The sequence below is a fragment of the Saccostrea echinata genome, unplaced genomic scaffold, assembly GCF_033153115.1.
Source record: "Saccostrea echinata isolate AGI-Se365-2 ecotype Australia unplaced genomic scaffold, CSIRO_AGI_Sech_v1 ptg000041l, whole genome shotgun sequence".
NCBI lineage: Eukaryota > Metazoa > Mollusca > Bivalvia > Ostreida > Ostreidae > Saccostrea > Saccostrea echinata.
Window position 1 is genome coordinate 609,159 of NW_026889790.1, and position 144,179 is coordinate 753,337.

General features: G+C 32.6%; 9 protein-coding genes and 1 long non-coding RNA gene across 11 annotated transcripts; 5 read left to right on the plus strand and 5 right to left on the minus strand.

Annotated features, from left to right (window-relative positions):
• Positions 1-3,846: 3,846 nt before the first annotated feature.
• LOC133200826 (rhodopsin, G0-coupled-like) lies at positions 3,847-19,303 on the plus strand. Its single transcript, XM_061336642.1, has 5 exons — positions 3,847-3,934; positions 12,802-12,964; positions 15,503-15,630; positions 17,364-17,575; positions 18,905-19,303. Exons 1-5 carry the CDS (start codon positions 3,847-3,849, stop codon positions 19,301-19,303), a joined length of 990 nt encoding a protein of 329 aa, XP_061192626.1.
• A 1,505-nt stretch (positions 19,304-20,808) lies between these two features.
• Positions 20,809-21,648, plus strand: LOC133200827 (putative nuclease HARBI1). The gene has a single exon (XM_061336643.1). It carries the CDS (start codon positions 20,809-20,811, stop codon positions 21,646-21,648), a length of 840 nt encoding a protein of 279 aa, XP_061192627.1.
• A 4,907-nt stretch (positions 21,649-26,555) lies between these two features.
• Positions 26,556-27,803, minus strand: LOC133200828 (galactoside alpha-(1,2)-fucosyltransferase 2-like). The gene has a single exon (XM_061336644.1). The coding sequence runs from the start codon at positions 27,801-27,803 to the stop codon at positions 26,556-26,558; it is 1,248 nt and encodes a 415-aa protein (XP_061192628.1).
• Positions 27,804-37,081: 9,278 nt separating this feature from the next.
• Positions 37,082-38,107, minus strand: LOC133200830 (galactoside alpha-(1,2)-fucosyltransferase 2-like). The gene has a single exon (XM_061336645.1). The coding sequence runs from the start codon at positions 38,105-38,107 to the stop codon at positions 37,082-37,084; it is 1,026 nt and encodes a 341-aa protein (XP_061192629.1).
• Positions 38,108-58,747: 20,640 nt separating this feature from the next.
• On the minus strand, positions 58,748-66,869 carry LOC133200690 (uncharacterized). Of its 2 annotated transcripts, none has more exons than XM_061336455.1 (4): positions 66,840-66,869; positions 62,747-64,240; positions 59,903-60,079; positions 58,748-59,741 (listed from the first exon to the last, which is right to left on the minus strand). In XM_061336455.1, the coding sequence occupies exons 2-4, from the start codon at positions 63,714-63,716 to the stop codon at positions 59,104-59,106; spliced, it is 1,785 nt and encodes a 594-aa protein (XP_061192439.1). In that variant the 5' UTR covers positions 63,717-64,240; positions 66,840-66,869; the 3' UTR covers positions 58,748-59,103. The 2 variants fall into 2 exon arrangements, with proteins under 2 accessions (XP_061192439.1, XP_061192440.1); XM_061336456.1 differs by having other exon boundaries at positions 66,836-66,858.
• Positions 66,870-66,915: 46 nt separating this feature from the next.
• Positions 66,916-72,256, plus strand: LOC133200692 (cytokine receptor-like factor 3). The gene is made up of 8 exons (XM_061336457.1): positions 66,916-66,980; positions 67,485-67,629; positions 69,046-69,253; positions 70,275-70,362; positions 70,486-70,666; positions 70,960-71,203; positions 71,396-71,638; positions 71,816-72,256. The coding sequence occupies exons 2-8, from the start codon at positions 67,522-67,524 to the stop codon at positions 72,088-72,090; spliced, it is 1,347 nt and encodes a 448-aa protein (XP_061192441.1). The 5' UTR covers positions 66,916-66,980; positions 67,485-67,521; the 3' UTR covers positions 72,091-72,256.
• A 17,946-nt stretch (positions 72,257-90,202) lies between these two features.
• On the plus strand, positions 90,203-91,186 carry LOC133200891 (sperm motility kinase 2B-like). The gene has a single exon (XM_061336707.1). The coding sequence runs from the start codon at positions 90,218-90,220 to the stop codon at positions 91,025-91,027; it is 810 nt and encodes a 269-aa protein (XP_061192691.1). The 5' UTR covers positions 90,203-90,217; the 3' UTR covers positions 91,028-91,186.
• A 10,936-nt stretch (positions 91,187-102,122) lies between these two features.
• Positions 102,123-103,488, minus strand: LOC133200898 (uncharacterized). Its single transcript, XR_009723013.1, has 2 exons — positions 103,363-103,488; positions 102,123-102,224 (listed from the first exon to the last, which is right to left on the minus strand). It is a non-coding gene; the product is annotated as an uncharacterized LOC133200898 (long non-coding RNA).
• Positions 103,489-116,768: 13,280 nt separating this feature from the next.
• Positions 116,769-128,075, minus strand: LOC133200892 (polypeptide N-acetylgalactosaminyltransferase 5-like). The gene is made up of 11 exons (XM_061336709.1): positions 127,742-128,075; positions 126,021-126,174; positions 125,618-125,784; positions 124,884-125,048; positions 124,197-124,410; positions 122,383-122,500; positions 121,988-122,182; positions 120,882-121,010; positions 117,830-117,928; positions 117,465-117,593; positions 116,769-116,944 (listed from the first exon to the last, which is right to left on the minus strand). The coding sequence occupies exons 1-11, from the start codon at positions 128,055-128,057 to the stop codon at positions 116,807-116,809; spliced, it is 1,824 nt and encodes a 607-aa protein (XP_061192693.1). The 5' UTR covers positions 128,058-128,075; the 3' UTR covers positions 116,769-116,806.
• A 10,078-nt stretch (positions 128,076-138,153) lies between these two features.
• Positions 138,154-139,167, plus strand: LOC133200831 (snaclec jerdonibitin subunit alpha-like). The gene is made up of 2 exons (XM_061336646.1): positions 138,154-138,343; positions 138,929-139,167. Exons 1-2 carry the CDS (start codon positions 138,154-138,156, stop codon positions 139,165-139,167), a joined length of 429 nt encoding a protein of 142 aa, XP_061192630.1.
• The last annotated feature ends 5,012 nt before the right edge of the window (positions 139,168-144,179 follow it).

Sequence of the window (144,179 nt, forward strand, 5' to 3'; positions counted from 1 at the left end):
TTTCCTTGATTGTCTGTATTATTTGACAACAAACTTTCCTTGATTGTCTGTATTATTTGACAACAAACTTTCCTTGATTGTCTATATTATTTAAATCTTTGAAATTTGATGCGTGAAAATGACAGAAAACTGCATAAGGATTGGGTGTTAATTCGTTTTCTTTTTTTGTCTATGAAATTTTTAATGTCAAATTTGAAATTTAAAAGTCTTAAAAGGATTGGATGGATTTATTAACATATCAAATGTTAGTACAAGGGTATTGGGTATATGTCACCATATCAAATGTCAGTAAAGGGTTTAGTTGCAAATTATTCTACTTTGTTTCCACAAATGTCAGTCAAAAACATGTCTTTAACCTTATACAACATAAGTAACATTTCTGATAGGTTATTTCTTCAGAATCCTCTTAGATAATTTGAAAATCCTTACTGTAGAGTATCTAGATTCTCCATTGTATTATTAATATTTCTGTTTTCTTACTCAATTAATCATTAAAGCCCTTTTAATAGAGCTTTATAGCACTAACGTAAACTAAGCTAAACCTAGCAGTGAATAACAGCAGCCACTAAGCCTGCAAAAATTAGCAGCCAATAAGGAAAATAAATTCAAAAATTGTGATTGATTCTTTTATTTTTATTAGGAAATCTAAAAAAAAAAGAACAAACCAACATTAATGAAAGGATAGAGGACCTTGAGGAGTGCAGGAGCTAAAGTGGCCAATCAGTCAACAATCCAAATTTTGTCATTATTTTCACATTTTATAATGAAATAATGATTGAAGGTTACTATTGTCTAACCATTCTCTAACCACTATCTTATGTACAATGTGACAAATGCCAAAGTACAGGAAACTAACCCTGTCAGGTTCAACAGATTCCTTTGAAAACCCTTCTTAGTTTCCCCAGCGACTTCTCCAAAAATCTGATAAGAGATACTTCTTAAAGAAATTTAGCTCTCCTAAGTTTTGGTTTCTTCTGGCGAAAGGAATGAAAATAAGACTGTGGTATCCTATAGGCCCAATTTGAGAGTGAAAAATGGTAGCTTTATAGGCCCTTTATTTTTTCCCCAAAAAGGGATGATAATGCCTGAAATTAAACTCTTATCCCACTATGCAATGCAGTGGTGGTTAATTTGGGTAGTCAAAGATGACGGAGAAATACATGCTTCAAATATTCCCCTTGACCCACAGCACCACTGAGTGAGAACAGGCCAGATCTGATAGTGGGAAATAATACCCTTTTCGGCTCCTACTACACCTCCATCATGGTTTGATACAGTAGTATAAACACAATTATAATTGATTTTTGCATGTCACCAAAAAGCATGAGAAAGAAAAAATGCTTGAAATTAATGCATTTCGACAAGCACTGACAGAATCCGAAGATATTGTCTATAGTTCCACTGCACCTGCTGTTTAAGATTTAAAGAGTATTAAATATATAGCAGGAAAACCAAAATTAATTATTGCAACAGTTAAAATAAGGTATCGACATTGTAAAACCTTAAGCTATACCTCTTTACTGCACAATGTAAAAGGTGAAGATAACAAACAATGATCAATCTCGAAAATGCAGTAAACAAAATGAGTCGTGAACAGGGCGAAAACACAGATCCCTGGAAACAGCGGAGGTGGGATCAGGTGTCTAGAAGGAGTTTAGGGTAAGTATCTTCTGTCGTCCAGTCACCATATATAAATAAAAAAAACTTTAAACGAGGTAGTGGAAATCCTTGTAACATCAACTTATTTTTCAGTAGCTTGCCTCGGTTTAGATATTGATCTACACAGAGCATGCTCTTGCGTATCGAATCTGTTGGGAGGCATAAACACCACATGCAGGTGATGCTGGAATATTACTACATAAATAAGGGAAGTTGACGAAGGAAAAGCTGAAGTCATTCCGTTTGCAAATGCACTGGGATTTATCAAGTGGACATATGAATGAAAGTAACTATTGTTAATTGATAAGACATCTAAGATCCCTTTATATATTTAAATATTACCAGCCCTCTATATATCAGAAAATCAGACATAAAATAAAAAGAAAGATCACAATCCTTTAAAATAAACTACAATAAAACTACAATTAACAATTGAAAAAAAACATTGAATACATGGAACTAAATTGCATACTGCCACTGTAATTCTATTTTGTTTAAAAATGTACCGGATTCCTTAACTTCATAATAATCCTTACAAACAAAGATACATTGCCTAGAATGAGGTACCATATAGAATAATATATTTACCCTGAATATATCGGAAAATCTTTAAAACAAGAGTGACTATGATGTGGCTCATGTTCCTCTGGATGGTATTCGTATTCTTAGATGTCAAGTGTTTTATCACATTGACAGAGCAATGTTATAGATACACGATGTGTTTACATTGAAATAATTAACAAGTCTGATATGTATTAATGTCACGACAAATGTTGGATAATTTAAAACAATTTTCATTTTTGGTTATATAAATATTGAGGTAATATGACACGTTTCCATATTCCTTCTAAGCAAAAAGTAGTTAAAGATAACACAGTTTAGGATCACATTCTTTTCACTTATAGAATCCTTTTATCTGAACCTTTCTAGCGGGACAACACTTTGAAGGACTTTTATAAATATTGTCTGCTTGTTTACATATTTTTTTAAAGAATATTTAATCCATGCTGGAACATCACCAGCATTAGTGGTGGAAGGCTGCAGATTTTGACCTTTACTGGGCACCTGTGGCCTTTTAGCAGTACTAATGAGGGATCTTTTTTTGCTGGAATCTATTGCGACATGGGGTCTCAGTTTATACGGTCTCATCTAAAGGACAGCTTTCTTATAGTAAACCTTCCGCATAGCAGACTTTCCGCCGGAATGTGTACCATATAGTAAACATTCCCCCTCGGATTAATTGCTATAAAGTAAATATTCCTCGGGTATTTTACTATATAGTAAAATTCCAATGCGAAAAGCTTTCAATACAACGAAAGTTCCTTCAGGGATAAACATATATATTAGACCTTTTACTTAACGTGTATAGGGGAACATTAACCAGGCATAACTAGTTGTCTGCACAACCTGAACCGTTTTGATTTTCTGGTAATATTTACTTTAAGGAATAACAACAGTGTTGCTATATAGTAAAAGTTCCATTTAAATTTAAACTACCATTTTGCCTCTCTTTTCCCCTATAAATGTACCTATAACCATTAATCTGAAGCGTTTAATTTTTCAAAGTACATTTATCCGATTACATCTTTGCTGCTTTAAAGTGTAAAAAAAGGTATGAGGAAATAAAACTAACCTTCTGGAAAAGGTCTACAAAAACATATCAAATCATTTTTTGTGAATATTAGACAAGAAAATATTGTCAAAATAAAAGTACAAGAAACAATGATACAAAAAAGGTCTCAACTTTTATAAAGAATTGCTACTTTGAACAATTGGATGCTTCTTTTTAGCATGTACAAATTAATGCTTTATTGCACTATTTTACCTCAAATTCAGTAAACTAATATTTTGCTGTCAGGAAAAATAATGTGAAAAATACTAAAATGACTCAAATGCTTCTGATTATAACTTGCATTTTGATAAAGAAATAAAACAAACATCTTGAAATAATGGAACCATCTTGAAATCAGCCACGACGTGAAAATTACAAAGACTGGTTTTTACGACAAAGAGGAGATAATATCCATCTCCATGGCAACAATAAATATATATATGAGTAATTCTATTGTGAAGTTAATGACAACCCAATACGATCACAGAGAGAGAGAGAATGTCAATAAGAAATGACCTGTTTGGATTAGACGTCAAATCCAGAGATGTGAGAGAGGCGCTAGATTTTGGAGCGCAATGACGGACAACAGTAGTGAGGTGGTGGACTGGGAGACGTTAAATGATGCTAGTTACGTCTCGATAGGAGTGTATCTTATTACACTGGGTAAGTTCTTGACACTTTGATGTACTTTCGAGTTTTATTCAATGTCAAGTGCTTTACAATATGCTTATAGAAATGTCTGTTTACTTCTTTGAAATAGGAAAAAGAAAATTTTTACCATTTTGAAATTATCGAAAATGACATTTAAATGTAAAAGACCTACATAATGTAAAACTAGTATACTCGTATAATTTTTTTGAAATTATGGAGATGTTTTTCTTTAATGCATCTTTACTTCACAAAATTGACATCATTTCCCATGTGGGGGCATTATTTTAATTATTTTGTTTAATGAAAATTATGCTTTTGTTGAATCTGTGCAATGAAGAAAGTTAGTTACCACAAGCAAAACAAAATGTATACTCCCTGTTATAAGAAATGTACAATGGAGAAATTTCAATACATCAAAATACCATATACAAAATTCCAATGTTGTAGACAAGTTCATTCCAACAACTACTGAATTTTAACATCCTCACACAAACTAGGTAGAGAAACTTTTGCAAGGGAGGTAGTTTCTAAGTCAAGACCCGACATTGTAATCCAGTTTAAACTTCAGAGTGCAGTGTATCACAAATAAAAATTAGAGGTACTGTGAACACTGAGCTCACAAAATGATACCTCCCGCTTCCATATGAGTATAACGGCAAAGTCCATTTTTTTTTTTGCTATGGGAAACCCCAAATATCTGTCCGATAAAAAAAAACATAGAGCAGAAGGTGCACAATGGTACTCTGTAATAAAAAATATTTGTGAAAGTCTCATTAAATTTTATTCAGTGGTAAAGGAGACGTTGCGGATAAGATATGTGTACCCCATATATTATAGAAAGAATAGCAAAGTCCATGTTTTGATATGTGAAAGCCGAAATATGTATCTGATCAAAAGGTAAAATAGAAGGTGTACAATGGCCCTATGTCTTCATGATTTTGTGAATGTCTCATTGAATTTTATTCAGTCGTATAGGAAGAGTTGTGGAAAAGGATGGAGATAACGAACATTGATTGATCTGAAACAATCTGAAAAGGATACAAATCTGTGAACAGGGCTTTAAACACGGACCCTGGAAATTCCAGAGGTTGGATCAGGAGCCTAGGAAGAGTAAGCATCCCCTATCGTCTAGTCACAGCTGCCTTGACTCCTATTTATTGATCAGGTAGAAGGAATATTCCGTAGTCAAATTAAATATAACAACAAAGGCTTAAAAACTGGTATGAAACACGTCAGCCAAAATACCACCCAATAATAGGATTATTTGCTAACGAAGTCATTATGGCGACCATAGAAATCACGGAATGCTGACTTTAAACTTATGTGTCAGTAGTCTTCCTCGGGTTTAAAAATTGATCGTACTCAGAGCAAGCTCTTGAGTATCGAATAATTTGGGAAACGTAACCACCAAATGCAGGTTATATGGAATATTACATAAATAAGGAAAGTTGACGAAGAAAAAGCTGAAGTCTTCTCGTTTGTCATATGATTTAGTTGTTAGTTGGTGCTTCTCGTCTATAGTCAGTAAAACATCCGAATATGATATGAGATGGGTACCCTTAAGTGTAGAACGGACGAACGTACAGCTAGACGGATCGACGGACGGACACTGAAATCACTATACACCCCCGTTTTTTAAGCTTTTTAAGCGGGGACGTATAATGAAAAGGTGGAGACTTTGAGATTTTTTTTAATGAAAAACATTCTCAGGAAATTAATTTTGTAATAATAGTCCAACTCTTACATCGAAATTCACACTAAGCTTCTTCTAACGAAATTAACAATAAAAAAAAAAACAAAAAAAACAGGGACTTAGCAAGGAATTACTTCATGTTGAAGCTAATAAATGTGGCGAAGCTCTTCCAGAACTGGTGAATTCTCATTCTGAGAGCTTTTGAGTGCCCAGGAAAGGACATTTGAGTCAATTAATCTGAATTTTTGAAATGATGATTTACAATTAAGGACAAATGATTTCATATAGTGATAAATCTTCTATATCTCTTAGATGATTCGATACGCAAGGGTATGCTCTACGTATAAACAATTTCTAAAACGAGGTAAGTTATTAACAAAAAAGTTGATGAAACAAGAATATCAGCAGTCTAGTTTAAAGTCGTCATTTCGTTAAGTTCTATGGTCGATACAATGACCTTGTCAGCAAATACAACTTATCACCAAGTCAAATGCTGACTGACGTTTTTCATACTAATTGTTAGGTCATTATTTACACACTGAATTGTCGACGAATTTTTCCGTTATTTCCCGATCATGACAAGGAGAACACGGCGGGTGTGACCGGTCGGCAGGGGGAGCTCACTCCTCCATGACACCTGATCCCACCTCTGATGTTTTAGATGTCCGTGCTTGCTCTGCTCCAAAATTTGTATTGTTTAATGGACTTTTGAGCTTGAATACTGTTCGTTATCTCCATATATTTCATAACAAAGAAAGATATCGTTACATATTTATCGTTTATTAAAAAAGAAATACAAATCTTTTTTAAAATTATTCTTAATTAATGTTTAAGTGTTACTTTCTAAGCCTGTTTACCCCGACTTACAATGTTATGCTTCTTGAAATTTTATTACAGAGAACATAAATCGTTTTGAAACCAAAATATTGCACACTGTCACACGAAAGGTCATGGTCTGAAGGAACTATGCGTATGAAATAATTGTATGTTGATCTGCTGTGTTGTTATTTGTTTCCAGAAAAGAAGTGGATTTTGGTTGCATCAATGAATATTAATTTTTTTTAAAGTCATGATGATTTAAAAAAAACCCAGATGAACGTACAGTTTAGCCCCCTGCTGAGTCTAATTTGAGCTTTTTCCAGTGTTTCCTCAACGTACAATATTAATCAAATAATGAGCATATGCATTATTATCAATTTTATGTATTTTCTTTTTTTTAAAAAAAAGCTTTCTATTATGAATGCAAAAGAAGAAACTATTAGATTTAGGAGATAGAGTAAAATTTTCATATAAAGTTAATAGGATATCACTTTATCACAATTGTTTATGGTTATATGGAGACCACACCTGAGTACTCTTAGTGTTGAACGGGTTTATAATCGTTGCTGTTTCTTTTGATATTCACATTTCAGTCGAACTGGTGTTCAAAATATCTTTTTATTCTATGCTACAGTTTACGATAAGTGCATTCGTGTTAAGTTTGAGAGTCCTCTCCTTTTATTAATGTTTTAATAACACGAAGAATCTGACATTACATTCCATATTAACACTAGGAGCGCCTCCATCCATTAACAGACAAGCTCTGTACAAAGTGTCACCTACACAGAAGGTGACTGACAGGATTTTTTTCCTTCTTAAATATTTTTCAATTTTCACCTTTCAGGGTGATAATATATATTATACAATTCAAAATTTAACCCTTACCTGTAATTGCAAAATAGTATCTTATTTGAAGTTCGTTTTCTTATTTGCAACAGTATTGTTCATTGAAGAAATTATACAAGGAGTTCAAATTCGAGTCAAAATGAACCTTAATGAATGTAATTAGTCGAGCTTACCTTAGCTTGGACATAGTATTAATTAAATCTATCTGCTACATATATATGAACAATTTACAGTGTAGAAGAAAATGTACAAAATGAGATTTTGTTTTGCAAGTCTCAGAAAAAAAGGTCACTCGAGTCACCCAGGACCAGGAGAGCCATTAGTTTCCATCCTTCATACTACAGATTGTAAACTTAAGAACGTTTTTGTATTTCCCAAAACTCTTTAGTCAGTTTTCCACAATTTCTTTTCTTTATCCAAACGGAAACAAAGCCACTGAAGTTCTAGGTTCTCGTACGCTTTGACCAAAGAAATTACGAGAAATCTTCTAAAATAAATACAACCTCTATGATTCTCTCCCCTTGCAATTTTTGGAACTATTATTAATTATTATCTTTCTAATTTGTGAAATTCATGACAAATGAGTTCAGGGTTCAAACTAAGGTTAATGGGTCAAAGAAGATGCAGAACGTAGTTTATGGCATTTCTCTTATCCCTAAAGTGGCGGCCTAAACTGCAAGCAGGTAAACTGTGTGTTTGATTGTAATGAACATTTAGAACTCTTCCTAGACATTGATGAATGTGAAGTTTGTCCTCAGAGTCTGGGAATCAGGTCCATTCCATTTTAGCTCACCTGAGTCAAAGGCTCAAACGGTACTTTTATTACCACCAATAGTCAATCATTGAGCCAAAGGTTCAAGTGAGGTTATCCGATCGAAGGGTGTCCGTCTGTCTGTAAACTTTTCAAATTTTCGTATTCTTCTCAAGATATACTAGGCTAATTTCAACCAAACTTGCCAAATAGAATCCTTGGGTGAAGGGAGATAATTTAGTGAAAATTCAATTGCATCTTTTGAACTTCTCAAGAACTACTGCGCAATAAAAAATAAACTTAAAGGAAAGCTTCATTACATAATGTATATTCAAGTTTTTTTTTCTTCAAATCATGACCCTTTTCTAGAAAGAGGAGTGTTTTGTTGGGCCACAATAGGCGATCAAAATTTTACAGAGGAATTTATAGGAATTGATTCTTCTTCTCAAGAACAGTAAAGCCCTGATTAGTAATATTGATATGGAAGCATCTTCAGATAGTGTAGATTTAAATTTGTTCAAATCATGACCCCCGGGCAAGGGTGGGGCCACAATAGGAGATCAAAGTTTTGCATACGATCTGCTGATGAGGAACATCAAGGCCAAAGTGACTCAGGTGAGCGTTGAAGCCCAAGGACCTCTTGTTTAATTCACTGTCAGCTTCCTTGATATACTAGTAATTGCGTGCTGGTATAACATTCTCTTTTCTCTCGGATCTGACCACTGAGAAGCAAGGTGAGTAAAACTCGGGTCTTCAATGTTTTGAAGCAAAGACATATCGTACACATGCGACTTTATAATTGTTTAAGGACATACCCAACGTAGTTTGAACTTAATTGTCTTTTTCCCTGGAGTTGAAGAGTTCCAATACTTAAAGGAACTTTGTGCTACATTTTAATGTCTATATATGCTGTTGTACACTTCTTCTAAAACAATTTTGGATAAAAAAAACATACTGAATATATGTTCAGTAATTTTTGTATATTTTTCTTTCAATTATACAGGAATTTTCATTAATTGTTATCTTTTCAAAACCCCTGGTAATGCATGCTGATTTTTTGTCTACGAACATCTGATGGCACTTTAATCTAAAACAAAGAATATCTTGAAAAATTATCATTAGGTAAGGTACGTTGCGTATGTCCTTAAGTTCTAATGAAGTTACTATTTCTCTTGCAGCTCGGATGGACTGCTGGAAGAAAAACTAACAGAAACTTATAAAATCCTAGATATCATTTTACAGTCAAAAATCCTCACTTTACCGGCGAAGATCCAAAGCATTTGTAGCATATGTATAAATTTTGCACTCTATCTGTACATAGCATTGTGCTATCGAAATATGTGAAAAAAAGATGATGAATCTCTCCCTATTTATATACTTCAAAGAAAATAGTTAATACTGATTGTGAATCTCTCTTGTACATTTGAATATATACTAAGAATGACTTGGAGCAAACTTTCCATAATGAATTTTGCACTATAATTTCTCTGTAATAATTAAGACACATAGTCATCTGATCGACAGAGGTGAAATCATATAAACCTATTATGTATAAGGATATGATTTATGCACCATATACATGTATCAACTCAACCAATCGAACAAACATGTGATATCCTTGCAGGTACTCAGATTAATTGAATCAGAATCGTGGTTTTCTTCCTCAGTGTTAGCAGGAATAATACCGGAATCACAATCATTAAGCTCTTTTACATATAACACGTCTTACATCAAAGTCACGGCTAAAATTACGTTTTATATGTGTCATTAGCATGTTTTGTGTGGCAATATCTTGGCCAAAGCCGCAGGCGTATCTCACAACATTTTGTGATAATGCAGGAATTTCACAGGCGAGCATGTTATTGCTCGGCCAATGTTCTTACTGATATTTTTGAGTATTTTTTAAGAAAAATAAATAAGCTAATCCTTACGCTTAGTTTTACACATTTTTTCATGAGAATATAGAATTTTGATCACGTTCTTTCGACAAATAAGGTGTAGGTTCGTGGATAACCACGAAAACACATCATGAAATCGAGCAAATTAAAGTTTGCATTAGGATGCTCTATTAACTAGGCATTAATGACTTTTTTAAAAATAAATTTAGTACTGATTACAGTACAATTGGTGATGAATTGGTATTTTAAGCCAAAAGTAAAGATCTGGTAAAGGAAAGGGGCCATAGGTTTCTCAAATTTGAGAAATGATTATCTTTAATGATAATAATAAACAATAACTTGGTTCACTAAACAAACACATACGTATTAGTCTTTTAATTTATCCATTTGTTTATGCAGGGTTGCAATAATTAAGATTTGTAAGATTTTTATATAATGTTAAATGTATAACGCTATTTAGAGATACATAGAATGCAAAATGTAACATTAAAAGCTGCAGTTAATTAATAATCAAAGTTCGAAATCCATATTTTAAGCGCCCCATCCTCCTTAATTTTCCTTATTTAAATAAATCAATAATTTTAATAAAGTGATTACTTTTAATCTAAATTACTTCAAAAGTCAAACTTATTCTTTGAGGAGGCTAATCACACACTTTCTTTTTATTCGTAATCTGTAAAAAATAAGGAAACCACTATGGTCATTATTCCAGAGGAATAATTTATGTTTAAACTAAAGAACTAACCATGTGAAATCCAGTAAGTTACTGTAAGTTACGTGCTGTGATAAGAGTCTTGTCATTTTAAGTACAACTTAATTTACAATACATGGGATGATTAACTGTTAAGAAAGCGGCTTTTTGGTAAGAGATAATTTGAGTTAAGTCTCGCATTATACAGTCATCACGGAAAATCAATGTCATTAAACACCTTTCTGAAAATATCCTGTGATTTCTGCAGTTAAATATAAGTAATGTCTATTCCATCAACATCCACTCGGCATAAGAGGTGAAAATCAGTCTTTTTGTAGAAGGCCTGTCTCGGTTTCGTTTGTGTAGGTTTACAAATTCGGGGTTTTATTCATTGCTGTTGACGCTTCAACACCCCCCCCCCCCCTCCTACACATCCACACAACCACAAGTTGTACACTCATAATGTAAATGGCGATTATTATATGAAATTAACAACTCATAGTTATATTTTTACCTTTTATAATTTACCCTTATCTCTCCACTTATAATACACATGACCTCCTTGACCTTTAAGAATCAACATCATCAAGATACATCTTTTAAATCTTAGTCAACAACATATTTAAGTTGGAATACATTTTCAATCAGGGGTTCCGGAGTTAAAAGCTTGAGGAGACAGAAGACATACATATGGATATTTTTTTCTTGTACTAAAGGATGCAGACTCACACAACTTCTGTTCAAGAAACCAGGCCTCGAGACCATAAACTGAGAACAGATTTAAGTAAAAATTTTGATTTTGAATATCTTGTGTTTTATTTAACACACATACTTAAAAATTTGCAGGTTTGTGTAATATTCCAATCAAAACATATGATGAAAATTTTATTTCATTATCGAAATTATTTCAGAAGTTATATTGATTTAAAATTTTGACTTAAGTCTGTTCTCAGTTTATGGTCTTGGGGCCAGAAGTAGAGTTAATTCATACAAAATTGTGCAAACTGTCAGATATTTTTCCTTAAAATTTTGCAATTTACTGTGTTTACTATTGATAAAGATTAAAGAAAATTCAATGTTCTTATTAAGAACAATTTTAAAATGAGGCAGTGTACCGACAAATAAGTTGTTGATACAAGGGTATATACGATATCGGTTAATGTCAACATTGGGGAAATTCTATGGTCGATACAATGACCTTGTCTGCAAATACAATTTGTCGTTAGGTCGAATGCTGACTGACTTCTTTTATACAAATTGTTAGGCCATTATTTTCATACTGAATGATCTGCAGATTTCTCGGCATACCCGATCATGACAAAGGACACACGACGGGTGTGACCGATCGACAGGTGATGATCCTCAATGGCACCTGATTCCAACCTCTGATGCTTTGAGTTCCTTGTTTGCTCTGCGTACAATTTGTATTGTTTCATTGGATATTTGAGCATGATTAGTCTTCGGTATCTTCACATTTCATAAAACACCCCCCCCCCATTTATTGTAATAGTAAAATAGTAGTCTTTCTCCAAATTATAATGATATCCAGATTTGTTTATGTTTGATTGTTTGTTTTTGTATCTCTGTACATCAATTAGAATAATCTTAAGTTTTCGATTAGATTTCTATTCAGTCGTATCTACTTGTTTCCTTAATTAAACCGTTATGTCTCTTATCAATTATTATGTCTGACATTTGTTTGTCATAAAAAGACACTTGCCATTTTTCATGACAAAAAATATTTACGATCTATAACTTGTATGTTACTTGACAACTGACATTCCGACTTTGATTGGTTGATTGGTGAAAATACTGTGTATAAATAGTACTTAGTGAAATGCAATTGATCGATGAACACGTAATTAAAGAGGAATGATGCAGAAATATATTGAAATTAAGATGACAATTACTGGCCTTCATAATATCAGCCATGATCATTTAGTATTTTAGAACAATGCTAGTATTCACTTAGTCCGAAGGACCAGTTAACCATTCAACTTTCGAAACTTTGATGAATGAACATTGCTGAAGGCTAGTATATTTTATTGCCAAATATGACCAAACCTTCAACTTGATTATTGAAATAGAACAAAATAATAATAATAAAAAAAGCAACAGGCCAACAACCATGTACAGTTTAATGAAGATTAACAATTACGAGTATATGTTTGGTATTTTCAGCCCCTACAGCCATGTTTGGAAACTGTCTCGTTCTTTTTGTATTCTGGCGGAAGAGCTTGTACAAGAGACCGGTAAATTGGTTCATTGTCAATCTAGCGGTGGCGGATCTAACAGTTTCTCTTTTGGCACTTCCAATGTCAGCGACCACCGCCTTTAGCAAGAGGTAAGTGTTGTAATGTTAAAGAAATGGTCATGTTCATTAAAATAAGCACAAAAATATACATGTATTTTCCTATAGGTAGGCAAATAATCCCTCTAATAGAATTTGGAACTTCTAACATTTAATTCATTTTTCGCTATATGTCATTAAGAGATTTTTCATGGTAATAACATGAAATATGTACTTGCAAGATTTTTATCTGACTTATTTGAACTTTTTGTTTTCTTATAAAATTTTTTCATCATTCATCTGTCTGTCTGTCTGTGAAAAACTTTTAACAATTTGGACTTCTCCAAAGCCATGAAGACATTTTTCATTAAACTCGCCATGAAGCATCCTTGAGTGAAAGTAATTAAATTAATGCTTATTCTAATTAATAGTCATTTCACCTTCCAAAGCTGAAAAAATCAATAAGCTAAATAGCTCCTTCTCAAAACAGACAAGACCAAAAAAAAAAAGTAAAAGCTTGTTTATACTGGTTCAAATCATGACCGATTGGGCCAGAGTAAGGCGTCAAAAATTTACATAGAAATACGTAGGGATATTATGTTTTGAAATCTTAAATGATTAGCAATGTCCATGATAGGTCAAATATATTCAAGCAGCCAATACAGTGTCTGGAAAACTATCTTAAGATTCTCATGGAAAGAACTATAGGACCATAATTTGTCAAATTAATATGCAAGCAAATTTATGAATTTTAGATTCCAGTTTACTTCATAAAAAGACCCCCTTGGCTTGGAAAAAGGCTTTAATGGGATAACAATGTATTAACAAAAATATACTGGAAAAAATCTTCAAAATCTTCTTATTAATACATGTAATTTAAAATCTGTATGCAAACAATCGCATGTTATGTACTTTAAGTTCATGCAAATTGTGATCTCTACCAGTGGAATCAATAGTGGAACCGCTAAGAGTATTTTTTAAACCAAACCATACAGATATCTGTACGAGGGTTGTTCGGAATGTTCGTGGACTATCGTCATAACCTTCTTACTTAACGTCATATTATATCCAAATTTGGATGAAATATTTCAACGGTAAATTCAAACGATGTGTATTAAAAACTTTTAAAATATCGTGGTTTATTTCAAAATTATCTAGACTTAAAACATTCGAAATACGGATCATGGAGCAGGTCAAAATTTCGTAATTTACAATCAAGACACTAGATAATGTCTGAAGTCATATCTTCTGTAAAATGACACCGAAAAAAAAAGGAAAAAAATTCTACACATTCAAATTAACAATTGTATCCGATTCCAATTTATGACTTAATATTTTGTATCGTTGAAAAGAAATCGGTTTCAGAAGATAGGTAGTCCTCATTGAAAAAGGCAAAAAAGATGACGTCGTAGAACGTCAGGGAGCAGCTCTTAACCATACAATTTTGTGTTGTGCTCTGGAAAACTCCAGCAAAAAATCTGAAAATGCCGGAGGAAGTAGGAAATATGTCAAAAGCGATCCATGCATGTGTGTGTACATGGTACAAGCGATATTTGAATGATATACTACTATGCTAATTTGTAAAAATTATATCAAAAACATAGAAAAGTTAGTAACGTCATGCTAAGAGTTTGGCTCTTCACAGATGCTGATCATGTGAAAGCCCATTTACGCAGTGAAAAAATTATATAGCATTGACAAACGAAATGATACTACTGGAACAATTGTTAGCAAAATTGATTTCAAGTGATAGAGAAACGTTTTTAATGAGTGCACTGGTATTGGGCAAAACAGCGTGCAATGTATAGGAATAGTATTTTTGAGAACCTCATGTCGGTATGTTTTTGACGTTGCGGTGTTATTGAGTTTGCTCCGTGGTTACAAAACGTGTTGATTTTAAAATTAAATAACATTAAGTCTATTAAATCACATGGAATGAAACTTCACATTTAAACAAAATAAACATTTTTACATATGATAATATGATCATTTCAAATTCTTGAGGATAGTATAACGAATATTGGCATAGTCCACGAACTTTCGATAACCCTCGTAAAAACACAAAGGTTACAATTTGCTAAATTTTCACCAAGCCCATATAAATTATTTTAAATTTTTGAAATCATGGACTGTAGTATGATGGTCATATAAAGGGTTTACATTGACGGGAAGAAAATTGTGAATTGTGAGTGTAGAGGCCCATGGGATCTTCTACATATAGTGTTGATTGTGAAAATGAGGAGTGGATCTCTAAGAGAGGTTTTTAGAATCACACACACACACACACCCTCACACACACACACTTTTTTGTTTTCAGCAAAACATGTTTTTTCATGTTTAGATTCTGTTTCTATTGTAATAAATGATTGAAATACAGGTGAACTTCGGTATCTCGAACACTGATATCTCGAATACCATGGATATGTCAAAGTGATTTGGAAGTTCCAATCCCTCACTCTTTTAGTATTTTACCATGGATATCTCGAATCTTCACATATCTCGAAGTTTTTGTTTTGGTCATTTCTGTATTTAGTGTTTTATAAATATATAGAGATGCAATATGCTCAACTTTCAACATGATTATATTTGTAGGTGGAACCTCGAAGTAGCAGGTTGTCAATTGTACGCTTTTATCAGTTTCGCAGGCGCTTGCAACAACATTTTGACTTATGCCGCTATTAGCTATTTCCGCTGCCAGATTGTCTGCAAGAACAGATACAGTAAGTTGATATTAGGATTGTTGTGAATTCAAAGAATTCCTAGAGAGATAAATCTGACAAGGATCAATAAAAGGGAAGAAACTTCACACAATGTATTTCTGATAACAATGACAAAGCCCAGCAGCGCAACATACTGTTAAATCACATATTTATGTGGGGTTCAATTTTCATGGATTGAGGAAAAACAATTTTGATTTCTTGGAAAGAATTGTTGAGTAGTTATGTATATGACATTTTACATTTCGTGGTGAATATGAATTCGTGGGTCTGCTCATACCTCGAAAACAACGAAAATGAAACCTCACAGAAATTAGTGATTTCACGGTAGTATGCAACAGATCACGTTTGGCGACTTCCATATTTAAAACTAAACCGGTATATTGTCGAAATATATTGATTTCTTTATGTTTTAGAACCAATAGTTCTGCCTAAATCAAAGTTTCAATGCAAATTTTTTGCCCAGCGTTCTTCTGGGTTTACAGAGCATTGATCTGTTTTCAAAGAATTTGAAGACAAAACAGGCAATAGCATTGTCAATGGCTTCTTTCAGCTACAGTACATTGGCGGAAACATTACAATTAAAATAAAGAAAAAAAGCTTAATGATTTTATTAAATGATTTAATGATTTTATTAAATGATTAAATGATTTAAAAACAAATTTTATTGAATAAACGTGAAAAGTGGCCCTTTAAAAGAGAAGAAAAAAAAACTTTAGCTACAAACAATACAACAATCAATTTTTAATTATGTGAAAATAAAACTTTGAATTCTAGTTCATTACGATTGCCAGAAAAACCTGAAGCTAATGAGGTCCTAAGTCTACTATACAGAATATTTTCCTTTACTTATAAACACATGATAAAACCATTATGCCTACGTATGTAAGAAAAAACCTAAGAAATATTACAACTATGGAAGTCGTAAAATGAATATATTATATTGTCAATTGCGAAATAATGCTAGTAATTTAAATGCTGATTTATTTAATCATTTTTTAAGGGAATATTAAAATTGTGACATGTGCGGATATAGCTCTGAAACATCATTTCACTTTTTTATGAAATGTCCAAAATATTGTGTACAAAGGCAAAACCTTATGCAAAACTTTAATACTTTGCAATTACCAATGCCTATATCCTTACAACTTATTCTGAATGGAGACAATAATCTTACTTACAACCAAAATATTGCCGTATTTAAAATTGTTCAAGAATTTATTGCATCTACAAAGAGATTTGCATGATATTGATTCTTTTTTTTTTTAATTTTGTCAAACCACAGAACCAACATCTATTTATGTGTTCTTATTAACTTTCACATTTATACTTGTATTATTATAATTATCAGTCATATATGTTAAATGCAAACTTATATAGTATCATCAGCTCATTTATATTTTTTCCCTACTTATTTTGTCTTCTTTATATATATATATATATATATATATATATATATATATATATATATATATATATATATATATATATATATATATATAAATCTCTTTAGAATATACACATGTATATATTTTTTCAATGTTATGTAATTAATATTTACTGTAACATGTATGACTTGACCTGTATTGTGGAGAGGACTTATATAGGTAGTGCCTGCTGTCCAATCAAGTTATGTTTAATCATAATAAAATATTGTTTAAATTAAAATTAAAAATTATAGAAGTACTACATTTAACTTCAGCTCACTTGTATAAACCTCAATCTGAACATTTCAGTAGCCCGAGTAAAGTATGGGCGGATCCTGGGAACTTTAGTGGCGATCTGGAGCTTCAGTATTCTTTGGACTCTTTCCCCACTCCTGGGATGGAACACTTATGAGTTGGAGCCGTACAACATAACCTGTAGTATTCGCTGGACTGGTCACTCGCTTGGTGATAAGTCCTATGTATGGCTGTGTTTGCTGTTTGTCTATATATTCCCGATGACCGTCATGATTTTCTCCTACGGTCAAATTGCTAACCATGCACGACGCCTCTCCTCCACTACCCAACCCAGCGATACCGAGAACAAGTCCAAGTTCCTGTATAACCTAGAGAAAGGGGCAACAAGGGTAAGAAATCCAAGGAGTGTTCAGAATTTTAGGTCAAGTATTTTTCATTTTGTGATGATAGTCTAAATGTCATTTCAGAAAAGTATATAAATAATACTTCTTTCAAAACAAGTTAAAGTAAATTTGTTGTCAGCACTTTAACTCTTGTTCAGTTTTCCCAAGCTTACGAACATCTTTGATTATCTATGAACCTTATAATTGTACTAATAGAGGAATTTCAGAAGAAGCCCTATGATTATAGAGTTCATTAACACTATCAAATAACTAGGTCAATGACCTACTTATCATGCTAGTGGCCCCATGAGTATTTCTCGGAAAATATTCCATTTTTTCACCAATGTTTTCTTTAATTACAAAATATAACAAAAACAATATTCTTTGGATGATGAAATATATTGAAGAGGGATGAGTGTTGCCAAAATATAGATAAACAAAATTTGTACAGTAAGCTTGTTAAATATTCCAGTCCAAATTTCCTCTGTCTATTTTATCCATTCTTCATAATATATAATAAATTATACTAAAAATCTTATTATCTTAACTTTCAGAATAATATCTTTAGAAAAAAAATGTTAAAAATGAAAAATTAAAATTTTGCCCGAATGTCCTCTGCATAACCATAATTTTACCTTTGTTCTCACATAAACTTTTTATTAGAAAAAGATTAAATTTTGATACTGCTATTGATTTATTACATGGTATTCAAGTCCATGTAGACCATTTTTTATTTTAAAATATTTTACTTTATAGCAATCATACTGTCAACCAAAACTCTGAGGAAAGGTTATTCTAAAGGAAAGGATTAAAAACTAAAGTTGAAATGCCAAATAACTTTTATCTACAACAACAATAAATTTTTATTTAAAATTTTTTTTATGATCAATGGGTGGTTACAAATATTTACTTGTATCTACAAACACAAATGATCGAGAGGTGGTTAAAAATATTGACTTTATTTACCCACAATTTTCTTTACTTTGTATCATCCAAAGGTGGGTAAAAATAGTAAATCGTTATTATTAATCAACAATTAATCTTTTATGCCAGGATATGTTTATCTTTACATGTATGTTCCAAAGAACTGTCAACGAGAGTTCTCAACGTCTTTGAGCGATTGCATTTATTGTAAAACTACGTGCACTGTCATACATCTGTCATCAACACAATTGATATTTCTACTGATTTACATTTTTTTCCTATTGGCAGATTTCCCTCATGATGACAGTGACATTCGTATTTACTTGGACACCTTATGCCATCTTGTCTACAGTAGCTGCAGCTGGTATTAACATCACATCACCGATCGCATTACTACCAACACTATTCGCAAAATCCTCTTGTGCATACAATCCATTTATGTTCTTTCTAAGCCACAATACATTCAAATCTTTCAAATGGGGCTTCGCCTCGTGCACGAAAAACAATGCCGAGGATTCTGGGAGGCTATACATGAGCAGGGTGAAGTTTAACAATCGTGTGGAACCTTCAGATTTACCCAGGTGTTCCACAGGTGAGAGGAATGTGACACAAACTACAAAACAACATCACAGCAATTTAAAAGGTGTTACACTAACCATTTCTGACGTGGAAGAAACTGGTGTTTAATGAAAAAAGGTCTACTGTGGAATGATCAATGTTCGTGGAGGACCAACGTTCGTGGATTTCGTGGGTCATCCTTATTTACGAACGTTGGTCCCCCACGAAAAATTATTTTTTCAACATTTTTTCATTGAATCTTCTGTATATACGACTTACCCACGAAAGTACGTCCCCACGAACGAACAAAATTTTGTTTGCCCACAAACATTGACCCCCACGAATTTAAATGATTCCACAGTATTTAGATAAGTAAATCAAATCATGCAGGTATGGATATATCGGATTGGAAAACAAGTATATTTCCAAAAACTTTCCATATCTATTTTACTATCTGAAAAGAAAAAAGTCATTTTATATATCATAAGGTATGTTTGATTCATCTTATATTCGCATCTTGTTATCTTCAGTTGTCACAATTCTGTGGCTGAGACATTGTAATTTTCATGCCAAGATGTGTAAAATTTGATATCCAATAAAAGCAGTCATCGGACAGATTTATTTAAATACAGTTTTATTTCCTTTCTGAGTGCTTCTATGTTTGAATATTGAAGTATCCATTATACATTAGAATTAGATTTTGGAAAATAATGAGCTATTTATATTGAATTTCAACTATATCTGACGTTTAACTGACGATTTGGATGGATGACAAATAACATACTCTCTTCTTAAGTATACAAACCTATCTTATCAACAAAGAAGAACACTAGGTCTGGCTCCATTGAAGAGGAAGCGTAATTACTATGTAGATCAGTTGACTATTCATTAGTGCTCTTATTAAAGGTAGGTTTTACAGCTGTAGTTACAGTTTTATTTAACTGTAAGAATACACTAGTTCTCCACATATATTTAAAAGTAAGAAAAAATTGCGCGATGATAAACATTTTCTGGAATGCATAATTTAAAAGCCTTTATTATATCTTCTGCAAAGTTTATTCAGAAATAGTCTTCCTAATCATTGTAATTAACTACGGATGCGTTCCATTCATTCGTTCCGATTCGATTCCGGACGTTCTGTTCTCCTTGATGAATGGAATGAACCGGAACAGAAGAGAAATTTTCAACATGGCTGCCAATGGGCGGAAAACCTGTCTGCTTTTTTTTTATATCAAGATTCCGACACTGACTCTGATTCTGAGGACGAAAATATCTTATTACCTGCACTAGCAGGCGCTATGTAAGTAAAGGCTATTTATGAATCAATTAAAAACTAAAAGGTTTTTGATCACGTGTGTTTTATAGTGGCTTAGGTATTAGTATTGAAACAAAAATGAAAAAAAAAAACTAAATGAGGTTGGCATATGAAATAAATATTCATTTGGATGTTTTTTATTTACAGAAAGAAAGAAAAACCAAAAATATATGGATATGTGGAGGATGTGGTTCCCCTTTATTCTGATGCTTCATTTAGAAGAATGTTTCGACTGTCAAGACAGACATTTCAAATCCTCTCTTCATATCTAGAGGAAGTTCCAGAGATGAAGAAAGACGGTAATGGCGGTAAAGAACGAATGTCTCCACAAAAAGATATTTTAACCACATTATGGTACCTAGGGACTCTCGACAGCATTGACAGGATAGCAGACCGTTTTGGCATTTCGCCATCCTCGGTAATCAGGGCTAGAGACCGAGTTATGAATTCAATTCTAACTCATCTCAAGTCAAAATTTATAAAATGGCCCAATCCCAATGAATTAAATCAAATCGCAAACAATTTCCAGCAAAAGAACGGATTTCCAGGGATTGCTGGTGCATTAGATGGGACTCATATTAGAATAGCAAAACCAACAAACCATGGAGATTCATACATCAATAGGAAGGGATTTCCTTCCTTGCAGTTACAAGCGGTATGCAAGGAAGACATGATGTTTACTCATGTATTTACCGGATTTCCAGGAAGCTGTCACGACGCAAGAGTTCTTAGGAATTCCGATTTATGGGAAAATGGATTACAAATGATTCCAAATATATACCATATCATAGCTGACGCAGCCTATCCACTAAGAATATGGCTACTCACTCCCTACCGAGACAATGGTCACCTGACACACGAGCAACGCCGCTATAACAACTACCTGTCCAGCAACAGAATGGTAATTGAGAGAGCATTTGCTCTTCTGAAGGGTAGATTCCGCCGATTGCGTTTCCTGGAAACCCAGAAAATTGAGTATGCTGTCAAAATTATCATGACCTCTTGTGTTTTACATAATGTCTGCATTTTCAACCATGATGAAGTCGACGATTTCATTCAGCAAGATGTTATTGCAGCAAATTATAATGTTCCAGGAATCCAGGACTGTGAAGCCCAGGGTGTACAGAAACGTAATCAAATAGCCAGGAATCTTTTGTGATAGGCTAACTTCAGAATGAATGCATCATGTTTTTAAACATCATATTCAATAAAGAATACAGTAACTGTTCAATACAATTTAATACAGAAAAATATAACAATGTAACAAAACTCAACAAAAGATGTCAAATCGAACTTATATGTTTTTTTATGTAAATAAAACTATGGAACATGTCAAAAAGAGTAAGATATATCTTGACAGGTATTTAAAGTCAGCTGTAAAAAGTCCTTTACAGATGTTTTGATGAAATTTACATTGTAATCCATGTATTAAGACTACATGCCACAAACATTCTTTTCCTTACAGCTTAAAAGATAATAACAACAAATGATACTTAAGTTCAATATATCATGGTCATGGAAGAAAAAAAAGATTGTTTCTCCAATAGACATTGCCATAAATGAACGTAATACAAGGTCAAAAAATTAATTATTCATTGCAGCTGCCTACAAATCCACTTATAGATTCAATGAATCTAACCCCCCACCCCCCCCCCCACCCCCATTTCACCTATTCATCAAACTTATTTTTTAACACTTAAGTTTAAGAGAATTTAGTTGTCTAAGCAATAAATATTACAAAAATTTTACTTAGTTCTCAATTATGTCCATCAATGAACTTGGTTAGGGACTCAAATAAAGCAGGTTGGTGCATTCAAGCATCCTTTAAAAGTCACAAGATTTGTAATGTATAAAAGCCAAACTATTTCTTTAAAAAAAAACAACTATCTAGCCACTCTTAGAATTGTGGGTAAACAACTGCAAACAAAGTTTTTTTTTTAGCTGTAGCCAAATCTAAATTACATGTAATACATTATCCATCCATGTTTTTTTTCAGTTCCAAGCAAGTAATCATGAACTAATGTAGAAAAAAATGTTTAATACTTGGACATAATAAAATAGAAAAATGACAATGAAAATAACCTGTTTGGGAGTTTGTAGCAAATAATAAAAACTATTTGTTAAATTGTACCAAAACAAAATAAAAAATGCAAACAATTCTGACTAGCAATTATCCAATAACAGTTTGTGTAATGTATAGTACATAGTTGAATTTTCAGGAGAATAACTTTTCCTCTGCAAGAAAAAAAATCAACAAACAGATGAAACAAAAACAACTGCATTGCTTTCAGTGATAAAACGAAATATTAAAAATCCTACCACAAATACTTTGAAAAGTTTTATGGCACAACTCAGAACAAGTTTTAAAAAATGAAAGAAACCATTCACTATTTTGTGCCCTTGTGCTTAAGAGTCTATGTAAAAAACACTTTAACTTTTTTCGCAATTCTTGATCTGCATATTGGACAGACTTCTAGAGCTTTGCTGTATGGAATACAGCACACAAGGTGGCCACAGTCAACAAACACTACTTCTTTTGGATGACTTTCTTCCATGCAGATTTCACATTCACCTGAAAAGAGATTATATCAACAAAAATTAAACAGGAGTTCCTATGAGCAAAGTCAAGATCATGTAATATGTAATCTTTAACATGGAGTAAGAACTTGTAAATGGATTAAATGTAACAATAGTACATGACTGTACATGTATTGTAAAAATAATGACCAAACGCATGTAATGGAATGTTTCCTACTCTTTGATTTCAAGGAACTAAATGTGTACATGTATTTAATATAATAATGTTAAAATTAAAATTAGATAATTCAATTTTCTAAGGATTTACACAAAAAGTACAAGTAAATACATGTAATAATAATTTTCAGCCATATGCATATTTTAATTTTATCATGTAAGGATATTTGTGCTGAGCCAAGGTATAAGGAACACAACACTCACTAGTGATGTGCTCCCATTGTCTCAATGAGTTTTTTCATCAAATCCATCTTTTCATGATGCATTTTTTCTTTACGCTCACTTTCCTCCTTTCTTCTTTTTTCCTGATTTTCAATAAAGTTTTTCATTACATCAATGACCTCTGTTGAAGTAGATGTACGCTTTCTTTTCTTTGGATTAGTACCTGAACCTGATGGTGTGGGCGTAGACGACCTTGAACTCTCATCGTCACCATCCTCTGAATCGTTGGGAACTTCTGCAGAAATTTTGGAGTCAGTGCTACAGGCAGTTACTTCTGGAGTAATGGCAGGATCTTTGGAATATATTTCATCCAATTCAGACTCATATTCAAAACGCTTTCTTCCAGTTCCACTTTTCTTCTTATTGTCTTTGACTGCTTTGTATCCTCTCTGCAAAGTCTTCCATCTCCCTGAGACTTGCTCATGATTATAGGAGTATCCTTCATCTTTCATCCCTGTGGCAATTTCCTCCCACATGGTTTTCTTCTTGATCAAACCTTTCTTAATTTTCTCTTGATATGTTTTGTATTTGGTTATTAGAAGTAAGGTACTAGAGCGTGTCCAAGACATACCTATATCCGCAGTACTGCATGAGGCAACTTTACTCTCCTTTTCATCTCCTAGAAAACATTAAAATTAATAAATATATACTTTCAATGCTTAACATTTAAAAAAAATACATGTTAGACACAACCTGTTACATGTATTTATTTATGGTGTTTATTCCAGAATATGAAGATCATATACTATATAGAATTACTTCTTTTGAGTAACAGTTTCAATATTTTTCTCTTGATGTGAAATATATCTACTCCTATGTAATTAGTACAAAATTAGTTACTACTTATTATGGGAGGAGGAAATATTAATCTCTTGAAAGTGCAACCTCCCAGGTATACTAATCTGTAAAATTTTTAACTTTAACATTAATTACCTGATGATGGTGTCCCTGCTAGTGGTTTCTGACATATGTGCTCAGACATCAACTCCATGTCGTTGAAGTATATGCTGCACTTGTGGCACTGGGTTATCGTGCGTTTTTTCATTTGACTTTCGGCATTAATTTCATGTGCTGTTTGTTTTGTCACAAGGATGGAATTATTTTCTCCGCCTAAATGAGAAAAAATATCTTTTATACTAATAGTATACATTAATATCAAAGTACATACTGCTGCATTGCAAATTATAAAACTCAATTGCAAAAGATATAAATGGCAGAATTAAAAAGGGGGAGGGGTGCTAAAAGGTAAACCTTCATTTAGTTAATACCATTTGGATATGCTTTCAAAAAGACGAGGAGATTCGAAAAAAGATCGCCACTGTGATCGACCCCTTTCCCTACTATTACAATTTTTACTTGTCCTTTTTAATACACTTTTTTCCTCGTAAATATGTCATTTTTTAGGTTTGTACCCCCCCCCCCCACTTTCCCTTTAAAAATCTAAGATTTTCTTGACCCATCTTGGGCCTTTATGATGGCTAATAAGGTGCGCACTAAATATCCCTATAAATTTAAGTTTTTAAATAAGCATTTGCAGTAAAACGTATACACAGTAACAAAACTCACTTGATTCCGTTGTGCATCTATGCATTTTAACATCATCTAAGCTGGAAAAGTACAAATTGCAGTCTTCACATTGATAAAGCACGTTTTTCTCCGCCATTTTTGTTACGTAATAATTCCCGCTGCACCACCTCTTTAGAAAGGATAGAGAGAATCCGTCCGGAATCGGATTCCAAATCGTTCCATTGCAATTCTACGCGTTCTGGACTTTCGGAAGCGTGAAAGGAACGCACCCCATATATATAGGAGAGGGTAATTTTTTATATATGAAGTGCAAATATGTCATTATCTTTTTCAACAAAGAAAACCCATTATGACAATATAACAGCATCAAATTAATATATAAAACATTCAAACACCTACGATAAAAATTCGTAAAAAAATTGCAGGAGTAAAATTAACCCGATATACAGTATATATCCACAATTGGCCACGACAAACTTAAAGAATGCATACATTCATAGAAGCAGATTTTGAAAGCATTATAGATGGTAGTCACATTTACTTGTTTGATAACTACAATGTCTACATCTGCTTTCATTAAAGGCCATTATCACTGAGAAATCTTTAAAATCGTATAAAACATTGTTTCATTTTAAACTATCCTTTCAAATTTCAATAAAATTAAAAATAAACAATTCAAAACGGTCCTGAAAGAAATAAATCGTCAAATGTCATGTAAAAAAAACTTACAAAAATTACAAAAAAAAAAAGCCATAATTTAAATTAAACGGGGTTAAAATGCCACAAAACGCCCACTCAGAAACTACCTATACACAGTAGTATTCTAAACTTAAATGTTATATCGGAAAGTTGAATTTGTTCAAAAGATTTCCATTTTCGGTTCAGAATCGAAAGAAACTAAAACTTTATCATTAGCTCTGCTATCGTGCATCCTGTATTGATTCAATATCCAAATTGGATTTTTGAAAAAAAAAAAAAAAAAATGGAAACAGAGGTTTGATCAAATTATTGATCCATGAAAAGCAGAAACTCCGATAAAAATGCAAATTTTCATGAAAATGAAACTGACCTAAAACTCTGATGTGCACAGTATAGTTCTTAATTCGGATCCAAGATCTCTAGGTTTAGATTAAAAAAAAGAAGAAATCTTTGACGCTTTGAGTGTTCTAATTGTCAGAACCATCATTTATTAATTTTATTTAACAAGTAATTTCCTTTCTCGAAATGTACACAATGGTACAGACCAAAATACCTGATAATTGTCTTATCAAAGCAAGTTGAATTTAATGTTGAATCTATTACAGCAACTGCCTTGCAAGTGTAGAAACTATTAAGAATTGAAACACCCCAAAATTGAGCTGAGTAAAATTCTAAGGCTAGAGGAAATATTTCCACAACATCTATACATGATAACAATAATTCTGCTTCTAAAATATTTTTTGTAATAAAAGTATCTACATACGTATTTTAGTATATAAAATTTATGCAACATTAGTATTGCAGCCAAAAACTTGAATAAATCCTGCTTAGAAAATAATATTTATTCAAAAAGACTGTTCATAGTTATAGTCCTATCCAGTGTGGATAGAAATAATCCATATAGTCTGAGCTATAGGCAATTCGACGTTTTGAATCTTCCACAATCGGCCATTTGTAATACGTCACTGTTCCGTTTGTGAACCAGCCAGCCCACCAGCTGTAGGAACCCACTGAGGATATCATGTGATCACAAGACGCCATTAAAGCCAAATCTTCTTCCGGGGAATTCCCGTAGATAAATTCGACCGTGTAGTTTTTTGGCATATTTGCTTTACTCCAAGTCAGACCATTGGAACAAACAACATAAACTGGACTGAGGTAACTGCTAAAGAATTGGATTGCTTTTTCAAAGTACTCCTTGGTTGCAACCAAATAGCCATGTCCAGAGTTGACCATGTCACCACGTCTCACGTGGATAGCGATCAAAGTAACAGTCTCCCTGGATGTATTATATTTCCTTAAAATATTTTCCATGATGTTATCTGCTTTTGTCTGAATGTGGCTCCTAAACCTGAGGATTTCTCGTAGTTCACGTGATACATTATGAAAATATTTCCATGACTGTAAATATCGCCCCACTCTGTATGTTGCATTTGGTTTAAAATCTTCAACATTTTCATCATATGCACTCGCTTGATGTTCTCTACGAAATATTGCGCTGTCACACTCGTGTTTGTATGTGCTGATGAGAATGTTTTTATTATCTTTTATTTGAAATATTTGGTAAATTTTATCATTTACTCCGACTACTAACTTCATACCTTTAGAGGCAGCAATTCCATAGCCTGATGCAAACTGAAATAACTTATTCCCAATTCTTCCTATGTACTTAACACACACATAAAACTCTTTCGACATATTTGTTGTGGTAGATACTGGGAGGAATGTAGTTTTGGCAACAGAAGACAACTTCGACATTCCTGTATTGACAGTTTTTAAAGATGGAACTATGTTTCTCCAAGTCAATAGTGACGAAGTGTTCCATTCTGCATGTGCTATGGAGATATATGTTTTTCTTTTGGAATTTGGCGTCTCCATTGATTTGTCTAGATCTATGGTACCTATGACATTATTTGAAGACACCTGGTGTTTTCGTATAGTATCATTTATAATTCTGATGGGACTATATTGAGCTGGTCCAACATGATTGGTCATAATGATGAGGGAAACAGCAGTTATCAACATTGCAAACAGACTCGCAACAACGTATGCTAAATCTGCAATGATAAAATAACACAGAATAACATACTCTATAGATTCATGGGTTGTCATTTGTACTTGTACAGCAATTTCCTGGATTTTATGTCGAAAAACAAGAAATTATATTGCCTCATGGAATGCTTGCAAGAGGAATCCAATCATTATATTAAACGAATAAATATTGAATAAAATGCAAAGCGAATATGAATTGATTTACTTACAGCGTTTTACATTCAAGGATATAGCTGACCTTGTTTCTCTACTTTTCATTTTGACTCATAAGAAAATCTTTCATTTGAAGAATAAAGCCTAGAAAAAAAATATTGAAAAGTAAATATTGTAAACTGTAAAAGGTAGACTGGGTATCTACATTCATAGCTTAAAATCATACGACTGAGATGCTCACTTGTTTTGAAATAAATAAATAATCGCCTTACGGAATATACTTGAATATATTACCCCCGGTTGGGGCGGGAGTGAGTGTCCTTATAAAGCGAATTTCTCTTTGCTTTCTATATTAATATTTCTTCACGTAGGACAGCTATGTTAATTTAAAAGTTATTGTAAATTAAGACTGCAAGTATTGTAAATTAAGACTGCTTTGAAAATAATGTTAATTTCATTGCAATATGTATCGGTAACGATCCCCTAATAAAACAATAATGTTCAAATAGCTGCATCTCACTTCCATTCTCAATGACCATGTAGTGGGGGGGCGGCATGGTCATCCATCGGTGTTGAAAGCAAGTTTTTGACTTGCTTAGATAGCCGAGTGATCTAAAGCGCTGTTCCCGCACTGCTAGGAGACAGATTCCGCAGTTCGAGAGGTTTTCAGTTTACAAGAGACGGTGTTTTAGACATATCTTGAGTGAAATGAAATAACACACTTAAGTCATGCTCTCACTCAATGCGTCATGAACTCAAATACTTTATATCACCAAAGAGTAAGTGCACAGAGTTTTAATTTTCTTTTTTACAAGAGAAAAAAGGAAACAACGACAAGGCTATCATTCTAAATCATTCGCTATTTTTTTTTATTCATTTCTTTATCTATCTTTTGCATAACTAATGATAAAATTGCCATTAATATTAATACATCTGTATGCACATATAACATATCATAATGAAGGGACAATGCTTCTAGGAAAGGTATGTAGGTAGGTCACTCACGTTAAAGGTACAAGTAGTTCAATCATGAATTTTGACTTCTTTGAGTTATTTCATCCATGTTTCTCCCCTCATATATGAGTATTAAGTATGATGCCTAACAGTATATAATCCTTTAATATATTTGATTTGAACATTATATTTCATAATCTAACCATTTTGGAAGAAAATAAATCTCAAACAGTACAGGATATTGAGAGCAACTAATGATTGTTAACAATCTTAATCTCAGGAGAAAATAGGAGATTATTGAACATATATTTGGTATTTTTCAAGGACGAAAACCTTATCTTTTAAAAATACATTCTCCTTTTCCCATAAATCTATCTTATACCCATTTCCATGGATAAACACTTAGTCTGATATATTATTTGAACCAAGGAATATTAATTTGTTTTTTTTTCTGAAGTTAACTTGCAGTTTATCGGATTTGTTTGTTTGTTTGTTTAACGTTCCTTTCGAGAATTTTTCACTCATATTGAGACGCCACCACTTGCCGGTGGAGAGCTGCAAATTTAGACCTATACCCTGCACTCTGGGCCATTGAGCAGTGAAGAGTCTTTTTCGTGCCAGCACCTGCTGTGACACTGGACTTCGGTTTATACGATCTTAGCCCAAGGACCGGTCTCCACGTCCCCCAGTGGGATTCGAACCCGCGACGTAAAGATCATCTTTCTCCTCTACTGTAGAGCAAACGTTCCAATCACTGCGCCACGCAGGCGACTTATTGAATTTTTGTACGCATTCAAACAAATATCTACCGTGTTAATATATTTCAAGATTCAAAATTAACGTATTAATCCAAATTTAAATGAGACGAAATTAATATATTAGAACAAAATGAATATTTACTTACTAAAATTTGAGACATTTTGTATTTGTTAACACACCTGATACATATCCTTCTCGTGATTCAGCTCATTAATGAAATCAACTACATGTAGTCCCCGAGTAGTTAATATATACCGATATACCCCAGCAGCTATTATGATTATCATTATGTACATTAATTCATTTCTAGTGATTGTCCTAGTTGTACATATAACAAATAAATGACTGAAAATGTTCAAGGAAGGTGTTTCTGCAATACCTAGAGTTTACATTAATTTTTCCATAAATATTCCTTATTCCTGAAGAGACATAATTTGTCGAAATGCGCATCTGGTCATCAAAATTTATACCGTATATGGTTTTCATGAGAAAGAAATATGTAAAATCAGACATTTTTTGCTCCTGAAGAATATAATGTTAAAGTCTGAGATTTATCTATATACTATATACGCACTCCGTGAAACAGTGAAAACGATCTTTTTTTACTTCCAGCTTATTTGCTGGTCATTGCTGGCTTTGTCAAATATTTTTCTTACCTTTTCACATACATGTGTCATGAATAGAAGACAAAAAATGCAGTCCTCGATCAAAATGAACTTTACAGTAAAAGTTAGACAGACATTTGTAAAGAAAGTATTGTTAGATCATAGCCGAGGATAGTGTGATGTTTTTGTTTTGGATACGTAAGTTTGCATACCCTGCCATTTGTCATCTGCACATTATTCTGTAAAAAACATTCTGATTCTACACACAAGTACTCTGAGGTTGATATAAAGATGCTTGAGTTTCTCATTGACAATATCTATGTAATCTTTGAAGACCAGGTCTTCCATCAATTTGACTTTTAGTATATCGATGACGTTTTATCAATTAACAATATACATTTTCATTCCCAATATACCACTACCACTGCATTTGCCGTTTATGTCTCCCAGTCGATACGATATGCAAGAGCATGTTCTACGTACGAACAATTTCTAATACAGGGCAGGCTGCTGACAAATAAGTTGATGATTGAAGGATATCGACAATCTCGTTTAAATCAGCATTTTGCAAATTCTAAGGTCAATACAATGACCTTGATCGTAAATACAATATATCGGTAGGTCGAATGTTGACTGACGTCTTTCATACAAATTGTTAAGACAATTTTATACAATGAATTGTCTACGGCCTTTTTTCCGTTCACCCGATCATGACAAGGAGCACAGGCGGGTGGTTTTTTTTGTGCATTTTTGTATTGATTTGTATGTTTTCAATTATTTTTTAACAGTTTCTTTTTTAAAAAACTAGCTCTTTCGTCTTGTTTGTCCCAATTGAATCCGTAAATTGTTAATGATGTCACAAACGGCATGGATGGCCCTTGTTTTATGAAAAAAAAATCAAAAAAAAAATCATTTTTTAAACATTCTACCCAAGAAAAATGCGCGATCCCTGCTTAAAAACGCATTATATGCGTAAAAGATAGTTAATTTGCGCTGTAAAATATTACATTTTGCATTAAAATATATTTTAATTTTATTTTCTGACTAAAATCGGGTAGATCTATTCAAAAAGCATTGATACATACCAAAATCACCCATATTGCAAGCATTATTTTGAAATTACTGATGGGTTAATGGATATTTTACTGAATTTGTAAAATGACATCAACATCGCGCGCAACCTCCCAACAATTACACAGATATTGTCAATCAGAAATTCCAGCATCTTCTTAATACATATATCTACCTATAAAAAATAATGGAAGGAGTGGAATGATTTTCATAAAATAGTTTTCTGGATGACTAATGATAAAATATGTTCATTCACATCAAAGTGTCCTTCTTTTTCTTTGTTCATTTCATTTGTTGAATATGATACATCATTTGTTATTCTCTTACTTTGCTTGTACAGTCCCTGAAACGTTCTACTTTCCCATTTTTCCGTTCGCTCACCGTTCGTTCACCGTTCGTTCAGCGTGCGTTCACCGTTCGTTCACCGTGCGTTCACCGTTCGCTCTCCGTTCACAGTTTTGCGTTCACCGTTCACCGTGCGCTCGCGTTCACAAAGCGTTCAGCGTTCGCTCTTCGTTCCGTTCACTTTGCGTTCACCTTGCGTTCAGCGTTCACCTATCGTTCAGTTTTCATTGTCATTCGGAACTCCGAAGTGAAAGGACTTATCTTTTTGTAGGTTAGGAGTTACAGGTTTTTTAATTTAATAACTTACATATCGTGTTTGAAGAATCATTATTTCATGGGGGAAAATAAATACGATATATATTTTTATTATTCTAACTTAGCTGTTAGGTTATTTATTAAATTACTCTGGAATATAAATGTTGTTATAAGCACATTCTGTACCTATGTAGAACGATGCTGAAATATTAAATTTAACTAAAGGCAATGTGCAAGTACAAGCATTGCAACATTTTGTTGTTTTGTTAAAGACGACAATTCTTTAACGGAGATATAATTATCCAAGTCAAATAATTACACAGCAAAATTACGAAAATATTTATTTATAACACTTTTTTTTTCAATAACTACAGAAAATATGATAGAACTAGTTCTGAGAGTTATACATAGTACTGCGGATATCGTATTAATTTATTATCTTTAGAGCGAATTAAATTGATGGTGTGGTTAAAGGAAATAATTATTTAAAATGTAATGCACTACAGAATTTTCTCTACTATAATATGTAAAGTCTATAGTTATAGAGAAAAAAAAATCTTTCTTCACCGCAACTTTATATGTTTGTCATTCGATATGATTAATACCCCCTTTTCCCCCTAAATCGGTTACTTAGTCAGTATTGTATTTCCAGAATATTTTAATTAACATTTAAAAAAAAAAGTTAAGGTCTTTTTTAGAACAAAAATTTCAGTCTCAAAACAAACAGGCATCTAAAAAAGTCACAAAACAATAGTAGTTCAAAATGTACACGTGTCGGCGGTGGTATTTGGAATTGGCAGAGAGTATGTTTCAAATTCAAGTGTTAATGCCCTATGTATTTTATTCAATTATTATTCAAATGTTGGAATCAAATCTAGAATGATAAAAATAAATGTTATAACTTGTTGGAAATACTCGCACTTCGTCTTCGATGTGACGAAACTTTCACACCTGCACAGTGTCGAATGATTTTGATTGACAGGACAAGCACGTGGACTTCGTGTGAACTTGAAGCAGGAAAATAAAAACGAGTATGACTGTCAAACAAATGGATTTGATTTGTTGATTAAAAAAAAGTTACTTTCACTGTCTGATATACTTAGAAAAAAATTTCTAGAGTTTTTGTTTGATATAGGTACAAGCATGTAGTGAAGCCTGAAATGGGAGGGGGGGGGGGGCTAGCTAAAACGGAATATTTCTCTCTCTCTCTCTCTCTCTCTCTCTCTCTCTCTCTCATTTGTCTGTTTAATAAAAACTATAACAGCATATTACTTGAATATCAAGTTCTGAAAATTGAATTTATAACAAATAATATGAATATGTATCTTTGTATTATCTAGTCCTAGTATAATCACGGCCATCTACAGATAAATGTAGAAGTCTGCTCAGTAAACATGGCCGTAGGAACCGAGGGGGGGGCAAGGGGGGGGGGCGTGCCCCCCTCCCCAATAATTTTGCCGATATATGGATTATTATAGTAAACATAGATACTATATTCTTGTGCCCTCGCAATAAAAAGTCTGATGACACATAATATATTATTGTATTAAAAATTTAAAATACGAGCGTATAAATGCAAAACGTCCACTGATCTATGTAATTATTTTTTTTTTCATTACTTTACACGAAATCGCCTTAACACGGAGATATATGAATGGATGTTACAACCACTTTAATTCATTCTATAAGTCAGAAGTTTTCTCTGATTTGTTATCAAGTAAGAATAAACATTTTTATTTTCCAACTAAAAAAATATCTCTTATACTTCAGCGTTCGGCAACAATTGCAATGTTTTAATGCGATAAAAATCGTGTGATTAAAAACTTAATGTGCATGCATCGTCTTTCTCAGGACAATTTTGGAGAATTTATTTTATTGACTTATTTATTCATTCATTTATTGGTTTACTTATTATTCATTTATTTATTTATTTATTGGCACTTGACATAATAAAACAATAAAATAGTTTCAATGCAAGGAAAAGATCAGAGGCATTCCGAATATATCGTTCATTTTGCGTTCACCGTTCGTTCACCGTTCACTTTGCGTTCGCGTTTGCGCTCCGTTCGCGTTCTGCGTTCGCTCACCGTTCAGCGTTCACACATCGTTCACCAAGTTGCGTTCAGCGTTCACACATCGTTCACTCACCGTTCGCTCTGCGTTCGTTCAGCGTTCGTTCAGCGTTCGCTCACCGTTCAAGTGGGAAAGTAGAACGTTTCAGGGACTGTATGTGGAGTGTTTCGAAGTTTTAACTTTACCTATTTTATTATATTTGCCCATTTTTTTTTTTTTTACAGATACAGTTATTTCACAAATTGACTTCCTACATTCCTGTTTCAATAAAGTGAGAAATGTTCTGTTTGAGCATGCATGTAGCTTTTCGTCTCAGCAAAATTTATTTTATGTAAACTGAAACATCACCATTCTACACCCCATGCAAGCAAAAGTTGTGAAGGTCTTTATCCTGGTAAAGCATATCGTGACAGGGACATCCGCTAATCCTGAATGTTTGGAAAAGCAGCAGTCACACTTATTTTGAAGTCTTGGGTTGGAAAGGGTGAGCCTTGTGTATTGAGCATATGTAAACGGAATATTCTGCAGTCAAATTTAAAGAAACGAAGGCCTAAGATTTGATATGAAATATTTCAAACAAGGTACTACCCAGTGGTTATATTTGCTAACAAGGTCATCATATCGACCATAGAATTACGAAATGCTGACTTTAAACAGGGTTGTTGAAATACCTGCAACATCAACTTATGTGTCAGTAGGCTGCCTCGGTTTAAATGTTGATCGTACTTAGAGCATGCTCTTGAGTGTTGAATAAGACAGTAGACATAAATACCATACATATATGCAGGTGATAGCGGGATTGTATACGCACTTTGTATGATTAATCAATGTTTTATATGCGTGATTTATCATTTTTATGCTGATGTCTTACAAAAAAATTGTCTTTATAATTTAGCCATTAAAAATGTATTATACATGAATAAAAAAAATTGAGTCATTATTGATGAAACTTTTAACTATCGCACAAGGACAAAGAACATTGTATAAATTTAAAAAAAAAAGTATTTAAAACAGTGGGATTTATTTCAATGTTATTCATAATTGTAATAGAGTCAGAAAAATACTAGTATGGCTGAGTATTTTGAAATTTATATATTGGTTATATATTGCGGTATTTCCATCCCTTACAATTTTATATTTGTATAAAATTTTTCTACCATCGAAAGGAACCTTAGCAAGGTATAATCAGAGAGTGGAGCTGGTCTATCGATTAGGCTTGTCTGTCACATGCAACATTTATATATTAATTTTTTTTTACTTTAATATTTTTCATTCCTTAAGGATGACGTTTACTCAAGGTTTTAGTTGCCAGAAATGGATTGCTATAAAGTACAATATATTAAATCAAAAATAAAAAAAATAAACAAAATTAAGACATAATAAATCAATATTAATATCAAAATTTAATGTTTTACTATTGAAGAAAATATGCAAGAACAAAGGTAGAATTGTGGTGATGCAGAGGAAATACGGACTTAATTTTAAATTTTCATTTTTTTTTTTTTTTACAAATATTTTTTTCTGATGAGATTGTTCTGAAAGTTTAGATTCTATGTGCTATTAAATATCATTTTGCAAACAAAATGTGTATTATTTCGGATAATTGAATGGAATTTTACACTTATGAGTAAAAAGCATTCCAGACAATATATTTCAAGAATTTGATCTTTGACCTGTTATGATTTTAATTACAACAGAATAGGGGCAGTATAAGTAAACTGAGGCTATAAATAATTTAGAATTCCCATGCTTCATATTTTTGTAATATTAGATTAGAATTGGATAAAATTTAGAAAATCTACACTGGAATAATTAACAAGTTCACTGGTCAAACTCAAACTTCTTATTTCAATTGTTTTTTTTTTTTTTTTTAATTTTATACATTTATATAATTAAATACGGAGATAACGAACAGTATTCAAGCTCAGAAGTCCATTCAAACAATACAAATCAGGAGCAGAGCAAACAAGGACATCTAAAACATCAGAGGTGGGATCAGGTGCCATGGAGAACTAATTGTTTATTATTTATATTTAGCAATACTATTCCATTTCTATTATATTTTATAAACCAAAGTTTTTGCTACTTTTTATATTTTGTTAGTAAATAAAATATTGGTCATTGAATAAAAAAATGAGGTATTTTCAGAGAAATACTCATGCAGGAGCCATTAGCGTGAAAAGTAGGTCATTGACCGAGTTATTTGAAAGTGAATTATAACACTACAATCATATGTCTACAATGTACAAAAAGTGATTTTTCATTCCTATCAATGGATTTTTTTTATCATTTGAGTAAACGTCCTTTTCCATTTAGAAGACCATTTGTCATTTTCACACAGAAGCATTTTCTTTTCAATCATCTGGAAATCGTGGTTATTTCAACATTATATTTTAATGAAAGTAAAAAGAACTGCTGATAAATTGTACAATTCCGCTGCAATTTTCTGTAATTCTTAACTTTTGCATTATATCAAAGTCTTTGTGTCCTTCTGAATAGTAAATAACTAATTGCTTATAAAGATTCGATGAAGCTTTGAAACAAATACCGCTGTTTATACGACTTTCATAATGATTCAGTTCATATTTGAATTGGTACCGAGTATCATTATACCCCCTCACGAAGTTAGAGGAGATATACTGGAATCATTATGTCTATTTTTCCGACAAGCTGTCTGTTCTTTGTCTGTATGTCTAGATTACTTTCTGGATTTATCAAGGGGTATCCACATCAAAAATGATGCAAGGTGCTGAATTCAAATATTTCAAAATTCAACACTTGGAGGGAAAATTAATCTTGGTAACTTTAATGAGAATTAAGCATTAGCAGAGAAGTGAATGATGGTGTTGTCAGCTGCTATTCAAAAGTCTTCTATCAATACACTAAAAAACGATGCATATTTAGTCTTTGCGTGCGAAAAAAAGGTATTCCATATGTATATTTTATTTTCACTTTTATGAATTTCAATACTCGTAAATGAAGTATTGAACTGTAATTGCTTAAAGTAAAACCGTGGACAATAGAAGAGAAAAAATAATAAATGTAGAATATTGAATCGCATGCTTTTAATTGCAGAGGGAAAATCAAATCCGAAAAATATCTTACAGTAACAATTAAAAATCATTATAATCCTGTCCAATGTGGGTAGAAATAATCCATATAGTCTGAGCTGAATTCAGCTCGAAGATCAGAACCCTCCTTTGCGGGCCATTTGAAGTACGTCACCTTTCCATTAGAAAGCCAGCCTGCCCACCAGCTGAAAGAACCTACAGATGATATCACGTGATCACACGATGCCATTAAAGCTAAATCTACTTCCGGTGAATTCCCAGAAATAAACTCAACTTTATATTTTTTCATAATGTTTGCTCTAGACCATTTCAGATCATTGGAACACAGAACATAAATGGGATTAGAATAATTACTGAAGAGTATCATCGCTTTTTCAAAATATTCCTTTGATGCAACTAAATAGCCATATGTATGATTAACCATGTCACCACGTCTTATGTGGATAGCAATTAAAGTTACGTTATCTCTGGTTGTCTTATATTTCTCTAAGATATCTTTTATGATTTTTTTCGCTAAAGTCTGAACGTGATCCCTAAATTTAAGCTGCTTTCGAAGTTCATGTGACGAATTGTGAAAATATTTCCAAGATTGTAAATAATATCCAACTTGATGTGTTGCATTCGTCGCAAAGTTTCCAACATTTTTATCAAATGAAGACGCGCGATTTTCAATAGTGACTTGTGCATTTACACACTCGCGTTCTCTGTCTTCACTTATAAATAGATGTCTGCTGTTTTTCAGTTGAAATACTTGGAATATCAGATCATTTGTGCTAACTAGAAACTTCATATCCTTAGAGGCCGCAATGCCAAATCCAGAGGCAAACTGAAATAATTGATTCCCAAGCCTTCCAATAAAGGTGGGGCATACGTAAAACTCTGAATTTCTCCTAGTCGGTGTACGGTAAGCTGAAGGAGGTTTTGACATCCCTGAAACAGCCTTTTGAATATGCTTAGCTTTAATAACAACAAGTGTGGTTCTAGGTTTCATTAACGATGACGATGTATATATGTCCCTGTCATTTGATGATTTCATCATGTTTTCACCTAAGTTAAAAGTTCCTCTGATTGTCTCCATTGCATTTAACGGAGGATCTAAGAATTCCGTAGGTGTTATAACGTTATTTGAATTCATTTGATTGTATTTTGTGAATTCCATGGGTTTGAAGTGATCTGGACCAAATCTCTTGCTTACTGTAATGAATGTACTGAGGGATACAAATGTTGCAAAAAGACTTGCAACAACACATGCTGAATCTGAAATAAGAAAAAATAATTGCTGTACTTGATGAAATGTGAAGATAACGAACAGTTATTATGCTCAAAAGTCCAATCAAAAATACAAAATGTGAGCAGAGCAAACACAGACCTCTGAAAACATCAGAGTTGGATGAGATGTCATGGAGGAGTGGTTTGATGACTGATTGGTCATTTTTTTGTATGAAATACTAGATGATCAAGCCTTACTTACTACATGTATATCTATCTTCTACATGAGATTCCTTTTCTGGTCGTTTGATTATATTAATGTTTTACATGTTTACCAGATATTCATCTCTTGTTGGATTACTTTAAAAACTCCTTGGAAATTATTGGATGATTTGTAAACTATGACTTCTGGTGCCTTCTTGTATATCTTTAGTTGTCAGCTTAAATCTTTGGGTACTTATTTGTACATTCCACTACCGTGTCACTAATAAACACTTGTTTTCTCTGATATTTTGATATTCTCTAACCTGATCAATGGTTACTTGCAACTTGTCCCGTACTTTTTAAGAAATGGTTTGACATAAATTGTTTGATTGAGACCTCTGAAGACCTGACTATGATAATAACAAGTATGTAGATATAATTGATAGTGGTATTCGTAGTGATTGCTAGTTGATACCTACAGCGTTTAAACTTCATGGAATCAGTAGTTAAGATTTCTGTATATCATATCCACTCACCAAATCATCCTCCATCTGAAAAAGAATAAAAATCAAAGTAAAATTATGAAGATGTTTAAAATAAGACAAGGCCCATGGGCCTAATCACTCAGCTCATCTTGACCCTGCTCTTCTCCAGAGGATTTTAAAAAGGGGTTTTCATCTTTATTTCTGTGATAATTTTTCACCATTTATTGCTACTCTATCCTACCCAAAAGGGGTAAGGAATTACACGAGCTTCAAACCAAAGGGGGTAAGGAATTACATGAGCTTCAAACCAAAGGGGGTAAGGAATTACATGAGCTTCAAACCGAAGGGGTAAGGAATTACATGAGCTTCAAACCAAAGGGGTAAGGAATTACATGAGCTTCAAAGGGGTAAGGAATTACATGAGCTTCAAAGGGGTAAGGAATTACATGAGCTTCAAAAAAAAGGGGTAAGGAATTACATGAGCTTCAAACCAAAGAGGTAAGGAATTACATGAGCTTCAAACCAAAGGGGTAAGGAATTACATGAGCTTCAAAGGGGTAAGGAATTACATGAGCTTCAAAGGGGTAAGGAATTACATGAGCTTCAAAGGGGTAAGGAATTACATGAGCTTCAAACCAAAGGGGTAAGGAATTACATGAGCTTCAAACCAAAGGGGTAAGGAATTACATGAACTTCAAACCAAAGGGGTAAGGAATTACATGAGCTTCAAACCAAAGGGGTAAGGAATTACATGAGCTTCAAACCATATAATATGAGAATATTTTGATGTCAATATAAATGACATGGCCTTGCTGTTCTTGAGAAGAATTTATTCAAAATTCATTTGTAAAATTTGTTTCCCAATTTTAAGTCCAATCAAAACCCTGAGCCCATAATTTAGGGGGGAAACGAGAAAAAAAAAATCAATCCATAAAGTCTGGAAATGCTTGCATATATGATTTAGTATGATTTAGTTAAAATTTCCATCTGACATTTTTTTAGTATACCACTTCAAAAAATACAATCACTTCAAATGTTAGGCAAAGGTAAAATGTTTCAGTTAATATTGACTCTTTTACCAGTACACGCAAAAATATATTCCAATAATTATAATTATATTATAATCACATTGTAAAACAGTTTCCTTATGCTGAACTTTCACAAGTTCTATGTTATTGCATGATAGTATGACATTTGGTTTGCTGTGAGATTACTTTTGCTGTGGTACATGTAAATACATGTTTGGTATTTTACATAGTTTTATGTGTAGTTTTATCACATGTTTACTCTTTTACACAGTGGATATAGCTCACTTGATACCGTTTTCATATCAGCAGTTGTGACGTCAGAATTGTTTTTGCGTAAAAGTGATGAAGTCAAATGAAGTGTAAAAACAGTGTAATACATGTGATAGCTATGTGTAATTAATACATGTGACAAAAAGAATCTTTCATTGGTTTGTGGTTGGATATGATTTTTATCCGACTTGTGTTTTCTATCCCCTAGCTAAGGCTCGAGGATATAAAACGTACAACTCGTTGTATAAAAATCATATTCAACCACAATTTTACACTGTCACTTTATTATAATGCAGATCGAGTGAGATCTGTATGGTATGACATGATATCTTGGAATGATATTAAAAGTATAGGGCGTGTTTTATATAGTATCGAATGAGAATTTTTTAACTTGGTTAAATACATTTTGTTAAAATTAAGTCTCAACATTTATCGATTATGCCTTTCATTTAAAATAAAATAAAATTAAATTAAAAAAAAAACAAATATATTTGCTGATTATGAAACAAATATTGACCATATATTGTGACGTAATATAAGCGTTATTCTGTGCAAGAACTGATAAAAATTCACTTAAACAAGAAGTTGCCTAAGACTTGAACCACGACCTGAACAATACATTGAAAAGTGATATGAAATTAATACGTATGAAAATTATAGATGTAGTCAGATGACAGATATAAAACAAGCATGCATGACTCATTGAGTATATGACTTGTGACAGATTCTCATGAAAATGCAATTTACAATATTAAGTAATGTTAAAAAAATTGAGAAATTAAAAAAATATATATTTTTTCATTATACATATTACATATCAAATTACCTTTCATGTGTCGTACATTTCCCTGAGGGTGCTCCATAAAGCATCTTACTGCGTTTAAAACATATTTTAAGAAAGCTATTGAGGATGTTTCAAGTTTACATCAAAGAAACTGAATTGAATTGAATTACATAATCCTTTTATTTAAACAATGTCGCTTTAATTTACATTCATGTAACAAAATAATTTCTTTACCTTGTTTTCGGAACAACATTCAGTTATTATCCGTGATTCTGTTGACGAAATACCACATGTCCCCCAAATTAAACATAAGATACTGATGCTGAGTGCTGCCAAAACTTATATTTTAATAAGTAACATGATCGTACATTTGGGTAACCTTCAACGATTCTCCCATAACGAGTCTTGCTATTGACAGGCCCGTAGAAGCGGGGGGAGGGGCTTTTTTCTGAGTGTAGTCTTTTGCTGTTTTTAATCTGTAAATTTTCATTTAGATGCCCCCCTCAAACACTGGCAAGTATCAGCATTTGAAAAAAGGAATGTATCAAAAGGTTGAAGAAAAGGTCTAACAAATCCTCCCCCCCCCCCCCAAAAAAAGGATGTTAGTAAGGCAATAGTAAGTTGTCCGTCGTCCGTCCGCCCGTCTGTCTGTCTGTTAACAATTTTTTAAAATGTTACTCCTCGTACAGTTTTGGTTTTATTTCAATATATTTACATTTCCAATAAATTTCCCCTATGATTCTTTACAAAATAGAATACAGTTCATTTTCTCATGAACTACCATGAATGGGCATGAATATCTCCATTGTAACGTCATAATATCTTACTTGACGTCAAAACTATAGTGCAAACTGTTTTGCTTAAAAAAATGACAGTTGAATGGCGTTATTAGTGGGAAATCATCAGAAAAATAATGTAAATATAACAAATGAATTTTACTTTTGAAAATTCATGAGGTACATGAACTACGACGCTTCACGCCGGCATATTTATCATGAAGCGCTAACGCGCTTCATGAAATATGCCGGTGTAACTACGAATAATGACCCCCATAGAATAATGACCGGGGGTCATTTTTCGCCGTCAAATAATGACCCCCGGTCATTATTTAACGGCAAAAAATGACCCCCGGTCTTTATTCGACGTCGAAAAATGACCCTTTTGCCTGTAAAAAAGTGTCATCACCCTAAAAATCTGCAAATCCCACGTGAAGAAAAATGACCCCGTAGAATAATGACCCCTTGTAGATTAAACATGAAAGTTTTAGAGGGAACCCCCCCCCCCCCCCCAATAAATCAAGATACCTGTTTGCCAAAATGCTCACATGAGCTAAATAAATGGGAATAAATCGATGATATGTTGATCTCTTAACATTATACAATTATTGCTGTTTGTAAGGTCAATGCGATGATTCAGAATCTACAGGAGTAAAAGATTTATCGAGCCCAAAGGCCGAGGTGAACATTGTTTTTGGATGGTGGAAAATCATCGTACTGACAAAAAAAACAAAAAAAAAAACACCCCCCCCCAAAAAAAAAACCCCAGCAATAATAGTTTTAGTACATGATTCAACGATTAAATTGATACAAACTTATTTAGCAGAGATGTCAAGCTTCTTGTTTACATTTGCTCAAGTCCAAATACAGAGAGAGAATCAGAGTTACATAATCAAAACCAGTATTAACTTGCATTTGAAATCTATTTTTGGTGCAATGTAGAAAAAATAAGTGTTATGCATACCATCGAAGGGGGAAATGGGGCATTATAAGAGGCAAAATTAAAATGACGTTATCTTAGAAATATTTTTGATGAACCCTTTAAACAGTTTATTAGTGGAAGGGGGATTTCATTTTACTCTACTGTATGTATCAAAAGGTTGGGGGTAGGGCAACCACTTGCAAGGAACATTTTCAAGCGAAAAAATAAAAAATTACATTCATGAAAATGGAAGGGGGAGGCCACCCCACAGGTGAAATAGCTTTTCATAATTGTTTTCAATCTATTTCAGTTCAATGTAGAAAAAATAGATCATTATGTTCACCTGGAAGGTAAATGAAATAGTCTGTCTTTAGTGATAAATTGAAAACATTAATCTACTTCAATATTAACTGTATTGAAATGTTTCCATACTGATTTTTACAAATGTATCACTGTTTTAAAGTGGGTTTTTAAAGAAAATTATTCCTCTTGCATATGTGTATATGCAGACGACCATGTTAACAGACTTGAATGTACATTGTACTGGGATTCTTCTTTATTACTTCTATATACTTGAAAAGAAATACCCCTAGACCACTGCTTATGAATAAAATTGAATGCACATTATACGACTGTATATATTTCAGACATGCAGAAATTTTATGTCCTAGCTTCTTATGTTTGCCACGTCTGCTTCGTATTTGGACGTTCTACTAACTATAGATGATATAGACCAACGTACAACTAAATTGTCTGACAAATGTGATGGCACCTGATCCCACCTCTGCAATTTTCAGGGGTCCCTTTTCATGCCCTGTCAACAGAATTTTATTGTTTGTGGATATTTTAAAATCATCACTGTTCGTTATCTTCACCTTTTTTTCATTAGGAAATATATCCACAGTATGTCATTCGCACGAGATATTATGTCATTTGCGATACACTTTACCTCATTTGCACGACATTTTATGTCATTCAAAAAATATATATGTAAATATTACATTGCATAACTATTTATTTCCGAAAACTTATTCATTTTTTTTTCATTCAATTTTTACAAAAAAAGTTGATCGTACTCAAAGCATGCTGAATACTTCGGGAGGATTGTACACACAAGTACTCTGAAGTTGATATTAAAAAGATGCTTGAGTTTCTGATTGACAATATCCATGTAGTTTTTGGAGATCAGGTCGTTCAACAATCTGTTGGAATTTTCGTGGGTACTAATTGCGCCCCCTTTTTTGCAGACCTATTTTTGTATTCATATGAAGCAGAATTTATTCAAACACTTCTGCATGAGAAGAAGAAAACACTTGTTGTGGCCTTCAACTCGATATTTCGATATATCGACGACGTATTATCAATTAACAAAAGTTACTTCCATTCATATGTCGACTCGATATATCCCAGTGAGTTTGAAATAAAAAGATACCACAAGTTTCTGACACATCTGTTATATGTTTAGACATTTTACTAGAAAAAGACGTTAATGGTAACCTAACAACCAAGCTTGATGATAAACCTGATGACTTCAACTTTTCAATCTTCAATTTCCCTTACTTATGTAGCAATATACCCTTATCACCTGTATATGGGGTTTATGGCTCTCAGTTTATTCGATACGCAAGAGCATGCTCTACGTATGAACAATTTCTAAAACGAGGCAAGCTATTGACAAACAAATTGATGAAACAAGGATATCAACAGTCTCGTTTGAAGTCATTATTTTGCAAGTTTTAAGGTCGATACAATGACCTTGTCACCACATACAACCTATCATTGAGTCAAATGCTGACTGACGTTTCTTATACTAATTGTTAGACCATTATTTATACACTGAAATGTCTACGGATTTTCCTGGGTTTTTTTCCCGATCATGACAAGGAGCGGGTGCGACCAGTCGGCAGGGGATGCTCAATTCTCCTTGGCACCTGATCCCACCTCTTGATTTTGAGGTCCTTGTTGCTCTGCTCCAAATTTGTATCGTTTCATTGGACTTTCGAGATTGAATACTGTTCGTTATCTTCTATTTCATTTACCATTGAATCAAATATGAAACAAATGGAAGACAGTCATAAAGGGAGATTACGTTAAGAGTTATAACCAATAGAAGCCATTTTGCGATTTTTAATGTATGCTGAGAACACAATAGGATTAAAAGATAAAAATATGCATGTAAATGTAATGCTGTTTTGTTGCATTTAGATTGCGCGTTCGTCCAGTGCTGATAAAAAAGGGCATAACTTTAAAAGAATTAAACATTGAGATTCAAACCTTGGCATCAATCAATTGTTATAAATTTTGAATCACTATGTTGAAAAAGGGGTCAATTTTCAACGGGGGTCAATTTTTTATAGGACACACACATAAAAATATGACCCCTAGGGCTCTTTTTCTACAAAAAATTATTTTTTTCTACGGCTGGGGGGTCATTTTTTGTCGTTGAAAAATGACCCCCCCCGGTCATTATTCTATGGGGGTCATTATTCGTCTTTACACCGGCGTGAAGCGTCGTAGTTCATGTCCTCATGAATCTTCAAAAATTAAATTCATTTCTTAAATAACTTGGCAAACAAGTAGACTACACTAAGATACATAATTCTGTGTATCGGTTTTTGATTTCGGTGAACGGTGTTGCCATGGTTACTAAAAATAGAAATTTCTGTGAAATACTTTCAAAATACTACTCTTTCTACAGTTTTGGTCTGATTTCAATATAACTTGGCACACATGTAGACTACACTAAGATACATAATTCTGTGTATCGGTTTTCGATTTCGGTGAACGGCGTTGCCATGGTTTCTAAAAATAGAAATTTCAGTGAAATACATTCAAAATGCTACTCCTCCTACAGTTTTGGCCTGATTTCCATATAACTTGGCACACAAGTAGATTACACTTAGATACATTATTCTATATATCAATTTTTTGATTTCGGTGAACGGTGTTGCCATGGTTACAAAAAATTGAATTTCTTTGAAATACTTTCAAAACATTACTTCGCCTACAGTTTGGTCTAATTTTAATATAACATGGCATACAAGTAGACTACACTGAGATACATAATTGTCTTAATTGTTTTTTTTTTATTTTGATGAGTAATGTTGCCATGGTAACTAAAATCGAAATTTCTCTAAAATTTCTCTTAAAATAGGCTACTCCTTCTACAGTTTTAGTCTGATGCAATTCATCTTGCCACAAAAAGAGAGTAAAACAAGAATTACTATTTGGAGGCCCGTGTTTGCTTTTCTCCTATTTTGTATTGTTTAATGGACTTTTGAGCTTGAATACTGTTCGTTATCTCCATATATTTCATTTATTTATTGTTGTTGCAAAGTTTCAAGTCCAAGTTCTACTTTTCTCTTCCTTAATTGTTATAAGTACAAACCATTCGAGCTTCAGTCTCGACAGAGACTTCTGGTTATTTATTTATTTATTTTTGCTTGTCAAAATTTTTTTGGAGGTTGGCTCACCCACTTTTAAAATCGTTGCTACGGTCCTGGTTGAAACGTTAGATACGAACAATAAATTATACATTGTAAACGTATTGTAAATTAGTATAACAGAACATGTGAAATGTAGACTTGTGTATCTATCTTAAATTATGGGGTGCCACATACATTACTAAACTTTCCACTTGTAGGACTGTTCGATATTCTAAACTCTAATGAGGTTTTTTATGTATCAAAAATATTAATATTTTAGTACATTTTCGTAGTCCTGTGAGTCTGTATTTTCATAAATTGTACCTAACATTCCAGAACGTTCACATGTACTGCAAGTCTGATAAGACTTGGTGACCTAATCAATATTTGACAAGGCTTGTGGACCTTGTTGACCAAACTAACGTCTAACAATACTTATTGACCTAACCAATGTCTAACAAGGCTTGTTGATCTAACCAACATCTGACAAGACTTGTTGACCTTGATGACCTAACCAACATCTGACAAGACGTGTTGACCAAACCAATGTCTGACAAGACGTGTTGACCGAACCAATGTCTGACAAGACGTGTTGACCGAACCAATGTCTGACAAGACGTGTTGACCGAACCAATGTCTGACAAGACGTGTTGACCGAACCAATGTCTGACAAGACTTGTTGACCTTGACCTAACCAACATCTGACAAGACTTGTTGACCTTGTTGACCTAACCAACATCAGACAAGACGTGTTGACCAAACCAATGTCTGACAAGACTTGTTTATCTTGACCTAACCAACATCTGACAAGACTTGTTGACCAAACCAATGCGTGACAAAACTTGTCACAAGAAATACACATATGAAATATGAAAGCCCTAGCACCAACTGTTCAAAAGTTATGGCAAAGGTTAAAGTTTTTCAAAACTAGCTCAAACATCAAGGTCAAGGTCAATGGGTCAATATTGTTGGTGCCCAAAGGAAGGTCTTGTCACAAACATACAAAGGTATAATATGAAAACCCTACCACCAACCATTCAAAACGTTTGGCCAAGATTAAAGTTTTTAAAAGTGGGTCAAAATCCAAGGTCAATGTTAAGAATATTTGTACCAAAGGAAAGGTCTTATTACAAGGAATACACCTGTGAAGTATGAAAGTCCTAGCACCAGCCATTCAAAACTTATGGCCAAGGTTAAAGTTTGGTAAAGTTTTGCAAAAGTGGGTCAAACTCCAAGGTCAAGGTCTAGAGGTCAAATATGTTGGTGCCCAAAGAAAGGTTCACAAGGAATACATATGTGAAATATGAAAGTTTCAGCATATAATGAAAGTTATCCACATAAGGCAGCTGGGAGTTCCATAAACACTGCGAATTCTGAGGTTTTTGTAGGCAAACAAGACCATGTATTTCATAGCAACGTTTGCGAGGGAAACGTAAGTTTATTTATATAACATTGTATTATCTTGGGGAAACTATTTTTAATCAAGTTGCAGATTAATGGACTTTGGCTTTCATTCTTAATTAATGTAAACAAGGTCAATATTATACATAATCTCTTTACTTGAAGTATTCCTACACAAAAACAGGACCCATCTATAATTGCACACCTCTATTGAGAATGTGTGGTTCAAAATAGGCAAAATATGCGCAGTTCCTTACTAATATTAATATTTTCCGTAATTTAAAATTGTCAGCTCAACATGTTACAATATACTAGTGGATTGCTTTTGATATATCTTTTATACATATACATCCACAATTTACTCCAGGGTATTCATAATTATTCACGATCAAACAGGTGGAAAGGTAGTTTCAAAATGAGCTGCATTTTCAGAATTTAATGGGTATGTATGTTGTCGTTAATTCAGTGTGTCTATGAAAAGAGGTCCAAATCATTATTATAATATCAAAACAGACTTGATACATTACTTGTCAACTTTCCTTCTCTCTTATTTTGAAAAATACAAATACTTTTCATAAATACTCGTACAAATTGACTCGTAAACAAGTATTTATTATTTAAATCTGATGGGAAAATGAAATTCTAAGCAGAATAGCTGTCAGAAAGAGCTAGAAAGGCCTATAATGCTATAAAAACTAATTTTCCAGCTAATATAAATTGTTGAGACAATATTAAAACTTTATAGATCTATGATTACTCCAATCTTAACTTATGGTTCTGAAATTTGGATTGCTGACTACAAATGTGATTTATTATCCTCAGATCATTTCCCATTTGAAAAAATACAACTCCAGATATTTAAAGACATTCTGGGTGTTCATAGAAAATCGTCTAATATTGCTGTTCTATACGAGTTGGGACAATTCCCACTATTTTATTCATGTTATGAAAATATGTTTAAATTTTATTCAAGATTGAAAAATTTAGAGTCAGAGAATGAACATCATGACCAATTAGTGGTGTCTGCATTTAAGGAAGATAAAACATTGGGGTCTAGAATATCTTGGCAAAGAAAACTCTACAACAGAAATTGTCTTTATCCTCATTGGGCATATCACATAAAATTTTAAGACATAAATTAGAGGAGCACTATAGGAACAAAATCTGTGAACAGTTAAAGAACATTTCTAAATCAGATTCTGGAAAATTAACTTTTTATAGTAATATAATAAAGAGCTAGGTTCACTTCATGCATAAAATGGCCCTGTAGATGTACCAATTTATTGACTAACACTTTATGTTCCAGTTTAAACATGAAGATAAAGTAGAGACCTAGTGCTTTCATTTCCTATTAAAAACTTTCTCCTCAAAGCCAAGGTCTTGGAAAACAGGCTTCATGGAATTGCAATGTTCTTGAATTTTAAGGAAAACAAGTATACTTTAGTACTTTGACAGAAGAGAAATAATATGAGCGCAATCTCTGATCTAAAAAATAAAACACGTTTTGTAATCCTCAGAAATAGTTCTTTCATTTAATAGTTGCATATTTTAGATCAGAGGTTGCACTTTATATTAAATATCGAAAAATAGCTTTGCTTTAAAAATTGGCTGTTTTTGTAGAATTTTTCAGGATATGAGGAAAATGACGCATTTCATGACGTCATAATGCATTGGCTAGCCAGAAAATTACGTCATTTTTGATAGATACGCAGTCATCAAAGGTCTAAATAATATTTAATGCATTGTCAACTAAAACCAAGCAGTTTCAGTTTTTCTGAAATTCACAGGGCCAAAAAGGCCCCAAGTGAACCTTGTTCTTTAAATGAATATAAATTACAGAACTACCTACAATTACCATTGAAGAAATCTGAAAGAACAATCCTAACAAAACCAAGAATTAGTGCTCATATACTACATATTGAAATGGGGAGATACTCAAGGCCACCTATTCCTAGAGAAAAACGTGTATGTTATGCTTGTAAACTTTTTATTGAAAATGAAGAACATTTTATACTTTATTGTCCTAGTTATGATCAGTATAGATTACAATATTGTGATATATTTAATGCTCAATGTTACATGAAGGAAAACCCTATTATTGACATTATCAACCCTCCAAGTATTAAAATTGCTAGAAAAGTATGTAACTTTCTGAAAAAGTGCTTTGATATTAGAAAAGAAAAAACTTCAACATAACTGAAATGCTTACTGGAATAATTTTATTGATTTTATGTATGTTATTGTCGTTGTATTCCTGACTATATGCCAATGTATGATGGTGTTGTCAATAAATAAATTGAAAATTGAAATATATGTGTGCTCATTTGCAGATGCTCGACATAAATAAATAAATATTAACATACTGAGCTGACAATTTTAAAATATTAGTAAGGAACTGCGCATATTTTGCCTATTTTGAACCACACATTCTCAATAAAGGTGTGCAATTATAGATGGGTCCTGTTTTGTGTAGGAATACTTCAGGTAAAGAGATTATATATAATGTAGACTTTGTTTACAATAATTAAGATTGAAAACCAAGTCCATTAATTTGCAGCTTGATTAAAAATAGTTTTCCCAAGATAATACAAAGTATTATATAAATAAACTTATGTTTCCTTCGCACACATATGACAAATACTTGTTTAGTTGTGAATTTGTTCAACATAGTTACTGTAAGAAGGAGGAGAGAAAATAAAATTACATTGTAATACAAAGGTTAGTCACATTAATCAAGGTTTAGATATTTTCTTAATTAAATATGTTATATTATTAGCTGCACCTAATTGCATTAAAAAGATTAAAATATTACCATTTAAAATATTAAAATGTGTAAAACATCAACTTACACACGAAGTTTTGTCGCAGCTGTTTTAATTCTTATTTCATCATTTTAATGATTTTGGATATACCATTCAACAAGTTGTGTAGCTCAATAGACTATCATATAACCCACAGTAATGAATTTATCTAGATAGAATCAGCTATTTAAACTTTTGATCACAATCGATCATATAAATATTAAAAGAGCATGATGTACAATTATTATAAAACAGATGTTGTCGATGTTGAAAAATAGCTATCTATTTAAAAGTCGATGTATTCTTAAAATCAGAGACGTATAATAGAACATGACGTGGTATCAGTATGTAAATTTTCAGTATAACTTTTGAAAATAAGATTTGTGTATTTCGCTGAAAACACTCAATTTAACACATTTCTGACCCTGAACCAGTTTATTTGATAAGTTTTTATTGTTTGTCATATTAATGTAGGTAAAGATTTCAATATCACGATTCTATGGTAAAGTTTCCTGTCGTACACATCGTAAATCAATAGCAAGATATTTTAGTATGGATGGATATATTTATGCAGTATTTCCCTTAAAAAAAAAAAGGACTGCAATACGTGGACCATATGCATGTGTTTCTGACAGAAATCTGAAACAATTCCTATAGATTGTTTTGAAAACATGTTTAAAATTGATTTCTTTTATCTTGAAACATGCAATTTTTTTTTATCATGATGTGAAAATTAAGCAGTAATAATAAATAACAAGATGTGTTTATGAAACGCTGATGCCCCCGTATGGCAACTTATAGCAAAGGGTAAACTTTCTCAAATGCAAACCAAATATGTTGGTACCCAAAATAAGGTCTTGTCTCGAGGAATATACCTGTGAAATATGAGAGCCCTAGCAGCAACCATTGAATAGATATGGAAAAGGTTAAAGTCAAGGTCAAATGTTCATAATTAATGGTGCCTAAGGAAAGGCCTCACAAGAAATATACTGGTGAAATATGAAAGCTGAAGCACCAATCGTTCAAAAGTTATGACCTAGGTTTAAGTTTTTCAAAAGTGGGTCAATCTCCAAGGTCAAGCTCAAAGGGACAAAGTTGTTGGTATCCAAAGAAAGGTCTTGTCACAAGGATTACATATGTGAAGTATAAAAGCCTTAGCACCAACTGTTCAAAAGTTATGGCCAATGTTAAAGTTTTTCAAAAGTAGGTCAAACTTTAAGGTCAAGGTCAAAGGGTCAAAGTTGTTGGTATCCAAAGAAAGGTCTTGTCACAAGAATTACACATGTAAAGTATGTAAGCCTTAGCACCAATTGTTCAAAAGTTATGGCCAAGGTTAAAGTTGGGTAAAATTTTGCAAAACTGGGTCAAACTCCAAGGTCAAGGTCAAATATGGTGGTACCCAAAGAAAGGTCATGTCACAAGGAATACGCATGTGAAATATGAAAGCCATAGCTTCAACCAATCAAAAGTTATGGGCAATGTTAAAGTTTTTGGGGACAAACAGACAGACAGACAGACGGACGGACAGGGCAAAAACTATATACCCCCGAATCTTCGATAAGGGGGCACATAAAAATAGCACAGCCTTAACATTAAAAGTTGTTCTAGGTATCTATTATTGTAAAGTAGCCTTGATCATTAACCTCAGAATTAAAAGAGGGTTTTTCGTATTATACTAAATTTGAAAATTTTAGAAGATCAACAAGATTTAGGACAAATACCCCCCAAAACAACAAATGACCCCAATCATTCTTCATCCTCTATAATTGCTTGTACCATAGGAATTCTCCATCTCAATTGGTGGATATAAATATTTCTGTCATACTTTAACATACACATATACATAACTATAGTAGAAATATTTCAGCTACAAGTCCTATTATCATACATGTGTAAATCTGGAGCTTTATCTACGGTATTCAATATTGTTGCCATCTTTAGACTGAACTTTGCATTTGTGAATGTAGCGAATTGTCCCGGTGGTGGGTAAGTTTTGGCGAGGGTGCATTTTCCTAAGGGTGGATTGTTTTGTTAAGACCTCTCAAGCATTTTTGGTGCATGCGCAAGCTGATTTTTCCCCAAATCATCCGGTTTAACCTGTAGAAGGATAATAGTTCGTCCTTTCGTGTTGTAATACATGTAATACACTATTTGAACTGTATCAATATAGAGACCTGAGGTCACCTAATATATTATATCAAAACTGAAACCATAGTCTTCAAAACCACACACTGAGAATAAACTTATGTCAAAATTTTTGAATATTTTCATTTTTATTTAACAAAGATTTTTCAAATGATATTCAAACAAAAATATGATTTACATTTTGTCATTTACCACATCATTAATGAGTGAAAGTAATTTTAGATTTTCTCAGTTTATGGTCTTCGGGCCTTGTTCCTTTATTAATATAATATAACAGTTGGTGTAGGCACAATAAAGAATTCTCACTGCTGAATGGTCCTGACTGCCGAGCAAAGGTCTACATTTGAAGCCTTTCAGTGGTATATGGTGAGTCTCAGTGGTATATGGTGAGTCTCAGTGGTATACTGTGAGTCTCAGTGGTATACGGTGAGTCTCAGTGGTATGTGGTGAGTCTCAGTGGTATATGGTGAGTCTCAGTGGTATATGGTGAGTCTCAGTGGTATATGGTGAAGTCTCAGTGGTATGTGGTGAATCTCAGTGGTATACATGTATGGTGAGTCTAAGTGGTATATGGTGAGTCTCAGTGGTATGTGGTGAGTCTCAGTGGTATATGGTGAAGTCTCATATGAATGAAAAATTCTCGAAATTGACCTACAACAATCAATCATATGAGGTTACCTTTGGACCCATCTTGATATACCGTATTAGGTGATCTCGGCCTCCGTATTAATACAATAACAAGGTTACCTTTGGTCTCCCTATTTACATATCACATTAGGTGACCTCTGGTCTATTTAAAAGACTGACTTCTAATTAGGTGACCTCTGGTCTCTGTATTGATATACCACAATACTTCGTCTTCGTTATGCCAGTCTTCGTATTGACATCTCCCTAGGCGACCTCCGGTCATCTGGTTTAGGTTACATATACTCATCGTATTGATATACAACTCTAGGTAACCCCTGGTCTCTGTATTTTTGTACCACATTGTATTCCTCTGGTCTCCGTATTGATATACCACATTAAGTGACTTCTTGTCTCAGCATTTATATGAAAATATGGAGATAACGAACAGTATTCAAGCTCAAAGTCCATTACAACAATACAAATCGGGAGCAGGGCAAACACTGACCTCCAAAAAAAAGGGTGGGATCTGGTGCCATGGAGGAGTGAGCATCCCCTGCCGACCGGTCACACACGCCGTGTGCTCCTTGTCATGATCGGTAAATAACGGTAAAATCCGTCGACAATTCAGTGTGTAAATAATGGCGTAACAATTAGTATGAAAAACGTCAGTCAACATATGACTTAATGATAGATTGTATTTACTGACAAGGTCATAGAACTCAAGAAATGATGACTTTAAACGAGACTGTTGATATTCTTGTTTCGTCAACTTGTTTGTCAGTAACTTACCTCGTTTTAGAAATTGTTCATACGTAGAGCATGCTCTTGCATATCGAATCAACTGAGAGATATACACCCCATATGCAGGTGATAAGGGTATATTGCTGCATATGTAAGGGAAGTTTACGATTGAAAAGTTAAAGTCATCACGTGTATCATGAAGCTTGGTGTTAGATGTACTACATTAGGTGACCTCTGGTCTCCATATAGATACAATTCACTAGATGACCTCCGGTCTATGTTTTGATATATCACACAAAGTGACATCTGGTCTCCTACAAAAGCTGAATTCTGAATTAGGTGAAATGTACACAGTCTCTGTATTGATACACCACTCTTGGCAACCCCTGGTATATATCCGTATTGATATACAACATAAGGTGACCTCTGGTCTCCGTATGGACATACAACATAAGACGACCTCTAGTCTCCATATTGATATACAACATTAGGTAACCTCTGGTCTTGATATTGATATACAACATTAGGTAACCTCTGGTCTCCATATTGATATACAACATTAGGTGACCTCTGGTCTCCATATTGATATACAACATTAAGTGACCCCTGGTCTCCATATTGATATACAACATTAAGTGACCTCTGGTCTCCATATTGATATACAACATTAAGTGACCTCTGGTCTCCATATTGATAAACAACATTAGGTGACCTCTGGTCTCGATATTGATATACAACATAAAGTGCTCCCTAGTCTCCATATTGATATACAACATTAGGTGACCTCTGATCTCCATATTGATATACAACATTAGGTGACCTCTGGTCTCCATATTGATATACAACATTAAGTGACCCCTGGTCTCCATATTGATATACAACATTAAGTGACCTCTGGTCTCCATATTGATATACAACATTAAGTGACCTCTGGTCTCCATATTGATATACAACATTAAGTGACCTTTGGTCTCCATTTTGATATACAACATCAAGTGACTTTATATTGTCTTGGTATTGATATACTCATTTATTGTTTTTTGGTCTATTGTTATACCACATAGGGTGACCTCTGGACTCTGGTCTTTGTGTTGATATGCCACATTGGGTGACCTTTGGTCTCCGTGTTGATATTATACATTAGGTGAACTCCTGGTCTCCTTTAGGACGATTCATTCAGTCAACTGAATGGTCACTGAAAGGTCTGGAAAGGTCACTAAATGGCATAGCTTTGCCATTCAGTCACCATTCAGTAATCTTTCAGTCACCTTTCAGTTAACTGAATGGCAGAGTTTCATCCTGTGGCTACATATCGATGAAAAACATTAGGTGGTCTACATTATACCAACACTTATGAATTCGCAGAAACTCCAAAGAACTTTTTAAAAATTTCAAATCACGATTATTTTTCCAAAGTCAGTATCATCAAAACACATGACTTTTCAAAACTCTTTATACAACCATTAGTTGAGACAAAGACTAGGTTTTTGGTATCATAGACAACTGCTTCCTCAATAAAAATGGAATCGGAAATTTTCATATATTTCTTGTGATTGGTCATCTACAAAAATCGTTTCCATTAAGTGCTCCGAGATTGATATTTAAAGGATGCTTGAGTTCCTCTGTGACAATGTAGTCTTTGAGATCAGCAAGCCTTCCAACAATCTGTTTGGATTTCGAAGGGCACCGACTGTGTCCCATAATTAACCAAACCGTTGTTATATTCTTAAGAAACAGAATTTATTGAAAAAAAAACCTTCAACATAAGAAGAAAACACTTCCTGTCACAGTGGCTTTCAACTCGACCTTAAGATTTTATATATCGGCGACGTGTTATCAATTAACAATAGTCATTTTCATTTATATGTCTACTTGATATATTCAATTGAGCTCAGAATAAAAGACATCACAGAGTCCGACACATCTGTTTCATATTTGGATGTTTTACTGACTATAGACGAGTATTGCCATCTTCAAAAAAAAAATTATATGACAAACGGAATGACTTATTAAGCTTTTCCACTGTCAACTTCCCTGACTATATATTTTGTCAACGAGGAACTCCCGCATCCTTTTAATATCAACCTCAGAGTACTTTTGTGTAGAATCAGTATGATTTTAACGAAGTAATTTTGTAGTTGACCAATCACAAGGTATGAAAAATTTCGAGATCTATTCTCAGTTTATGGTCAGTTTCTGTAGGAATACGAGATGTCATTTGATGTTTCTATCATTATCGAGACAAAGAGTTCATGGTTGGTGTTATATTATATCTTTATGAAGATTGGAAGTCATAATGGTTTAAATCAATATATACACCCGTCTTCCATGAGACACCTATAATTTATGTCATTATACAGACCGAAATTTATTACCAATAAGGAGACCAGTGTCACTTAAAGTGTTTTATCAATACAGTGACCAGAGGTCACCAAATTTTCTGTATCAATTGGATATATATCTTTGAACTTAAAATAAAAGATACCACAGAGTCTGATACATCTGTTTCTTATATTTTACTAGAGAAAGACATTAAAATGGCAAATTAACAACAAAACTTTATGATAAATGTGAGGACTTCAGCTTTTCTATCATCAATCCCCCTTATTTATGTAGCAATATACTCTTATCACCTGCATATGGAGTTTATTTCTTCCAGTTGATTCAATATATGCAAGAAAATGTTCTAAGTACAACAATTTCATAAAAGGCATGCTATTGACAAATAAGGTGATGATACAAGGATATCAACAGTCTTGTTTAAAGTCAACATTTCGCAAATTCTAAAGTCGACACAATGTCTTTGTTAGCATATACAATTTATCACCAAGTCAAATGCTGACTTTTTCATACAATTATATTGTTGGACCATTATTTTTTACATTGAAATGTCTACGGATTTTCCATTTTTCCGATCATAAGGAGCACATGGCGAGTGTGACTGGTTGACAGGGGATGCTTACAATTGATATGGATATATGCAAAAACATTTATTGGCGGGGAAAGAGTTAAAACTGATGTTTGGGTGGAATATTCAGCACCCAGAGAACGCATACTATGGAAATAAAAGTATACGTGTTATAGGTATGTTGACTCTGCCTTCGAAATTAAGGTAGAAATAATCCCCCCTCTTCAACTTTCATATCAAAAACTGTTTACAATTATAAGAGATGTTGCTAAAATATAAATTGTTTTTTCAAAAAAGAAAACAAAACTAACCATCAGTAGAAAACCAATTTCACAAACACCCTCCCCACCCCTTTTCAAACAGATAAATAAAATTAGATATTTGTATGAGAAAAAGAAAATTCGAAATTTTGACAACCTTATATTATAGCTCATTTTAAGTGAAGGTCTAATCTAGATTAAATGTTTATTAATGTTAAAGAATACATCTCATAAAGTCTCTGTCTGGTGTGAGTAAGATGGTCGAGTTATTAACTGCATATAAAGCTACCCATTTCTGTGCGCAGATTTTTTTTTTTTGGGGGGGGGGGATGCTACATTTGTTTCTAAATATAACCAATCTTTTCCTAGTTTCTTATTTACATAATATCAAGATGTGCATTTCTATGCTTAGATTTTAAAATTTGATGACTAGTCCAAGTGTTTGTGGTGATTTGGTATAGTACAATTACATATCTAAATAAAGTGAATGAAGACTGCACTGAAAATGACTTAAAGAATAATTTCTGTACAAATCATTTATTATTTCTTGCATAAAAAGCAAATAAAGTGAAATTATTGCATAAAGTGATATGGTTTTACAAATCATCACAGATGGTTTGTCCCACTTCTACAAATGTTCACTGGTGTTAAGCCAATATCATGAATGTTACAATGATTTTAAACACAGAGTGATCTACCTGCTATTTGTTACCAAAGAAGGCTGCTCTTACTGATGATTATTAAAAAATTATGAATTTTTCACTGAAATCTTATCAACAGAAAATGAAAAGTGCTCAAAAATGGAACAATAGTAAGTACATTTGTAAAAATCCTCTATCACTACTTTTTGGATACGAGTCCTAATATTTGTTCTTTTTTCAGTTTATTTGTATATTACCTATGTAGTGACTTGCCAGATCTACATGTATACAAAAAGCAAGCAAAAAATCGCTACAAAATTATTACTAAAATATACATGGTACATGTATGAGAAATTTCATTATTGCATGATTGGACTTTGTCAGTATATTCTGATTAGAATGTTACTGACTAATGAGAAATAATATATATACACAGACCTACTGCTGCTACTTACCTAGATATACAACTCACAAAAATGTCAATGTGAAAACAACATCAAGAGGAAATATCCCTCTATTCTATGGACAAAGTATGAGGCAAGAATATTTACAAATATTTGGCACTGATACATAATAACTTCTGTGTAAGTCTCAATCTTTTGAAGTTAAAAAGATGCATACATTGTGAAAATTCTAATATCATAAAAATTTCAGCTTCAATTACAAGAGTTATCCATCTTGCATGCTATGGAAAAGAGAATGTTCTATTTCAATACAACATGTGCACTTAGAAATAAAGAATATTCAATTTTTTGTGGTTTAAATATGGAATTTATTACACAATTTGGACAGGATTTTTTTTCATATTCTCATGAGTACAAAGTATAACTGAAAATACAAAAAAAAAAAAAAAAAGAATTTAAAAAAAATGGTGTCTTACTAAATAACTTGAAACAGAAAATTTTGGGGATTTTCTGAACTTTTGCTGCCATGTGATACTATGCATTAGACATTTAAGTGTTTTTGTTGTTATTTTCAAAAAGTGTGGAAATATTAATTCTAATAAACAGATAAACATTATTCACTGATGAAAATGTAATAAAAGAATATATTTCTTATCATGAAATATTGATTGCACATAGTTACTTAAAAGAAAAAAAAAACAGAGGAACCACTTAATACACTTTGAATAAGACATCAATTTAACTTTCTGATAATACAGGAACTCTTCACTAGATATAATAAAAATGCCCAGAAAAAAATATTGTACAGTTAAAAATTTTATAAATAACTTAAAATACTTCTGGTATAAAAGGTAATTCCACAACACAACAACACAACACAGTAATAATATAAAAAGTTTCTGGAATTTTTTTCATATGGAATGGTTAAAGAATAATTCTTTTTACTAAAATATATTGCTTGTTTGATTAAAATTATTGCCACTAGCTAACGAATCACACCATTCACTCCTGGAATCACATTAAAATCTACAGTGTCTCTGTCATCATAACGGAGTCTCCATTGGATACTCGTCATCTGATGTTTCTTGTGCAGGGTTATCTTCCCCTGTCACAGCATCCAATGTCTGAAGTGTCTGTTCTACAGCACTGTCCAAAAGTTGATCCTGAGATGAACTTTGCACCACACTAACACTCACAGCCACAGCACCACCACCTTGTGGCTCCACCACTGTAGATACCACATTTCTGTCTGTGGAACTGTTATTTCTGGAATGTATACGGAAATTTCCTGCACTACTGTTTCGTGAATGTTGCTGTGAGTTATACTGTCCTGTAAAAGCCACATCACTACCATGCTGTATGTAGTCATCTGGTAAAGATGGTCTTTGATGAGCTGCATGCCCTTGAGTGCTTGCATGTGATCTGTAGGTGGGGGGTCTTGAGTTGTCTCCCTGGGTGGGAGGGAACGTGATCTGTATTCCTGTCCTGGCCGTGCTGGCTCGGGACCTATAGGAGGGAGGGGGAGAGCTAGGGAGACTGTAGTCCTCTGCAGGGAGCTCCTCTGTGGCATGAAACCTCTCCCTTTGGCTCTGTGCTAGGGCCAGCTGATGTTGGAAATCCTGCATGGAGGCATTGTAGGAGGGAGGGGGACGTCTGTACTGAAACTCTGGATACATCATCCCTATAGGAACATCATAATTTGCAGGTGTACAAAATGAAATGACAGTAATTCTTCACTTAATAAATTCATAGATAATAAAGTTGAAGTTGTAGGCATATCTTTATATGTTATGCATGTCATATAAGATGCAGCGTTTATAAATATTTTCCAGCTGATCTTACCTCCATACCACTGATGCTCTCTTGTTCTCGAAGACCGTCCATGACGACGTGACCTTGACCTCCGGTCCTGTTGGTGTCTAAAGTCTCCAAGGCCAAACAAAGCATGGAGGGGTTCATGACCTCTGGGTGTGCATTTCCATCCAACTGCTACCACAACAACCAACAGGACACCCAGACCTGTTTAATCACAACAATTCCATGACAACCAAAAACATAAATGATTTATGGTTTTATGATTACCTACAGTTTTTTTGGAGTGTGACTGTAATTCCATATACATTAAAATATAATTAAAATAAAATAAATTAAATTGATGTATTCTGCTTGCTTTGGAAACATTGATAGTGCCATTACCTTATAATTAATCCAGATGCAATGTGTATAATATATATTGTTCAATGTGCCTGTATGCTCGATGCATTACTATGGGGATTTCATGCATACTGATGTGGAATCTTTGATGACATAAAAAGTATAGGGCTGCCTAATCCCCACCTCATTTGGTATGTACCATATGTGTGTGTGCAGGGGGAGGGGGGTGATTGCACTTTTTCTGCTTGTCCAGAATTCAGTACATGCAATAGCACTATTTATACATGTATATAACACTGTTCAGTCTAGACAAGTACAAATGTACCTTGGTTATAAATTTAATGCATGTACAATTAAAAACACTGAACAGAACAGCAAATTAAACAAATGTCTTCAGTATTGATGTTCATTATTGATGTGATTAATGACTATAAATATATTAAGATGGATTAATTTGCACTTCCAGGTGTAACAGGCTGTGCATTATCAGAATAATGACATTATATTTATTGAATTTAAGATGACAGATTATACTCTCTGAGGTTAACTATCAATATCCTGCTACTTGAGGATTTTTGTACATGTAGATATATATTAAACAATACCTTAATTCATGAACTAAATATAAGTAGATATACTGAAATAAATAATAATTTTTCAGTTCAGTCTGTTTCCTATAGTAATAAACCTGATTAATGATTTGACATGGGTGCTTTATAGTATTTCAGTTTCTACACTGTTATAAGTGTTCATTATCAGTTCGGTTGCTCATTTGTAGCACTGCCTGGTTATTATACAAGAGTTTAAGACACACAAGTAATCTCCTTAACAACTTCACAGTTTGTACCTAAACTATGGGGACCATTAATTATATACTCTGGAACTATACACTACAAATAAAAAAAGAAACCAATGACAACTTAAAAAAGAAACATAAATCAATCTAACATGACAAAGAATATCACAAATCAAACTGTTGTTTTAATCATGTTAATAGCCTGATCAAAACATCTATGGTTTAACAAAGCCAGTATTTATCCATGGGGCTCAAATGACATCACTAGTTCTTTTTTAGAATCTTTTGATGACATATAAAACAGAATAATTAACATGATTTACTGTTGTTTGAAATCAAGAATAAATTGACATACCTCAAAATTATGTATATCAAGACCATAATTTGGGGCTGGATATAACATGCAAATTAAATATATATTGAACTGTAAAAACTTTAATCATAAGGATCTTTTAGGTATAATTTTATCTGCAGATCTCTTTTTCATGTTCAGGGTTTGAAAATAACATGACACCCCTCAGAGAAATCCTGCTCCACAATAACCTTGAGACCACACCAAAAACCATTTTACCTGTGTGAAATGATACCCTGAATACAGAAAGACAAGCAAATGTCCCCCAGGTGTAGACCAGTTAAAGAGAACAGTCGTAAAAATAGGACCAAGGGCAAAAAACAAGGATTACAAAAGGCCTAATCCATTAGCTATATTACCTAATGCAGATCTTAAAACAGATTACTTCACTGAACAAAGAAAAAGTAAATTTTACTTTAACTGTAATAACTTTTTATCATGTGTGTAACTAATTCCATCATGTATTATCTTAATCATGTTATTAATTGCAACTTTTTGTGTTATTGTGTAAAGTCAAATTTCATTTTTTTCCACTGGAGATCAATCCTCTTTGATCCTAATTACTCTTAGCACAATAGACAAAGCTACTGTTTCCCCAAAATGTGTAAGGAATATGCTTGTCAAACAGAGAGAACTTGGATTTTAAGGAAGTAGAAGTTTGTTGACAGATTCAGGTGATAAATGACTTAAAATGAGCCTTGTCACGTAATGGTAGGAACTACAGAGTAACAATAAATTTATCTTCCTAAGAGACAACTATTGAAATAAGCACTATAAATAAATATGTGTGTCTCTGCTAAAACTGAAAAAATCAAATACACAGGTAAATAGTACCTGTACATAAACATCAGGACAACTTCATGTATCAGAACTCAGCCCAATTTACTCAACAACCTCAATGTATAAATTGTATTGAACTTGCTCCTGGATTTATTTAATAATGCATGAACAAATATTGACGTAAGCGAATGAATGTGGTGGTGGTTTTTTATAACGCTGTCACAATTAAAGACACTGTCGATCTGCGCCCAGGAAATGGACAATTCTACACACAGACTTTCTACAACTCTTTATTAAAAGGGGCCCCCAGGTTGTGAATAACATTTAAGATGAGAGATAAATGTGTAATGTAATTACCCCCTGTAGTAAATGTTTAAGTTAATATTCTGCCATGTTGTTTTGTATATTTTGCCATATGAACAAACCGTATGTACCTATTGTCATTGCTTTCACAGAACTACATGTACATGGTAACATTCCATCGCATTTCTCCAGTATTGAACTTAAATTATGAAATTTCTTTTGAACATGTTGAATAGCCTGTTTCTTACCGATTTAAATTGCTTAGTTGAAATTTAGTATGAAAATTATACATAATTCTTACCTATAAACATTATTGCGAGGAAGAGAAAGCTATTCCCAGTGGCATGGAGTGCTGCGAGTACAATTCCAGTCACAACACAACAAACACCTAACAATGACAAAATGACGAGAATCCATCGGAATGAAGTGGTGGCAGCCAAACACGAGAGGCATCCTTCCTTACAGGGCTCAGGTTCCACAGAGGAGGAACTACGAGACCTGTGCCTCCGTCTACCGTGATGTGAGCGATGCCCCGACCTGTGGTGGTGCCGTGAGTGATGGCGGTGTTGGGGGTAGTGACTGTATCCCCGCGGGTCATGAACCCCAGGGTGGGACTGCCCTCCCTGCCTGGGAGAGGAAGAATTGTGGGAGGGAATAACATGAGAGTGTAGAAGATCGGGTAATGGCTCGTGACGCATCTCTTGTTGTGCTGCAATGACTCCTACATCTATGTCCTGGGTTTGTATAGAATGTCCTGGGGCCATGTTTTCATTGTTGGTTGACTGCTGTGATGTATCTGTGCGTACTGTGGGGTCAGTTTCATTCACCTCTGCTACGACTTCACGTCTCTCTGCTGAAGAAGTCCTCCTGTTCACAGTGTAGTTTGATTGGCTAGGAATACCACTAGTTTGTCCTACTGATTCATGTAAATTAGAATTATAATTGCCTCTGGCTGGCGAACGACTGTCATTTTCTTCATTGTTTTGATCCATGTTTATACAATTATGCAAATTACGACTGCTATGCACCCAATTGCGGTTGTCAACAAAATTTGACCTGTAGTGCGTGTGGTTTCCTTCAGCACTCTCCGGTAATGTTTCCGCTCTTGAACTATTTGTCTCCTGAAAGGAGGCACCACCTATTGAAGAGGCCCCACTGTAAGCACCACTCACTGAGGCAATGCCTGAATTACTCCGTGGAGGTTGTGGGGCAGTCCGTTTGTCAGGGTTCCACGCTATGCTTCTGTTTACCTCATTGCCACTGCTAGCCATACCCCATAAACAAAGATATTAGTAGCAAAGCCAAGGAAAACGATTTTCAATATAACTAACACATTTTTTAATACCCTATCCCTGATAAGAACACTAAATCCCTCCTTCAAATGTTTCAGGATTTAATTTTGCTTTTATTATCTTCAACATAAAAGTGAATCTCTCTCTTGATAATCTTCTCTACAGTGATTTGAGCTTTCCCCTTTTTCCATGAGTGGGCTGCTCTTGGTCTGTCCCGGCAATGTGAATGTTCCTTGCTTGGAATAGTCCATCAATAGATGTGAATTTGACACAAGTAAAGATATCCTTAGACACATTTATTCTTCTGTAGACATTTAAAAACCAGGAGTTTTGATTTCCAAAGATTATTTTGGCCTGTCTGCCACTACACAAAGACCTTTATTTGGGTACTGCCTAATGGTCTTTACATTTTGTTTTGGATTAAGGACACAGCTGGTGGAAGGACCTCGTGTGACTTCCGAGCCCTCTGTAATCCACTTCACGGACTAACAATTCCAGTCTCTCTGTAAATAAAAACATTCAGCTGACATCACTAAATGGATCACCTTCTTTGTTCAATAGTGCTGATTTAATCAAATGTGTCATTTACATGGTAAGCAAGCTTAGCAAACAAACAAACATAAAAAAAGGTATGTAGTTGATAAAAGAGTCTTAGCATTCCCCAGGTATCTGTTGACCCCCATCAGCTGTTCAAACCACTCAAGTGTGTCTTTTTACTTTGTTTTAGGTCAACAATTGTATCTGAGCAGGAAATAGCCACAGACACTATATATTTTTTTTACCTGTTCACCTGACCACAGAGACATTTATGTACAGTTTTTATATGTTTACACACAGTATCCATCCATAAATTATATGTATGTTGTAGGTGTATTTAGTTACCAATATATAAAATAAATATCAAAAGCTTAATAGCAAGTGTCAGTTATTTGACAATCGATTCATTATCATAATTTCCAGTCATATCTTAATAAATTGACACATTTTTTTAAAAACAAAACCTTTACAATGTATGCTAATGTACCAAGGTTATGGAAGACATATACTAATGACTTACAGAGAAATATGACTTATCATTTTGTAATAAACAGTCTTAATCAATAAGTAGTGAAATAGTGAAATCAATGATCATATTTAACAATAAGAGACCATAATAAAATTATGAGTATATCAATCAAGTTCAGTTGCTGAAACATTTGGTGTCCTCTGCAAATAAATGTTCTAAATTCACCAATTTGTCAAATGCCCCTGAATATAAAAGTTCAAAAATACAGTAAACCAGAATTGAGGGAACTGCTTGACCCATCCATCACAGGGAACATATATTAATATTGGAATGAAATAAGAGAGAGAGAAAGAGAAAGATAGAGAAGTGAAATATCTAATATTCCCCATGTCTGAAATTTCATTTGCTAGCGTTTTCTCTCTGAGTCTCATACTATTTAGCTTATTTGTTATAGATTCAATAGACTGTCTTTAATAAAACAGCTTTAATGCAAGGCAGTTTTATTCCTTGTAAAATTAAAGCTTACTGAAGCATGCAAAGCATGTCTAAAATCAATATCTGTTCAATTGCACATTATATAGCCTTTCAAATTAGATCAAAGAGAATTTTTTAACAAAAAGTTGAGTAATCTTTAGCTGAATTTTACAACTGGCTGGCATCTATAATTATAAGCTGATCTCCCCTTCCATTTATTGAGTTTTAACATTACAAAAACAACATACTTTGGGGTCTTTATATCAAGTCTTAAACCTAAACTAATTGTTTTAATAAATTACATGCTATATCTTCAGGCAAAGGTTTCTCTCAACTTTTCAGCTTGAGATAGAATCTTTTTTTTTTATTTTAAAATATAATTTTGACAGTATTGAAGCCAGAAGTTCTAAACAGATCATTTCAATAATATACTGTTTTTATGTAAGCCTTCAATTCATTGAAAAACTGAACATAAGATTAACACAGGATTAAAATATTGAGAACTTTGTACTCTAAGCATTCTAATTTATTGTCAGTAATAAGAATATTTAGATCTTCAATAAATCGTAAATATGTTACTGTATACAATTATCTGTGCAACACTGACAAATTTTAGTTATATATGTATTTTTTTTTTTACAACGAGAAAAAAAAAATACAGAAAGTATGTCACAGCTAGCAATTAAAATTATAAAAATACTATAAATACATTATCATCAATCTTATTATAGATAAAATGTCATTGTGTCAGTTGTAAATACAATGGCATTTAAACAATACAAGTAGATAACAAATTCAATTAACTATAGCTGATAATTATCTATCAATAAACATTGAACACAATTAGGCATACATATAACTTAATCATTTGATCAGAGACATAAATAAAACATGGTGTTTTATTATTTATGTTTCTGATTCAGGGCTTTCAAAAAGATTAGAAACAGGTTGTTCTTTTACAAAAACAGGAGGTATCTTGTGGAACGATTTTAATTAAAAAAATAAATATGTTATCAAATTTTTCTCCAACAACCATTCTGGTCAGAACAATCATGAATTCAGTTGGGTGAAAGTACCGGGTACCGGCAGATTTTGAAAGACCTGCTGATTTAGTATGCAACATCTTAACTTTCTCTTTGACAATCTGATTGTAGAACATTCTTTGTACGCTTAAAAACTCATGATCGGATGAACAACTTATCCATGGTAAAAAATACTTAAGGCATCAATTTTATATCCCATTCTGGTGCCTATATACTCTGGATCATACAGACATAAAATAATGTAAACTTGCTTCAGTGCTTTGTACACTGTTGTAGAGTTCTTCTATGGGATTTTTCCCAACTAGACATGAACCAAATTGCGTTTGACTCCAGGTTTCCTTTCTATGTACACAAGCTGTAAGTGCATGCAAATTCATATTTTGACACATTTCTTTTGTGCAAACTAACTGCAAACTGACAAAGGAATATATCACAAACAACCACAATCATGCAAACAAAAAATAAGCAGACCGCAAATAAATTATGAAATAAATATTGTCGTGAGCCATTTCCAAAGTTTAATTCTGTTTCTTAAGTTACAAGTTTGCCATTAAATTGGATGTTTACAACGCTACTTACATGTACCTTTTCTTTGTTGACAGTGCAATCAAAGGCCTCTAGAAGGAAGTGAAATCACGTTTAAAGGTCTCGCGTTACACGAGATTAATGGCCGCCTCCATCGTAGTTGGAGGAAGAGGTAGGCGAACCGGAATACACATTGTAAGCTGACAATGATCGGCTTATTTTTCTTTTCTGATCTATTGCATAACAAATCTGCCTCAAGATGTATTCTGATGAAGCTTTAACGTATTCAATAATGAAAGTAAATTCAAGATATCTACCTATCACCGCAACCACGTCTACTTTCAGATTCAGACTATATGAGATTTAACTACCTCGGTGTATTAGCGTGATATGATAGTTTTGTTAGTTCTGAACTCCAAAATATTTTATTGCTTTGCATTAACATAGGTCCATATTGATCTATTTGGAAGAGGGTCATATTGAAGTAAGAGAACGAAAGACCAGTACCTACAATTTCTTTTAATCAAAAGTCTGAATATGCATTGCCATTTGTTCAGAATATTCAGCGTTTGCTGTGATTGTATCTTGGCGATGGGATACCCCAAACCTAAAGCTTGTGCACACAGTATACCTTGGTGTCAAATGATTTAAAACGTTATTTTACTAAACAGTACATACTATTTCTTTGCTTTATTTTAGAATTTTGTAGTGGAGTACACAAGATTGCCAATTGGAGATGGCCCAGCAGTTAGTTCAGAATGTTGTTGATATTATGGATAATGCCCATTCCCAACAACAACAGCTGACAGAATCCATGAAGTCACTGTCAGAGGCCAAACAACAGGTGAAAAAATTGGTATTTGAAGGTGGATGATATATTGTAGAAAGGTGTATAAGAATACTGACAATCAGTTTTAAGACACCCAATCACAAAGATGTCATATCTACCATGTAGGAAAAACAGATAGAGCATGCTCTGAAATGATTCGGGATTTGTATTGGTAATAGGTGTTGGATTAATATTAAAAAAAACTTTTGATTCATTAAACATTATCTGTAGAACTATTGCATTTTAAGGATTAAAACATTCCCTGTAAAGACATATCAGCATGGAATTTTGTGTGAAATACATGGTATAATTATTAGCAATTCTACAGGTACATTGTACATGTATGTTCATTTAATTTTTTTCATTTGATTTTAATTTTCCTTTTGATTTTGATAACATGTTTATACACAGTTGCAATTATAGAAATGTAAATGGCCTTTTTTTTATGTGATACAGATTAATTATTATATTCATTATTTAGCACAGTTCAGAAATAAATGAAAGATAAATTTCATTTAAGGTTCATTGACCCTCTGATAAGAGAGATAACTCTTTCTGGGTAAATGTCTATTATAAATTTGTCAAGTTGAAATGTAATTTCTAACAAAGGAGATGGGTGAACATAGCTTGCAGAAAGCCTATAGCTTCAGATATATAAAAATCATGTTCAGTTTGTGAATTTAGTATTTAGAGTAAAGTTCTCATTATTGAAATTTATGAAATTATGATAAACGAAATTTTTCTGAGGAAAATTTTCTCGGCAAAATTTATTCTTTTATTAAAAAAATTAATGTGGTATTCGTGTGGTTCGAACCCTAGCAATAAAAATCCTGAGTATCATTTTCTTTTGAGACTAGCATGCTAACCACTAGACTACAGAAGTCCTGATGAAGTGTGGCATTTAAATCATGTTTGTGATATGACCCTTGACTTAATGGACTTCAAGTATTTCTCGAAAAGCTGCGAATGTTATGTCATAAAAGTATATTTTTTTACATAAAGTATATTTTTATGTTAGACGAAATATCAAGGAAAATTTTGATATAATTGAAATTTGATTTTTCATCTTCATGTTTGTCACACTATAGGCTTATCGCTCGTCGTGTTCACCCATCTCCTTTGCCTCCTAAGCTTTGCTAAAATTGTTTGCATTCAAAGTATAAAAAACATTTCTTTTGAAAAATTATAAGCATTAAAGCAACATTTTATATGAGTAAACATAGGGTTTGTGAACTGTAAGATGAAGTAAGAAGTAAAACTATATCAGTAAGTAAATGGTGTCATGCATGAGATTGCATGGTGGTCAAAGTGATCCAGAATTGATCAGAGCAAATAAAATGTTTTATTATGAATTAAAAATTGATTTTAATGGTCATGCTTTGAATTATCAAGTTTATTTGAAATTTACTGTACCTCATCTGTTTTTAAAAGGTTAAATTCAGTGCAGAGCAGTCAAAGAAATGTCTTAAGGAGCACTTTAAGTGGTTAGAAGAAAAAGCTATAGAAAATTTGACCCGCAGACTCAATGAACTACTCTCAGAGGTTGACAGGCTTTCTGAGGAGGCATTATCTCCCCTTACAGACTGTGAAGCAATGCTAAATGCAGGCATTTCAGCAGCTGCCAGAGTTATGGAGGATGGTAATTTTTTTTTGGGCCCCCCCATAATTGAAGATTTGGGGGCATATAGTTTTTGATCTGTCTGTTAGTCTGTTTGTCCACAAAAACTTACCTTTCCCATAACTTTTTAATGTTTAATAGTGCTAGGGCTTTAATATATTTTACATGTGTATTCTTTGTGATGAGACCTTTCTTTGAGTACCAATATTTCTCACCTCTTGACCTTGTAGTTTGATCTACTTTTGGAAGACTTAACCTTGGCAATAACTTTTGAATGGTTAGTGATAGGGCTTTCATTTTTCACATGCATCTTCCATGTGACAAAACCTTTCTTTGGGTACCAATATTTTTGGACCTACTTTTGAAAAAATTTAACCTTGGTCATCAGTGGTTTACAAACACACCTTGTTTTTTTAAAAAAAATTAAAAATTATACATTACCTGCAACAATGCTTGACATGAAAAACAATAGGATACCTGTAAGATTTGTAAATTTTGTTAAATTATCATCTACAGTATGTTTATGCATCATTCTTTTATGAAAACTTTGTAAGGCCATCTTTACAAAAACTGTGTTTTCCCTATCCCAATGGACTGCCTAAAAACTTTTTTTTAACCTCCAGGAAACAATTATTTTTTTTTGATAATTCGTAATTTTCTCATCTCATCAACAACAATTTATTTTATATTCACAATTAGTTGATCATTATAATGCTAATCTGTACAGGCCCATATCAAAAAATAAATTCTCCTACCTACCTACCTAATTTTTTATTCTGAGCAGGGAGGGGGCAAGCAAACATTTAAGGTAGCCTAACTGACCAATTTTTCTAGAAAAGCAGAAATATGTAGGATATTATAGGATGTAGCTTTTTTTTTCTCTTGTGAGTGATATTCACTAAATATTTAAGATAAATAGTAATTTTTTATGTCTCAGAAATATCAGATGTTAGAAGAAATACTTTTACTTATCTGAATTAGGGGAGAAAACTCTTGCTAGCATATTATGTACATGCATTAGAAAATCTGTTTAAATTACCAGGAAAGAAGATCTTAAGTAATAATCCAAATGACCACATTGAGGACTTGGTGAAGTTTAAAGACAACCCAGACACAAAGCAGTTGCATAGGTTCTTATTTTTTTCAGTACTTCAGTAGTGTACAAGGTTGATGTATTCTTTTCTGTAATTCTCGGGTATAGTAATATTGTTTATTATGACTGAATGTAATTTGACACCTCTCCTTTTTGTCAGTGTTCCAGAAATCCCCTCCCTGGCAGACGTGTCTTACCTGTCTGTTGACAGCTTCCACCCTGACCTGGAGAACAAACTTCATCAGCTGTTTGAAAATGAGGGCCGGGTACTAGAGAGGGCACCAGCTCAGATCTCAGAAATAGAAGAGCGACCAGGAAGTCTGTTGATTACTTGGACAGAGGTAAAGTTGTCATGGAGACAGTGAATACTAACCCAGTAAATTATATATTTACACAGAGTACATGTATTTACTTTTTATTTGAATTGCTAGGGAGTTGAGAAATGTTCAGATGAACAAATTATAAAATTAAGATGTGGATATAAAATTGACACAGTCTAATGATATATAGATCCAGCTCCCTATGGATTAAATAAGAACCATAAGAATTAGATTGTATTTAGTGCTCATTACTTTATAGTGAGTACTAAGTAGACGAGACTTGGTCAGTTTTTCATAGCTACATTTACTATCAGGTGGATGAGGAGGTTGAAGCTGGAGAATTTTGTTTACAATACTGCTACGGCAGAGTCCAGTCTAACGAAGACAAAAATGTCACATTCCACACGGCCTACACTGGTCCCAACACTTCTTGTAAGGTACGACATCTGAGGACCAGTACACCATACTCCTTCAGGGTCAGATCTCGCCCCGAGGGTGAGGAAAAGTGGAGCATCTGGAGTGTTCCCCGGACAGCTGTCACAACCATTCCACACTACCGTAAATATTCCTATAACCATTCCACACTACCGTAAATATTCCTATAACCATTATACACTACCGTAAATATTCCTATAAATCTCAAAAGTTAAAAACTACAGTAAAATTCTTATGGACACACCAATGTTCCAAGCTAACATGTATGAGATTTTTAACAAATACTGTGAGATTTGTACATAATTTTTTGATCAGAATGGAACAACACAACGGAGGGGTACAGTACAAGTAATGAAGACAAGACTGCAACGAGATTATCAGAGGGTCCCACTGAAGTCCTGTACTCCAGCAGTAATAGCTACCGTTGTGGTTTCCCCATCACATTCAGGGTACTGGATGCTGGAGAGAAGACACCCTTTGATGGAATTGGCCTCTCTGCAAATGATGCAGACACTGAAACATTACAGAGGAGCAGCTCTATATTTGTGGCAACATCAGGTAAATATCTAGATAAGAACACTGACTGCATTACAAATGATATTGGTTAGAATTTACAGCATTAGAAGAATTAGCAGGCTTGTCAGTGACTCGGTTGAGTAACCAAAACCAATATTTGAAATTCTGAATCTTACTTGAAAGAGAAAAAAATTGTACATGTTTTTGAATTCTTTGCAGGAAGTGTTTATGTAGATGGTCAGGAAATGAAAACAAAGCTACCCATGCTGACAAGAGGGTCATCTGCAACCATAGAAACTGAAGACCTTGGTAATGGCAAGGTCAGGGTCAGTATTGAAGTGGAGGGAAAAGCTGTAACCTTTGATTGGAAGGTAGAACAGCCCATGAGTTCCAGCAGTCTTATTGGACTGGGGATGGGGGCTAACGCAGCCTCTGTCTGTTTGTTCTTTGGAATGAAATTTAGCCATGAGGATTGGAAAGTTGGAGTTGAATGAGAGAATATCATGGAGAAAATGTTAAACTGTTTATTCTAGTCAATTGGAAGAATTATGATGTGGCATCAGGAGAAAATGATCTCTTGGCATTTAGATGTGCATTATGAATTTCATTTCATGTTAAAAATTCTAATAATATGACCAAGCATTGTCATTATATTTTTCTTTTTTTAAAAGGAATTGTTGTTTGCTTTCTCTAAGAACTCATATTATAATCCAATTTTTTTTTTTTTGGAACAACCAAACATATAATGATTTTTGTGTATATTCATATCCAGATTATAATATATGTCACTTCAAAAAGAACTCTAGTTACCAGGTATGTTATTTAACAGCTTAATTGTAAATGAGAAGGCTGTTTACTGATCTCTCTAGAAATCTTTGCTCAGAGGAGGATATTGCCTAGTCAATAATAATATAAAGATGTTCATGTTGTTCAATGGTTTAGAGAAAAATATTGACTTTGTACATAAACATGATACACAGAAATAGATGTAAATAAGTCAGAGGGCTCAAATAGAAGCAAATTTTTTAAAAATATTTTTGTACGAGTTTTGATATTTTATGCATCAAAATGAAAGTTCTATTATTTATGCCTGTATTATGCATTCAAAAAGAAATAATGTTACATGCACATTTATTATATATTGTATGTTTACGATCCCTCACATATCACCCTGTTATAATCAGTATATATTTCCTGAATAGTAATCCCATATATTACAGCCTAAGTACACACACACGTATTACATAGTCAAATGTGACTTTTAGGAATTTCATCTGAAAAAGTCTCCTGTAAAAATTTTTCGTGTATTTCACGTGAAAATTTCATGTGACAGTTTTCACAAAAATTACACTTGCTCCCTTTTTTTCACAGGCAATGTATGTGAAAGATTTTTTGTGATATTTTTGAACTTGAATTTGGTATGAGAATATTTATTTGAAATATTCATATGAAATTTCAGATGATCACATTTGCCTGTGTAAGTATGATGCATGAGAATTGTTATATCTGATTGTAATTCTTAATTGTACCTTTTTATTATGTTTTTATCTTTTTGTTTTACATAAAGTGTATGTATCATACAGGTACTATGTATTTAAGATTGGAATATATCATGCAAAATGTTGATATTTACAATGTTAATTGAAAATGTACATATTCGTAAAAAAATAAAAAACAGGAATTTTCAAGAAGTCACCCAAAATAGGAAAAAAAAAGAGAAATGGAATTTTTATGATAAGAAGTATATATTCATCTTTAATTTGAATCTGTCAGAATAACTATTCTTAGGTGAACTGGAAATATTAAGAAATGACATGCAATGTAAGGCAAGAGGTTTGATAACGGCCCTGGGGTAAAACCCCTACAGGGACCAGAACAACACATAATTGCTTGCTTGTGTCAAGACTTATGGAAAATGTTAGAGCTGTCTTTTATAAGATAAAAACCATTATTGTTTATGATAGTTGAAGCAACATGTTGAGAAATTTTCTTATGGGTGAATTGCAATAATACATGCATGTTCAAATAGTATTTATGATAAAGTTATTGGTACATGCATATTCAAAAAGCTATGTTTAAGTAAGCAGATTGATGAAAAGCACACTATTGCACTTGCTTTTTAATATTATTAGATTAAAATTTTTCCATTTTGCAGATTTTTTTAAGAGATACATTTAAAGATAATATTTGTGCATTCTTAAGCAGTGGTGCTGGCTCTGTTTGACAGAGTGATATAACAGTTGTTTTGAAGCTTGCCAGCTACAGTTTACAACCTTCACGGGAGGTCTAAACCACGTATAGATCTGTAATAAACTCCTCAGAACCCGTCTATTACTTAAGCACTTGTAAATTGCCAGGCAAATTAATGTTATTAACAGATTCCACATTCACAGATATTTTGAATCTTGCCATAAATCAAAACACTTCTGTTGTCAGTGGAATTTATAGTTAAGGATTTTCAATAACAGAATAAATAGAAATCAGTTTTGTCTTGCCAACATTTGATGTGAAGTTAATATTGTTTAAATGTAGCTGAAGTTTGATGTGGATGTTATTTTGTTGAGGTTTCTTCTCTCCTTGATGTTTTAAGGAGATTGATTTAATTTGTCTTCCATATTTTCTAAGTCATTCTGCATTGGTGCTCCATGTTCATTTTGTTGCTTGTTTTTGTCATTAATAGAAGAAATTTATAGCATCAATTGCATCATTTATATATGTATAGTTCTCTTTTCAATAAAGTGTAAAACTTTGTATTATTAATACTTAGCATATAAGTGATATATTAACAAAGAACTAAACACATATTTCGTGAAATTTTCATGTATTTTCCATATATTTTAGACAATACAATTGTATTGGACATTAAGCATGTTGTATATGTAAATCCTTTCCCGATTTTAGCTGTATTGGCAGAAGACCATCTGTTTGTCTGTCTGTGGATGAAATTTTCAAGAACTGATCTGATTTCAGAAAAACTTAGCATACTAGTGCGTTTAGAATACACCAAGATTAATTTAATTTTCTTTACCAGTTCTTGATTTCGGTGAAGGATGTTGCTAAAGTAAAATACTGAAAATAGGAAATTATGTAAATATCTTTCAAACTGCTACTCCTACAGTTTTTTTTACTGATTTGGTGAAAAAATTGTAAAAAGTAGACTTAATGAAGATGTGTAGTTTTTGATATCAAAAAGTGTTTTAGGCACGCAAAGATTTTAGGAATATTTAAATTTAAAGACATCAAATGTTCACACGTGACACTGTCTCAACATATTGTCCACCAAGCCTTTGTTTTGCGCGAAACCGGTTTTTAATCCTATTCATACCTGAATAATTTTTTTTTTTTACACAATGTGATTCTCCTGTTCAAACATTGTGTTTTGAATCCTTATATGAGTAGAATGGTTGATGTCTCCAAACTGCATTTTAATGAGCCCCCCCCCCCTTTATCATGTTTGCACTTTTCAAAATCGCAACGACAGAGAACTTTAAACGAGTATTCACAAAGTTACAGATTTTATATGTTGTACAAACAAATTAAAAAATTACCTTGAAATGTTTGTGGCGAAATGGCTAAAGAGAATCAGTCATTCTACAAAAACATGACCAATTAAGAATTTTTTTATGTCGCTTACAAATTTACCGTTGTAATACACAGGGAAAAGTGGCATATGTGATATTCATGTGATTATCTTTTTATTTGAAAATTTTGTGAAAATCACGTAAAAATTATATAAATATTTTTTTCATGCGAATATCATATGAATAAGTTTGTATGATATTCACATATATATATATATATATATATATATATATATATATATATATATATATATATATATATATATATATATATATATATATATATTTAGAACTTTCATGTGAAGTTTTTTCTGCACGATTTTTATGCAACATGCTCTTCATGTAAAATTCATATGAAAGTTAGGTCAAAATGGCTTAAAGTTTTCACATAAATTTCACATGTCTTGTTTTTCGTCTCTTTCTCGCGCAAAGAATTTACATGTAATTCATGTGAATTTCATATAAAATTTATGTGAGCCACTATGCCTAAGTATCTAAACTATAAATTTAAAGATCGATTTCAACTCTAAGACTTAACATACACACATAGTTTTTTTTAAATATTTACTGATATAATTATATGCAGTTACAGTTTTGATATGAACATAATGTAATGCTGAAAAACGTAATCCACTGCAAATCTCAATGTTGCTTCATTTATATACAAATTTCAAGATGAAATTTTCAGTCGTAAAAGCGTTCCGAATAGATTGTAATGAACGTTTAAAAAGTTTTTTATCCTATATAAAAAGAAATCAAACCACTTATCGCAAAGAAATGCTTGGATCTTCTTTCATGCGAAATTATAGCATGTCGCTAAAAAGCGATTAACTTCTGTAACGATTTTGTTTTAAGTTTTACGCACAGAATGCAGATTTCAAAAAGAGCTGAAACTTATTTGAAAGTGACCACGGGACCTAATATCATTGATTCTAGTTGCGAATGAGCTATTTTAGACAATCACATTTTCGACATAACAAAATGAATTTGACAAAAACAGTTGTCTATCTTTAAAATTTAACTTCCGTAACGGTAATTCAGGAAAGTTTTTGCATTAAAGGTATAAACATTTTTATTATTTTGGGAGCGAAATGCTTCATACTTTTGTTTAATATCCTAAAACAAATTTTAATTTTAACTATTGCTGAGAATTTTAACTTTCATTGCTTGGAATTAACTTCCCGAAATTTTAACTAAATTAAATATCGGATTCATGCGAGACTTCATGAATCATACTTTAGCGTTCTATACTGAACATCAGAAACGAAAATTGGTCAAATTCAGCTTTATTTAAAAAATAATAAGACTTGTTCAAGCATTAACTCCCGTAACATTACCTTAAAATCAATGGTATATTAAAATTGTTGTAAAAAGTTAACGATACCAGATTTGTGGACAATTCTTTTTTTTTTTTTTCAAGTTCACTGATGTTACGACGCACTTTGAAAAATTACGCACTTTGAAAATTTTTTTCAAAGTGCGTTAAATTTGGGACCAAGTTAACGCACTTTGAAAAGAAATATTTCTTTTCAAAGTGCGTTAATATCGACCATAGTAACACACTTTGGGAAAAAAAATGTGCACGACTTGGTAAATAGTGACTTCAATTCAGGATCTGAGATATACACGTTTTAAAGATTTTTAGAAGTTGTCTTGTTCCCAAAGGTTTCGTTAACATCATAAAAGGGAAATGAGTCTTTTAGAAATAATGGAGGAATATTTGTATAATAGCACAATTTCGTTTCGTTTCTGTTCTTTTTATTTTATCCAGTCTGTAATAAGTTCCAAGTTTGTATTCTCATTGAAAATAAATTTCGTGCACAATATGATGGTGTTTTTATAGTTATTTGATTAGTATTTAAAGGTATGAAAAAATTATTTATGCATTTTATACCATTTTTTTTTTTTGATTTGTATTGTATTTGATTTTGTAAAGCTACTTAGGCCAAAGTATAGTTAGTTGGCTATTGTGCTTAGATCAGAGATATGGCCCCTGAGCCTCTCTTCTTTAATATAATAGGTAATATTTTTTCAGGAAAGCTTATCTCAATTTTTTCATCTATTTTACGTTAACTTATATTTATTGAGAGAAAGTGCATCAATGTCATACCAGTTATGTAAATACATGTATTTGGATAGGAAAGATAAAGAGTTGGGCTGTGGGACCTCCGACCTGTCTTCTCCTCGTTCTCGATGAGGGTAGATCAATTCATCAATTTTTCCTGAAATCTAAGTCCAGAATTTTTGTTTTATACATATTTTTTTCAAAGTGCGTTAAGTGTCTCCATGGTAAAAAAAAAAAAGTTGATGTACACTCTTAACGCACTTTGAAAAAAAATTTCAAAGTACGTTGAATGTGTCCCAAAGGATGACTGCACTTAAGGATATGCGAAATCTGCGACAAAATAAACTTTCAAAACAAGCATTTTTCTTTTCATTGCAAGAATGGCCAACATCCAATCTACAACTTTATGTAATTATGTTTAATAAAAGTGTGTATTTACGAAGTTCGAATCTGTTTTCAAAGGCAGGGGTCATCACAATTTCTTGAATCTCCGTACGATAATGAGGACGCCCACTTTTTTACTGACTTTATACGTAGTCAGCGCATGTTTGTCTATTGTTCTCCGTTTCACAATAGTTGTATATTTGCATAAATAATAATGTGTCAAAAGGAGATTAATAGACAAACATGCGCTCATGGTTAAAAAGAGAAAAAACTGCTTCCTCTTACATTCGCTCTCTGTGTTGTAAACAAGGATTGCGACATGTTGAATATTATAATTCACCACGTGATGTCCTACCTCAGGTAACTCTGTGAATACTAAATTCCGTTACGTGACTTGTAAGGTAGCATGTTTTGTGCTAACTAGGACATTGTGTTCGAATACGTTAAGTCATCTGGCATGGATATACAATCTGCTTTAATTACATTGACGTGCTCATATTGTTAGCTTCGTATTGAAACCTTTGTCAGAAGTGTATTTGTGCCATACAGAATGGAGAGGGAGATTGGAAAGAGTGACCACATTCTTTTTTTCAAACATGTGATTGTTATTTATCAAGTCTAATTTTAGACCCATATTTACAATGTTAGCTCCACCTCTTATGCATATCTAATGTTCATTCAAGGGCAGGTAAGTGTAAATTCACTATATTTTGAAAGCACTAAGGACAAAAAACATTGAATCATTTTATTGTATCACAGTCTAAAATCATTTTAAGATTTAAATTTGGTTCCAAATTGACAGGATTCTTTCATAAACATACAAAAGTGAAATAAAGTTTAGATATAAAAGCAACAGAACCAACCGAAAAAGACCCAAAAACAGGCGTTAAGTGCAGTCATCCTTTAACGCACTTTGAAAAAAAAAATTTCAAAGTGCGTTGATTTTGTCCCAATTTTAACGCACTTTGAAAAATTTTTTCAAAGTGCATAATTTTTTCAAAGTGCGTTGCCACAACTGATGTCCTTTAGACAATTATGATGTTCATTTTGCTGTTTGAAACAATTATTATTTTTTCATGTTTTATACTCTGAATTGGTCCATTTATCGTAGAATGACTGTTAATACATATCTACCCACAGATCCTAAAATGACCTGTGCAGTTACATATAGTAACAAATATGAAATAATTACTGTACGTGTACAAAAAAAATGGCGTATTCAAAATTTAGCGTAATCACTGGGTTTGGAGGAGTTGCCGTAATCATGAATTAGCGCTACAAATGTACGTGCCGTTTATATATAAATGTATAATAAATGATTTCTTTGCGATATTCATAAATTAACGCTACGTTGACTGCGCCAAAGCCGCTAAAATATGAAGCCCGCTTTTTTAAGTACACATACAGTATTAGGTGGTAGTTTGAAGAACAATTTTGTGATTATGTGGTAAAAATGTACGTCTTAATTTTGTCTCACAAATATTTAATTCCCGTCACGTATATTCAATTTCGATCGATTCCAAACTAAACTCGGACCTGTATAGCTGCAATGTAAAAGAAAATATTTTTTGAGGTTGTTATGATTCAAACTGAAATTTTCGTTGATGACTTCAGACGTACCAACCACAGCACTTTCTGCACCCTAATAGTACATGTACTATCTAGAAGAATACGTACAACCTGCTTAATTGAATTTGACGAAATTACAATGAGCATTGGAAGTGATGAAGTGAAATAAGACATCCATGTAGATATGCAGGAAAGGATGCTCGCAGATTTCTTGGGGAAAACTTCGCCAGAATTAAGACGTGCTTTGATAATTATCGACAGATAAGACTGCTGCATGCTCCCTTCTGATCTCGATTTTTCTCGTGCTGTTGAATTTAGAAAATTAATCACTTTGTCCAGAAATAACACCCTCAAGCGTTTGAAAGGGAGATCTGTGTTCCGCACTTCTAATTATTCAGTAGAAGTTTAGAACAGAGCGTGATGGGAGAAAAATGTTTAATTCAATTTCTACATTAAAACAAGGCGGACCTTATGCTTGCCTGATCAAAAACAAGTGCATATCGGTATATCATAAAGCTGACAATTACTAAGAATGGAAATCTAATGAGCAACTGGAGAAGAAATATTCCAATACATGTAGGCTGTTTAAAAGAGTTGGATGAATGCATCTGATATATGATAAAAAATATTTAATTTTAAACAACATGTATTTTAAAAGTAAATATCTTCACCAAATTAAAAATTAGTTATACTAATTGAAGAATTTTAATTTTTGAAGTAAAAATAGGCTCCATTATCATCTTTGAAATAAAAGAAATATATCTGAGAGATAAAACTGTGATTGTTTTGTTAAAGTTCTTGTTCGCTGAATTTCATAATTTTGCGAGCCGAAATATACAATAACCCATATCCAATAAGGACATGTTCAGATGGTGCAGAATAATTTCATGGAATGTTCTGTGGAATCTAGTATGTTGTTGATTTTCTCAGATTAATTTCTCTGTCTTGTAAGTTGTCAAAGAGAAGGTCAGCTTTGGGACGCGGGAAGATGTTTACAAACTCCAGGCTTTACGAAAAGCAGGAGTAATGCATGCGATAAAATGCATGTGCAGTGTTACACTATAAACCGCCAAAGAAGACCAATAGATGCATAAACCATCGCTCTTTTCCAATTGCCAAGTACTAGTGTGTTGTTTTCTCTGACCGTGTCCAAGATTGGCAAATTGTCCTTCTTGGAATATCACCTACAAAACGCAATATCGGTCACAGTAGATGCAGTGATATACAAGGTGATCCAAATCATTTGATATCATTTTGAAAGATAATAAGCTCCAACATGGGATAATATGAATTGTTATACCTTTAAAAATTTGTTCTCATATAAATCAATGTTAATAAAAGTCTAACATTTCCAATGTTTTACTGAGCGGGCATAAAAAAATCGATGTTTGACCGCGGAGTGAGATATTGGACCTGTCGATGAGATGTTGGACCGCTTACGTCACATAATGGGCGGGGTCAGCTTAATCTCATTTGCATTCGTTGGTTTTCGACATACATGCATGTCAAGCAAAATAATAATACAATAAATAAATGAAAGGTATAACAAAACATTTATTGACTGTGTTCTCGGGCAAAATGCATTTTGTCGACCCCTCAAACCAAACTGTTTGCCTAACGGCCTCAGGCAAAACAGTTTGGTTCTTGGGTCCGACAAAACGCATGTTGCCCTCGAACCCAATCAATAAATGTATAATATTTCAAAATTTAATACATGCTTTGACATTTTCTACAATACATGTCATGTATAATTCCTATATTTTTCAAACCCACAATCCTTTCTGATGAAATATTTACAGCGCATGTTATTCATGACGTCCCTTTTAATCATGCATGACTTATAAAAAGCCTCCTTTTTAAAGTTTTTGATCACATTTCTGCATTTCCCTGTTTATTACAAACCTGAGATTCTCTAGGAAAATTGGCTTTCTTCTTTAGGTATCCACACAGATAAAGTCTTAAGGACTTTAGCCAGGGCATTGTCCCAAATTTCAACTTGAGAACTTCTACAACTCATTTAATTCAACTATGTTAAAAAAATAGTAACAGTTTTATGATGTCACATCAACATTTTCTAGTCCTACTACTTATCCATGGAATTGATGGGCATAGCAGTAAAAAATGCTGTATAAATAAAATATATACAAAGATTGATGAAAAACATGATGTGTTTGTGAAACTGATGCCCCCGTATGGCAACTTATAGCGAAGGTTACACTTTCTCAAATGCAAATCAAATATGTTGGTACTCAAAGTAAGGTCTTGTCTCGAAGAATAAACCTGTGAAATATGTAGGTCCTAGCAGCATCCATTGAAAAGATATAGAAAAGGTTAAAGTTTTTCAAAAGTGAGTTAAACATCAAGGTCTATCGCCCGCGTGGTGCAGTGGTTAGAGCGTCTGCTCTAGAGTCGCAGAGTAAGGAGTTGATCCTTACGTCGCGGATTCGAATCCCACTGTGGGACGTGGAGACCGGTCCTTCGATGAGACCGTATAAACCGAGGTCCCGTGACGCAGTAGGTGCTGGCACGAAAAAGATCCCTCACTGCCCAAATGGCCCTAAGAGCCGAGTATAGGTTAAAAAAAAACTGCAGCTCTCCACCGGCAAGTGGTGGCGTCTCCATATGAGTGATAAATTCTCGAGAGGGACGTTAACCAACCAACCAACAAACAAAAGGTCAAGGTCAAATGGTCAAAATTAATGGTGCCCAAGGAAAGGCTTTCTCACAAGAAATACACATGTGACTGAAATATGAATGTCCTAGCACCAACCGTTCAAAAGATATGGCCAAGGTTAAAGTTTTTCAAAAGTAGGCCAGACTCCAAGGTCAAGGTCAAAGGGACAAAGTTATTGGTATCCAAAGGAAGGTATTGTCACAAGGATTACATATGAGAAGTATGAAAGCCCTAGCAACAACTGTTTTAAAAGGTAATGGCCAAGGTTAAAGTTTTTCAAAAGTAGGTCAAATCCACGGTCAAGGTGAATGGGCTATAATTATTGGTACCTAAAGGAAGGTCTTGTCACAAGTAATGCACATGTGAAGAATGAAAGCCCTAGCACCAACCGTTCAAAGTTATGGCTAAGATTAAAATTTTCCAAAAGTAGGTCAAAATCCAAGGTCAAACGGTCAAAGATGTTGGTATCCAAAGAAAGATCTTGTCACAAGGATTACATATGTGAAGTATGAAAGCCCTAGCACCAACCGTTTAAAAGTTATGGCCAAGGTTAAAATTTTTCATAAGTAGGTCAAACTCCTAGGTCAAGGTCAAATGGTCAAAGTTGTTGATATCCAAAGGAAGGTCTTGTCACAAAGATTACGCATGTGAAGTATGAAAGCCCTAGCAACAACTGTTCAAAAGTTACGGCAAAGATTAAAGTTGGGTTAAATTTTGTAAAACTGGGTCAAACTCCAAGGTCAAGGTTAAATATGATGGTACCCAAAGAAAGATTTTGTCACAAGGAATACACATGTGAAATATGAAAGATATAGCTTCAACCAATCAAAAGTTATGAGCAATGTTAAAATTTTTGCAGACAAACAGACAGAGAGACGGATGGACAGGGCAAAAACTATATACCCCCGTATCTTCGATACGGGGGCATAAAAATAAAAATTAATAAAAAAGGATTAAAGCAGTATCAAGTGTTTTGATTCACTCTGTATCATTATTAATTTGGGGGATAACTTCATTGCACTCTCTTTTATGTATGAAGTATTTTAGAAAACAATTAGTATGATGGAAATATACATATTAATTTTATCTACTAATTCAGACATTTTCAATTCATAATTTTACATTTAAAATAATAATACATAGATTCTATACTAAAACGATTCTTGACAAAAATTTAGTAAGATCTAGTACTTTTGTACTCTTGTCTACTATCAAACTGTTTTCCGGTAGTGGAGCAGCTGGTAGTTCATTACCTCCATCATTCTGATAATTTATAAATCTTAGGTTTGGAAAGATTCAATGTGAAGCTTCTATATGAATCTTCAAGGTGAACTGTAGGAGTATCTGCTTTAGAGATATCTGTACGAGTGATCCATAAGCTCTGTTGTTTTCAGTTCAGGGACCACGAGTCTGACTAAAGTTTAAAAAACAATAAAAATCTTTCAAACTCTTCATGCTCTTTAAAGATGTAGTGTGATTGGGTGCATTTAAGATAAAAGGGGATTAAAATTATACATCGCTAGAATATATATATGTATGCAGTATCTGTAATCAACTATGTATCTTTTATTAACGATAGAAAGTTTACATTACACTGACATAATTTTAATTTAAACAATATTTTATTATGATTAAACATAACTGGATTGGACAGCAGGCACTGCCTATATAAGTCCTCTCCACTGACATAATTTTATTCGGCAATAAAATGTACAGTCTTAGAATACTCAATTTCTTGCTTAATTTTTGCTTTTAAATCCACTTTAGCTAATTTGATTATGTATGAAAAATCTGTGTAAAATACTGGGATATTCACAATGCTAATACGAGAATGTTATAGACCTCTAATTCAAACCCATACCCAGCGTCTAATTAAATTTATTCTCTCGTACCATTTAATGGTTCAAAAAATTTCGACTCTTAGACACTAGTACAGTCATTCAATTCAAAATTTATTTTAGTGTATATCTTCTGGAAGACAGGATTTGTGTAATAGTTGTATTTCATATAGATACATGTATGTAACGCACATGCAGAGTTTATCAGAATCTTTTCCTCAAGAAATGAGTCCTATTTATAAGTGAACAAGGTGTGTTTGTGAAACACTAATGCACTGTATGACAGTTCATTGCCAAGACTGAAGTTTCTCAAAGGCAAGTCAAACTCCAAGGTCAAGAGGTCAAAAGTAATGGTACCCACGGAGAGGTCTTGTCACATGAAATATGAAAGCCTTAGCTCCAACCAACACGTGAAATCTCCAACCAACGTGTTAAATATGAAAGCCTTAGCTCCAACCAACATGTGAAATATGAATGCCCTAGCTCCAACCAACATGTGAAATATGAAAGCCCTAGCTCCAACCATTGAAACTTTATGCGCAAAGTTAATGTTTCTAATGTTTTTGCGGACAAACATATAGACAGACAGAGAGGCGGAGGGACATCCTAAGTCTATCTTCCCCCGAATTTTCGAATACGGGGGCATAAAAATTTTATATATATATCAAGCGATTGTGTAAGCTTATTCGAAAGAAAGAATCACTGTGTAGTGCAACACGTTTCAGAATAATGAACAGTTGATGTTTTTCCAGGAAATGAGAAATCAATCAATTTATCTCAGACAATAGCATCGCTCGCGAAACTTTGGTGGAGAGACCGCATTCTTTCTAAATGAGGTGGATAGAAAATGATTATAAATCCAAGAACTAATCTGGTACAGACTTAAAAAAACCTTTCATTGACTGTAATCAAATGAGTGAAAAAACTATGTTAACTTCCAGAGGAGTTGAACCACTGTACATATGTAAACGTGGTTTTTTCCTGTAGTCACACAAATTCTCCAGAAAAAGTCTCCCACGCAGAGATTATACATATATTTAAGGTTTGTTGGGTATGCCTTTATGACAGATGGAAATTGGTTTTCAGTGAAATAAATTGCATAACGTGCGAGGTCACGTTTCCACGTAATACCTTATACTTACTTTTTTATATGTGAAATAAAAATGTAGATATAAGTAAACAAATGCTGTCTAATACACGCAGCATTTCGTTACTTTCCGTAGTTCCAACCCACTGACGTCAGTCGCAATGAAATTGAATTATATTAGGCACTTTGGCCTTTAACCTTGCGAAGTTTACATTCAGTTGTAAATATCGAGAAATCAACACACTTAACTTTCATTCAAAGAGAAAACAGAAATGTAAATGTTCTGGAATATTCAGCATTAATTGTACTTAAGAGATGAATTTAATTTTTGAGAATTCATGAGGACATGAACTACGCGACGCTTCACGCCAGCATATTTCATGAAGCGCATTAGCGCTTCATGATAAATATGCAGGCCTGAAGCGTTGTAGTTCAAGTACCTCATGAATGATCTAAAATTAAATTCATGTCTTATAATTTACATTATTTTTCTGATGACTTGCCACATATTTTTGTCATTCAACGATCATTTTTGAAAAAAAAAATTGCACTATTTTTTTTTTTACTTCAATTTCATCACAATGGAAATATTCTTTCTCATCCCACAAAAGAACTTTCATGAGAACGTGACCTTTTTCTAATTTGCAAAGAATCTTAAGGAAAAATATTTTGAAATGTAAATATAATAAAATTACTGCAAGGGTAAGATTGTATAATCTTATACAGTGCATTTGGAGAATTCAAGTACATTACTAACCATATACATGTACAGAATGTTGATATGTCTATCTTTAAGAGAGAAAAAGAAAGAAAAGAGGGACACTGTTAATCACAGTTTAAAAGTAGATGGAATGATATAACATCTCCAAGAGGTCTGAAGACAGTCGTATTTTTAGTCATAGTCCATGCTTGCTTTGGAGATCACTGGTACGATATCTGTACAATAGCCTATTGACGTTAGATTTTGGAAAAACAGTGATACAATTTTTTCACGAAAATAGCAATCCCTTTGTATTCTTTCTGACCAAAGGCACTTAAAGTCAATACCGGTTTTGTTTAGTAAACCTTTCGCATAGCAAACCTTCCCCAGAATGTTGACTATATTGGAAAGCTTCCCTCTTGGAATAATTGCTATGAAATATGGAGATAACGAACAGGGATCAAGCTCAAAAGTTCATAGAAACAAGCAAACTTTCCTCCAGGATACTCTAATATATACTAGTAGTAAATCCCCCTCCCCCTTAATCCAGATAATTATACATAATTTGGAATTCAGTACATTTATCGTGTTTATTTTTTTATTGTTAGTGACAATCAAAATAAACATGATAAATGAACAAGATTGCGAGTCCAAAAATTTTGTAAAATTAGTTTTCAAAGCTGATCAAAATTGTGGAGTAGTGAATAAAAGAAGAATTTGGTATTTGATATAATAGAAGATCTTCTGGGGGATATTTTACTATGGGGGAAGGTTAACTTTATGTCACCGGACATATAATCAATGATTTTGCTGTAAATAAAAAGTTATCACTCTTTTTTGCAGAAATATCCCAGAAGGTCAGAATATGTTTTTTTTAAATAATATAATGAAGGTCAGAAGGTTTTAATATGTAACCGAAAAAAAATTCATCAACATCATTATCCGTACTTTTCCCAGAAAGTGAAAAAATCGTTTTAAAATATCTCAAGGAAAAATCCCTTTTATTCTTGGTAACAAGTAATCAAGTTAGAAATGGACACTTTTTTGAAACAATATCAAAGTTTTTTCTATAGGAAATCAAGGTATTTTTTACGAAGGATTTCAAATTGTTTTATTCATATTCTCCAATTATTATTAGCGGAATCTTCATACTTAAAGGAAACATTACTTGTATATTCCCATAAATCCAGAATTCAAATTATTGGTATGGAGGTTACAAGATATTAAGTGTCGAAATCTCAAAAGAAATGTTCTAGAGTAAGTTTTATTGTAAATCAAAGTCTCAAAGTATGTACTATAGTAAAATAAAGTTGACTACAGAATTTTTTTTTTTGTTAGTGACAGTAAGACGAAATTTCGTCTTTAGATAGCAATTGATATTATTATCATGGTTTTACTTTCATGTGGATGTTTTGAAAACGATTTAAAAAAAATCACTTGTAAAATACAATGCATAAAGCAACAGGTCCAATTTTGCTAACTTTTACTTATCACGTATCATGTGGTACCGAGAACATGATCTGAGGTTGATGAGATAGGGGACACTTTTATGAACCTCTAAAGGAATACTCAGTTCTGTAGTGTGTAATTATATAAGGATGAAAAATAATCTGACAGATTAGCGAAGAAATATGAATATGAAACTGACTTGTGAAAAGGTATAATTGAAATTTCAGAGGCAATGTACAACACCTTACATGTAGCTGCCACTCGCATGGTGGGTGTCTTTTATAAAGCGTAAATTACGATGAAGATTTGGAATGCAAGGGATCATAAAACCTTTTCTTATCAACGTGATATCGAAAGATATAGGTAAAACCATTATGTAATATGTGGAAGTAAAATATGTCAGCCAGAAGGAAAAAAAACACCCCTGATTTTTTTATATTCAGGTGTTTCGAAGATTTTTTTCAGCATTATTGTAAAGATAGAGATTACAGTAAATTAAGCTATAAGTCTTTAGTCATTATTCTCAGCTTATGAAAAGTCAGAGAGATCCTTTCGGACGACCTATGTTCATCATTAAGACAATGGCAACAAACATAAAAAATGACTAATGTCCACCACTTAAAAAGACAACAAACAGACATTAAAGATGACTCGTCCACCACTTAAAAAGACAACAAACAGACATTAAAGATGACTCGTCCACCACTTAAAAAGACAACAAACAGACATTAAAGATGACTCGTCCACCACTTAAAAAGACAACAAACAGACATTAAAGATGACTAGTTCACCACTTAAAGAGATAACAAACAAACATTAAAGATGACTCGTCCACCACTTAAAAAGACAACAAACAGACATTAAAGATGACTCGTCCACCACTTAAAAAGACAACAAACAGACATTAAAGATGACTCGTCCACCACTTAAAAAGACAACAAACAAACATTAAAGATGACTCGTCCACCACTTAAAAAGACAACAAACAGACATTAAAGATGACTAGTTCACCACTTAAAAAGACAACAAACAGACATTAAAGATGACTCGTCCACCACTTAAAAAGACAACAAACAGACATTAAAGATGACTCGTCCACCACTTAAAAAGATAACAAACAGACATTAAAGATGACTCGTCCACCACTTAAAAAGACAACAAACAGACATTAAAGATGACTAGTTCACCACTTAAAAAGACAACAAACAGACATTAAAGATGACTAATTCACCACTTAAAGAGACAACAAACAAACATTAAAGATGACTCGTCCACCACTTAAAAAGACAACAAACAGACATTAAAGATGACTCGACCACCACTTAAAAAGACAACAAACAGACATTAAAGATGACTCGTCCACCACTTAAAAAGACAACAAACAGACATTAAAGATGACTAGTTCACCACTTAAAGAGATAACAAACAAACATTAAAGATGACTCGTCCACCACTTAAAAAGACAACAAACAGACATTAAAGATGACTAGTTCACCACTTAAAAAGACAACAAACAGACATTAAAGATGACTCGTCCACCACTTAAAAAGACAACAAACAGACATTAAAGATGACTCGTCCACCACTTAAAAAGACAACAAACAGACATTAAAGATGACTAGTTCACCACTTAAAAAGACAACAAACAGACATTAAAGATGACTCGTTCACCACTTAAAAAGACAACAAACAGACATTAAAGATGACTCGTCCACCACTTAAACAGAAAACGACAACAGATACTCAAGAAGACTCATGTCTATCACTTAAACAGATAACAACAGATACTCAAGATGACCCATGTCCATAATTTATACAGACAACGACAATCTGGAGATCTATACAAACCGCAGCCGTGGTCTTAAGATAGAATCTTTGCAGGTTCAGTAAGGGTACCAGGAATGACTTCTATGTGAACCCCCGGATGTTGTTAATGTTGATCCATTACAACAAGTTTACATCAATATACTGTACAACATTTACACCAGGAAATCAGACGAGGGAGCATAACTGCCGAGAATAAAAGAAAAATGAATGCTATTGGATTTTTCTGAAAAGAATTACTTCACACTACTGAGTAAAATAACATATTTATATTATCTTACTAAAGCAGATGGAGTTCTGTGCCGAGATAACCTTTTTTTGTATGCAATGAAGAAACCATCAATTGGACATAAAATCTTTTAGTTTATGGCGAAATAATAATCCGTCGGCGAGGGTCTTTGATAAAGCATTCAGTATCATCATAAAATACAATAAACTTCTACAGCAAACCAACAGAAATGAAACCACATGCAATATTTCATGAATTTTGCATTTTAAACAAAAATGCATTTTAAAATTGAGATTTTACTCAGAGTAGAACTTTTGCAAGTTCGTTTCACCAATTTTAATTAGTTTTTTATGTACTTGATACACAAGAATATCAAATGTACATGGATATTTATCCGTTAGTATGAAAGACGATACACATGTACAATTTCCTAATTTTTCCCTAATATCTAACTAACATTTTCATTCACATGTATATTCACATCAAATTCTATTGATTTAACTCTGGTTCCATTATCTTTCCATACCCTTGCTAAGAAGCTGCAGAGTAGTATATATTGACTTCCTCGTATCCGTCCGTCGTCATGTGTTCGTTGACGCACGGTGGTGTTTAGATTTTGGCTATTTTATGGCCTACTAGTATCTTAAGGAATATTCAAACCAAACTTGCAGATGTGAAGCATAATATATGGATAAGCAGTGTGATGCATACAGCAAACACTGTATATGAATATGCACATCATTCCATGCTTGAGTGACTGAGGACTCATGCATTCTTAGCTCGTTTCAAGTGACGTGCAGTAAAAAGTTAACGATTGGTGCATCCATGGAGGCATCAATCTGTGCAGTAAATGTACCATGGTTTTATTATTCCCAGCGCGGGGGTACCAGTCTCGTTAGGACAACTCTATTATTAGAGCAATGTTTACACCCAGTAGATATGACTTTAGACATGAGTGACGTTATCTTTTATGATTGACCGCCAGACAACTTTCATAGCGCTAATTATCACAATCAACAGCGATCAAACGATAAATTTTGAAAGAGAGTGTATTTTCTTTGCTTTATTTTTCCAAGATAGCATCACCACGTGGTCTCTATGGAACCATGGAGTGTATCCAAAGTCCCACCCCTTCTCTGCATAAACAACACTATACCTGATCCACGCGACATATCAGAGAATAAAACTCACTGTTTTCAGGCAGATCTTAACATAAGCGCCATGGAGGAAAACACATATATTATTCTACGTAAAATTGACGAGGGCGCATTTGTAGATATTTTCTGTGTGCAGAGACTTAAAGACCACAAATTACTGGCTATGAAACAGATTTTATACAGGGGAGATATTTCTCGTGACCCTTACATTACACAAGAACTAAACAACCTGTCAAATATAAAGCATGAGTATATTATCATGTTGTTGGAGGCAATTATAACCGATAAAAGCGTGAACTTAATCATGGAACTAGCAGAAAATGGAAATCTGGAGGATTTAGTTAGTGGAAACAAACTTGACAGTGACCAATTGTCCGTTATTTTAAAGCAACTATTAACAGCTCTTAATTTCTGTCACAAAAGCAAGATTGCACACCGGGATGTGACGCCGTATAATATTCTGCTGACCAAAGAAATGAGTGTTCGATTGGCAGATTTTGGACTCTCTGTACCATGTCGTGACTCTGAAGACAAAATTATTCTTTGTGACGATTACCTTGGACATTTACATTACACGGCACCGGAAGTACTGATGAAAACTCCATACGACCCCCTCAGGTCTGATATGTGGAGTCTTGGAATAATAGCCTACTTTATGATCCACTCAACAGTCCCCTTTGTCGGCGAGGAAGAGGACATTGTATCTCAACAAACAGATGATCGAATTGTTAATGAGACAATCAGTAGAGCACATGAGTTTAATGACACTCTATTCGGGATATTCAAAGTTGTAATGAAAAACGTTCTACGAGCTATTCCGGAAAAACGCTGTCAAACAGGTGACTTGCTAAAACTTATCAATAATGAAGCATGAACAATATTGCTTAACAGAAAAAAAGATATTCTGCAACATTCCCTGTAATTTATGGCAACACTTGTTAAATGCAATCTGTTTTTGTTTATACTTAACAGTTTATTTGTTACTTCTATTTTTAGGCACTGTTTTCTCAATAAAAAAACTTGGTAAAATCTATAGCTTTAACATTATTTTACCATCCTATGGTATAGAAAAGTAAGGTTTTTACTCACCATAAGATAGGTATGTCTTTTTTTATGTAATACGGACGTTCAGAACCGCAAAAGAGTAAATTCAATAATCATTTGATTCCATTTGTGGTTAATTTATAAAGATACCCTCTATATGGAATATATCTACAAACGATCTCTAATTCATTAAATGTCCTAGCTTGCACCTAGAAGAATTTTTCGGAAAATATATTGCATATACATGTATTCATTCTTTACTTATTCGTAAGGAAAAAGTAAGAAAAGGAATTTTTTCCCCAATTCGTTTTGGATTTTTGAAACATTGCTTTGCAACATTAATATGATAAACTTGAGAAATAATGCAATAAATAACATGATGGTCTTGAGCTAGAGGGTTAAAGCCATTTCTTCGATTATGATATGATATGAAAATATTATAAAGTGAAAATCTTAGTTTTGAATTGCTACTCACTTCATATTGGTTTAAGGGTTGAAAGTGGAGACACACCATACATAATGATGAGTAGAACAGATATATAATGTACATCACGCAAACTTTAAAAATTCCGAATTTCCGCTTCCTTTGATCTTTTATATTAAGTAATTGTGAGTTCTAAACAGATTCCTCTAACTCCTTTATCTAATCTTGCAATCTAATTAAGAGAGTGTAAACCAAAGTTGCACATTACAATTTTGATAACAACTTAGAGTACAAGACGAAAAATTGCTTAGAATCACATATTCTATTTTAAGGATGGATTTTAAACAAAAATATCTGCTGATGGTGATTTAATTTTTATGAATGAAAAGTAAAATGGTTAAAGATAAAGAAATAATGACACAATGCATCTGCTGATAATCACTGGGTATGTAATACAATTTTATGCTGCAGAGGCAATTGCCTCGGAAAAAATATTTGAATTTTTTCTTTTTTAAAAAATCTTTTGAATAGTATTTATTTAAAAGAAAATCCACTTAACAAATGATTGATGTCTCAGTAGGTCAAAATATAATCGCCTAGAGCTCCACAGGTACAAAATAAAGCCGAATCTCCTCATTACAACCCAGTTATTTAAACTTGGTGAAGGATTTTGCCAATGATTCGTTTAAATTTTTATCTTTTGATCTGAAGACGTATAAATATTTTACTGCTTTTGATCAAACAAGACACTAGTTGATTCCCACTTTCTCTTAAAGTGGGGAATATTACTTTGGGTCTTACCGATATTCTGTCTGTAACACTTTAGTTTCCAGATGACGTCTCTAAGCGTTCTATAGTTTTCGCAATGAATTTATGTCATAACTTCCTATGACTTATAAAACACCTCAGTTGAATTTGTTGTCAAATGTCTATTTACAAGATCAGCAATTTATAAATTGTGTAAAATGGTTTCCAGATGATAATTTTTTCTCTTTGAGCTTTTGCAGTGAAAATTTAAATCACGACCCCCAGTAATAAATAATCCCCATTGAACGTTTATAATAAAATATCATAACTTCCAAAGACTTAAAAAAGTCCCCTATTGATTATTTATAAAATGGTTTCCAGATCTCTTGACCGTCACTGTAGCTCAGTCGGTAGAGCGCAGCGCTCGTTCCGTGATCGGAAGGTCGTGTATTCGAATCAAGGTCGCGACTGACCCAAGTCGATAAAAAAATGGTACCAACTGTTCCTTCGCCAAGCACTCGGCACTTTGAAGTGAAAGTTGTAGGTCATTCGGATGAGACCTTAAAAACCGAGGCCCCGTGTCACGCTAGGCGTTGGCACGATAAAGAACCCTCACTGCTCAATGGCCCTGAGTGCCGAGTAAAGGTCAAAATTTGAAGCCCTTCACCGGTATATGGTGACGTCTCTATATGAGTGAAAAATTCTCGAACGGGACGTAAAACAACATACAATCAATCAATCAATCCAAATCTCTCTGGCCTTTTTCAATGAAACTTAAAGTGCTAATTCTCTAAATTAAGAAAGGAACCTATTGATTTGAGGTCATATGCGTGTAATTCTATGATGCCTCTAGCAATCTTCTTTATTGAGGTGCAGTGGAATTATGTTCTTTTTTCATGCGAATTCACGGAAATGTGGGATCAGGAAATCATAATAAAATCACACAAAACTTTTCCAGATCAAAGAATTTTGATATTTACGTAAACTCTTCGCCATGTTATTGTTTATACTTCTTTGAGGTCTGATAAAGTCATTAAAGCAGTTGGTTTTTGTGTTTGTAAATAGTGGGGGAAATTTTATGCTTAAAACACACACGATGTTTTATGTTTAGCATATCGATGGCATAACTACCTTGGATCACTCGTATGGCACGCCAGATTCACACAAATGAGCAAAACAGATTTGAATTTTGATAAACTAGGTATATCAAGAGTAAATTACAATTTACAGGGCTTAAACTATAGTTTACGACTCTAATCTACATTTTACATCTCTAAAACTATACAGTTTACAACTACATCTTTATTTGACAAGTGTAAACTATGTTAAACAATGATAAATTTAATTTTCAATTGCAAAACAAGTTTTTGATATATATCTTATCACGTCTTGTATAAAATTTGGTTAGGAGCTTTACACTACAGTTAACGTATGTTAATTATAACTCAGAACTAGCCAATCTCAGAACAGCAATTATAGTTTGCAACTTCCCTTATTTATGTAGTAATATTCTACTATCACTTGCATATGGTGATTATGTCTCCGAACGTATTAGATACACAAGAGCATGCTTTGAGTACGATCAATTTTTTTAAACCGAGGCAGACTATTGAAAGTTTAGTTGATGTTCGTGGATTTCAACAACCTCGTTATATGTCAGCATTCGTAAATTCTATGGTACTTATGATGACCTTTAGCAAATATAACCTATCACTGGGTCGTATTTTGGCTGACGTGTTTCATATCAATTGTTAGGCCTTTGCTTTATACTAAATTTGACTATGGAATATACCGTCTAAATGATCAATGCATGGAGGTCACGGTGGTTGTGACCGGGCGATAGGGTATGCTTGCTCCTCTAAGGCACATCCCATCTCTGGAATTTCCAGGTGTCCGTGTTTTATGCCCTTTTCACGGGTTTGTATTGTTTGTAGATTTTTTTGTGAGATTGATCAATCACTAATCAATAATGTCAGATGCTTACTCCTATTATGCCCCTGATCCCTCCTCTGGAATTTCCAGGTGTCCGTGTTTTATGCCCTTTTCACGGGTTTGTATTGTTTGTAGATTTATTTGAGAACTCTCATTGTTCGGTATCTTCCCCTTTTTTCACCTTAATTATTGCTAAGTGTAATTTGCAACTGAAAACTGTCGTTTTAAAATCAGAATCACAAACTAATAGAATTTAGTTTTACTATTTATGAAACTATCTAACATTTAAAAACCATTAATCACAAATTCTAAATGTAGGTTATGAGCTAAAATATATAAATATCAAACCTGTTTAATATGCCTTCACAGATTGATAAACTTGTTATATCGTTTGCTAGCCATAGTTTACTCCGAACAATATAATTTCATAGTGAAGACGTTCGCTAACATATCGTTAACTACTAGTATACTCTGTAAGATAAAAATTGACGAACCTAGTTTATAAAATGCAAATCTATGTTTTGTTCATTTTTGTGACTTTGGCAATGTTAGATGTTAGTGTAATTTAAGCGATCTCCATAGACTAACGTTTTTATCTCAGTGAGAATCCAATCAAGAGTATTCCATGACAACCACAGTTTATCGAAATGGAGGTCACATGCTGTTCGAAAAATATCCCGATTTTTTCTCCTTGAAGTGTTGGCTGTGAATAATTACTTCTGAAAATTTGCCTAATCATAGTTTATGAAACCTCATAAATCGTTTCTTAATCAGAAGCATATATCTGATAAGCTCGATGGAAGAAGAGCCAGCAAGGATAAATGTACGTTAAGAAAAATCACAAAATATCCCTTTTTTCTCATAGTTCAAGAGAAGACTTGTATATGAATAATGTTCAATAGTCATTCTAAACCATTCTGAAAATACTGATGTCTTATTCAGGTACTTTTCAATGGAAATTTGATAGAACTTCTTTTGAAAAGAAATAACAATTAATGTTAACGCATGGCAAGAAATGGCAAGAAACAATCGACAAGCTTCTAATAGACTGATTTTGTAACTTCAATTCTTCCTGAATTTAAAAACATATCTTAAAATAACAATAATTAATCGGCCTCAGAATTCCTATGCTACATCATATACAAGAAGTGGTGTAGCATCAAAAACGCCTTGTGGAGCTTGAGGAGAAAAACATTTCAAAAATAAATAGCATCAATTCATGTGACTTAAAAGCTTCATACAACCATTTCTCACGATAAATTAAAGAGCAAACGTTTTGCAATCATAGACAACTGCTTTGGAGACCAGGCCTAGGTCTCCCACAGGTCTGGTGGAATACTGTACATGTACATATTACATGCACATATTAGCCGACATGTTTTATATTCTTATAATGCAGAATTTATTCGTAAACTTCTAAATGAGAAAAAGACTCTTGCCGTGGCTTTCAATTTATTAACTAAAATAATTATTTTCATTCATATCTCAATTCGATACATCCCAGTGAAAATGAAAAAAAACAACAACATGAAAATGAAAGACACTACAGAGTCTGCCACATCTGCTTCGTACTTAGATGTTTTACTGACCATAGATGACAAAGACCAATCAACAACTAACCTTTGTGCCAAAAGGGATGGCTTTAGCTTTCATCGCAAAGCTTTCTAATTTATATAGTAATATTCTACAATCATCTGCACATAGTTCTTTTGTCTCCTAACGAATTCCATACTAAGAGTTTGTTCTAATTATAATCAACTTTAAAACCAAGGCAGACTACCGACAGATAAGTTGATGTTACAGTGTTTTCGACGGTATATCTTAAAGTCAGCATTTCGCTAATTCTATGCTTGTTATAAATAATGACCTTATTTGCAAATACAGTCTTGATTTGACTGACAAATTTCTCGCCAATTACTGAAGCCATTGTTTTTCTATCATTTTGACTAAGGATTACTCCGCTTAACTGACAATACAGAGTGTCCACGGCGGGTGTGACCGTTCGATAGGAGTTGCTTATTCCTCCTTGGCACCTGATCCAACCTCTTGGGTTTAAAGGGGTCAGTGTTTTCGCACTGTCCACTATTCGAGTTTACTGGATTTATGTTTGATCACTGTTTTTTATCTTCACCTCTTTATTTCATATCACCATGCGACTTCTTCTTTGAACAAATAATTGGGTGGTTGTTGTTGTTATATTTTAATACCTCCCGATCCCACCATTAACAAATCTGAATATTGATTTTAGGGAAGTAAATTGTTAAGTTAAAGCTTTTATCAGTTTAAGAATGTTCTAATTTGAAAAAGAAATCTACGTGTCTGACAAAATTGACCCTTAAAAAAGATAAAAATAATAGATATTAAACTGTCCTTAACTGAAAAAGAAATCTACGTGTCTAATTGCAAAATTGACCCCAAATAAAGGTAAAAATAATAGATTTTAAACTGTCCTTAACTTTCACATCATAAAAAAGTTTTTTTTTACTTTGGTGTCAATTATGACACATGAAACGCTGAAATTTCAATATGTCTCTGCCCTAAGAACATAGCCTTGTTACAGGTGTACTATGAATGTCCGTCACCAAAACCTGTTATAAAAATGATGCAAATAATGTAACCAGATCAGGAAAAGAAAACATACAAACATATGAAGCGTCTCATATAGAGATTTTAGAACAAAGGACCCGTAAAAGAAGAAATAAAGATCAGAGGAGGAAAACAATATGCAAGGAACAAACGCTAAAAGAGTGATTGAAGAAACTCCACAAAGATCAGTCCGTGACTACCCGGTAATGACTTTAACTACGGTGTAAGCAAAACAAGAGACTACAGAATGCTTCTTTTTGACTTGGAATTGACACTTTACACTGTATCAATCGCTCATCATCTTAAGCAATCGAACATTGCAAGCAGTCTCAAGAAGATGGATACAAGAACACCAACATTTGTTTTCAGATGAAGCACACTTATATCTGATTGCTTTTGTGATAGAAACTACCACTTCTGGGGAACAGAAAAGCCCAATTTTTCCCTTCAGAAGCCAATGCATGGAGAAAAAGTAATGGTCTAAGCAGCCCTTAGTGCATCAGGTGCGATAGGTCCGTATTTCTTTAAGGATTCGAATGGTGACTTCAGACCTTCATTGATGACCCATATCTAAATTTGTTTCAGCGTTGATGTGAATGATGCCTGGTCTCATCTAGATGATACCTTACCACACAGTGACATACAAGTGATTAAATTTTTAAAAGTTTTATGTACGGTTATGTTAAATTATATTACAGTACACTCGCAAAAGGTAGCCAACCATTTCAGAATATTTATATGAATGTCAAGATTATACCTGAACAATGTCTTATTACAAGTCAAAACACACTGCACTGGCACGTAGTATCGGGTGGGGTGGGAGGGGGGGGAGGGTGTAGTTGAGGGTGGCTGGGCCCTTTTTTCCAAACACAATATTTTACTGTTAATTTAGAGTCAAAATGTTCACTGAAAACCTGTCCCCTTTTCACTTTTTTGCAGAATGGTAAATCCTCCCATAATATACATTCTAAAAATACAGCATATAGGGTTTACTGAATGAAGAAACAATCATCCCTTCATGATGCTTGGTGTTTAACACTTTAAAATCGTTTCTCTAGGACGAGGTTTGTTTCTTATATGCCACAAATCAATCACCCTCACTCCAGATGATTAAATCTGGTTAACCAGAATAAAAAAGCACTTGCACTTATTTTCACCGTAAAGTTAAGAACTGAAGTTTAAGAATTGAAGTGCAAAAATAGCTTTATTTCAATTCTAAAAACTAAACATATCTTTCTAATTGGTGCCTTATACATGTATCAACACTAATTATAGTAAAAGTGTTATGTTTTATTTCCAAAGCCTTTTCCATTGAAACTTAATGGTGCCGACTACTAGTAGCTTACTTTTTTGATGAATATTCAGTTTGGTTCTTAGATTCCACTCCATAACCGTCAATTGTGAATTTGATACTTTTTTTATAGAAAAAAATTAGATTTACACACATTAATGAAAACTGTTTCAACTTGTATCCTAGAAAATTCTCACCTTCCATTGTGATCCCTTTATTTCAGTACAACTATTTTTTTTTCAGACTACTTCCCTCTCCCTATTATTAGAGTATCATCAGTAAAGTATAAATAAAGGTCATATAAAATTAATTTAAGTATGTGCGAAATAGTGAGTCCTTGTTATGAAAAAATGGTTGTTGTTGATAAGGTACGGCAAAATTGTGCAATTGTCACATACAATAGATTTGTCTAATAGATCACATGTTTACAGTTCATTTTCAAATCCTGTTCTGTAGTGAATTTTTAATTTAAGCATGAGCAGAGACAGGATGAAGAGGTCCGTATCTGTTTATTGTTTTCTACAGATCCCCATTATAATGATTGATCGATGAACATCACTGAAGAGACAGAATTTGTCGAAATGCGCATCTGGTGCATCAAAATTGGTACTGTATATGATTTACAGTTTGATTTTTCTTATTTGATCTTTTTGATAGGAAATAAAGTTTAACGACATTTAACGATATTTCTGAAAGATTAAATAGGATATCATTAATACAAAGCTTTAGTAGTAAATCTTTCCGTTTCAATAAATCGTCTTTGAAAGACGATCAATACAAATTTATTGAGGTGAAAACAAGTATGCTATTTTTTTTTTATACCTTCATCTAGTTACTGCAATTATATCTTGTGTGCAAGGTTTATGGATTTGAAATGTCCATTGATTTCCGTTTTAAAAAATTCTATAGATTGTAATTAGACTATCCTTTTTACAGAAAACTCTATACTTGCCAAGCTCCTAGAGTCATTGATTTTTATATTTTTATGTTGTTAATAATTCTCCATCACCATTGAAAATAAAAGATTATAACAAGATTTGAAACCAAGTATTTTGCTGTGTCTGTCTACGTTATCATTTTGTCTGGTAATTAATTAACTGCCCTGTAAGTTCTCAAGAAAAAAAAAAACATTAGGAGGCTGTGTTGTTTACAAACTCCAGGCGTCTGTTAGCTATATTCTAAGCGAAATCTAGCATTAATAGAAGGTACAGGTAAATAATTCTTTAAATATAAAGTTAAATTACGCAATATTTTTCTCGCTAATATGTAATAAATTAAATCTATCATAAAAAATTCTTCAATTTTCATATTCATATTTCAAAGTATTAGACCAATAAAATTTATAATTTTTTCCATGATAAAAAAGGACCATAGACAATTGCTTCTGCAATAAAAAAAGAACACATAAATTTACATACCTTGTCAGTGATCATCTGCAAAAATTTTGTTAAAAGTTTTCTGATTCTACACACAAGTACTCTGATGTTGATATTAAAAAGATATTTGAGTTTTTCACTTAAAATATATATGCATGTAATTTTTAGAGATCAAGTCTTCCAACAATCTGTTGGAATTCTCTTGGATATTAATTGTGCATCGCTACTGGCAGACGTGTTTTTGTATTCTTATGAAGCAGAAATTATTCAAAAACTTCTACATCAAAAGAAGAAGTATTGGTTTGACTTTCAATTCTTCAATTCAATATTTAGATATATCAACGACGTTCTATTATTTAACAAATGATTATTCATTTTCATTCCCACGTGGATTCGATATATCCTATTGAACTTGAAATAATTATCACCTAGATATGGGATTTATGTCACCCAGTGTATTCACACACAATAAAAAATGTTTAACTTACGAACAATTTCAATTTCTAAAAAAGACAGGCTACTAATAAATAAGTTGGTGATATAATAATATCAAAAATCTCATTTAAGGTCACCATTTCTCAAATTCTATTGTCGATACAATTATCTTGTTTGCAAATACAGCTCAGAAACTTTTTTTTAAAAAATGCTTTTGTAAACTAATTAAATGAACATTTTAAAAATAAATATATTGCTATAAAACAATGGTGCAAACAAAAGATATGATGAATTTTGCCATTTTATCATCGTTTTTACATTCCTGATTAAAAATTTCTTTTGTAGTAGTAAGTTGTTCCTCATTTTGCACGAAAAATGACCTTAATTCCACTTGTTTTGTCTTAAATGAAATTTTTACGGAACGTTTGTGAATTTGAGTACCACTCCCGTTGAAGTGTCTTCCATATGCTTATTTTAGACATTGGCGTGTTTTTATAAAGTCTCCTTATGTGCCAGCGAAAATTTCACCTTAAAATTTCACCTTTGAGAAGCTCTCTTGCGCTCCCCAGGAGACACTGAAAGATGTAAGTAGCTAGTGTACTTGTTTAGTATTTTTCAGAGAGGATGTAGTTTATAGCAGCATGCCGTAACTAAAAAGGCACAAAAGAATTTCTCAGATGGAGTTTTCTAAACTTCGGATGTCTTGAAACAGTTCTGATTCCAACCAAAATAAAACAATTGAAGTCATATAAAGAAGACCGGATTTTACTGACAACAACTTATAAATTAAAAGAAATGTTGAAGTCACTCTAGCGAGAACAATGCTCAAATATAAAAAAAAAGAATGTGAAAATTTAGTTCTTTAAAACATGCCTCAATGAATTAAGACTGTTATTCGTTCAAAAAGGGGAACAACAGAGTAATTTAAAAATTATCAATTATGAATATCAAAATTAAACATAAAATAAACACATCTTTTGTTTGCACCTTTGTTTAGTTGCAATATATTTGGTAATTTTCAAATTAAATTAAATTGAAATTAAAATAATTAAATAATTAATTCTAATTAAATTTAAAAATACATTTAATTGGCTTACAAATGCAAGTTAGTTTAAAAAGTTTTTAGAGCTGTACAATCTATCGTTAACTCGAATATTGACTAGCATCTTCTATACAAATTATAATACCATTATTTTCACTGAATTGACTACAAATTTTTCCGTTTGTCCGATCGTGACAGGGGGTTCACGGCTGGTTTGACCGATCGACAAGGGGATGCTTGTTCCTCCGTGGCACCTGATCCCACCTCTGTTTTTAGCGGTCTGTCTTTGCTCTGCTCACAATCTGTATTATTTAATTGGATTAGAATAGAGATCACTGTTCTTTATATTCACATTTCATTTATACAAGGATTGCAATGAAAAAGAGTAAATTTTTCAATGCAGTCAGTTATACAATCTTTTTAGATAGAGACAAAACGTTAGATGCCCCATTTTATTTGTTTTGATGTTCAATCATCGGTCGTTCACTTGGCGTCTAGAGAAAGTATAAACAATGGAATCTTTAAAACTCATTAAAGCTGCTGAGTCATGTGGTGCAGCTCGAGTACAAAGTTTTGAACTGATTACTGGCTGTAGTTACCAGTATATAACGCTGTTACCGTTATGAGAAATGACAGTCTCATTCAACAGTTATTTTGTTATATTCTGACTGATTTCAATGCTTTGCTTTCTTTACTTTTTTCCCAAATTTTATGGTATACGTATACCTCTTATTCTCAAAATTTGAATCAACTAAACGGACTTGCCAAAAAAAAAAAAGAAACATTTCATTAAAAAAAAATCCTTCATTTTGCCCAAAACGTCAGAAAGAATTCTTCAAATTAATTGGAGAGAGAGAGAGAGAGAGAGAGAGAGAGAGAGAGAGAGAGAGAGAGAGAGAGAGATAATACATTTTTATCAGTAGCATAAAGAAGACATATACTAGTATTCATAGAAAACTAGAAACATGCCTTGAAAGCAATTTAGGAAAACCATTGGTTAACCACTGTAAGAAAGGCGATTGGTTTTTGTCACAGTCACTTCATAATGAATTGATGTAATAAGCGTACATAAGGTTATAGATAACAAAGATGTAAGATTTTAGCCAGCTTTATTTTTAGATAATCAAGATGTGTCAAGGAAAAAATCCATCCTATAGCCAGATGATCTAGATACATCAAAGACGGGCATTCAATCTAGAAGAAAACAATTGTCTGATAAAAATTCTATATCTGATAAGATACAGGTATGTTTTACAAGGCACGTAATCTCATCTAAAATATTCTGATTAAATAAAAAGTGAAAAGTATACAAAAAATACACATCTTAGATGCGAATTACGTAAGAGGTATTGAATAGTTATTGCCTGAATTATAAAAAAAACAACAACAACTAATTCTTCTATTTGCGAAGTAAACACAAAAAATCGCCCAGTTGCTAAGGAAGCGATCGATGTCTAAAGCATTTTTCGTCAGACTTTGAAAGTAATTTTTTTTAAAGAGTGAAACATTTAAGCTGTTTGTGTTCTGAGATTATCAATTTATCCGTGTTATCATTAAAATATACTTGACAAGATTATGGTTAAACTTAGGAAGTGCTAGGAAATGCAATGAAGCTTGTAACAATGTTGTCTTTGTTCATAAGGCTCATTCTTAGGCATATTGTGCTACAGCATATTCAAGAAGGGGTACAAATTAAATATGGACTCTAAAAAATTATAAAAATTTTATGGAAAATGTAATATCTCAAAACGTTTCAAACATCGGCTTTTCTTTGCTTTATAAAACCAATCCTGACAATAAATTAAAGAGCAGGCTTTTCAATGTCATGCACAACTAATTCCTCAAAAAAAAGTGGAACTAGCAAATTTTCATATCTTATGATTGGTCAACTACAAAAATAGTTTGTTAAAATCATTCTGATTCTACACAAAAATACTATAAAGTTGATATTAAAAAAATGATGGAGTTTCTCATTGACAATATCTATGTTGTCTTTGGACACCAGGTCTTCGAACATTTTGTATTTTCTATGAGCATTTATTGTGCTTCTTTATTATCCGACCAAATTTTTATTTTCCTACGAAGCAGAATTTATATAAAAAAGCCTTCACATGAAGAAGAAATATCTTGCTGTGGCCTACAAGACAACAATTAGATACTTCGACAAATAAGTTGATGTTACAGGGATTTCAACAACCCCGTTTAAAGCAAGCTTCTCGCAAATTACATGTATAATGACCTTATTTGTAAATACAACCTATCGCTGGGTCGTATTTTATCGGACATGTTTCATACCTGCTTTTATACTAAAATTGACTACAGAGTACTTTACCTGATCAATACATGGGGTTCACGGCAGGTGTGACCGGTCGGTAGGGAATTCTTACTTCTCCTAACCTCTGTTTTTTCCAGGATCTGTGTTATTTTCCTGTTTATGATTCCTTTTGGTCACTGAATTTATGAGATTGATCACTATTCGTTATTATCACCTCTTACATTCCACAGAAAAGGTCAATGTAAGGCATTAAGCATTTTACGATTGATCACAAAGTTTGTGTTTACTTGTCTGTAAACTTAGCTCTCTTGTTTCCGTTTCTGTTTATCCATGGCAACATTTTTGCATATAAATAAAAAAGGTGAAAATAACGAGCAGTGATCGTGCTAAAAAAATCTACAAACATATAGGAATATCTGTTCGAATTCTTTTATCATTAAAATTATTCTCAGAGTGAAAGGCTCTAATTTTGTCACGGAAACATCACCAGGATCTTCCCGACCCCCCTTTTTTATTATAAAACAAAGAAGCCACAAATACATCCTTAACAGAAATTCAGAATCAGTAAAATATTTAATGAAAAGAACTTTTATCAATGATAAATGACATATAATATAAGAAAACGTAATGTTGTTTTAGGAATTTTATAGTTTTAAGAGCCCTCTATACACTGCACACTAAAGAGTTCTGATTTTGTGGTATTTTTATGCAGATAGAGTGATCTGCCCTTTAATCAAGAATAAAGTAAATTGGAATGTACAGTTTATTACTTAATTTGTGATCAAATCAAGCATACATAACACTTTAATAGGCCAACAGGAAAAGATAAAACACTTCATTTGCAGGTATTTTATCCAATGAAGTAATCAACAGTAATTTCTGTTCATCAGTACTTCATTGTCTTTGAACATTTTTCCTGGGGGCAAATTCAAGGCACCCTATGTTGAAAATATGATAGATAAGACCAATATTTACACCTTTACACACCACAATTTTCTCAATGTCCAAAAAAATATTTTCTTCTAGTGTATAGAGGGTCCTTAAATGACATAAAAATAGGGTTGTACATTACCCGCAACGTTATTCTTGGTAATTCTGTCGTGTCCTATTTTATCTTATCGTGTGTGTATCCTATCATGTCGTGCATGTATCCTATCGTATCGTGCGCGTATCCTATCAGGTTTTCTGTTTATTGTATCGTGTGTTGCGTTTATCGTGATTTGCGTTTATTGGGTTTTCCGTTTATCGTGTGCATTCTGAAGGCACCTTATTTTACCGTCTTTGTCACGAAAAGGATCGAGGTATTCCTATGTACATAAATTACAGATTAAGAAATTAAAAAAAACGAATAAAACATTTCTATGTCATGCTTGCACTACATGAGTAATTAATATTGAAAAGGAAATGACATAAACTGGCCAGAAATGAATTGATTATAACAACATATAAGTATTTTGTACAAATAAATGAAGAATTATTTATCGGAAATTAATTTTTTAGATGAAGGATAACCAAGAAAAATCAAGATTCATGATCAAATTGCTATGACATAAATAGTATTTAAAAATATTTGTCATAATGTAAAACAAATACACAAAATATGAATTTGGATTCCAAACAAATTGAATATAGGTAGTGAACTCAAGCAAGGAAAATTGCAATTGTTTAGCTATTCAGATACTATTGGTATATTTTTCTAAGAAAAACATCTTTAAAGTTCAAGTACATACATATGAAACATTTGACTATGTATCATTTAAAAGAAATTATGACATGTATTTCTTTGTTAATTTTTAAATGCTTGTTTAAACTGTTGACCTGTATTTATACTGACATGTTTTTGTTTTGACCCATCTTTATATCATTAGAACACTGATTAGTTGCACTGTTTACACCCAGGATATAAGCACAGACACATGTGACGATATCTCCTCAGTCTGACGGTCAGAGGGCGTCATATAGAGCTAATCTTGCTGTCAATTTTCATCATGAGAGATCTCGTAAAAATTGTGTTCTGCAGGTTCTCTATCAGGAATGAATCATTCATTTTTCACGTTTTCAATATTGTAATAAAAAGATGGCTAGCTATCTGTTATTTACTTTTGTTTTAAAAAATATAGATACGACAACAGACACTTTTCAATGATTTAGTCTTTAAAAATAAACGAAGATGTACACATTCATGATATATGTTACAATAACAAATTGAACTTTAAAAATTAAGAATTGATACAAAAGATTATCATGCAAACGCCTGTTTCAAATCACGTCATTATCTCTCCCCCCCAAACTGCATATCAGCATGTTGAAAGCTTTTATAATATAGGTTTACATGTAGTGCTAATGGTCTCGTAACAGTTTATGCTTCGAAATTCTACATACTTCATATTTGAAAATCCCAGATTTGTCTACGTTAAGACTGTAGCTTTGCTGGTTTGTACTTATATGATAGTGGAAAAGAAAAGAACATTTCTTTTTAAAATTTTTACATCAAAAGGAATTCTATCAAGTTTTATTGAAATCAAACCAAAATTTGGGAGGAGCGTCAATCTGAATGAAAGCATTTCAATTTCTTTTTCTTTTTTAGTAAAGATAGCAACGCCAATCATTAAAATTTTAAAGGCTATTAAGAAAATTATGAATCTTGGTTTAAGCTAAGTATCAACATTTACTAAAAAAAACTGTTGGAAGAGTAGCATTTTGAAATAATTTCATACATTATTCTATTTTCAGCCATAGTCCTTAACATAGTCAAATATTGATAAATAGAATTGTGTGTATGTTTAGTGTACCCAATGTACTACCAGGTAAGTGTGTTGAGCTCAGATCGAAACTGTGAAGAGCTACAATATAGGTATAAAAATATTCAGATATTTCCTTTTTTTAGTTACCACAGAAAGACAAGAGAGTGTTCAAATTTCTGCTTAAATCTGAACAACCGAAAAAAATACATATAATTTTTCGTTGTTAACTCTGAATAATATTTTGTGTTTCTGTTGAAGAATGTGATTAATGGCTGATTTGGTGAACATAAATCGTATCTTAAACAGGAACGCCTATAGTCCTTTGATGAAGGAAAGTAAACATGAAGAAATGATATCCAGAAATAAGTAATGTTATTTTCTCAAGGTTATACGAAACAAGACAATAAAAAGTTTATTAGAACAACTGCGGGAATCAAATATTTTATTTAGATATTGATTCAGAAGTCACTATAGAATGTAAAGGAATTACATCTGTATATTTTTTTAAATACATTCTAACTGAATAGATTTACATTTTTACATCAAAGCACAGCTTTAAATTTGAAATTTATAAATAAGATAAATATAATTTCCCCAATAATTTGTGATTGAAATAAAAGTTTCCTCCCAAACATTGAGGTATATTACCAGGCATTTGTTTTCAGATTTCATAGTGTGGTATTTCCTTTGTAATCATATTGGAAGTCACTTAAATTGCTCTCAAAATTTTATGGTGCATATATATATTTTTAAACATTTTGAAAATAGTTTAGAAATCACAAGATAATGAGAATAATAACTACGTTTCGTATATTACGAAGAGATACAAAAAAGAGATGTTCTCGTTGTCAGACCTTCAGTCCGAAATGTTTCACATACATGCGAATCAAACATCGCTGTATGACAAAGTAGGTCACACAAGGCTGTGAAGCTAAGTAAGCTCTAACAAGTATCAATAAAGTACGATAAAATTTGGCCTGCTCACAATTCTTACGCATCGTATAACATATGATAGAAACAGGTGCCCTTTTTCTTATATTGTCTCTCTGACGGAATCTTTATAAAAATACGATAGCTACTGTACATATTGATACAGCAAATCAAAGTTCAGTACGAAATTTACAAAAAACATTCTGATGTTTTTACAAAGAAATTTAGTTTACACATGATATAGTATAAAACAAATTGTAGGACAATTATATCATGTAATGGTCAGGATTTGTAACATTATAAAAATATTATGATTCCGGATTTATTATTAACCATATCAGCTCTATATTCCAACGAAATCCCAATGAAATTCCATATTATTTTCTGTTATTCATAAAGTATTCAAAACCGTAATTCTTTTTTAAACAAAGTATCACATCTTATGTATTTATTTTTTGTTACGTTACGTTCAGGTGAATATGTATATATATAATGAACATTTATATAGTGATTTCATTCTGTGAAGAAGCTACTTTTTATATACATAAGCATGTACTTCAAAATAACGAATTATTCATTCGTTATGAAGAATAAAGAGTATAAAGACACTTTTAAATTGTCTCAGGGGATTCTCTGTAAACAAAAATTGTAGGGAGCTTTGGGAAAATTTGAAATCACAAAATATTTTACCAAAATCAATAATATTAAAACTTTTCAACTCTGTATATAACCATTTTCCATAATAAATAAAAGTCAAGGCTTTTCTGACATCATTGACAGCTGCTTTTTCAATAAAAATGGAACTCGTAAATTTACTTACATTAATTAATTGTCATTGGTCATTTGCAAAATTATTTTGTTAAACGATTCTGATTGTATATACCTACTCTGAAGTTGATATTAAAAAGATGCTTTAATTTCAATATCTATGTGGTTTTTGGAGACCAGGTCTTCCCACAATCTGTTGGAATTCCCATGGGTACCAATTGCGCCCTGTTGTTAGAAGATCTATTTTTGTATTCATATAAAGCAGAATTTATTCAAAATCTTATACATGAGGAAAAGAAATCTCTTGCTGTGGCCTTCAACTCGACATTAAGAAATATCGACGACGTATTATCAATTAACAATAGTTATTTCCATTGATATGTCGACATTTTTTCCTTTTTTTTTTCTCTTTTTCTTAATTATCTTCCCTTCCCTTGATTGTTTGTTTGTTTATTAATCTCAAACCGTACAATGGTACACGATATATCCCAGTTAGCTTGAAATAAAAGATACCACAGAGTCTGACACATCTGTTTCATATTTGGATATTTTACAAGAAAAAGATATTTAAAATTGTTATCTAACACAACAAAACTTTATGATAAAGGTGATGACTTTAACTTTTCAATCGTCAACTTCCCTTACTTATGCAGCAATATACCTTTATCACCTGCATATGGAGTGTATATCTCTCAGTTGATTCGATATGCAAGAACATGCTCTACGTATGAACAATTTCTAAAACGAGGTAAGTTATTGACAAACAAGTTGATGAAACAAGAATATCAGCAGTCTCGTTTTAAGTCGTCATTTCGTAAGTTCTATGGTCGATACAATGACCTTGTCAGCAAATAGAATCTATCACTTAGTCATATGCTGACTGACGTTTTTCATACTTATCGTTAGGCCATTATTTACACACTGAATTGTCGTCGGAATTTTCCGTTATTTCCTGATCATGACAAGGAGCACACGGCGTGTGTGACCGGTCAGAAGGGGATGCTCACTCCTCCACCTGATTCCACCTTTGATGTTTTTAGAGGTCCGTGTTTGCTCTGCTCTCGATTTGTATTGTTTTATTGGTTTGAGCTTGAATACTGTTCGTCATCTCCATATTTCATCTATCAATGCTCTTTGAGAAAACGATATTTTTTTTTTTGGCAGTTAATGAACCCCCTACTTAATCAAAATAAAAAAAACCATGCACACAATTGATTTGACTGAAAAATGAGAAATAAATTGTGGAAGTCAAAAGCAAATTTTTTTTAATAGATTGGCATTTGAATTTTTAAATTCCTACAAAGTTAGAAAATTTTTGTTTGGCAAGCTGACTTTCAAATAAATGTTTTACAGTATAAGACTTATTTTTTATTTACTCTTTTCCATGTTTTTGAACATTATGAAAAAGGATTTCCAGATATTGAAGTATTTTATGATCTAGTTTTATGATGTTGTTGTGACTGCTCAGAGTTGTGGAAGGTAATCCTTGGCTGCAATTCAGAGTCCTATCAGAAGTCCATAAATAAGGGTGTATTTTATTATAAGCTATGTATGAAGAATCAGTTGTTGACCCCACTACGACCACCAATACATATAGAAATAGTTTGTTGTTTTGATACAATGTTTCTATTCAAAACAAAGTTAATGTTACACATATTTTATAAAATTGCTTTGAGTCCCTAGAAAACTTTTCAAGATAATAATCACATTTTGGATATCATTTGCTTAAAAAAAGTGATTCAATCAAAATTCAATAAAACCATAAAACTTGAGAACATGGCAAAAACAGACCCAGGGAAACACTAGAGATGGATCAGGTGCCTATGAGGAGTAAGCATCTTATGTGAAATGATAATACCCATTGCTAACACTTTGTCTTGAACAAGAAAAAGGAGTTATCATTGGACAAATCATTATGAAAACAATGACCTAACAATTTGTATATAGTTTGATCCAATGATTGTATTAGCGTCAATGAAACGACCATAGAATTTGCGAAAAGCAAGTTGATGTTAAAATATAGAATTTATGAGATTGATCACTGTTCGTTTTCTACATTCTTTCAATATATGACAGGTGTTGTGCATTGGGACAAACACTGAAAAAACAATAACCGACTCTGTTTTTTGGAGATGAAACCAACATGACAAGAGAATAAAATTTTGCTACTATATTGAGATAAATTATGGCAGTGCATTTAATGTCTCTCATAGAAAATTAATCACCTTTAAGCCATCCATATTTTATTTTTTCTTATTAGGAAAAATATTTTAAGACGAAAAGCGAGGCCAAGGGAGTTTGGTCTGCACACGTGTTTACACCAGTGTAATATTTACATGAAATATGTAGATAACAAACAGTATTCAAGTCCATTAAACAATACGAATCAGGAGCAGAGCAAACACGGACCTCCAAAAACGTCAGAGGTGGGAACAGGTGCCATGGAGGAGTGAGCATCCCCTGCCTGCCGGTCACACCCGTCGTGTGCTTCTTGTCATGATCGGGGAAAGTGTGCAAATAATGGCCTTACAATTAGAATGAAAACTGTCAATCAGCATTTGACTTAATGATAGGTTGTATTTGCTGACAAGGTCATTATATCGACTATAAAACTTGCGAAATGATGACTTCAAACGAGACTGTTAATATTCTTGTTTCATCAACTTGTTTGTCAATAGCTTGCCTCGTTTTAGAAATTGTTCATACGTAGAGCATGCTCTTGCGTATCGAATCAACTGTGAGACAAAAACCCCATATGCAGGTGATAAGAGTATATTGCTACATAATTAATGGAAGTTGCCGATTGACATGTTGAAGTCATCACGTTTATCACAAATTAATGTCTTTTTCTAATGAAATATCCAAATAGGAAACAGATGTGTCTTGGTATCTTTTATTTCAAGCTCACTGGGATATATCGAGTCGACATATGAATAGAAGTTACTATTGTTAATTGATAATACATCGTCAATATATCAAAATGTCGAGTCGAGGGCCACAATAAAGTATTTTTTCTTCTCATGTAGAAGTTTTTGAATAAATTCTGCTTAATATGAATACAAAAATAGGTCTGTTAATAAGGAGGCGCAAGTGGTACCCATGGGAATTCCAACAGATTGTTGGAAGACCTGATCTCCAAAAACTACATAGATATTGTCAAACAGAAACTCAAGCATCTTTTTGATATCAACTTCAGAGTACTTGTGTGTACAATCAGAATGGTTTTTAACAAAATAATTTTGCAAATGACCATGCAGTGACAAAGGATGTATATTTAAGAATTCCATTTTTTTTGAAAAAGCAACTGTTTATGATGTCAAAAAGCCTGGATTTTGATTTATCGTGGTGAATGGTTGTATAAATGGTTGAAAAGTCCTACGTTTTAATGTTATTGATTTTAGTAAAATTTTGTGATTTTATGAGTTTTAGATAATGAACTTATTTTTATTTTGCATAGCACTTCTGTCTACTGTGTGTCAGATGTTAGACTTTCATATTCTAAGATTGAATTTTTTCGGAATAATTTAGGTTATTAACATTTCTCAATTAATTCTTTAATGTAGTTTCTCATTATCCAAGAGAAATTTTAGTTTGTAAAGTTTCAAAGAACACTACCATAGTATTTGATGTGAATAAAATTATGTCAAGGTATCTTCTTGTGAACCTACGAATTTATTTACTTAAATAAAAAAATATTATGAAGTTTTTGCTTTAATTACTGTAGTATATATATTTTGTTTTCGTTATTCTTGGTTATGTATGCTGTTATTTGTCGCTGCTTCAATTGTTTATCGTGTAACTTGTCAGTTGAAGTATTAATTAATTGCCTTTTGTTTACCAATTCCATATTACAATGAGCGGTTCTAACCAGAAGGAATTGCATGTAGGCTGAATTAACATTTTAATCAACGTTAAGTGATTGTCAAACAAACTATTGATAAAATCACCCTTGAACAAAATTTCGGTCTTCGCAGATCGAAGATGTGTTCCTTCAAAGAATTCATAGAAATAACGAAATTCAAAGAGATGGTTATAAAATTTTTCCATTTTTTTCCCCAATTTCATTGAAAGAAGCCAGTGCCTTAGGGCATTTTTAAAGTGTGTTAGCACTGGGAATGTAACAGAAAATAAACTAATTTTCCCTTTAAATCGCTAAAATTCAGTCCAGCTTGTTTAAATTGCTTTTCATAACCCCATCCCTAGCTGCTATTTATAAGTTATCCACTGACTATTTCGATAAAGTAAATAAGAAAAAAAAATAGAAAATCAACAATCCTACAGTTTTCTGAACCACAACGAAACAGACATATCAAGGTAGCATTATGATGCTTGTTGTGTTTTGTATATAGTGGGGGTATTCCCTGATATAATTAAGATCGACAGGATAAGTATGAAACAAATAGACATCAACAACCATAGAATTCATGGTACGTCAGTTTATTTACTTCTAGTGTGGAAAATTTCATTATCTCCAATAGCAGCATACTGATATTAACTCGTTTGACAAAGTAATCCATATATTAAAGGTGTTTTTTAATATTATTTCGAAGTAGACACCAATAAATGTTCTGCCAAGCCTCTCTAAATATTAACAGCAGTGAGGGAGAAACTTCAGGAGTACTGCATAACAATACATGCGAGAAGTGGTGTATATCAGATTAGAATACTTATAAACTCCAAGGAACTTTAAGAAAATTTGAAATCACAAAATTTTACCAAAATTAATAGCATTCAAACGTTTGACTTTTCAACACTTTTCCAGGCTTTTTGAGTTCATTGACAGTTGCTTTTTCAATAAAAATCGAACCATAAAATTACTTACCTTGTCATCGGTTATTTGCAAAATGTTTTTGTTTAAAAACATTTTGATCGTAGACTAAAGAACTCTGAAGTTGATATTAAAAAAGATGCTTGAGTTTCTGATTGATAATATCTACATGTATGTTGTTTTTATAGATCAAGTCTTCCAACAATCTGTAGAAATTTCCCATGGGTACTAATTGCGCTCCCTTTATTAGGAGACCTACTTTTGTATTCATATGAAGCAGAATTTATTAAAAAACTCATGCATGAGAAGAAAAAACACTTGCTGTGGCCTTCAACTCGACATTTCGATATATCAACGACATATTATCAATTAACAATAGTTACTTCCATTCATATGTCGACTCAATATATTCCAGTGAGCTTGAAATAAATGACACCACAGTGTCTGACGCATCTGTTTCATATTCGGATATTTTATTAGAAAAAGACGTTAATGGTAACCTAACAACTTTATGGTAAGCTTCAATTTTTCTATTGTCAACTTCCCTTATTTATGAATCAATATACACTTATCACCTGCATATGGAGTTTATCTCTCTCAGTTGATTTCAATACGCAAGAGCATGCCATCTTTTGACAAACAAGTTGATGAAAGAAGGATATCAACAGTCTCATTTGAATTTAACATTTCGCAAGTTCTATGGTCGATACAATGACCATGTCAGCAAACACAAGTTATAAATAAGTCGAATGCTGACTGACGCTTTTTTTTTATTAGACCATTAAACAATTTTTTACGCACTAAGTTGTCTACGAATTTTTTTGTTTGCGTTTTTTGTTAGGATATGCCTACTCCTTCATGGCACCTGATCCCACCTCTGATGCTTTTAGAGGTCCGCGTTTGTTCTGCTACCGATTTGTATTGTTTTTATAGACTTTTTAGCTTGATAACTGTTTGTTATATCCATTTTCATTCCAAATTAAAAGTTAGATAGTTATGTTTACCTGCACCCGACCTTCCAAGCTCAAAAGTCCATTCAAACAATACAAATCAGGATTTTGAAGAATTTCCTTGCAAGGGAGCTATAAGTTGGATTACCATTTGCAGAATTAAATCCCAGTTCCTCTTAGATATAATTGAAATAATGAGCCTTACAAACAAAGACCATGTTATTACCTGCTTTGTCAGCAGGGACCAATTAATACAAAGTGATACAACTGGTCCTGAAAAGTTACTTCACCTGCACCCAACTTCCAGGTGAACATTACATTTATTTTTTTTCCTTCACCCGACCAAAAATAGATCTAGAAATTTCAAATCGATACAACCGGTTATGTTTATTTTAATCCCCCTTTTCTCAATGCACTTGACTAGGATTTAACAGATTTTTAACAATCAAGGAACAAAGCAAGGTTTGCTAAGCGACTTTGTATAATTTAATCATTGAATAATACAATTAAAGAATTATCACTGTTTTTAAGTCAACTCTAGAAGTACAGTATTCAGCTCTCCCTTCGGACTTGGTGAATATTATACTTATCGGGTAGTTATAACATGAGTCACTCTCGGTAAGAGTAGACGACTAAGGAGTAGATCTTTATATCGAGGAGTCTAATCCTTCTGCTTTGATACCAGTCCTTCGAATGAGACTGTATTACACGAGGTCCAGTATCGCATTTAAGATACTGACAGAGCTTATCACTGGTCATAGCTGCCGAGTACAAGTCTAAATTTGCAGCCTTTCACTAACAATTGGTGGCGTCCCAACATGAGTTATACTATTCTCGAAAGATCGAAGAATAAGTGAAATATTCTCGAAAGGATCGTAAAGAAAGCAGACAACCAACCAAAACAACTTAGATAATTGCATCCCGCTAATTGTTTATCACACCCACTTGTGTCTTGAAATATTAACATTACAATGTTATGGATGAAGAGAAACACTTCAGAAAGGACAAAGATGATTGACGTCTCGTACAATTGACTCAATAAATCCTGCAGACATGTACCCATATACAATTTGTTATCATTTTATCATCTTCTAATGAAAGATACTAGCAGAAATAATATATAATACGTGGGAGAAAAACTTTCTGAGACAAAGAGGAAACGACACAAGATTCTCATAAGAATAATTTATGATGAAGATAAAATCATGTATACTTTGCTGAATATTTCTATCCTACATAATGGACAAACAGAAAGGAAGTCAGCCAACCATGTTATTTACTTTATAGATACTCACAAAATGAACGCTAAATACGAGTCTACAGAATGTGGCCCTGACATACACGTCTGCAGATAAAATCATAGTGTATTAAGAATGCACGAAAATGTAGTTCATAATTTATAAAGACCATTGTGTCGACTTCTCTGTGAACCCTAAGTTACTGTCATTGTTCATGCACGGTAACATCAATAGGCAGCATAGTTAAGTGAAATGACCAACTAATGTTGAGAGAGAGAGAGAGAGAGAGAGAGAGAGAGAGAGAGAGAGAGAGATATTCTTGCGTTTTTTCTAATATGTACAGTTACCATCATGAAAGCTACGTCAGCTTTATTTGATTGGGAGAATGGTGAATAAAGAATAAATTTGTCATTGATTAATAAGCACTGTATTTTCTTTGTAAGCAGAAAAGGACCTCCGTCAGCTTTCCTAAATAATAATGAAGTGTGATTATGATAAGAAGAAATGAAGTCCTAAATAATGCTTTCATTACAATAAATGCGGATTGATTTTTTTTTTATTGCTGTAGCATTCTTAAGGCATCTTCAAATGGACTTGAAAGTTCATAAGTTTGATCAAAGCTAAAAAAAGAAGCAAAATGAATCCATATAATTCTTTTTTTTTTCTTAAATACCTATAACCTTTAATTGAGCATGAAGATTGAAAAACTTTAAAAATTTAAAACGTATTTTAAAAAGTGATTCAGAAATATCTTTTTTAATCATTTTGTCTTAGTTAAAAAAGATAATATTACAGTTTCTGGTTATCCGTTACCTTGCTGACGTTAAAAGATTGCCTGAAAGAAAAGTTCATATATATCCAATTATTAATGACCTTGAGAAACGATTAAATAAATGCTTTCTTATTTTCAATAATTTTAATTTCATACTGCATCTCTATTGCTTGGATGATTTTCTGGAACACAGCTGAATTCATTTGCGTAACAGCTGCAGGTTTGTCAGAATATATTGTTGAGTTCGATGTTTATTCTTATTTCATTTCTAGTTGTAATTTAGTTAGTTAAACAAAGTTTGTTTTACGAGTGTACCGATTGATTCTGACAAAAACAGAGGAATAAATTATACGTAATATTGCGTGATTATGTCTGTGTTTATTCTTTCCTTTTACATACGAGGTCAGAAAACAGTTATAAATATAGAAAAATATGTTTCATAACAGTGTTAAATCTCTTGTTTTTCTGATTGCCATCTTAATGAGTACACGTGTTAATATTTATGATTGTCTGCTTATATGGCAGAGACGTTCACTTATCCTTCAGATTTACAATACATGCCTGGTAAATACAATTTAAAAATAAATTGAAAGCAAATTAAGGACTGGTGTCTTGTCTTTATTCCCTTTGCAATATCCTTAAAAAGTGTTTGGAATTTTTAAAAAAAGCATTTACTTTTTTTTCAAAAGAAATGTTTCAAGTAGTTAACATTTACCTTAAAAAAAATCCGCTAGCAATTCTTAAAATTAAGTTTTTAAAAACTTTTTATCACCTTTCATCATGTGATATATTAAGGCAAAGTCAATATTTGAGTTTGAGATAAAAATGATTATTATTTCTTGAAGTAAATATTATTCGAAAGATGTTTAAATAAGGAAAATTAAAAATTGGAAAGCTCAAAATTTTGAAATTTGGTGTCCGTGTGTTTATATAATACTCCATTTACAAAGGATTGAATAAAAGGAAAATAACAATACTTGATGTTCAAAAATAATCATAATTATATGTCAAATGAATACCATGCAGACTCTCACCGAAAAGTTAAAGTGAATGGATATGTAGGCGCTTCCAAACTATAGGTGATGAATTGATTGAATTTTTTAACAAGCTTATCAGTATAAAACAGATAGATGAGCTAGCACTATAAACATAATAAAAAACGAAAGAGTAGGTTTCTTAACTATTGGATTGGTTCAAGGTATTTTTGTATTAAAGTAATGAAATGGAAAATTATGTTGTATATCTTCATATATCTTTATATAACATTTTACAAACAAAAGTATAAAAGTGAAATGTAATATATAGTAGTAATGATTAATTGCACATGAGAATTACGTCAAATTTATAGTTCTCCTTTCCCAGGTCCATTTCTGAAGAGGACTTTGTGAGCAATTTCGAACCACAACAATTCCATTTATTTCGTCTAGTTCCATGCATGCATTATTAATATAACTTTTAATAACATTTTCCTGTAAAGAAAAGATAAATATTTAAATTCACATTTTTCTTTCTCGTTTTACTCGTACAAATAAATGACAAACAATATAATATCAGCTATGGTATTACTATCACACGGATGGATAGAACAGTTTTTGAATATATCAAAAATAATTATTAAAATTCAATTTGAAGGGCTGCGGAGTGTAAGCGAGCTTTACACTAGCACAATTTTAAAGGGAACTAGAATTTAATTCATATTCGAAAAGCATAAAAGTTAGCCCTGTCAGAGTCAATGTTTAATTGACAGAATCACGTAGAGGGTAAACTGTATCTCCTGATCACCCAATGGCGGGCTAAACGATCGTTGAACAAAGTTCTAATTCGTCATAGATAGGAAATATCAATTAAGATCCAAAACTGAAATATTCTCCCTGGTTTTTACCGTTTTGTTATGTGGGTGTCATCAATTTCAATATTTCTTCTGTGATAGACGTATTCGACGATACGATATTTAACCAAATAAGAACGCTAGAGAATTGTAGAGTGTACCTGTGTATATTCCCACTGTAGATATTTGCTGAGTGTTGTACATGGTCCTACTAATACACTGTTTATTCCATTATACACCAAACAACCCTCGTCCCGTCTTATTGTATTCTCACGCGTTAATGTCCAATGCTAAAAGTATTATTCATTTATTTTACATAATTGAATCAGGCATTGCTGACTAACGTAAAATCCCAGAAAAAGACACCCCCAAATATTTTTTATTTAATACAAAATATAGTACTTTTTAAAAATTAAATGTATGGAATAGAATATAGCTATATCGTGAGGTTTTTTTCTCTTTCATTTCTTGAAATTAGCAAGGCATTTTTAACTCTCATTTTTATGCTATATATGCTTTGCAATACCTGCGACATTCCTACTGGAACACATCCTTTGACAGAAACAGGTTTCCCAAAGAAATTTCCACTGGTATAGGAATCTATACATATGTTGTTAATCTTCACCTTAAGAAATCACTGAATGTATACTTGTTATATAGGAATAAAGAAATCACTGAATGTATACTTGTTATATAGGAATAAAGAAATCACTGAATGTATACTTGTTATATAGGAATAAAGAAATCACTGAATGTATACTTGTTATATAGGAATAAAGGAATCACTGAATGTATACTTGTTATATAGGAATTCATATTTTGATATCTTCGCTGCTGTTCGTAAATCATGGCCCGTCAAATATCAATCTTAAAATACATTGCTATCGCTAAGAAATATTAACGCCCTAACATGTTTGACCGTTAGGTGCATTACATTCATTCATGCTACATTTTTGATATGATGGGATTTCATTAGCGTTTAGTGTTCGAGGAAGCTCTAAACACTAATGAAAAATATTCCCTTCAGACTCTGAGAACATTTTTTTTCTCATAAAAGAATTACATGAGTTTATATAGTTCTTTATCAACATAGATTATCTAACATATTGTTGTAGTAAAAATGTTCAAAGACAATGAAGTATTAATAAACAGAAATCGCTGTTGTTTACTGTTATTGAGAATATACATACAAATAATGCTTAAAATTGATCTTGATCTGTGATAATGCAAAGAATACTTTCATGTATTGTGTTGTTTACTGTAGATTTTCGTTTATTTCATTTTACGTCTACGGACAGATCACTCTGATTAAAACTACCGTGAAATTTAGAATTCTTCAGTTATCAGTGTCTAGAGCTTTATTACAACGCACTTTGAAAAAAATTTGAGACCAAGTTAACGCACTTTGAAAAAAATATTTCTTTTCAAAGTGCCCGGTCAATATTCTTGCAAATTTTAGGTATGATGAATAATTATGTGAACCTGGTTGGACAACTTTTCGGTGATTACGTCACTTCAGGAGCTTAGATGTAGACGTTTAAAGATTTTTAGAGGTTGTCTTATTCCCAAAGGTTATCGTAAATTTTAAAAGGGAAATGGGTCTTTTAGAAATAATGGAGGAATGATTGTTCAATCGCATAATTTTACCTGGTCTGTAATAAGGTAGATGTAGGGGTCGACAAGTGACTTAAAGCATCGCATTTTTTTCTCTCTCATATATCTATCTATCATATTCATCTATCTATCTATTGTGAACATATATGAAACAATGGTTGACTAATTTATTTGATAGTAAGGAAAATAAACCTTAGCCACATTACTCACTCGACTGAAATCACTAAAACTTTCTTAATAAAATCTTATAAACAAAAATTATGCAGTCAGATTACTTCTAAATCTGTAATTTGATATCATAAAAGGCTAGACACGTCAAATTCCAGTTTATTACATTTTGCGTTGTTATTACATTTCGCGTTGTAACATAGCATGTTTTAATTACCCTTTAAATGTCATTTTTTTTCCAGAGAAACTATTGTGGATACATAAAGGTTTTGCAGCTCGGCCGAATATTAAAGAGACAACCAACGCGCCATATAGCTAAAATGATCAGTTGTTTCTCTAAATTACATGTAGTTTTTGTTTAATACATATTTTTTCAAAGTGGGATAAGTGTCTCCATGGTAAAAAATGTTGATGTACACTCTTAACGCACTTTGAATAAATATTTCAAAGTGCGTTGATTTTGTCCCAAATTTAATGCACTATGAATGATTTTGTCCCAATTTTCACGCAATTTGAAAAAAAATATCAAAGTGCGTAATTTTTTCAAAGTGCGTTGTCACAGAGCTTCGTTTTAATTACAAACTAAAGTAAAAATAAAGAAATTTTATAAAGCTAAAACTTATCTTAACATTACAGTAACAAGATTAAAATACATGTAAATATTATAAATTCAGAATCAGTCATTGTAGGTTTAAACATAAATTTTTTGCTATTATTTATGAAAAAGAAATTTAATAAGAAACAAACTCTACTTACTTGCCTATAAGTAGAATTTTTAGGAGTTAAATTTTGTTCCAAAACTCCATAACGACTTATAAGCGAGTCCTAGAAACATAGGTTTTTTAAAACCACGAAACGTACCAACCAAACAATGACTGGTGACAAAAAGTGGTAATATATTGCTAAGCGTATTTCAGAAAGAAAAGGCACATCTAAGGTTATTATATGCATTAAGTATGAACACTTACAGAATTAAATAATTTTATTTTTTCATGTGTTATGTTTGTATGTAGTTTAAATAATAAAACTGAACAAACATCGATGTCATGCCCTAATACACACAGCGGGTGTGACCGGTCGGTAGGGGATGCTCACTCCTCCATGGCACCTGATCCCACCTCTGTTGTGTTTGGAGGTCCGTGTTTGCTCTGCTACCGATTTGTATTGTTTCAATGGACTTTGAGCTTGAATACCGTTCGTTATCTCCATGTTTTATACTGGTAAATACAATCGAATGTTCATCTACAGTAAGAACTTATTTTGACATATACACTTTCCATCAACATAGTTCCAAATATTACGACCAACTTATAAGCGAACCGACTTATGCGAGTATATACGGTACATGTACTTTAACAGAGTGTGATATTTTTAGGAAATCCCCGATGAATAGTTTTGGAAAATCTTGTCAATGAAAAGGGTGAAAATAACGAACAGTGATCGATCTCAAAAATATTTTACATAAATTTATGAACAGGGCATAAAACACACACCCCTGGAAATTTGGTTGGATCTGGTACCTACGATGAGTAAGCATCCATAAATTTGGACACCTACTGTAATAAAAATCACAAACTTCTGTACGATAGTGCAAGTGTTTTAAAAAAAAATGCATAGAAGTACATTTTTTTGTCCCAAATCATTTTGATTTTGACTTATTTTTGAATATGCATGCATCAATATTTGTTCAATTTGTTCCTGAAGATTGTCGTACCAAACACACTGTTTACACCAAGCTTACTACAAGTGAATCATGAAGTATGTTAATTTTTGATGTCACGCGTTACATTTGTTACCTGACCAGTTGCTTTACATCCGTATGGAACATACACCTCTGGGTACACGTGTTTAATGTACCAGTCAAACGATTTACACTGAAGTCTCTCCCTAATGGCCTTTCTCTCTGATATGTCCCCTATGTTTACCTGTAATTGTTTCAGTAATCAAAGTAAATATGCATAATCCTGAAAATAAATTAAACTTTTGTCGATTAAATTAACTTAATGAAAAAAGCCGCCGTAGAAGATACCATACAGAGGTGAAATACTGTATATTCAAAATGCGGAAACCTTAGAGAACTAATACAAATTAAAGTTATCTTTCTTTTCCTATTCGGTTTTTTTCCTATTCTGGTGGAAATTCATATAAATTAAAAAATTCTGCTCTGAAACTACATTTTTAATTATGAGTTCCAGCAAGTTTTAATGCTTTTTCCTTGTCCCATAGCACTTTTACTACGATGAAATAAGTGGAGATAATGAACAGTGATCGATCTCAAAGAAATCTACAAACAATACAAATTTGTGAAAAGCGCACAAAACACGGATCCCTAGAATTCCAGAGGAGGGATCAGGTGCCTAGAAGGAGTTGTTGTCCCCTGTTGACCGGTCACACCTGCCGTGAGCCCTATGTCAGATAGCCTGGTCTTTCATTAATGGTGTGGAATGCAGGTTTTAAAAAATAAGTACAGTTTTTATACTTAAATATGAAAGAACCTATTATAAGATATTCATCACTTAAGGTATAGAGTAACATGTATTTACATTTGACAATGAAGTTGGAAACATATTTGTCTGTATGCCCCTTGCATATTTGTAAAATTTGCACCTGTAATGTGATCGATTTAGCATTTGCATTCACTATAGAGTCTTCTTCTATTGCTGAATTATTAAAAAATCCTGAATAAAAATATAATAAAAAATACAAGAGCCTGATTTGAATGAAAAAAATATGAAGCTTTATTTTTATTCGAGGTAATGGATATTCCTCTAATGCCGACATTGTACCTACTTGAATGTGAGAAAATAGTTTATTAGATAATGGAGGTTTATAGAAATAAAAAATGTATATGTGCATTTCTGGGAACAGATAATATAAGTAAAGAAAATCCGCCTATTCTCACATTGTTTTGGCTGTAAAAGATGCGGTCATAGTATATTTTCTTGTAGTCGTCCATCCAGACCTCTGCGACCCTCAAAGCATTCCTAATCATGTTTCCATATCCGTCCTTACCCCAGGAGTAGGGCATCACAAAGCGGAATAAGTGACCTATCTGGGAACAGGGGATTATCTCCATTTTACCTCCACACATCCATGTCTAAATAAGGAAATCGCCTGTGGTAAACTTTGTATAATCATTTCGGCTATACGTATTGCTTTTTAAATTCAGGATGTCGACCAAAATCGGCATGTAACTAAATCATGACTGTAGCTTTATGATGTAAATATATTATCAAGAAACAATATATATTTAAAATACACAATGGATGAAATAGTTCAAAGCATATAAAGTAATACCTTAAAAGAAAGTTCCATATTTTCACCACCCCATATTTTCAGCTCGGGGTCATATCTTCCGAGTTCATTGAAGAATCGCCTGCTGATGGCAAAGCAGCAGCCCAGATGAGTCGGAGTTCTGCAAAGTGGTAATGGTATAAGATTGTCAAGTATCTAATATTTAATTGTTGTTGTATGTGTTTATTTATCTTAAATGTATATCCATAGCCAAATAGTTAGATTTTGTTGTAATATAAAATAAATTTGTATATTTTTAGTTATTACGTTATTACGATCCTTTGAAAAAAAATGATAGGAATGTAATGTGAAGATAACAAATAATAATCATGCTCAAATGTCAAATGGAGCAATACAACTTATGAACAGAGCAAAAAGAACCTCTGAAAACATAAGAGATGGGTTCAGGTGCTATTGAGGAGAAGGCATCTCCTGTCGACTGGTCACATCCGCAGTATGCTCTGTGTCAAGATAGTGTAAACGGAAATAAAACAGTAGTTAATTCAGTGTGAAATTGCCTAACAATTTGTATAAAATACTTCAGTCAAAATTTATATGAAAGAATGATCATTATATCAACTATAGAACTTGCCAAACATTTGATGAATACTAGTATATCCTTGTATCATCAACTTATTTTTCAGTAGTTTTCTTCGTTTGAGCAATTTTTCGAACAAAGAACATGCTCTATCGAATCAATTAGGAGATACAAACCTCATATTCAGGCGCGATAAAAGTTTATTTCTTCATAAATAAGGAAAGCTGAGAAAAATTGAAGTCATCACGTTATTCCTATAGTTTAGTCATAAGTTTGCAATGAATGTCTTTCTCTGGTAAAATATCCATCTAGGAAGTAGAATGCCTTCGACTCCATAGTGTCTTATTTTGAGTTCAGTAGGATATCTCGAAACAGTATATGAATGAAAATAAATATCAGTTTTTGAATAAATTCTCCGTCATAAAAATAAAAAAGGTCTGATAATTATGGGACACAATTAGTCCTATTGAAATTCCAATTCATTCTTCTTACTAGGTATTTTCTCAAAAACGTTCGGAAAAAAGTGAATATTTAGATATTTTCAAAGTCTAAGGGCCGTTTGTAAAAAAAAAAAAAAAATTAAACATCGCAAAACTCAGACTTGATCTTTAAGTCACCCTTATCAAGATATATCCCAGACATCAAGTAATTATCTCAAAACATAGCTAAAAATGGTCTGGAAAAAGTGAATTGATAGAATATTTCAAAGTCTAACACGGGCCATAACTCCATAAAAATGGGCCAATCAACACGAAATTTCAACTTGATCTGTAAGTCATTAATATAAAGACAAATAGCAAACATCAGCTCAACATCTACAAATATAACCAAAAACAGTGAGGAAAACTAACTATGACATATTGACGAATGGAAAGGGATAACACTATTTGTCCCAGACATTTTGTGGCGAGGGCATGAAAATATGAAATATCGACATTTTGGGCTGATTTTACTTGGATGCTTACATGTGAAAGATAAAGATAACAAACAGTGCTCGATCACAAAAACACATTAACAATCACATTAACAATACAAATATGTGAAGAGGAGGGCATAAGACACGGAACCATGGAACCCACGGACCCATGGAAATTCCAGAGGTGGGATCAGGTGCCTAGGAGGAGTAAGCATCCCCTGTTGACCGGTCACCGTCTCCATAGCACCTAATCCTACCTCTGATGTTTTTTTAGAAGTTTGTGCTTGCTCTACTCCCGCTTTGTTTTGTTTCAATAGACTTTTGAGCTTGAATACTGTTCGTTTTCTCCATATTTCACGAAACCTGATTGGAGCAGTCAAAGATCCCCGCCTTTTCTGTTCCCTTTCTGGAACTGGTCGCCATGCGTAGTTGAGATCGAAATCAAAGCCTCCTAGAGACATGTACTCCAATTTGGAGCCCCTGTACTCAAAGGTGTCACAATCTATTGTGTCTGTCAGGGGAATAGGCACATTTCTATAGTCGTCTGCTATTCTTTCTAACAGAGGTTCTAGCCATCCTGTGTACACCAGATAACAAACTATAGATTATTGTGTTTTAACTTCCTTTTTATATATCTAAGAAAATACGATAAGACTTATAATAGATGTACATGTTCAATTTCTTGTATAATATGTTAATCAAACAAAAACAAAAGAAAATGACCAGTTTTTTAAATACGCGAAATAAATGCCCAGATTGAATCTCCAAGTAAAATTTTGGCTTACAGTGACATGCATGATAGACAATCAGTAATACATTAGAGATGAATTTTTAAAATATCCCAAAATATGTCCTGACAAATATTTCTTCAAACTTGATCACAAAATATATTTCAAAATAAATTAATGTCTCCAGATCAATATTACCGGAGATACTGTGCAAAACTATGAAAACATTATTTACTGTCTTTGCAACAATTACATGATTTTTCATAATTTAATACTTTATACGTTTAAAGGTTAATATATTGTGACATCACCTCTACTCTACCTTCAGCACACTCACAGTGGGAATCCAGAAATATGGCCACATCTGTTTGGACTTGACTGAATCCAAGATTCCTGGCTTGAATCAAACCTGTACGATTCTTAGCACGGACAAGATTAACGTTCGGGTATTTAGCTACCTCCTGTTCAAGCTTCTTACCCAGATGTTCTGTAATTAATCCAGAATAAACAATAAAACCCATTTCTGGGTAATTTATGCTTTTGTTTGAAATGGAAAATTCAGTTGTATAACAATTAAACAGTAGAATATGCTTACAGAGAACCTTCAGGCGTAAAGCTCTCCTATAGTCAGTAGGCGACATTCTTGTCATTGCGTTGTTTATTGACAAGATTTCAATTAAAATTATGAATTTATTTAGACCATTCCAAGTTAATTATGTTTAGAGTCCATCTTAAAATCATAAACCTATCTTTGTATCCTGGAAAACACACAAACCAACACATTTTAATGAGATGCCGATACCAAAAGAGCAAATGATATCGCAAATATTTGTATGTGTGTATTTTTTGATGTGTTTTTTTTAGCTTTTCATTTTCTCACATTATCTTAAAACAACCTGTCCACCGACGCTAAACATGGGAAAAAAATCCATGGTTTTACTTATCGACTGCAAAATACTATATCTAATACAAAGGTATCACTTAATCAAAAAAAAAAAAAATCGTAAAAGGTTAAAAAAAAACCGGTTTCCTTAAGTATAAATTATGCTGAATTACCTTGGACCGAGGCGTCATCTACCAATATCACTTTCTTTAGAAGATGGGGTGGTGAGTTGTTCCATATACTGTGTACTGTCCGCCAGAGGACGCTCCAAGCCTCGTTATAGAAAATTATCACCACGGAGGCTGTTGGTAGGTCCTTTCTGTAGATTTTCATTTTGCATCTAAGGAGAGAATACCTTAAATTTAGATATGTTCACACTTTGCATTTCTGAGCAGTAGGCTTCATTTTTGTATTATCATTAACTGAGCATCGTAAGACAAAAAAACTTTAATATGTCTGTATATAGAGAAACATATTTGCAAGCAAAACATGTTGTTTTATGAATCTACTCCAAAAAATGAATTAGACTTTTTCGTCTGGGGTGTTGAATACGTTGAATATATAGAAGCATTATACTCTTTATTCTTCACATCTCCAACATATCTATCTAAAGGTATCTGGTCGCTGACAAATTGGTTAAATCCGTTCTTTTTGTACCCTTCTTCATACACCTGCCGTTCCTTGTCTGTAAGTAACGCTTTGTTTACCGACATACCTTTGCCAAACTGACCTACAAATAAATTTTTAATTTTGAGGAGAAAACATGCGTGTGTGAAACACAACTCCACCATCCACTTTCTATCTTAGTGACATGGCTGTAATTGGCACAAATTGATCTAGATCTTGATCAAATGACCATGTCTTTTGACCATGACACAAACTCTGATTAAAAACGTACTTTATGTTAAGTATCAACTTCTAATATTTTTTTTTCCATTAAAAGTTATAGATCAGGAAAAATCAATGCGTCCAAATGACATAAAGTCAAGGTTATGACACACCCCCTGGTCCGAGACCGTCTTTGAGTCGAGTCCATGTATGGATTATGGATTTTCCCATCTCTATGTACTTTTCTATAGTTATGAGGTAGATCAACATTGTGTACATAACATGAGACAAAAAGATTTGATCTGGATAGTGCAAGAATAAGTTGTAGACTACATCACTTGTCTAAATTAACCTTTACTTATAATTTAAGTGTACATTTTTATTGCAGGCATATGAGGGGTGTCCTTTAAATGAAATATGGAGACAACGAATAGTTTTCAAGCTCAAAGTCCATTTGGGAGCAGAGCAAACACGGACCTTCAAAAACATCAGAGGTGGGATCAGGTGCCATGAAGAAGTGAACATCCCGACAACAACCGATCGGTCAAACCGTTTCTGATGCGAGGTGAAATATTTTACCTGTCTAACATTTTGATCATTTTTGATCATGTTAACACCACATCGCTTGACATTAAAATAGGACTTAATTTCTTAATGTCCCATATCTGCTCCCAAAATCAAACTTCGATGTAGAAATATTTAATTATATTCTAATCCAGGGTAATATTTACAGACTTCAAAGCAGTAAATATTTTAACAACCATCACATCACAAATTAGTTATGAAGTCATGAAAATGTCGTATATTCTAAATCACAATGTTTTATAAGAAAATGGTATCTTTTACGTCAAATTGTTTACTGGAAAATTCCAAGCGCAGATCTGCTCAGACTTGATTTTAATATACAATGTGAAAAATGAATATATAAATGAAATATGTGGATATAGTACCTGAGCAGGTCTGTGCTTTATTATTTCTTTAGTTCAAACTGATCAAAATTTTTGCATTTTGACTTCTTTTTAAAAATTTTTTTTTTTAGAAATTCCCATAGTTTTGGACTTTACAGAGACAGGAAATGCCATTTTTTGTTTCCAATCCATTATATAATCGATTAATTCATATTTTATATACAATCTACGCAATTCTGTACATTTCAAGAGCAAATTCAAAATTTGACCATTATGGGGAGGGGAGAGGGGTGGGTGGGCAGAAATTTGCCTTTACCGTATACAGTTCTTTAAAATTTTGGTTTAACAAATACAAAAAAGTCCCTTTATGAAAGATTTCAATAAAAATGCCGGACATTCTCTTACAATGACCATACAGCTATATACATTTTTTCTTATGTTGTAAAAGCTTCATTAATTGCATTCTTATTATCTTCGGTAATTTTAGTGTTTACAGCCAAAACGAGGTACATGTATTTCATTTGCAATATAGACGTTTGTAACATACTACACGAACAATACCTGGAGCTGATAAATTGTATCTCTGATGTAGTGGAATGGTGGCTTTCGAAATCCTCTGGATCTCCTGGGATAGAGATCCTCTATGAACCTCTGAATCTTCAGTGTTTGAACGGTGGAATGCAACAATCTTTTTCTCGTATTTGTTTGTCATTTCTATTTTTTCCTGCTTAAACTCTCTCCTTTTGAAATTAATTTTCCACTCCTTTCTGAATTTAAATAACTCATTTTCTCTGATAGACTGAAGCTGAAAATTTTCTTGCAAACCCCGTAAAATCAGCATTATTGTAAGTATCCATATAACTCCAAATGTTGTCATGATATAGAGAATTCTTTGCTTCATGGCTAAGGTTTTATATTTAGCAAAGACAGGCTTCTAGTAATCTACAAAATAATAGAAAATCAGTAATTAAATCGTATTTTACATTTACACTGTAAATTCTAGTCAGCATATTTATCCTTTTTTTAAAGGATTATATTTAATATATTATCTTGTATGTTGATACATTAAAGTTACATGCTGGCATAAGTATCGGGAATGTTAACATAATCAAAAATATAAAAATTCAAAAATTTATTTACAAAAATATAGGGTAAATAAATACGATTTTTCCACATAAGCTGATACTCATTCGAAATTCAGTTCTTATTCCACTTGACCAATATGCTGATCTTTAAACCAGAGTAATTATCTAAAAATATGTTCTGTGTAAATCACTCGCCAGTGATTAAATCAATGATACACATGCACGAGCACAAAATAAATAAATTACTTAGTATTTCAATAAAAATATATAAATGTTTATATTCTTTTTAAATACGACATCTCTTTATCCAGAATAGCTCATTCTTATATTGTATACAAGTACAATTGAATCCCTTAGTTTAATTATTTACAGAAAGCTATCCAAATGAAAAACCCATGAAAGTCATAAGAAAAATAGGATTTTTTTCATTCATGTTTTTTAAAGATTATTTTTCCCCTATTTATGCTATGGTACATATATTAATGAAAATTTTAGATAATTATTAATCAAGTGTGTGTTTTTGCATCAATCATTTTTAAAATTCGAAATATTCTTTTTATCTTCTTGAAAACTTAGTATGTACATGTAATATTCATTGAATAAACATACTTTTTTCACTCTCAATTTAATTACGAATTATAACACTTTTTGTTCTGGTTTTTACCCAGAGTGGGTGAGGCGAATATGCCTTACCGTATACAAACACTTGCGTCAATAAATTTCCTCTTTATATGTAATATGAGAATTCATAAAATGGTCGTTTAACATCTATTTGATGATTAAAGATTTCAAGGCGATATGGGTGAAAAATTAAACAGAGGAAGACGCAACAGATTGAGTAGACAACGCAATCATAAAGAATCACCGGCAGATGCTGATTGTGTGGCTATGGTGTGGGCAGCTAAAACCTAACACCTTTGTCAATATAATACGATTAAACAAGAATTATCAAACAACATCAACAACTGAAGACCAATTTATCAGTCCAGCCTTTGGTTTAAGATCACATTCTTTCATACTTATCCATCAATATTTTTCTTCAAATTTTGAACACCTTTGAAGAGACTATGATTTATACGATGTGTCACTTAAGGACACATACTACGATGAAAAAAAAAAATCAAATGTTGATATATATTGTTGAACTTATTTTTGGTTGTAATTGACTTATATCAAATCCTTAGAATATTAAAAAAAATGAAAACTTTCTATGATGTTCAAAATTCTTACTTTTTTTCTATCGTCCTTAATCTATAAAATATTTTATCGCTTTAACGACATTTTTGAGAATTTTGAATGAAAAAATGAAACAATGCGACTAACTTACTTATGTAAAAATAAATTAAGTTATTTTCACAAATTTTTGGAAACAATTATATGATCTGTCCTTCATACATTTACAGTAAATCTTTTTTTTATTATCTAATAAAATAAAATTTTCAACATACTAGTATGTTATTATTTTTACAGAAAAGAATGATGATCAAAGAAATTTTTTAGAAGAAAACTTAACGAACATCCAATTCTCCACAAAGAGAAGTATCTTGAAATTTAAATTTCCTTTCAAATAGAAAAAAAAGCTTTGAAACAAATATAAATTAAAAGGCCTCTTGACAAGACAATGTTCATAAATCAACTTTCCTAAATGCAGCCTTCACTGCTCATTCTACATTTATTTATACATAAAACTGTGATGCAGGCCAACATAAAGAATGATCCATACAAGAACAATAATTGCTCACTACTGTTATGTAGAAATGTCTGCATGTTATATTGAAGTATTGTGAATTCATTTGTCTTCTAAAATTGATTATTCAAATGATTATTTTTCACATTTCATCAAAACATAGTTAACATCTGTTGCAGCCCATCCTAATATAATATATGTACAGGTGCTAAGATCTGAACAAACTTAGCATATCATTATGGATATTAGTATATTGATTTAACCCCTGTTTTACAATATTATATTTTTAAGAGTTTACCTCTTGTCACACTGCTTACAAAGAAAGGATACATGAACTCTTTATTGAGACTTTAAAACCTTAGTATGGTCCTATTCTTTCCCCCAGACTACGATTCAAACAAATTATACATTAATTATAAGTAAGAAATTGAACTATACTTTACAGTATCTATACTCAATGTATATATAGAAAAACTACATACCCTATTCCATATCACATCCTGTATCAGCCCGATATAACCAGAGGGCTGATATTGGCCGAGGGCTGCTACAGGATGTAATATGAAGATAACGAACAGTATTCAATATCGAAAGTGGACCTCAAAAATTTAGAGGTGGGATCAGGTGTAATGGAGGAGTGAGTATCCCTGCCGACCGATCACACCCGCCGTGTGCTCCTTGTCATAAACGAAAAAAAACCCCGGAAAAATCTGCAGATAGTTCAGTGTATAAATAATGGCCTAACAATTAGTATGAAAAACATCAGTCAGCTTTTGACTCAATGATAGATTATATGTGCTGACAAGGTCATTGTATCGACCATAAAACTTGCGAATTGATGACTTCAAACGAGACTGTTGATATCCTTGTTTCATCAACTTGTTTGTCAATAGCTTGTCTCGTTTTAGAAATTGTTCATACGTAGAGCATGCTCTTGCGTATCTAATCAACTGAGAGACATAAACCCCACATGCAGGTGATAAGGGTATATTGCTACATAAGTAAGAAAAGTTGACGATTGAAAAGTTGAAGTCATCACGTTTATCATAAAGTTTTGTTGTTAGGTTACCATTAACGTCTTTTCTAGTAAATTATTTAAATATGACACAGATGTGTCAGACTCTGTGGTATCTTTTATTTCAAGCTCACTGGGATATGTCGAGTCAACTATGAATGATAGTAACTATTGTTAATTGATGTGAAATGGGAATGGGTATGTTCATTACATACATCGTAATATCTACTTGATGAAATACAATAATCACCGATAAGCTTCATACATCAAATAACAGTAATTTGAAATTAGAAATAACCTTTTTTACAGAGATTGTGAACAAAAAATAGATGTATTATCACAAGTACGTTTTAAAGGTTTAATCTACATGGGGTGTGATGTATATCCGTATCATCTCTGCAGATGTTCTACCTAGTCTCTTTACTCCTCACCAAAATATTAAGAGCAGTGAAGAAGAAATTGCAGGAGTACTGTACAACAACATATTTGAGAAGTTGTGTTAATCAGATGTGGATACTCAAAAAACTCAAAGGAACTTTAAGAAAATTTGAAAAACCCGAATTTCTACCAAAATCACTAGCATCAAAACGTTCGATACTTCATACAACCATTTCCCACGATAAGTTAAAGTCCATGCTTTTTGACATCATAGACAACTGCTAGTTTTTCAATAAAAATGGAACTCGTAAATTTAATACCTTGTCATCAATCATCTGCAAATTATTTTTTGTTAAATAACATTCTGATTTACATACAAGTACTCCGAAGTTGATACGGTAAAACTTGTCTAATCCGGATACCACTGGTTCCATAGAAACTTTGCGGATTAGACAACATATTAAACAAAGGAAATTACTGAAAAGGACTTAAAGTTTACATCGTATTAGGCAAGATTTTGGATTATACAACATCCAGATTAAACAAGTTTCACTGTATTTAAAAGATGCTTGAGTTTCTGATTGACAATGTGTAGTTTTTGGAGATCAAGTGTTCCAACAATATGTTGGATATCCATGGGTCCTATTTACGCTGCGTAATTTGCAGACCTATTATTCAAGATCTTTCTGCATGAAAAGAAGTCTCTTTCTATGGTCTTCTGTTCAACATTTTAAATATATCGATGACATTTATCAATTAATAATATTCATTTTCATTCCTATGTTTATTCGACATATACCTTTAGCTTGAAATAAAAGACACTGCATAGTCTGACACACCCTTTTCATATTTGGATATTTCACTAAAGAAAGGCAATACAGTAATTTCTAAAAAGAGGCAAGCTATTGACACATAAGTTGAGGATACAAGGATATCAACAGTCTCGCTTAAAGTCAATATTTCGCACATTCTATGGTGGATACAATGACCTTGTTAGCAAATACAATCTATTGTTAAGTCGAATGTTGACTCATGCTTTTCATATAAATTGTTAGGCCATTATTTCACACGGAATTGCGAGCGTTTTTTTTCCATTTGCTCGATCATGACAAGGAACACACGGCTGGTGTGACCTGTCGACAGGGGATTTTTACTCTTCCTTGGCACTTGATCCCACCTCTGATTTTTTAGAGGTCCGTGTTTGCCATGCTCATAATGTCTTTTGTTCCGATGGAGTTTTGAGATTGATTACTGTTCGTGATCTTTTTATTTTCATCCTGATCAGAGGATCCGAATTAGCTCTGGAAGCAGATACGGCTATTGTGACGCATAATCAAAATAAAAACTTTATTTATTTCTAAGTAGTGATAAAATTGCAGTCTACAGCCATATCTCCACTAATTATAAGTTATCTCCCATTCGACCAGATCGTAACATTTCTTAGGAAAGAAAACTTGAATCTTTTTTACTTGTGAGACGTGACAAATCTGGTGAAATTTATTAGAGGGTTCTAGGTAGAGGACGAAAAAATGTGACAAACCACAGTGTTATACAAGAGAGCCGGAGAAGTGGACGTTCGCTGGATATTCTTATATCATAAATAATAATAGAATCCTTTCAGTCGGAATTTAATCGCTTTGATGAGTGAATTAAACAACATCAGTCGATCTAATTGTTTTCATTCAACATACTATGAGATAAACGTAATTTCTTGTATCTTTTGATTCATCTCCTTATACATGTCAATCTCTAATTCATTTACGATAAGAAAGCAATACTTTAGCATGTTACGTATATATTCAATTCAAAATATGTTTCAATTATAAAGTGCATGCAAATAATGTAAAAATTAAGTTTTATACACGTATTTATATTTCGGAAAACACAGTCTTAACAGTGAAATTTCTTAAGTAAGAATAAAATAATAACGAATCTTGCCTTGGAATTAACCGTATTAAAAATATAATCTAATTAAGGACAACATACCTGTGGATATGAGCTAAGGAAAACAAAAAAAACAACAGCAGCAGACTTTAACGGTGCAGTGTAGTGATAAGAAATATATTGAGTGTTATCGTGCCGCGATAGGTAACCAGACCTCACGTTTATGTTAGACAGAAATCAATCCAGTGATAGGGTATTCACAGGAATATCAAGGTACCTGCATAATCACCGATTTCACAGCATATTTGCATACTTTTGCAAGAGATCTTTAAACATTGCACTAAGTCTCCAAATATAGAAATAACAATATTCTTTTTAATTGAATAATTTTTTATTAAAATAAATGTATTTCCCAGATCCTGCGCTATAACATATAAAATATATATTAATATATGCTAGGACTTCAAAAATGTGAAAAAATCAAGGAAGATGACAGGGTTTGCTAAACGAGTTTGTTTCATTTTATCATTGAAATATATAATATCCTTTGTACTCGGTGAATATTGTACTTCGAGGTTGGCTAAATCATCGTATCGACTGATAAAAAAACAGCAATATACAGTCAAATTAATTCACATTTTAAAGATAATTCCTTTAGAAACATGTAAAATAAATAATTTCCTGTTTGTTCATTACTCCCAGATCATACAATGGTATATGAGGTAACAACAGGTATCTGACACACAAAACATAGTATGAATGATCCAACATTGAAACACTTAATAACGATATCATTTATAGGTGTGGGTACTAGGATGTTCACACTGAAAATTTAAGCTAATTTTGGATTAAAAACATTGAAAATTTTGAAGAAGAGACCGTTAGTTCTCCCTCCTCCCGAATCCACTCTTCTAAGTTTATTTTTGCAAAAAATCAACTCTGCTCTATAGTTCCCGACTTTATCAAAACTGAAAACTGAAACCATCATATTTTGATTAAACAGATTTTGCAATTTTTCATGTAATGAGGATATGAAATTAATTCAAATTCTAGTAATCAAAAGTTCTTATTATAAATAACTTACAAAATGTAATTCCCTTTAATCCGTTTCAGGTCAGGCGACATGTTCCTCAATAATATAAAATTTTTCCTAAGAATTTGTCATTGAAGTATTGCAACTTTAACAAGTTTCCTCACAAAAAAATTGAGATACCTAACCAGGCATTTGTGCAAAATACCAGATGATGGTGTTTCCTACATAATCCTATTGGAAATCTCTTAAATTGTTATCACAATTTTTGTTGTATGTATTTTTTAATACGTTTTCAAAAAAAAAAAAGTTTAAAAATCACAAGATAATGATAATTATGAAAAATTTTCTATATATTATAAAGAGATACAAAACAGATATTCGAGGAAGGTGTAGTCTGACCTAATTTAAGTTCATACAAATAAACAATATCATAATTATTTGAAAATAAACTCAATAATTTTATACATATGCATATTCGCTAAAATTTATCTTTGATAGCTTACTTGGCACGAAGTAGTTTAATATAAAGTAAACAAGACGTATTTGTAAAACCTGATGCCTATGACAGCCAATGGCGAAGTTAAAGTTTCTCAAATGCAAGCCAAACTCCAAAGCTAATATCAAGAGATCAAAAATGTGATACCAAAAGAAAGGCCTCTTCACAAGAAATACACCTGTGAAATGTGAAAGCCTTTGCGCAACCATTCAGAAGTTATGGTCGTTAAAGTTTTTGAAAAGAAGCTGAAACTCCATGGTTAAGGTAAAAAAATATTCATATCCAAGGAAAGGTCTGTCTTGTCACAAGGACTACACATGTGAAGTAGGAAAGCTCTAGCACCAGGCATTCAACAGTTATGGCTTAGGTCAAAGTTATTCATAGGTAAGGTAAACTCCAAGGTCAAGATCAAAAATTAAAGTTGTTAAAACGTTAGAAAGGTATTGTCACAAGAAATACACATGTGAAATATGAAAGCACTAGCATCAACCGTTCAAAAGGTATAGCCAAAGTTAAAGTTTTTCAAAAGTAGGTCAAACTCAAGAGTCGAGATCCAAAAATCAAAATTATTGATACCCAAGGGAAGATCACATGTTTGGTATAAAAGCTTCTCAATAAGCGTTCAAAAGTAATGGCCAAGGTTAAAACTTGGAAAATTTTTGCAAAAGTGGGTCAAACGTCAAGGTCAAGAGGTCAAATATGCTGGTATCAAAAGAAAGACCTTTTTTTTTTTTTTTTTTTTTTTTTTTTTAAAGAAATACACATGTGAAATATGAAAGCCCTTCCTCTTTCCAATCAAAAGTTATAGCCAAGGTTAAATTTTTTTGCGGACAAAGAGACATACAGACAGAGCAAAAACTATACGCCCCCAAATCTTTGATTATAGGGGCTTAAAAATCTGATTAACAACATGTCATAGACTAACAAAGGTAAACAGATTAAAGATACGATCTGTAAAATTAACGATCTTTGTAACAGCTGCCTCTCATGTAATTACGGTCAAATTAATAAAATGAAGTGCATAAACTAGATAAAATATTAAATGTCAAGAAAAATATGTATGTATCTTTATATCCTGAAGGAAAATGTTTTTAATCATCGCTCTGTTGTAAATATACAACATATGTTAAAAGAGGGAAGACACTTGGATCTTGTTCTAGATACTTATATAAGGATTGTCCCAGAAAAACCGCCAAGATTTTCAATATTTTTGTTTCACTAATATTATTAACTTTAAAATTGAAATTTTCAATGAATTGAGATAGAAAATTTGCAATCATCGAGAATAAACCCAACTCCAAGTATGACGTCCAGCTACTGAGTTTTCTTTTCGTTCGTCATATGTGCTTGTTTATCAAACGCCTCTTTCGCCGAATTCGTTTCCATCTCTATTCCAGTATGAACAGGAGTCAAATCACGCTCAACAAAGTAATGGATGATAATTTGGTGTGCTGCATTATCGCCCGATGTCGCCAAGTTTTGACAATCCTTATATTTTGGCATTAAAATGTCAATTTAATTAATTTTTACACATAAGTATTTAACATCATAGAGTTATTATGGTTGTATGGATGTATATTTTGTCACATTACATTTCTGTACAACATATGGTAATATAGAAAATATCGCTGGCAATGCTATTTTTTGAAAGTAAAAAAATTGTGATGCGCCGACCACCGATTTCAAGCACACTTTAAATGCTGGTTCTACACGCATATAAAATTTCAACCATATAATATTTGGTCAAAATGACAAAAATTTCAATTCCGTACAATGAAAAAAGAAACAAACTTTTGGTCTGGTATTTTCTGAAATATTAAAAAAGTTAGCGTTTTTCTGGGACAACCCTCGTACTTAATGTAGTTGTAATGACCCTATATTGTCAGACTGCTTTTGATGCATTGTTCCAATATGTTAATCTCATAAACTCTAGTCAAACTGACCGTATCTAGTTATTAATTAAAAGGACAATTATCTATCAGCTGACGAGTATGAGATTAATTAATTAAATGGCAACATTTGGTCGCTTATTTATAAATGACCACTATCAAGTCCTCCTCAGCATTATGTTCTGTGATTTCGCTATAAAAGTAAGTACAAGCTATATTGGTCATTTGTACTTATAATGCAATTATGAATAAAATTCACTGTGGCGTCATTTTTAATAATATACACATTTCTTAAAAAACATTCTCCTTCAATGATACTGAATCGTCAGATTAACTGCAGGAGTGACTTACTTTGAATATTTTCAATATAACACCTTTCTGATCAAAAAAGTTGATTCCTTATACGACCATACAAAAAATGGGAATGCAATTATATAGAACTAAAATGTAAGCATAAGTATACCTACCAAGTTTTTATTATCTGGTGTAAAATTCAAAACATATCTAATTCAACACTTGAATTAATCAAATATTTTTAAATCATCATAATTACAATATTCATGTTTATTTATTTATTTGTATGTTGTTTAACGTCCCTCTCGAGAACTTTTCACTCATATGGAGACGCCACCACTTGCCGGTGGAGAGCTGCAAATTTTGTCCAATTTTTGTCCCAGCACCTACTGCGACACGGGACCTCGGTTTATACGGTCTCATCCGAAGGACCGGTCTTCAAATCCCACAGTGGGATTCGAACCCGCGACGTAAGGATCAACTTCTTACTTCGCGACTATAGAGCAGACGCTCTATCCACTGCGCCACGCGGGCGACTACAATATTCATAAATATATTTTACAAGACTCCAGCTATTCTTACGATGAGTGCCTTTAGTGCAACAGACGTAGTGCATTAAGACTATGTCACTGATGTGTTCAACCAAAACGATTTTGGCTTTAATACTGTCAATAATTGGTAATGAAATAAGAATATAATAAATGACTAATAATATCATGATAATATATGTATACTACAAATCTTTCTTTCAAAAAAAAAAAAACCAAAAATAAAAAACAAAAAAAAAACAACTAAAACAATCGAAAAGTTCGTAAAATATATACATGTATACATGAATTAAACGCACTACTCTTTAAACAGGAACGTTAACTTTAATGATCTTTATAAGATCAAGAATCGTATGATTTTGTGCTCAGTCTTACTACTCTTTAATCATTAATGTTATCTTTAATGATCTATTTTAGATGAAGAATCATATGCTTTTGTTCTCAGTCGTTCTTGCTTTCCTCATCTTAGGTATGTTTGTTTGTTTTTCTTGATTGTCAAATTTTTTATTTAATAGTTGTCATTGAATTAAACATTTACCAGATAAAAAAAGAATGTAATACGCAGGATTTTTTTTAATACTTTCTATTTTTAACTACGGTCATAATTATTAGAGCAATGAATTCAACATCATAAGTCATATGAAAAATATATAATTTGAATGACATGAATGAAATCATAGAGGCAGTCTCTGGCCGTCGACATTGTCAAACATACGACATTAACCGACAGAATTCAAGGATCCGTACTTGGAAGGATGCAAAGAGAGCTTGTGAAAGGAAACGCATGTCCCTGTTGAAGATTGACCATTTTGAGGAAGATGTCTTTCTTCAAAAATTTCTACAAAGAGAAAATCGTAAGCACAAACAATCATATACAGCTGATGACAAGCATTGTCAAAACAATCAAATTGATAAAGATCCTCTCTAATTGATACTTAACAACACCTGAACAAAAAAGAAAATATACTGAGTTAAAAGACGAACTTATTTTCCAAAATATGTACGTATAAATTCTAATATTTTGTAAACATTTTAGGTAATATTTCATACTGTGGTTTGAATGTTATGTGTTATTCAATAAAAATTCTTTTGAAAAGGTATTTGAAACCACTATGTAAATTAGAAAGATTTACCTTATTACAATTATAATCATAATGTAAATTAGGCAGATTTATTTTATCACAATTATAAACATGATGTAAATTAGGAAGATTTACCTTATTACAATTATAATCATAATGTAAATTAGAAAGATTTACTTTATTACAATTACATACATAATGTAAATTAGGCAGATTTATTTTATCACAATTATAAACATGATGTAAATTAGGAAGACTTACTTCATTACAATTATAAACATGATGTAAATTAGGCAGATTTACGTTATGATAATTTATATATAAATCATAATAAGGGGAGTACTCTTGCTTTTGCAGCTGGATTCGATGCCGACGGATGGTTCATTGGAGGAGAATATCGTAGAGGTGAATGGAGATGGACCGATGGGTCCAGTATGACCTACCAGAATTTCCCCGGGTCCGACAATGCTTTTATGGCCCGCTCCCAAGATGTCACAAACTACGCTTTTATTATGAAGAGAGGTTACCAGTGGGGTTACGTTTCTCCTTTTGGGACCCAGAGAATGGGGTACATATGTGAAAGTACAAGATGTTGAGCTTAAATAAATTAGATTCAGAGTTACATGCATTTTTCTTTTGCCATAGAATGTTATATTTGCTTTAAATTGCCAATCTTTTGGAACCATTATATGAAAGAGACCGATCCTTTCGTATATTGATGTCAATGAAGTAAATATCGACCTTGATCCTGCATGAAGGTCATCTCTCAAGGAATAGACCTTTGCTTGGTGTGTTCGGGATATAATAAATACAAACTTCAGGTCTTGAACCAACGACATTGTCCGAAGAACACTTTTTTTTTTTAAAAAGTCCCGTCATATCAGTAACTTGCCATGGATTTACATGTTCTAAATAATCAAATTCCCACTCACAGACACATGCCATTTCCTGTTTGTCAGGCACTTACTAATAGGAAGTTCTGTATTTACGCGAATGTAGTTTTTACAAAAAAGGTTGGTCTCAGAAAAAATCACAGCGTATTCGTATAGAGAAAACAAATACTAGTAGTTATTTTTATGTTAAAAATTTAAATTCTGAAATCACGAATCTAACGTCAACTGCATATGGAAATTAGAAATAATTCATCTCGATAAAATACGCTAATTAAATTTTTAATCTTAGGTTCTGAGCACAAATTGCAATTAGTTCAATGTGATTAAATATTCTCTAAATACATATATCAAACACCGCACATCAAAATAATACATTTCGATGTCTTTATTTTATGTCTTTATAATTATCACGGAACTTTATCTATCATTATTAAAAAATAAATCGCAGAAAATGTCTGATACTATTTGTAATACAAATCACTATGTCTATCATCAAATAACAGATATTGTTTGGAAATTTTACAGTCAATTCATAAAATAGTTTTCGTCACTTAACATATATTTCCTAATATATATTACACAAGCAAATAATCATATTTTGAAGTCTAGAATATATATATATATATATATATATATATATATATATATATATATATATATATATATATATATATATATATATATAAAATGTCGTTAATGATTAAAAAAAATATCAAAACGGCGAATTGATTTACAAGCTTTGAACGAGTTATTGTGTGTTATAATTTTTAAAACAATGCCTGATAAAATACACATCAGACGTCAGGAGTGCAACGAAGTAAGAAAAACTAGGATAATTCAAAATCATATTTTATGTAAGAAAACTTGTTTATCAAGATTCTTTTTTGGCTTAGATTTAAAGAATTGACTTAAATAGACAAAAGTAATTTTTTTGGAATTCAAATGCTGGTACTACACGCCTATAAAATTTCAAACTTAAAAAGGTTAGCTTTTTTTCTGGGACAACCTTCCTACTACAAATTTTGTAGTGACCCTACATTGTCAGACTGCTTTGATGTCTTGTTCCAATATGTTAATCCCATAAACTCTAGTCAAACGACCGGTTCTAGTTATTAATTATAAGGACAATTATCTAATCAGCTGACGAGTATGTGATTAATTAATTAAGTGGCAACATTTGGTCGCTTATTTATAAATGACCACTATCAAGTCTTCCTTAGCATAGTGTTCTGTGATTTCGCCACAAAAGTATAAGCTATATAAGAATTATCACATGAATTTAAAACAGGAGGCAGACATGAAACTGTCCACAAATCTTCTTTTGTTATTTGGATTAATATATGCAATTATGAATAAGATTCACTGTCGGGTAATATTTTAGGTGACTGTACTCATTTCTTAAAAAAACATTTTCCTTCAATAATACTGAATTCTCATATTAGCTGCAAGAGTAACTTGTTTAGAATATTTTTAAAATAACATCTTTCTGATTTAAAAAGTAGTTCTCTTACACGATCATAGAAAAAAAAGGGAATGCAATTACAATTGTAATTAAATTCTAAGCACAAGTTTACCTACCAAGTTTATATTATCTGGAGTGAAATTCAAAATATATCTTATTCAACACTTGAATTAATCAAATTTTTCTAAAACATCATAATTACAATATTCATAAATATAATCTAGAAAACTCCAGATATTCTCACAATGAATATGCAGTTGGTGCCCTAGATTTAGTGCCTAAAGATTTTGTCACTGGAATGTTCAACCAAAACAATATTTGCTATAATACTGTAAATAATTGGTGATAAAATATAAATATAATAAATGACATACTATCATGTAGATACTTACAGATCTTTCTCTCTAAAAAGCATGAAAAATAAAAACAACTTAGCAAGCAAGTAATAAGTTTAAAAAATGAATTAAACGCACTACTCTTTAAATTTGAACGTTAACTTTAATGATCTGTTTTGGATGAAGAGAATAGATGGATTTTTTGCTCAGCCGTACTACTCTTTAAACACTATTTTATCTTTAATGATCTATTTTAAATGAAGAATTGTATGATTTTGTGCTCAGTCGTTCTACTCTTTAGACATGAGCATTAACCTTAATGATCTATTTTAGATGAAGAATCATATGCTTTTGTGCTCAGTCGTTCTTACTTTCCACATCTTAGGTATGTTTGTTTGTTTTTCCTGATTGTCAATTTTTTCATTCAGTAGTTGTCATTTAATTAAACATTTACGTCCAGATAAAAAGAATGTAATATACAGGATCTTTTTTTTATACCTTCTATAGTAAACTGTAATCAAATTTGTTAAAGCAATGAATTCAATCTTATAATTCATATAAAAATATAATACTTGAATGACCAATGAAATCATAGGCAGTTTCTTGTCGTCGACATTGTCAAACATACGACACTAATTGTCAAAATTCAAGGATCTGTATTTTGAAGGATGCAAAGAGAGCTTGTGAAAGGAAACGCATATCCTATATACTCCTCCATGGCACCTGATCCCACCTTTGATGTCTTAGAGGTCCGTGTTTGCTCTGCTCTTATTTTGTAATGTTGAATGAACTTTTGAGCTCGAATACTGTTCGTTATCTCCACATATTTCATATCTCTGTTGAAGATTGACCATTTTGAGGCAGATGTCTTTCTTCAAAAATCCCTGCAAAGAGAAAACCATAAGCACAAACAACCATATACAGCTGATTACAAGCATGGTCAAAACAGTCAAATTGATAAAGATTCTCTCTAATTTATATTTAACAAAATCTGAACAAGAAAGAAAATGTAATGACTTAAAAGACGAACTGTAGCCCTTTTCACAAAAAATCTTAGATTTTTGCGTAAGATTTTAACTTAAGAATCTCTTACGACAAATCTTAACGTAGGTCGCGGGTTTGCAGGCCATTTAAAAGTTTCCGAAAACATACCATGAAAATTAGTTATATGAATCCTCTACCTTTGTTTTATATTCTCCGAAAATTTTATAAAATTCGTCTGCATCGTTCTTGTGTAATTAAATCCCAAACATGCCATTGTTGTCATTACATTTTCGACGTTATTCTATTGAATTATATGAGAAAAACGTCTTTTTCAGCTCGTTTTGAGGCAAGATTTTGTTTCAAAAAATATCAATAACTTTTAAATGGTGCAGACGAAATTGTTTTCCCTTTGGTATTTTAACAAAGAATTGATTTGAAATAAATCAATGTAAAAAAATTAATATGTCTTCGGGTTAGTTTTCGCGTAATTTAAATGTGAATTATTGCTTTTATATCGCAAAATGTAACATTTTTAAGAACGACGTCATAAATATCGCGACGTCATGCTTGACGTATCTATCCGGTATTCAGTGCAGAAAAATAAGCTAAACTAATTTTTATAAAAAAGAAATTCACATCTATCTGCTTTCAAGTGACCCGTATCATAATAATTGAATTTCTTTTCTGTTTGTTTTGTCTTGCTTTTTTTCGTTGATTAGACGTATCCTTACATTTGGCTGTGTATTTTTCTTTTCAAGCGTGCTGGCGGAAAACGGTATCCTTTAAATCAAGTAATTCAAGTATATAAAATATTTTTATTTAGACCATGCAGCAAAGCGCTCAAATCTACAAATTTCTGCCAAATATGGTCCCGGCTAAATACAATATATTTTCAGTAAATATTTATTTTTACATACCACATTTTCAGAGGGGTAAATGGGACAAGGATTTAAAAATTAATTTTATTTGACGTAATCAACAGCCAGTTTTTTTTAGAACATTAATTCTACTTGTTGGACATGGAAAGCAAAGTAGCGAATAAAATCTGTAGGTAACAGCATTGCAAGCTGTTGCTTAGGGGACGATCATTTCATGGGGGGGGGGGGGGGCTTACAGATTTTGGAAATAAATAATCTGTCCTCGAAAATGTTGAAAATAAATAATCTGTCCCCGACTGGGCAAGAAAATAAATAATCTGTCCAAGACTAGTTCTAGCACCCCCGTGGGAGTTTTCAACTTTGATGTTTTTTTTTTTTTTTTTTTTTTTTTTTTTTTTTTGGCTTGTCAGACTTTTTTCAGTGAAGAAGAAATAAATAATCTGTCCTTGTTTTTTTTTTGTGGAAATAAATAATATGTCCTTCACCGACATGAAAATAAGCAATCTGACTCAGTAAAATTTGCCACCCCCCCCCCCACCCTCTCCCTCAGAATCAAATAGTTGTCCCCTAACAGGAGGTCAGTGTAGCTAAAAATTGTCTTAATGTTTCATCGTACCTTAGCAGTATTTAATTTATGATAATCTTGTACATCTATATATTTTAAAAAATATCCTGTTTAAAAATAAAATTTAATTTTTTGATGTAATAGATGTATTTGCGATTGTTTATTTTAAAATAATGGCTTCTTTCTTAATAAATCAAACTGATAATTCAAATACACATGTACGATCAAAGGAAAAAAGGTCAGTTGAACCTTGTGTCCATATCGTTTCGCGATACCAAGTGAAAACAAATCAATCGCAATTTCTCGGGCCTTTCCGACAAGCCGAAAAAGAACCACTTGTTTTTCCAAGCTTGCAGGAAAGGCCCGAGAAGATGCGATTGATAACAAATAAATAAATTAAACCTTTTATTAATGTTTCCAGTGTCGATCATTCGAATCGTAATAAGCCTTCTTCACTAAATTACCAATTCCAACAAAAGTTTTATCTAAAT

What these genes read in the sequence shown, in the direction of transcription:
- LOC133200831 (XM_061336646.1), top strand. Translation starts at nt 138,154, where the DNA reads ATGAATGAAATCATAGAGGCAGTCTCTGGCCGTCGACATTGTCAAACA. An exon ending in ATTTCTACAAAGAGAAAATC is followed by an intron (nt 138,344 to 138,928) that starts GTAAGCACAAAC and finishes TTGCTTTTGCAG; the next exon opens with CTGGATTCGATGCCGACGGA.
- LOC133200827 (XM_061336643.1), top strand. Translation starts at nt 20,809, where the DNA reads ATGTCTCCACAAAAAGATATTTTAACCACATTATGGTACCTAGGGACT.
- LOC133200690 (XM_061336455.1), bottom strand. Translation starts at nt 63,716, where the DNA reads ATGGCTAGCAGTGGCAATGAGGTAAACAGAAGCATAGCGTGGAACCCT. An exon ending in CCTCGCAATAATGTTTATAG is followed by an intron (nt 60,080 to 62,746) that starts GTAAGAATTATG and finishes GTGATTAAACAG; the next exon opens with GTCTGGGTGTCCTGTTGGTT. An exon ending in AGAGCATCAGTGGTATGGAG is followed by an intron (nt 59,742 to 59,902) that starts GTAAGATCAGCT and finishes ATGTTCCTATAG; the next exon opens with GGATGATGTATCCAGAGTTT.
- LOC133200828 (XM_061336644.1), bottom strand. Translation starts at nt 27,803, where the DNA reads ATGACAACCCATGAATCTATAGAGTATGTTATTCTGTGTTATTTTATC.
- LOC133200692 (XM_061336457.1), top strand. Translation starts at nt 67,522, where the DNA reads ATGGCCCAGCAGTTAGTTCAGAATGTTGTTGATATTATGGATAATGCC. An exon ending in TGCCAGAGTTATGGAGGATG is followed by an intron (nt 69,254 to 70,274) that starts GTAATTTTTTTT and finishes TTAAATTACCAG; the next exon opens with GAAAGAAGATCTTAAGTAAT. An exon ending in TATATTTGTGGCAACATCAG is followed by an intron (nt 71,639 to 71,815) that starts GTAAATATCTAG and finishes AATTCTTTGCAG; the next exon opens with GAAGTGTTTATGTAGATGGT.
- LOC133200892 (XM_061336709.1), bottom strand. Translation starts at nt 128,057, where the DNA reads ATGACAACATTTGGAGTTATATGGATACTTACAATAATGCTGATTTTA. An exon ending in GGAGATGTGAAGAATAAAGA is followed by an intron (nt 125,785 to 126,020) that starts GTATAATGCTTC and finishes TTCTCTCCTTAG; the next exon opens with ATGCAAAATGAAAATCTACA. An exon ending in GATGTAAAGCAACTGGTCAG is followed by an intron (nt 117,929 to 120,881) that starts GTAACAAATGTA and finishes TGATTTCTTAAG; the next exon opens with GTGAAGATTAACAACATATG.
- LOC133200891 (XM_061336707.1), top strand. Translation starts at nt 90,218, where the DNA reads ATGGAGGAAAACACATATATTATTCTACGTAAAATTGACGAGGGCGCA.
- LOC133200830 (XM_061336645.1), bottom strand. Translation starts at nt 38,107, where the DNA reads ATGGAGACAATCAGAGGAACTTTTAACTTAGGTGAAAACATGATGAAA.
- LOC133200826 (XM_061336642.1), top strand. Translation starts at nt 3,847, where the DNA reads ATGACGGACAACAGTAGTGAGGTGGTGGACTGGGAGACGTTAAATGAT. An exon ending in AGTGTATCTTATTACACTGG is followed by an intron (nt 3,935 to 12,801) that starts GTAAGTTCTTGA and finishes TGGTATTTTCAG; the next exon opens with CCCCTACAGCCATGTTTGGA. An exon ending in TGTCTGCAAGAACAGATACA is followed by an intron (nt 15,631 to 17,363) that starts GTAAGTTGATAT and finishes TGAACATTTCAG; the next exon opens with TAGCCCGAGTAAAGTATGGG.